The 115,194-nt window shown below is 44.4% G+C and overlaps 1 protein-coding gene across 4 annotated transcripts; it reads left to right on the top strand.

Annotated features, from left to right (window-relative positions):
- Positions 1-21,776: 21,776 nt before the first annotated feature.
- On the top strand, positions 21,777-91,264 carry UCK2 (uridine-cytidine kinase 2). 4 transcript variants are annotated; one of them, XM_032463826.1, is made up of 7 exons: positions 21,889-22,286; positions 71,664-71,823; positions 72,715-72,811; positions 77,342-77,484; positions 83,676-83,773; positions 85,998-86,046; positions 87,477-91,264. In XM_032463826.1, exons 1-7 carry the CDS (start codon positions 22,188-22,190, stop codon positions 87,614-87,616), a joined length of 786 nt encoding a protein of 261 aa, XP_032319717.1. In that variant the 5' UTR covers positions 21,889-22,187; the 3' UTR covers positions 87,617-91,264. The 4 variants fall into 4 exon arrangements, with proteins under 4 accessions (XP_032319715.1, XP_032319717.1, XP_032319716.1 ...); XM_032463823.1 differs by lacking the exon at positions 21,889-22,286 and adding an exon at positions 48,782-49,288; XM_032463825.1 differs by lacking the exons at positions 21,889-22,286; positions 83,676-83,773 and adding an exon at positions 48,634-49,288 and having other exon boundaries at positions 87,477-87,613.
- The last annotated feature ends 23,930 nt before the right edge of the window (positions 91,265-115,194 follow it).

The following is a 115,194-nucleotide window of genomic DNA, read 5'->3' as shown; positions in this document are numbered from 1 at the left end:
CTCTGTAATACAGCCTTCTAACTCTTTAGTCTCCAGTTATACACGCAACTCTGCCCCCTTCCAGGCCATTCTTTTCATGTAGCCAATAGTGATCTTTCTCAAATACAGAGATGATTAGATACGGAGAATTTGGAAGAGGAAGGACTTGAAGGCAGTGGATATACTTGAGGAGATGCACAAATCTCCTGATACTGTACACTACAATGTGCATTTCATATGTGCATTTTTTAAATCAAAGATTTATAACTTTCATCAAATTCTCTAAGAAGTTTATAAACCAATAAATGTTAAGAATTATTTATGTTGAACATTTGAGAGACTGATAAAAAGTATTATGCTTGGTGTTGTAGCCAGTTAGTCCTCAAAAATTTTCTACTACAGTACTCCTTAGGAGCAGAAGGGAGAGAATAAGAGCCTAAGATCTGGAGTAGAGCCTGAAGTTTGGAACTTTATATTTATCCTAACGTTATATGTGAATTTCACATTAAGGACCTCATATTAATGCTTCCATATCAAAAGATATTCAACCTCATTAGTGGCAAGGGAAGCTGCAACTTAGGGTGACTACATTCAGTTTGCAAAAAGTTGGGCCATCAAATTGGAAAGGAAAAATTTAAAATTAATCTTTGTTTGCAGATGACATGATCTTATATGTAGACAACCCTAAAGAGTCCAACACACACAGAAAAACAACTATTAGAACTAATAAACAAATTCAGCAGAGTTGCAGAATACAAAATCAACACGCAAAAATCAGTTATGTTTCTGTAACAATGAACAATTACAAAAAGGATATTAAGAAAACAATTCCATTTACAACAGCTTCAAAAACAAAATGCTTAGAAATAAACTTATTTAAGGAGGTGAAAGATTTTTGTGCAACAAAACATAAAGGAAAGCTGAATGACATTGGATTTGGTAATGATCGATTAGATATGACACTGAAGCATGGGCAACAACAACAAAAATAGATAAATTGGACCTCATCAGAATTAAAGGTTTGGGCATGAAAGGACACAATAAACAGTGGAAAGACAACTAATGAAATCAGAGAAAATATTTGCAAATCGTATATCTGACAGGGGATTAAAATCCTGAATATATAAAGAACTTTTACAACTCAACAACACCAACCTAAAAAAACTCAATTCAAAAATGGGCAAAGGACTTGAATAGACATTTCTCCAAAGAAGATATACAAATGGCCAATAAGCACATGAATGGGTGCTCAATATCACTAATCATTAGGGAAATGCAAATCAAAGCTACATGACACCACTTCACACCCAGTAGAATGGCAATTATCAGAAGAAAAAAAAAAAAGGCCCAAAACCAAAAAACAAAACCAGAAAATAACATGTTGGCAAAAGTGTGGAGAAATCTTGGAACCCTTGTGCATGGCTGGGGGGAATGTAAAATGTTGCAACCACTGTGGAACATAGTATGGTGGATTTCAAAAAAATTAAACATAGAATTACCATATGATCCAGCAATTTCACTTCTGGGAATAGACCCAAAAGAATTGGAAGTGGGGACTTGAACAGATATCTGTATGTTCTAACAGCATTATTCACATTAGTGAAAAGGTGGTAGCAACCCAAGGGTCCATAGATGGATGAGTGGATAACCAAAATGTGTATATACATATATATGTATAACATATATATAATATATATAATTTAGCCTTAAAAAGAAGGAAATTCTAACACATACTACAACATGGATGAGCCTTGAAAACATTATGCTAAGTGAAATAATCCAGTCACAACAGGATGAATACTGTGTAATTAATTCCACTATATGAGGTACTTAGAGTAGTCAAATCTATAGAAACAGAAAGCATAACGGTGGATACTAAGAACTGGGTAGAGGAGAATGGAGAGTTATTGCTTAATGGATACAGAGTTTCAGTTTGGGAAGTTCTCGAATTGGATGTGGTGGGTGATTGTTGCACAATATGAATGTACTTAATACCACTGAACTGTACCCTCAGATGCTGTTAAAATGGTAGGCTTGATATTGTGCATATGTTACCATAATTTAAAAAAAAATTTATGTTGGACCATATCTAGAAGATACAGATCAGCAGCATCTCTTAATCATTTTTGATGGGTGTGTAAATTGGTACAGCCCCCTTCGAAAGTTTGTCATTACCCTGTAAAGATAAACATTTGCATACCTTTGGACCTACTATTTTGCTCTTAGGTATACACTCAAAAGAAATTTGAACAAGTACCAAGACATATACATGATTATTCATATGAGCATTCTCCTTAATACCAAAATCTGAACACAATCCAAATGCATCTGCAGGTAGAACAATAGTAAATTAAATTAGGATATATTTATATAGCACTCCAAATGAATTTGCCACAGCTATAGCCATAATATGGATTAATCCTAGCAATATAATATTGAGTAAAAAGAGTCTGTAAGAATTACCTAAAGCATGCAGTAGACTTTTTATAAAGTTAACAACTTCTAAGCACCCCTAACATTAGTTAGTAATATAATTATCTGTGATATTAAAAGGAAAAGCAAGACAATTATTATTTAGGTAGTGTTACCTTGAATAGGAAGAGGCTGGGTGATGCAATGGAGTGTCAAAGAGGTGATTCCAAGTGTAAATTCATGTTCTAGTTTTCATGTTGGTGGTGACTTCATGGGTATTTGTTGTATCATTTTAAATGAGATGAACGAATGGTTGAGGAGCTTGAATGAATCAATGGTGAAAATGTCATGAGCCAAGAATAAATAATGAATCTAATTCTCTGCATCTGAGCTCAAAACTATTTTTTCTTTTTTGCATTCAACTCCATAACAGTTTGAAATAAATAAAGAGAAGAAGCAGGGGGAAGTAATCTTTTAAATTACTTGCCATCAAGTAAAAAATGATACTCTAGAAAAGGTGTCCTATTTCTCTTATGTCTTCAAGTACCCTCTGATATTCACTGCCACTGTTGCCTGGGCATTTAAGCATCCCAAGTTTAGAAGATCAGTGATAGTGGAAAGACAACAAAATACCTTGAGCTTGGATGGGAATTTTACAAAATAAGCAGTATTTCTTTTCTTTTTTTTTTTTTAATTAGTCTGGCAGCTTTACATAGGATAGATTCATTTGGGGGAGAGATTGCAGTCAGGAAAACCGAGTGTCAGGCTATCATCATGATACAGTTTTCAGGTGAGAAAGCCCCGAACTAAATAAGTAGTATCAGCAGAAATTGAGAAGAAAGAAAATCCAAGAGAATTTTGAAAGATGAAATAATAATTCTTAGAATTAAGTAAAATGAGGTGAATAAGAATACTGCAATAATTCTAAGGTTTCTATCAGAGGCATTTCTAGGTTTTATGTGATCTAAAGCTTACACAATTCTTGGGCTCTCTTTCTGAGAAGGAATATGGAATTAAAGATTGAAACTAGGTATAAAAATAAATACTTATTTTTTTATTTAAAAGGGGTCAGTGCAAGTCAGGATCGCAAAAATTTATGTTTCTTTCATTAATTTCATGGTTAAGTCTGTCTCTGAATTTAAATCTGTATATTGACAAACTTGACATGAAATGTCCGGGAAAGTTAGCCTTTTAAGAGAGGAAAATATAAAAAATTAAGTTTTTACAATAAACTTCTATACTATTAAGAGTTAGAAGGGGCCTTTGAGAATGCTTAAATATCTAAACAAATCCACATTCCTTTTCTCATGAGTGAGTCTGGGCCATCTTTTTTTTTTTTTTTTTTTTGAGTTATAGTCAGTTTACAATGATATATCAATTTCTGGCATACAGCACAATTTTTCAGTCATATATGAATATACATATATTCATTTTCATATTCTTTTTCCCTGTGAGCTACTACAAGATCTTGAATATATTTCCCTGTGCTATACAGTATAAACTTGTTTATCTATTCTATATATACCTGTCAGTTTCTACAGTCTCAAACTCCCAGTCTGTCCCTTCCCACCCACCTCCCCCCGGCAAGCACAAGTTTGTATCCTATGTCTGTGAGTTTGTTTCTGTTTTATATTTAAGTTCATTTGTCTTCTTTTTTTTTCCTTCAGATTCCTCATATGAGTGATATCATACAGTGTTTTTCTTTCTTTTTCTGGCTTACTTCATTTAGACTGACATTCTCCAGGTACATCCATGTTACTGCAAATAGCATTATGTTGTCATTTTTATGGCTGTATAGTATTCCATTGTATAAATATACCACAACTTCTTTATCTAGTCATCTGTCGATGAACATTTAGGCTGTTTCCATGTCTTGGCTATTGTAAATAGTGCTGCTATGAACACTGGGGTGCAGGTGTCTTTTCGAATTAGGGTTCCTTCTGGATATATGCGAGTCTGGGCCATTTTAATAGAAACCTAAAATCTGAGGTGACTTTTCCCATTGAAAATACACAGCAACATGCTTACTCAGTATTCCTATGATAGACTACTATTGGCCAATAATCCACTCCTACTTACTATTTCAACTCTTACCCTTCACCTTAGTAATTCACTTTGCTGCCAAAAAGGCACTGATTTTATTCATGGAAAAACATAAATACTGTAAACAATACTACTAAATGTTCATAGCTTCGTTTCTCTGACTCAAGGCTTTTTCAGGAGATCAGTCTCAAACTGACCTATATATCTAGCACAGGGCTTACTGGTAGATACTATAAAATATTTGTCAAAGGGATGAAATGCATGTTCTACATACAAAACCACTCCACCAAAGCACAGGGAAGTTTTAACGTAACATTCTTGTAGTACAAATCACTTATTCTCTCCTAGGCATAGGGAAATTCTTCTCTACAGGACAAATAAGACCTTTTTCACTCACTTCAATATGATTCTCACACATTTTCCTGCGGTCTGTTCTCAGTGTTCTCTCCTGAACCCCATGCAAATAATTCATTCCATAATGTTCTGAACATAGAGGCCAGCTGGCTATTTCAGGTAAAATTTCCTAAGTGACTATACCATTGTGGTTGTACCTGTATCTGAGGTCTGATCTGCAACTTTGGAAGTTCAGAAACTTCGTGATAAGGATTCATATGAAGGTGATCAGATTTCTATGAAACTAGATCGAAAGAAAGTGACTTTATCCCTGGCATTTAGACTAATGCCACATTGTAAGTGCTCAGTAAGTGTTTACATTAATGAGTAAGTAACAGGCAATAAAATGAAAGTTTGTTGGAAATACAGAAAGTTTAGTACAGATATATCATAAGACTTTGAAAAAACTGGAAAAACAGGCAGGACTTTGAATTGCAAGTGAAACACAGCACAAATTTTATTCAAAAGACAGTAGGGCCTTTGAAGATTTTAGAGGCAAAAAAAAAAAAAGTTACATGATCAAAGTGGTGCCTTAGGAAAACAAATTTGGCAACACAATTCAGAATAGATGGCAGATTAATTAGAAGACCATACTGATGTCTAGACAAACAGAAAAAAGAGCCAGAACTAGGGTGTCAGTGAAAAGAAAGATGAATGCTAGAGAAGCCAGGAAAGTCATTCATGGAGACTAATTTAGCACAGCTTGGAGAATAGAGAAAAGAAACATGGCAAAAATCATTCCGGTGTTTCTAGTGTGGCTGATGGGAAAATGGATTCATAACAAAAACCATGTTATACAAACTCAGATTGGTCTTGTATGCTCTTTACAATCTTTATATCTATCCCTTTTGCTAAACCCCTATTCCACTCCCACTTTAGAATCTTTCCCACCTCCCTCACATCTTTTATCACGTTGGAGCTCATCTCATTTCTATTCAATAAATTCACCTTTTTCTTCTCAGAAGTTAAAGGTAAATTTCCCCTCTTCTCTCTGGGTTTCATTTGGGATGGTTTCCAGTTGCTTTATCTTCAAATTCGCTCATCATTCTTCTGCAGTATCTAATATGCTCTTATTTCTACATAGCATATTTTTCATCTAAGACATTATAGTTTTCACTTCTAGAGTTTGATTTGTGGGGTTTTTTTTTAATATCTTCCATGTCTTTACTTAGCATATCCAGTCTTTTTCTAGGTTCTTGATCATATGGAATACAGATGTAGCACTGTTTTATGCTATTTTTAACTGTGCCCCCATCCCAAGATTCAAGAATCTCGACTAACCCCAAGTAGGATCAGTATAAGAAGGGGAGCACATCAAGGCACATTATAATCATATTGCTGAAAAACGCTGCTGATAAAGAGAAAATTGAAAAGCAGTAAGAGGGACAAAAACATACATTATGTACAGAGAAAGCAAAGATTAAAGTGACAGCAGCTTTCTCATTAGAATCGAGGCAAGTCAGAACATAGAACACTTTTAAATCTGAAAGGAAAAAAAAAATCTGATTCTTTATGCAACAAAAATACTCTTCAAAAATCAAGATAAGATAGAGATATTTTCAGACAAATCTGAGACAGATGGTCACGAAAATATTGTATATAATAAAAGAAATGTTGAAGTTCTCCAGGCTGAAGGAAAATGATACAAGATGGAAAGTTGGATTTATACAAAGGAATGACGATCCCAGAAATAATAAATATGGTAAATAAAGTAATTCTCATAAACAAATTATAATTTCTTTAAAAGGTATCTGTTTAAAGCAAAAATAATAACGGTGTATTATGAGGTTAATAACACATGTAGCAGTGAAATGCATGACAATAGCAGCACAAATAATGAATGTGAGAAATGTAACTATACTCTTTATGTATACTTTTATGACGTGGTATAATAGTACTTGAAGATAGAGTATAATTTAAAGATGTGATTGTAAACTCTAGATCAACCTCTAAAAAACTAATTCAAAAATACAGCTAATAGCCAGCAGTGGAAATTTTGTTAATAAGGGGTATCAAATTGATCTGCAGATTATGAACCATCCTTGCATTCTTGGAATAAATCCCACTCGATCATGCTCATGGTCCTTTCAATACATTGTTGAATTTGGCTTGCCAATGTTTTGTTGAGGATATTTGCATCTATGTTTATCAGGGACATTTTTTTTTCTTATTTCAATTTTTTTAATATGAGGGATATTGACCTGTAATTTTCTTTTCTTGTGGTGTCTTTGTCTAGTTTTGGTATCAGGGTAATTCTGGCTTCATTAAATGAATTTGGAAGTGTTCCCTCCTTTTCTGTTTTTCAGAAGGGTTTGAAAAAGATTGCTACCAATTCTCCTTTAAATGTTTGGTAGGATTCACCAGTAAAGCCGTCTGGTCCTGGACTTCTGCTTGTTAGGAGATGTCTGATTATTGATTCAGTCTTCTTACAAGTAATCAGTCTGTTCAGATTTTTTTATTTCTTCTAGTTTCAAAGTTGGTAGGTTGCATGTTTCTAGGAATTTATTTTTCCTTCTAGGTTATCCAATTTGTTGGTGTATAATTGTTCACAGTGCCTCTGGTATTATATTTGTATTTGTGTGGTATTATATTTGTATTTGTGTGGTATTATATTTGTATTTGTGTGGTGTCAGTTGTAATGTCCCTTCTTTCATTTCTAATTTTATTTACTGGGGTCCTCTTTCTTTTTTCTTGGTAGGTCTGGCTTGAGACTTGTTTATTTTATTTATCTTTAAAAAGAAAACCCAGCTCTTAATTTTATTGATGTTTTCTATTCTCTTTTTGGTCTTTATTTTATTTATTTCTACTGTGATCTTTGTTATTTCCTTCCTTATAATAAGTTTGGGCTTATTTGTTCTTTTTCTAGTTCTATGAGGTGTAAACTTAGGTTGTTTACTTGAGATCTCTGTTATTCCTTAATGAACTTTCCTCTTAGAACTGCTCTTGTTATATCTCATAAATTTTGTTATGTTGTGTTTCCATCTTCATGTGTCTCAAGGTATTGTTCTCTTTTGATTTCCTCCTTGACCCATTGGTTGCTCAGTAGCATGTTAACCTTTACATATTTGTGGATTTTCCAGTTTTCTTCTTGTAATTGATTTCTAGTTTCATACCCTTGTGGTCAGAAAAGATGCTTGATATGCTTTTAATCTTCTTGAATTTATTAAGACTTGTTTTGTGGAATATTATATAATCTATCTCAGAGATATTCCGTGTGTGCTTCAGAAGAATGTGTATTCTGTTGCCATTGAGTGAAATGTTCTGTAAATGCCTGTTAAATCCATCTAGTGTAACATAGTTTAAGTGCAATGTTTTCCTTACTGAATTTGTCTGAATTGTCTATCCATTGTTGAAAGTGGATTATTGAAGTCCCTTATATTACTGTGTTGCTATTTCTCCATTCAGATCTGTTAATATTTGCTTTATATATTAAGGTGCTCCTACTTGGGTACATAAATATTTACAAATGTTATATCCTGGGTTTGGATTACCCCTTTACCATTATATAATGACTTTTGTTTTTTCTTATTATAGTCTTTGGCTTAATGTGTATTCCATCTGATTTAAGTATAGCTACTCCTGCTTTCTTTTGGATTCCATTTGAAAGGAATACCTTTTCCCAACCCTTCACTTTTAATCTGTGTATTTCCTTAAAGCTACAATGAGTCTCTTATTGGCAGCATATAGTTGGGTCTTTTTTTTTTTTTTTCCAATCTACTCAGACACTCTATGTCTTTTGATTAGAGAATTTAGACTTTTATATTTAAAGTAATTATTGGTAGGTAAGGACTTACTGTTGCCATTTTGTTCATTGCTTTCTGGCTGTTTTGTACTTTCTTTGTTCCTTTCTTCTTCTTTTGCTCTCTTTGTGATTTGATGATTTTCTGTAGTGGCATACTTACTGTTACCTCTTTGTTGTCATCTTTTGTGTATCTATCACTTTTGCCTTTGGTTAGCATGATACATAAAACATATTTTACTGTTCAGTTCTTTTCTATTCAAATCATTTTCTTGTGAAATGCCAACTTATACCCGTACCCTTGTGGGTTTTCTCTTCTTCAATTATTAACTAGTATACTTCCATAATAGTCTTATCTTTGTTGGTGGCTTTGCTTACAATGTGAGCAATTCTTCACTATTACTTTCCATGATTTCTTGAAAGTCCTGCATCTTTTGCAAGAGATTGGCAATTTCATTTTGCAAACAATTTGGAATGAATTTGCAAATAGGCTAATGGGAACAGAAAGATGTTACATGAGGAGCGATGTTAGATGACTAATTTTATAAGTGATTGGTAAATATATAGCAGGGCAACTTTTGCTTCTTCGTGCAATCCCTTAAATGTGGGGACTTCTAATAAGACCTTGACTAGTAAAGACCCCCTTTAGGTATTTAATAGGGTTGTGGTGAGTCTTATATGAAATAATGCTCATGAAGTGCTTAGTATTTGTTCCTGGCACAAGTAGAGTTGATTACTTAATCCTTCGTGTTGCCACTATATAGCATAATATCACACCGTACGGTATTACAACTGCTTAATTGTTTGTGTGAGTGTATTTACTAACAGTCTGTGACTCCTGGAAGGTAGAAATGGTTTCTAATTCATCTTTATACTCTAAATACCTGAAAAGTTCCATATACTTAGTAAATATTCAAAACATGTTGAATGAGTAAGTGAAATAATGAATAAATGGATATCTCCCTCATCTTTTTCCTGTTACAATAACATATCTCAGAATATCTACTTAGCCTTCCTCAAAAGTAATTTCCTCTAGGCCTTGAAATATTTTGTTTTGTGCCTTTAACTTAAAATTTATTTTTTTTACTGAGGCAAATATCTCTGTGCTGATATGGAATGTTCTCCAAGATACAGTGATAAAAATAAAATGCAAAACACTCTGTAGCATATGCTAGGTTTTTTTTTAATTGGAGGGAGAATACACACATATATTTGTGTGTGTGTGTTTATTTGCTATGTGCACAGACTATCTTAAGGATACATGAAAAACCATTAGGAGTGAATGCGTTTGGGTAGTAACATTGTGAATACACATGGTAAAGATTTACTTTTTAACTGTATACTCTTTAGTGTTGCTTTATTTTTTTTTAACCTTGTGGATATATTACCTAATAGATATAATTTTATAAAATTTTTTTTACAATTCCTAAAACCTAAAATAAATGATAAGCAGGAAATTGGAATGATGTTGGAATATTACAAAATTCAGGTTAGAAAAGTATTTAAATATAGGTTTGTTACATGTATATATAGAAGTGTGTAAAAGTACAAGTTTAAACATTTTTTTCCAGGTCTTCATCTCCCTGGAGGCTTACATATTGCACATTTCAAGTTGTCCTAATGACCACAGATACATAAAAATTGGTTAGGATTTAACAGATATACTTTTTATTTTTTTTAAATGATTTCCACTCTTTTCCATATAATTTGGTTCTTCTGATGGAATCTTGCACCTCTGGCCACACTAAGCTTTATTTCTGTGGCTTTTTATTCCATTGTGGGTTTTACTGTATTCTTGGTCTGTATGATTTCTTCCTTCCTAAAGAATAGCAGACTTTGTCAGTGCCCTGCCAACCCTCAGGTCTGACTGTTGTATTTACTCCACCAGCTTCTAGCTGCCTGAGATCATCCAGCATCAGGAGCCTCTGCTCCTCTTGTGAGGTTACTGGAACCTAAATTAGTTTGACCTTTGAAAGCAATTTAGCCAGATATAGCAAAGGCCTTAAAAATGTGCATACCCTTTGATCCAATAAGAGGAAATAATCAGATAATTGGGTCAAGAAGTATATTTAAGGATGTTTTCATATCCCTACCTAATTGAAAAAGCAGAATATCTAAATGTTAAAAAAGAGGACTGTTAAATAAATTATAACAAATGTATGCAATGGAATACTGTTAAGTACTTAAAATGATATAAATGTGTATTGGTTGCATTGAAAGTTCACAATATATCATGTGACTATATTGGTTCATTGGTAATTGTGTTGGGACAATCTTTGCTCCTTAGTGCAATCTCTTAGCTGTGGGTACTTGGCTAAGGAGATCTTGGCTAAAAAGGACCTTTGTCTAAAAAAAGTTACATATATATATAAAGCACAGAAAAACATCCAGAATATTGACAATAACTTGCAATTTATTGTCAATATTCTAGACCTTGAATAGGGTGGCAAATCTTTATTAGCTTATTAAATAAATAATGAGGGTCAATGATGAGAATATGTTACAAAATAAGGGTTATGGTTATTTCAAATTTGTGCAGTTGAAATCCACTAAAAAAAAAAGTAAAGAAAGGAAAGAAGGAAAAAACATCTAGGAGGTTACACATGAAACTGTTCATGAGAGTTATTTCTAACTGGGACTTCAAGGGTGATTGTTTTCTTTCTACTCAAAGAGTTTCTAATTTGTCTATAGTTCTACGTTACTTACAGAATGGAAAAATAATAAAAGTCAAAAAAGTCAAAATCATTAAATTTAAGATTAAAACATATTCAACAATAACAACAGTGAAACTTTACCCTCTTAAATACACAAAAGACTATTGTCTGTATTGGCCAATTATGTTCATTTGTAGCGAATGCGTTACACGGATTCGTGGGGTATTCCATGTAGAACACAGGAGAAACATTTCTGTAAACAATGGGCAAATCCCATTGGATTTGATTCATTTCACCTATGTCAGGCCACTTTTGCACAATACTTGGAGAAAATGTCAGGTCGTTTACTTATAAAAGGAAGGACGCAGTGCCCTACCTACTAGGAAAGATGAAGCCATTTGGAGAATATTCCCTTGAGTTGTGAGGTGTTACTGACATGAAGGTGCTTGAATATAGCTACTTTTTTAGGGAAAGGAGAATTTCTAAATGCTATTACTTAAGTTACCTTGCCTTAAATAAAGGAGAACTACTTTATTTAAGGAGATGTAACTTATTTAAATTTTCAGAGTTTCAAATAGTGAAGTCAGAGGTTATTTTAAAAAGTTGAGGTTGCTCTGGGACTTGGTTAGATGTCTCTGCTTTATCTTCTTTGGTACTTTCCCTAGGACCCCATCTTATTGTCATGGCTTGTTCCAGTACCTGTCTTTGTAGATTGTAAGCTCAATAAGAATAGGAACAACATTTTACTGGCCCATAATAGGAACTTAATATCTAGTGAAAGAATGTATAAATGAATGAATGGATAGAGTTGTGATTTAGAGCTAGGTACTAAACGGTTGAAGTTTTAAAAAGCACAATGATGAGGGTTCCTTACACATTGATGGAGAGGTGTGGGTTACATTAAGATTTAAGATTTTAAGGTGAAATGTTTACATTTGTAGTTGACACAAACCAAGGGCAGTACATGAAATGCCAAGATAGAAATATACTACTATTCATGTATAATTGAAAAATTGTGCTCTACACTGGAATTTGACACAACATTGTAAACTGACTATAACTCAATAAAAAGTTAAAAAAAAAAAGAAATATACTACTAAAAGTTCCTATGAGGTGTAAGAATGTAGAGAAAAGTGGTAGATAAGCTACAATGTCATAATTATATCAATTCAGAGCTGGGAGGGAACATAGAACATCTAAAAGTCAATCCCTTCATTTAATAGATGAATAAATTAAAGCCAATACAATTTAAATAACTTACAAGGTCACATAGCTCATTATTGATAATATCACACCATGAGCCAGGTCTCCTGACTTGCTGGTCTAGTTCTCTGTTCACCAAACTTAAAGATTGACTATCCCTTAAACCAAGGAAAACGGAAGTCAGAGACAGTCATCTTTTATCTGAACATCCTGGTCCAGACTACTTCTTCAACCACAAAGAGCAACAAAAATAAGGGGTCATCAGGGACCGCATGGTAAAGGAAACAGAAAAGTTTACATCTGTAACATTGTATGTAGTTCTGTGCTCACATCTGGAAAAGAGCTTGAAAAGAGCCATAGGAGGAAATGTAACTGATCTGAGAGTTGGAAGAATAGGATACAAACATTCAGACGTTTCAGCCTGAGCTGCGAAAAGAAAATAATTATTGGGACTGGACCTGGAACCTTTGCAGTTGTCAGTGAAGAGGAAAATGAGACCCTTCCACAAAATGCGCCATTGTCAGATATTCTGTCATGAATTACATGACCCACAAGACTGATCCAGTATGATAATTCCGAAGGCCCTATTTACAAACCCCCCTTTCTTTTCAACTCCCACTTGATCCCTAGAAATGCCACCACCAGAGAGGGGAAAATGAACGCCTAGCTGTTGTTCTCTCCGGTGACAGTGGTGCTTCACTGGTCAACAGGCTGAAACTTATTTGGAGCCCCTCCTCTGTTGACCCTCATTTCATTCCAAACCCTGGATCGTTGGGGATGAGAGACACTTCTTCACCTTCAATCATAACTGTCAACTACTGATGTCTTTTATTCATTTTCTCTTTTTGGCATCAACAATAGTTTCATGCCCGTGAATATTTTCCGGTGTAAGTATGTCTTGATTTATAATTGCCATCATGGAAGCGGTTTTTAATGAAACTGTCAGAGCATTCAAAAGATAAGTGTTTTGTGCATCCAAAAATAAATAAATTATCTCTCTGTTTTCCATCTTTGGTGTGTTCCATTTCTTGCTTGAAGTTAATCAGATGTCACAGTCTTCAGCTTTCTTTTCCTGAGGGTTTTTTTTTTTCCTTCTTTTATATTCCCTTTTGTGTTTAACTTTTAATGTTCTCTTTTCCCACATATTTTTTAAAACTCTGATATTTATTTTCATAATTGTTTGAAAGCATAAATGTCTTAATGATATTAATATGTGCGTTTTTCATTAGATAGCAGAAACCAACCAATTCTGCCAGCAAGGAATTATTCTTTGCAAAAAATATGAACACTAAAAACTGAATAATAAACTAACCAGGTAATAATGATTATCTTTAAGGGAGGGGATTGATAAGAACTTTTGCATTCTATATAAAACTTGTCTACATCGTTTGATTTTTATACACTAAACATCTGTAACTTAAGCCAGAAAATAATTATAATAAATTATTAATAACTGAATATTAAACATGAGATATCTATCTAATAGAAAGCTGAATTCAATAAATATCTTTCTCAATGTAAATAGGTCTCTTAGGACTTCTTTCAAGCTAAAAAATCCTGTTTATGTCCCTGCAGGAGACAATTTGCTGTATGGACCGTTGCTTACTATAGACAAGCATTTCTCATGGTGAGCTCCACAGAACATTAGTTCTGCCCTTTGGTACAGGCATACAGAAAAAAAAAAAAAAAAGGATTCTGGTTTGTTAAGTTTGGTAAAACACTGGTTTAAACAAACATAAGTAAGTTGCTTTACTGCAGTATTTCTCATAGTGTTTAATATGCTAATGCACATCCCAGAAGTTAAAGTGGGAATAAAATGTAGTACATGGGTTTTTCCAAACTTATTTGTTCCCAATACCTTTTGTTCTGTCCAGAACCACTGCTCCAAGGCACATATTTTGGGAAACACTGCTTTAGGGTGCTCAACAAAGAGTTCTTTTCATAGTAATGGGTACAAAGGACTCTACCTTCTTATCACAGGATTTATCAATATCTCAAGACACACTGCTCATTGCACATCGTTTTTGAGCCAGATCTAGAATATTGAAGATATAGATTTTTCAAATATTAAACTAACCATATATTTTTTAAATAAACAAAACTTGTTCATGATGGATTATCTTTTTTAGTTATTGATGGCTTTGGTTTGTTAACATTGTGCCTGTGTTCAGGGTTTTTACATATTATGCTTCAAAGAGAAACTAACATTTCATTTTCCAGTCTTGTAATATGTTGCCAGGTTTTGGTGTTATAGTCCTGCTGGCCTCATGAAATGAGTTGTGAAGTGTTCCATCTTTTTTGTTTTCTCTGGTAGAGTTTGTGATATCTTGGTATTAACTCTCCTTTGAATGTTTGGTAGAAGTCACTGGTGAATGGATCAGAGCCTGGAATTTTATTTTGTTGTGTTTTATTTCATTGGACAGTTTCCAATTTTGTAAGAGAATCTCAGTTCTGCAAAAGGAGTCAGACCCCATTCAGTGTAGAGGATACAGCCCCAAGGCCTCACCAGCAATAAGTAGTGGACTTATTTGGGTGCAAGGGAAAATGCTTTAAGCATCTCTGCCAGCTTGGTGATGAGGTTCTGGTTCAGAGCAAGTGGTAAAGCAGCCAGAGATTTAACAGGGCAATCCTGGAAATGAGACAGGGATAGGATAGCTGAGATAAGCTTGTCATATATCCTTGGCTGACTGGGATACTATGCATGGACAGAGGAGACCCAAGAGATCTCGGAGAGCCTAGCAAAAAGTAAAAGATGAGGGAGACCTGAGGACTGGCTGAAGCTTTGAATGCATTCCCCAATCTATACATAAATCAATCAGCAGAGGGTGGGAGCCTAATTGACTCAAGGTATTTGAGCACAATCTCTGCCCAAAATATTGACTGACCACTAAGCTATGCAGTCACAGACGCAATACCTAGGGAGCCAGACCAAGCCAACACAACAAACTAACAAACAAAAATAAAAGAGCAGAGACATCAGTGGCTGCACATGAGGGAGACAAATTTGGCAGTTTAAATCTAGGCATGTTATAAAACAAAAGCCAAAAAAACCCCTGACAACTAGCATTTTTATAAAATGGAATTCAGAGTTTCTATATTATCTAAAATGTCTAGTTTTTTATAAAAAATTACTAGACATGAAAAAATTACTAGACATGCAAAAAAAAAAAAAAAAAACCCACAGGAAAGTTCTATCCATATCCAGGGGAAAAAAAGCAATTAGAAGAAACTGACTGTGAGTGGAACCAGCTTTTAGCTTTGGCAGGCAAGCACTCCAAACCAGCTATTACAAACATGTTCAAATAATTTTAGAAATGCTAACAATAAACCAACAAAAAGGGACTCCAAATAGGGAAATAGTATAAAAGAGAACCAAATGGAAATTCTAGAGTTGAAAAGTGTAATAACTCAAAAGAAAAATTCACTAGATGATCTCAACAGCAGATTTGAGATGACAGAAGAAATAATTGGTGAATTTGAAGATAGACTACTAGAAATTATCCACTCCAAAGAACATAGGGGAAAAAAAATAAAGAAAAATAAACAGGGCTTTGGAAACCTTGGAGTCAAGCATTCCAACTTAAATGTAATGGGAGTACCAGAATGGGAGAGAGAAAGGAGTAGAAAAAAAAATATTTCAAGAAATAACGGCTGAAAACTTCCAAAATTTAATGAAAAACCTTAACTTACAGACCCAAAAGTGCAATGAAATTTGAATAGGATAAACTAAAAGAGAACCACACCTAGACACAATGAGGCAAATTTCTGAAAGCCAGAGTGAAAGAAAAAAAATCCTGAAAGTAGCAAGAGAAAATGACTTATCACATATCGATGGAAAACAATTAACAACTAACTTTTCATTAGAAACAATGTGGGCCAGAAAGACAGTGGAATGACATAGTCAAAGGACTAGGGAAAAAAATACCAACCTCTTAACCAAGAATTCTTTTTAGTTGTTGTTAAAAGAATTTGGTGGGGGTGGGGGGGGGTGGGGATTAGGTTTATTTATTTATTTTTAATGGAGGTACTGGAAATTGAAGCCAGGACCTCATGCATGCTGCACATGTGCTCTACCACTGAGCTATACCCTCCCTGACTTAAACAAGAATTCTATATCCAGTAAAACCTTTCTTTAAAAAGGAAATTCAAATAAAGACATTACCAGATAAGCAAAAACTGAGAAAACATGTTACTGGAAGACTTATTATACTGTTAGATCTACTATGGATTGTCAGGCTGTATAAAAAAGCAAGATCCAACTATATCCTGCCCCTAAGACACTTTAGATTCATAGACATAAATAGGTTAAAATTAAAAGATGGAAAACGATATACCAGGCAAACTGTAAACATAAGAGAGGTGGGGTGGCTTATTAGTATCAGACAAAATAGGCTTTAGTGAAATGGAGCAGGGCCCTGTGGGGTCCTCCTGGGTACAAATACTTTCTGTGCCCCCCATTTCTTGTATGTAGGAAATAAGTTTCATTCTTTCAGCCTCCTTGACCTTCCCTGAGTTCCAAAGGGCAGATTCAAACAGTTGTTAATCAGGGAAGGGAGGGGATGCAAAGACGAGGGAGGAACAGCCAAGAAGCAACAGTGCAGCGATCACGCAGTGTCCTGGTTCCCCCTCAAGGAACAGACATAATAATACCTTTGAGCTCCTCTGTAGGAACCAAGGCCCTCACTGAGGCGGAGCATGAGGTTACTGGAACACCACCCTGTTACTTCACTGCCAATCAACTAGAAGAATGTCTGCACGCAGGTGAAAATAATGAAGACTCTGACCCCCTCCCACAATGATTCTCCCTCTAAAAACTTTCATGGTTGAGCAGAATTGTCAGAGTTGTTTTTTGGACACGAGTCTGCCTTCTCTCCAGGTTGCCGGCCTCCTGAGTGAAGCAACCTTTCCTTTTCCAATCAACACTTGTCTCTTGAGTACTGGCTTTCGAGCAGCAAGCAGCCAAGCCTGAGCTCAGTAACATTAGGACACAGACTATTCCTAGTGATAAACAGGGACATTTCATAATGAAAAAGGATATGTATATGATATACGTTCACATATGTGTTACATACACATAGACATATAAAGAGATGGGTATGATATTTATAACCACTCATAAATGTATATATACCTAACAAAAGAGCTCCAAAATACATGCAGTGAAAAGTGACATAACTGAAATGAAAAATGGATAATTCAACAATTTTAGTTGGTGATTTCAAAAGTTCACTCTCTGTATGTGATGGCCAGGAGAAATGCCTCAAAGAACTCCACCTGCAAGGGACATGACTGACCAAGAGCCCCAGCTAGTGTGCTCTGAAATAAACTGCTGCATTTGTTCCCTAACCATGCTTCCCATAGGTGACTGGCAGCCAACTGGAATACTGAATATCACTGGACTACTAAGGCAGGCCCATCCCTAGGAGAGATGAGGCTCTTCTGATTGTTAACTTCAACATGAGGACTCCCAACAGCTTGGAAAGACTGAAAGGCTGAAAAACAGAAAGGCTGAAATGTTCTTAGTCTGTACTGTGGTCCAGGATGCTTCTGCCCAACCTTCCCTACCGCTCTCCCTCACTCAGGGTCAGGCCTGTGTTGTCATCTGAAAGCTCTTTCTTCCAGACTTTTTCCAGCTCCTTCTTTCCTCTCACAGCCATTTCCCCTGATAAATCTTTTTGGGTTTAATCTCAACTTGGCAAATACTTCTTAGATGACCCAGATGAGCACAAATGGTACCAAGCGTGGTCCAAGGAAACAGGTGGTCAGATAGGGGTTTGGGACTGGCTCACCTACTGCCCGGCATATTAAGAAGATGCCATCCTGGTTGGGAAGTGGGACATGGCACAAGGTGGCGGCTCAGTTGCTGAAGATATCACTAGTGGTGACCTGGGAAAATGCCCTGGTGGAGGAGAAAGCTGTGGCAGATACAATGTTTTAGGCCTTTCAAAAACATGGGGGACCAATGTCTACAAAGAATGGACTTGGATGGTTGCTGCTAAGCTGTAGTGATATGCTTCTGTTAGCAAGCAGTTAATGGTTAAGCGTGAGAGTCAGGGAACCTCTGGGAGCTTACAAAGAGGCCCTGATCCCTTGTGCAAAGGGGAGGCACATTTGAGCAGCAGGCTGAAGACCTAATTGTTAGAGAGGCTCAGAGCTCATTAGCTGTTTGCATTGGTCAGTCAAGGCAGGAGTAATTAGAAAATATTAGGGCCTTGGTGATAAAAACCTAGGATCCTAAAATATGGCTGGGGACATCTGAATGGATGCCTTTGAGGATGCTGCCTCTGTGAGCACCATGGCCCTGGACCCTCTGTGCTTGCAGAGGTGGCCCACGGTCCCTAGGAAGAACTAACACTTCTGCTCTGCCGGTAATAGGTGCTCTCCTCTGAAGCTGCTCTTACCCCTCCCCCTCCCTGGCCACCAGGCTGAGAAGTGAGGCTATGTCAGGCCTGAGTAAATTATACTCAAAATTCTACTTGTGTGTGTGTGTGTTTCCTGGAGGAATCTCTTGCTTTTTTTAGTTTTCTTAGTCTTTGACTAAAACTATTTCTGAAACACGAGGTTCCATCCCTCAAAGCCTTAGGCCTCTCTGCCACCAGCAACAGCTGCAATTTCATCATGAAGCAGAACTGAACTCATTTTCTCTTCTAATGACCTGGGGAGAGTTCGTTTTGAGATACCAAAGGAACTTTTCAGCAACATACCATTTGAACCCCGAGCAAAAACTCATCTGCTGAATCTGCAGTCTCATTTGGCCTCCAACACCAATTGGCACCACAGCTCAACAACCTGAGGACAAACAAACCCACCATCCTTGGCTGAGCCATCAGATTAAAGGGAGCGCCTCCCCTGAGACTGATGCCATCAGCTGTACCATCCTCTGCTTTTCCTGTTGACAATTACCAGGGCTGGGGCTGGGGTGAGGCCAGGAAGGTGTTGAGGGCAAACCTGTAAGGAAGACTCCATTTTAAGCACTTGCCCTGTCTGAGAGTCAGAGCCTCCTTGGGTTTTGCACCCTAGGGGTTTCCCTTGTCTCACCCTAGTCCCAGCTCTGCACATCACCCACTATAATGCATCCATTATGGTGTAATGGACAGAGCATCAGCCCCAGGGTGGAGGGGTAGGGGGAGGGGTAGATGTAGCTTATTTACAGAGAAAGCGACCTTGGCGCTAATTGAGAAAGGTGAAGGAAAACACTGCAGAAAAGTGGGCTGGGCTGGGTGGTGGTCTGGTGATAGGAAAACAGGCAAAGGGTCAGATACAGGTCTGGGATGAGACCTGGGAACAGGAGGAAGCTAAATGGCTTAGAAGATGGAGCGTGAAGACAATGGGGATGGCCAGGAGCTTGCTCTTACTGGGTGCTGGGAGCTGGCTGGACAAGACAACTGAACTCCTGACTTTATTAAGTCTTAATTTCATAGAATCCCATTTGAAAATCTGGTTATAAGGTAGGGAGAGAAAATCAGAAAATCTCTATAGAACTCAAATCTATATGTTAACTTTTTCAAAGTCTGGGAAGATTTCTTGGGGCATATGAGATTTCGGAAACTGGACCAACTACAGTCTAAGGGCCCTTGTATGAATATTATCTTTCTGAGGAAGGGGAAGGGCATGTGGGCAAAAATCAATATACTGAATTTAAAAAAATTAACAACTTGCATTTGTGTACTGTTTTATAGGTTACAAACTCCTTTGACATTGTCTTTTTAATTCTCAGTCTTTTCTCTGTGCCTTTGCCATTTCTGTTCCCAAGTCTGAAAAATCTTTCTCCTCCTAGACTGCTGGTTGAGAGCTATTTTTAAAAACTGATTTATTGAGATATAATTCATATACCATGCAATTCACCAATTTATATGATTCACTAGTTCTTATGCAAAAGTCGTGCCACTATCATGACAATCACTTTCAGAACATTTCCTTTACCCTGAAAAGAGATCCTGGACCCATTAGCTGCCACTCCCCATTTACCCCTGACTCCTCCAGCTGTGGGCAACCACAGAAAAGTCTCTCCTTTGATTAGTTGTATCTGCACACTCAGGCTAATTTCATTCCCAAATGTTAACTAGACCCGAAGTTGATCAGACATATCTGGATATATATAAACAATTCTCACAGATAACCAAGAAAATGTATTTCCTTGAATCTTTTCTAGCTCTGGATTTGTTTTTTTCTCAGTGGGAGGGGAAGGCAGGCAGCTGGAAATCACTTAATCTAGAATCTGCTGTGTAATTGCTATGTTAGGCTCAAATGTGATCTGAACATCCCTAGCTATGGGATTTGGTGACCAGGCTCCCAAGAGAGAATGACACAGCACAGGGAATAGCACAGGCAGCCTGCTTGGCTTTATAGAGAGTAAAGACGCAGAAGTCCTTGTTGAGGTCACCAGTGCTGAGAATATCCTTAATAATTTAAATGGACAAGAGGAATTTCCTTATGTGAGGGTGAGCCAGCCCTAGGGGCAGAAGAGGGAAAAGCCCACTAGTCTACTAGTCTTACTCCTACCTCTCTTCCCTGTGCCCCAGCAAAGGCTTCCTTTCCAGCCCTTTAGATGTCTTTTCTCATAGAACACTTACATAGGGTCTGTAACTGTGCCAAGTACTATTTTAAGTACTTTCAATATAATAATTCATTTAATACAATAATCCTAGCATGTAACTGCCATTATCATTCCCATCTAACAGATGAGATCCTTGAGCAAGGGAGATTAACTTGCTCCTGGGACTGCCTGTGGATGCAGAAATCTAGTTCCAGAGGTGGCACTGCTCTGAGTCATCCGCAGCTACTGCCTTTGTAACCAAGTGCCTAATTGCCCATCTCTGAAAAAACAGTTCAAGTAAACGTATTAACAAGTCCACATGACGTTAAGTATTATATGAATGTTTCCACAAGCCCTAACTCCACAGGAACCTCAACGTTTGGGATTCCAAACCATGGTTAGAAAGGGCGTTGATGTTAGGAAGGAGGGCGCCCCTCAGAGGAGACCTTCAAGTTACCCTTCTCTAGGAAGGACTTCAGAGTCGCCTGTTAAGGACGACGGCGTTTGGGGGTTTCCAAGAGAGGAAATATTTAAAGCCAGCGGCTGACATACTATTTTGGCAAACGGGAGGGGAAAAAAATCTCATTTTCGGAACACAAGTTTTTAGCCTGGATAATGGGTAAATGACATTAACTCTTTGTATCATTTTAACTGTCCAAGTTTGTTCGAATTTTGCCTCTGAAACCTGGAGGCATCCCCTCCTTTACTTGATCTGCCCTTTTAGCCTTTTAACCCTTTTGAAATGGGTGGTAGCATACCAACTTAAAACGCAGTGGCTCCTTTTTTTTTTTGCCTCGGTCCGCCGCAGATGGTCCGGGAAAGGGTTAACCGGGCGGATGGGGAGGAGGGTCGGGCTCACACCTTTCCCAGAGACCTCAGGCGGCGGCGGCGGGGCCCGGGAGGGGCGGAGGCTGGGGCCAGACGCCTCGCCGCCTCTGCCTCGGCGAATAGCAGCGCGCTGCCCGCCCGGATTGGAGCAGCAGCATCACGCTGACCTCTGCCTGGGATGTAAACCGGGGCCGGCTGCTGCGGGCAGAGGAAGGCTCTCGGCTCCTCCGGGGAAGCCAGCCCCAGCACCGGGCTCCGAGCGGCGCGCAGGGAGCGGCGGCAGCCTTGAACTGGGCAGCGCCCAGCGGCGGCTGCGGGAAGCGGAGCGAGCCCGGCGCGGGCGCGGGCGTGGAGCGTGCGTCCGTTCGCACAGGCAGCGGGAGGAGGGGCGGCGCGAGCCATGGCCGGGGACAGCGAGCAGACCCTGCAGAACCACCAGCAGCCCAACGGCGGCGAGCCCTTCCTTATCGGCGTCAGCGGGGGCACGGCCAGCGGCAAGGTACGACGGGGCCCGGGGGCCGCGCTCTCTTCCCCTCCGCTCGCCTCCCGGGCCCGGGCCCGGCGGCGGCGCATGTGGCCGGCGGCCGCGGGCCGTGTCAGTTGCTGCAGCCACCGCGTGGCCCGCGCGCCTCCGCTCCTGGCCGCGTTCCAGCGCCGAGTCTTCCCCGCGCGGACTCCGGGCGCCGCGGCGGGGGGCCGGAGGGCGGGGACTCGGGCCAACGAGGTTCCAGGGGTACCCTGGCCACCGATCACGGGGCTGGCCCCCTCCCTCTCGTTTTTCCCCCCCCCGCGGCAGTAACTCGTGGCCGGGGTCCTATGGGGGAGGGGCAGAGAAAGCGGATGCTTATTGTTTTGCCAGTCAGACGTGGGAAAGAGGGCTTTAAGCAGGGTCCTCCAAGAGCCCCCGATACCCCCGTCTTCCCCCCCGGCGTGGCGCTGATGTGCTCGCCCAGCAGCGCAGCCCGGGTGCCAAGGGCGGAGCGAGCCGGCTAGCCCGACCGCGAGGGCTGCGAGAACGCGCGAGGCGGCGTCCCGGGGAAGGGGAGCCCCACTTGGGCTGGACGCGGGAGCTGGGGATTGCAGGGGTTTCCGGGTAAAATCCTGAGAGCCAGATAGGCGAGATGACATCAATGAAATGATCATAGTCGGGGCTTCTCTCTCTCTCTCTCTCTTTTTTTGTTATAAGAGGAAACGCGGTCCGCTTCAATGAGAAAGTTGTTCTGGCTCCAAGCTCTTCGAGGTCTGGGGCACCCGCGTCTTGGATCCACGGAAAGAGGTCGTCCTCTGGGTGTCTGACTTCTCTAGGATCCTTCCTTCTGTCTGTCTTTTTTTCCCCCCAGTAAGACAAGAGGAGGCTAGGGAAATGCTTCCCTAGCTTTACCGTGGGCTTTTTCTGCAGGTGGAGAAGGGTGGAGTCCTCCCAGATGTTTCTTTGCTCTCCTGCAGGTTAAGATGTGGCTACTTGTTTCCTTCACAGTTTTAACAGTCTCCAGTTCATTTGGTGCGCGGAACTCCTCCAGGGGAGCCTGCGGGAGATGGGTGCTGCGCTGTGGGTTTGGCGAGGCGGGATGATGCCTCCTAAGGCTGGGGAGAGCAGAGCAGGAAGGCTGGTTGGCGCCATGAGGAGCGAGCCACGAGGTTTTCACTCCGGAGCCGACTCCGCCGTAGCCCCTCCTCCATTTTGGTTGCACATTTCCCCCTCCAGGTCTGGACTGCTTTGGCGCATGGGGCCCGGACTCGGCAGCTGGCGCTGGGTGACTTCTTTATGGATTAGTTAATCTCGTCGGTGGCTCCCAGGAGTAAGAATCTGCCTGTTTTAGGCCCCAGAAGTTTATGTTGAATTTTTTCCCCGGTTGAATGCATTTTTATTTTTAATTTTTTTTTCTTTTGGTAATGTTCTCTACGAGTACTATTACTAGTAAGTCACAGCCAAACCAGGATTCCGCCTCTTTTAGGAAGTTTACCTGTTCTATTATAATTACCTCACCTCCCCATCCCCCCACCCCTTCCATAGCATATTCGTGTTGCGTGGGACCTTTTTTTTTTGGTGGTTTTTCAGGGCTGTATTCCCGGAGCTCCTAGCACGATGCGTGACATATAGTTGAGCCCAAATATTAACCTGAGGTCCAGCCCTCCTAGGGGGAAGGAGGCAGATGGGCATAGCATTTGGGAACAAAATGACCTTGGTAATCATCTAAGTAATTGACTTACTACAGAGATGGAAACTGAGATCCTAAAAGGTAAAATAACTCCCTTCTCCTCATTCTCGTGTGCGCCTCAATTATCAACTTGTTCTCAGTCGATAATCAGTATAAATTTAAGTGTTATTTCGGTAACGTGTCAAGTAGGAGCTAGTAGTGAGCGGTTAAGGGAGAAGCTAACTCCGCTGTCCCTATTTCTCAAGGAGGAAGCAACTACCAAAAAAGTGTCTTTTCATACACTTTTTAAAGCACGTTGTACAGCTGCGGCACTTACAAATACTTTGTCATTGTTTAAGATTATTTGATAATTGTTTGGTTCCTAAGAAAGCCCAAGGGAGCACTGAATGGACTTCTAAAATTCCGTACTGTAGTCGGTTTGCTGCAATTATGTCTTGATTCTATATTTGTCTTTCTTGCCTTTCTTCCGAGGAATGTGAAGTTTTTTTTTCTTTTAAAGGATGGTCAGCATCAAGAAACTGGACTTTCTTTGAAAGCCTCAAGCTTGAACGTTCCCACAGTACAGGGGGTCTGGAAGCAAGGTTGATACTTTGCCTCCCTGGGTATTTGCATTGGGTCTGTTAAAGGAATTTGGGAGGAGGCACAAGGCCTAAGAACATCATCAAAAATGACACTTTTACAGCTAGAAGGGACCTCAAAGGCCCTGGATCCCAGTACTGAATCTGATGGCTTGTAGATGAGAAAACAAACGAATTCACATCATACAGTTAGTGGTGGAGCTGGAACTAGCCCTGTGCGGCTCTGTCCTTGCTGTTGCCTTGTTTAAGAATTGATGTTAAGGCATACGCAGAGAACCAAGTTTACATCTTCAACGTGGAAGGGGGCTACTTGGAAATGGCTACAGAATGGTATCAGAGGTACTTGACCCAAAAGCAAATGGAAATGCAGATTGCTTTGAACCCAGTGGCCCCATAGTATAGATCTTGAGTGATTTCTCCCCTCCTCCATTCCTTCTTTATAAGAAAAGACAACTCCCTGTTGAAGTGCTCTTGAGAACTCTGATTTGTCTCCATGTTGTGGCTCCCCTGAGTTATAAGCATTTTATCTTAGGCTAAATTGTTTTGGTGCTAGAAGGCAAAAATAGTGATAGCCGGTCTGTATATCACATTTTTTTTAGCTTGTTTTAAAAATGAAGATGAATTAGAATTCTAGAGTAAGCTTTGCTAGGCTGCCATGGCAAATCATTGTTCAAAACTCATCTTAAAATTGTGGGTTTAGAAGGTAATTCTGATCTGTAGGTTAAAAATCAAGTTCTCGTATTTCCTCCTGGAGGCCAGGTCTAGAGAGAGCCAGGAAGTAATGGGGAAAAGAAACTAGTTTAAACTTCTTTACCTGCGTAAATATCCATGACTTTAGGTGCCATTCCCTCTTTATTTTTGCTGTTTCTGCCCTTGTGACTTCTTCTTTGGCCAATTGAAATAGCTTCTCAATCTGCTCCTTCCCACTGCCTGCAGAATGGGTTCTCCTTAACAGCTCTGACTGTGTCACTGTCTTTGGAAACCTTTAACGCCTCTCCATTGCCCAGACTACAGGTCAGATACTTCAGCACAGTGGAAATCCCCCCAGCCCCCAAATGCGGTCCCAGACTGTTTATTTTTCCACGCTTGTCCCTTTCCCCCACCCCCCAGTGCACACAGACAACATCTGTGGAACTGCTTTCACTTATTTATGCTTTTGCTTCTTGTCTTCTCTCTAATCCTTTTAGGCCTTCAGTTCTGTCAGTCCTTCCCCGAGGGAACTTTGTTATCCATTTCCTTAATCAGAATAATTTTTTTGTCTCTAACATCCATCCTTTCACCACGTTTTGCCTAGTGCTAGGGTTATTGGTTGACTGCCTCGCCCACTGTGATAAAAGTTCTGTAAGAGCGTTTCCTTATTTCTGCCATCGTGCCCATTACAGTGTTTGATGTGGTGTGGGTATCTGACATGTGCTGAACTGAGTTAAGGCAGACCACAGTTTATAATTGTCCCCTTATTCTTATAATTTATAAGGCTATTTGGATTAGAATTTGAAGCCATGGTTGAAACCATACGTAACTGTACTCTTGGTGTTGAAATGACCAAACAGTGTAAACCCCCTTGAACCAATGTGGTAGGACACACTGGTATTGCCTAGTTAGAGCCTAGTGTTTGTTTACTGTGTACTAGATAGGCATTTTGTTGAGTGAATGTCATTATGCAGAGACTGTATTATGTGCTTAGAGTTGAGGGGAATATAAGGAAATATGAGAGAAAGTCTCTGTCAGTATTTTTTAGTGACAAGCTGTTTAAACCACTTTCGCCATCAAGCCAATTTATCATTAAAGCATTTGATTATCTCTTCCCTTTGAAGTCAGGCAGGTGTCTTCCCCGTTGATGGATAACAGTGGAAGATGAGGTGAGCAGAATTAACTTGCCTGAGGTCATGCAGCAGTGATAGAACGTGGATTGGAATCCAGATTTTTCCCTTTTCTAAATCTGTTGCCTGTTTTGAACTGTCTCCCCAGCAGTGACCAGTCCTCAGAGGTATTTGGAGGGAGGTGGGTCAGACTGTGTGTGATTAATACAGACCTGGAGAAGAAAATGGCAGCCCTCTCAGTGGTGGGGGCTGTCACCTCAGATCGGCTTCACCATGAGTCAGCATCTGCCTTTGGAGCGCTCTGGAACGTGCCCTGGACCTGCCTCGCCTTGGCTCCCACTGTCCTGTTCCTGGAACCTCAGCAGCCATCCCCATCTGGCCAGATGGCTCATTCTACACCCTCGCTCCATCAGGGGCTCCCAGAGCCTTGGGACTGCTTTGGTCCCTCTGCATTTTGCTCAGAGCTGACCTTGTCAGCTTTGTACTGCCCCAAGCTGCTGCTCTGGCCCTGCAGACCCCCTGCCACTCTCCCCTTTCGTCTCTTTTCCAGCCACATGCCCTAGCTTGGCCCCTTACAAGTCCCCTCTGCCCAAGGCTCTTCGCTCCAGCTGAAATTCCCCTCTGGTTGATTACTCCAGCGCCTAGCAGTGCCTGCTAGGAGGAAGCCCAGACAGCCTCCTGTGGTTCCTCTCCTGCTGTGCCTTTGGTCAGCTACCACCTCCTTTATTTCTTGTTGGAAAGCCTTTGAAGTGTGGTTTCTGATGCGCGCGCTGTCTGGTGTCACCTAACTCCTGCTCTCTGTACCTATAGCGCTGGCATAGGTCTTCTGCCTCTTTGTTGAGTCTTGCTCTCATGAGGTTCTGTGATGGAGACAGATTGTATTTGGGAATTTCATGGCTGAAGACCTGACCTTTTTTTTGCTAGTGGGATCTGACATGGTGCTGTTAGAACTGCTAAAGATCTCTGAGGTCTTTTAATGTGTGTCTCACTTTTTTTAATCAATAGAAAAGGCTTGAGGGAATATTCCATGTGTGTGCATGTGTATATACATATGCTTTCTTTTCATTAAACTATTTTTATCATTAAGCCAATGTATCATTAAAGCATTTGATTATCTTGTCATAATTATAATGTATCTGTATATGTAAGTTATATATGTATAATCAATACATAATTAAAAACAAAAAATTATCACATAATTAAAAGCAAAAACATATAGTTAAAAACAAAAAACAAAATTAAAAAAGAATTATGAAAAGATGAAGAAATGAAATAAACACTTAAAAATTGTGGTTTCTTTAATGGTATAAAACCTTTTGATTCTTTTACTAAAGTATTTTTTATTTGTGACTAAAATTTTTTTTATTTTTAGGAAGCTTATTTCAAATGCGTGATTCGTGCATCTTGGATGATCTTGGTGATCTTACTCTTAGTGATAATATAAAGCTGAAGATTTGGCTCTAAGTTGTCTCATGAATCTTGATTTAATGACCATATTTGAAAAAGTTATTCCCTAAAATGATCCAAGTACAAGAAACTCATCATTTGTATTATGTACCAAATCATGGTAGTCCCATCCCCCAGTTATGCAGTGACTGTTGTTAAAAACCAGCAGGAAAATTTTTATCTTCTTTGCTGTCCCTCAGCTATTTTTGTAGACCAAGGTGTTCCACTTAATGCTTTTTAACTAGTGGACTCAAAACCCACTCAGGATCCTCACTTGGAATTATTTGCAGGTTTTTCCAAGTTTTCTGTTTATGAGTTTTATAGGCACACACATAGTTTTTGGCAACTAAGTTGTCTAACAGTGGAAACATTTTCAAAATATTTTTTTAACATTGACTTTGATAATTTGATTTTAATACACATACTGCTTTTCTTTCAACCTTACATAAAAACAGCAAGTCAAAAACTTTACTTTTGAAAGTAAAATATTTCCAAATGAACAAGTAGCTGCAAAATTTACGTGAAAAAAAAAGGAAAAGACAGAATTTTCTAGAAGACAAAATAAAAGTTGTAAAAGTTGTCAGATTTTGACAAGACACAGGCATCAGCATTCAGTTCACATACACGCAAGAGGTTAAGTCTAACATGAGAGTTCATTCAGAAAGCAAAGTATTTACCATCAACAAAAGTACCATCAATGGACTGTTTAACCTGAAAAATAAAAAGAATCATAAAACGTAGGAATTCTCAGGCCTGTCTTAAGCAGTAACCTGATTAGATATGGGGGCATTTGTTCTAAAATGAATCGTGTATGCTTGAGAATTTTGTATGATGATGGAAGACGGTGATAATCAAAAAGGTCAGTTTGCCTTGTCACCTGGCTATTAAAAATGATTTTTTCATAGTGCAGGTTTCTTTTAAAAAGCAATTATTTTCCCACGGTGACTCCCTGTGAAACTGCAGAAAAAGTGTCAAGAGTACCTCTGTCCCTCTCACACTTGCTTTAGTGGCCTTGCACGCCCTATGTCGGAAACTCGAGTTCCCTGCGAAGGGACCTGGAGTACCCTGCGGTGGTTTTCAGCAGTGCCTCCTCTTCCCGTCCCATGTGGTCCCACACTTCGTTTGGGTAGAGCATTCATTTCGCAAGAGTAGTGACAGAGAAGATTCTACCACTTGCCTTTTTGTATGACTTGGGGCACGTTATTGTAGGGCTTCTGTTAAGAATTTTGCATGCTGTGTACATGGTGGAAGTGTAAGACTTTTGTGTGTGGAGCTGAAGTTATGCGTCTTTATTGCCTTAATCAGTCTGTAAGTGTGCTGTCTGATAGTCTGGCAATTCCCAACCTCCTCTCCCCTTGGCTGAGGAACTGCTTTGTCCTATCTCAGTAAACATCCTTTGTTTGTTTGCCTGTCCTGTAGGAAGTCCAGAGTTGTACAGATGTCTCTGGGATCGCCTTCTCCCAGATGGTGGAGGCTGAGTTTTGTCTCTGCCCTGTGCAGGTGGGTAGTCTCTCTCAGGCTGTACAGAGAATGAGTGTAGTGGAATGGGATGCTCAGAGTGCTGACCTGGGATTTTGGACTGTGGTCTTTATACATGTTTGCATCCACTTCTCCTTAGAGAATGTTGGAGAATTCTTTATTCTTTCACATGTTTAGTGTTTTTTTAAAATACACATGCACACACACATACATACATATATATATATATATTCACACACATACATTCTTTTTCAGATTCTTTTCCATTATAGATTATTACAAGATACTGAATGTGGTTTCCTGTGCTATATAGTAGGCCCTTGTTGTTTATTTTATATATAGTAGTGTGTATATTAATCCAAAACTCCTAATTTACCCACCTCCCCCTTCCCCTTTGGTAACCATAGTTTATTTTCTATGTCTGTGAGTCTATTTCTGGCTTGCAAATAAGTTTATTTGTATTTTTTTTTTTAGATTCTACATATAGGTGATATCATATTTGTCTTTCTCTGTCTTACTTCACTCATCCATGTTCCTGCAAATGGCATTATTTCACTCTTTTCATGGCTGACTAATATTCCATTGCATGTATACACCGCATCTTCTTTATCCAGTCATCTGTTGGTGGACATTTAGGTTGTTTCCATGCCTTGGCTATTGTAAATAGTGCTGCTATGAACATTGGGGTGCAGGTGTCTTTTCAAATTATAGTTTTCTCCAGATGTACGCCCAGAAGTGTGATTGCTGGATCATATGGTAGCTCTATGTGTAGTTTTTTAAGAAACGTCCGTACTATCTCCATAGTGGCTGCACCTGTTTACATTCCCACCAAGAGTGTAGGAGGCCCCTCATGTGATTTTGACATCAATTTATTTTTCATCATGAGTAAAAAGTAGCAAAGGATGTAATTTCTGATATATTCTAAATGTTGACATTTTAAAATATTTATTGTTTCATTCTTTTAAATGTATCTGATGGCCTCTAAATACTGTAATAATTTGAATTATCCATTTGAAAAATACATGAATAAGCTTGTACTTGAATCAGAAATGCTAGCTTTTCAATTTTTCTCCTTGAAACCATTTTCAATTCCACTTTCCCCACAAAATGTTAATTTATTTTTATGCTTGAAAATCTTTTATTGAACATCCTGTCATCCTTCTGCAACAAGAATATGTATGTACATTGGAATGATTTTTATTTCCTGTTCTCATAAATCTTTTCAGTGTTCACTTCTTTTGGATCACGTTACTACAGTTATTAGCATAAATTAATCAGAACAAGTAGGTATCCGTTTTGATAAGTAAACACAGAAGGTGGAGTTTTGTTGGAAGGCAACTTGATGAGATGGATGGCACTCCCTCACCCCATTATTTTATGTGTTGGTGGATGATTACTATTACTACTCGATGCTAGAATAAGATTTTTTACTGTATAGATATAAACTTTGAGAAACTTTGTTGATATAAGTAGATGAGAATGGAAGAACTTTTGTTATATTAAGATCACTCACTTTTTGTCTTTTAAGTTATGTCAGAACCTGATGCTATCTTTGTGAATAAGCTAGCTTGCCACCCACCTCCTTTGATTTTGTTGAAAGCAGAAAACTGGAAACCTGCAGATTTATAGAAGGATTTGTTACCCACTTATTAGGTGATTCCCCCCTCCTTTTTTTTTTTTTTTTTTGGTTATCCTTTTTTTTTTTTTAACTTTATTACATTTTTGTGGGGGGGGTAATTAGGTTTATTTATTTATTTAAATGGAGGTACTGGGAATTGAACCCAGGACCTCGACATGCTAAGCATGTGCTCTACCACCGTACCATCCTCACTGGTCATTCACTTTTCAGTATCAGCTTTAGTATTTCAAATCACCCTTTTATGGCCACTGATTTGGGAAACTTGGGTTCCATTCTAGCTTTGCCAGTTACTTATTAGGTATATTCATTTATAGAGAAGAAGGTCCTTTCAGCCCTTGACATTCCACAATTCTGTAAATTGCCTTGAATATCCTGTAATTGTTTTTTTTTTTTTTTTTTTTTTCACCACTAGTCACACATACCAAGTGCTCCGAACCCGCCTAAGGCAGAGACTGACATCTTGCCACTTGGCAACACCTGCCTGAACTGGATTCCTCACAGGTCCTGGGACCATGTGTGCTTTCTCTCACTCCTTGTCCCTCGAGTTCGTCCCTCTGCCCTCCTTCCTTTTCCTTACCTGGATGACCCCTGCTTATCTTTCCATGCGCGTTCTCTCTCTCAGGCAGTCCTCCTGGCATGGTTCGGTGTCCCTCTGCAGTCTTGCTGAAGCATCGTACCAGATGCTTGGAATTCTCCCCCACCCAGCGTGGACCTTGCTTCATTAGGCTGTCTTCCCCTCTAGACTGAGCTCTCAGGATCAGGGTTGAGGTTTTCCTCACTGTTGCCTGAGGCTCACACATGGGCTAAAAACACTTTAGGTGGGTTCTCAATAAATATTTGTTAAATAACCAGGTATTAAGGACCTTTTTCTCAAGCTCTGTAGTATCTTCACTTGGATGTAGAACAAGAGTGTCAGTAAGTCTCATATTTAACTCCTGACCTTCCCCCAGACATGCTCGACCTGCATCCTTCCCCATCTCCATTGATAACATCTTCATCCTTCCAGTTGCTCAGGCCTAAGACCTTGCAGTCATTCTTAACTGCTCTCCTTCACTTGTACCCAATCCGTTAAGAAATCTTGCTGGCCCTACCTTCTTGCCTACCTGTCCACAGTCTGACCACTTTCTACCTCCACTGCTTCCACTCTGGTCCAAGCCCCCAGCACCTCTCAGCTGGGTTATTGCAGTGGAACCCTGACTCATCTCCCTGACCTACCCTGTCCTGATCCACCCTGTTCTCATCACAGCAGCCAGAGTGATCCTGTCAAAATGAAGGCTGGGTAGTAGTTCCCCTGCTTCTGCTCAGAACCTTGCAGTAGCTTCCCATCTGACTCCCAGTAAAAGGCGAGAGTCCTTCCAAAGACCCACAAGGCCCTACAAACGGGCCTTGGCGTTGTGTTCATTGTGCACGGACAGCACTTCCTTCAGACATCTGTGTGGTTAACCCTTTCATCTCCTTGGTCTTTTTTTAAAATTGCACACAGTAGGTGCTCAGATATTTGCTGAATAAATGGGTGAAGAGTGCATTACTTTCTTGCTCAGTTTCTTCTTCTAATACTAGTTTTCAGCACTTAAACCCAGTTGCTTTGGCTGTTGCTGGGAGATCATTGTCCCTTTGCTGGTCACATTTGTATCTCCTGTTGGGGTCCCTTCACCTGGATAGGATTGTGGCATATTGCCAACCACAGAGTTTGGTGTAACTATACATACTACATGGCTTAGGTGCTTGATTAATGGTGCATTTGAAAAAATATGCAATCAACCTTAACATCTTGCTGTCAAGTTCTTACTAGTGGTGTCACCTAATTTTGTTTAACGAAATGCTTGTTGATATGAAATGGATCTTTACTTTAACTCGAGTCTTCGAAGAGTAGATCTTTTATACCAAAATGATGATCTTCTCTGTCTTAGAGGAAGGTAGATCCGTCATCTTTAGGGGAAAACGGTCTCTGCTTTGGGCAGCTTGCATTAGTCTCAATCTCGAAGCATGGATGGGAGTTGGGAAGGGGCTGAGCAGAGCTGTAGGGTGGGAGAACATGGCAGCTTTTGGGGTTCTTCTGAGCTTTAGTGTGGCTTGTTAAGGAATAGAGAATGTCCTTACTGAACTGGGGAGACTCGACATGGCAAAGACACTTTCCAAAGCTGTATGTGTAACCTTGAATTGTCCCTCTGGGATTATTTAGTGTTCTTCCTTTCATCAACACGGGTGATGTATACTTACATGTATTACAGACTGCAGTTTCTGCTGTAAAACAGCAGTGTTAAGATCTGAGATGCTGCCGTTCAAAAGGTTTTCTTGACAAAAATGCAGACGCTCTGTAAACTGAAGCAGTTACGGTCTTTACTCTTCTGATAAATTTATGATACACTCGATAGTAAGAAGTAGTTCTGAGCAGGAACAGAACTCAGAACCCAGGACGTATACCCAGGGGCCTCGGGTAGCCTGTCCCATCTGTGTGGCTCATGGCTTGGCATCTCTGCCGACAGGTGCATTGGAGTCAGCTTTACCCAAGCAGCTGTGGCGTGATGGCCCGTTTTATCAGTAGAGGTTTTCTGAGCAGCCGTTTCTGTTCTATGGTATATTGTTGTCTGTGGGAACTTTCTCCAGAAGGTGAGTTTGGGGAGGATGGTTGGTTCAGAAACCTGCTCTTTTCAGGAGGGGCGCATGTCCTGAGGACCTTTGATTTTTCTATCAAGGTAAAACATCCTATTTTGGTTAGTCAGTGGCTTCATTTTTCTCTGCTTTTTTTTAGTAGAGAAAGCAAACCTTTGAAAGTAGGAGGAGCAGACTGTTGGGTGAGACACAGTATTTGAGTAAGAGAGGCAGAAAGTACTCTCCTGGAAGGCGATGCACGTGGAGCCCTCCTTGTCTGACTCTGAAGGACACACGCTGGCCAGAGCCTGTGCTGGATTGGGTTCTGGAGGGACATGATCAGGGGACATCACGCTCAAGGTAGAAAAGACTGTGTTTTGGACATCTGAGAAGAGCTAAATCCCCAGCCTGCCATGTGGCTCCTTTTGCAGGTCTCGATGGGGTTCAAGGTCTTTCTGGCCTGATAGAATCGAAGCTTTATGATGTCTCTCCTTCATGTACGGATTGGAGTGGAACTCCTGTAAGTCCAGACAGCTCGATGGGTGGGAAAAACATGCGCTTTAGAGTCAGCCACGCTGTGTTAACATCCTAGCTCCACCCCTCCTCATCTGTCCCTTCTGGACCCGTTTCTACATTTGTGAAAAGAGATAACGTCTTGTTCGGAGAGTTGCTAGGATCCCATGAGAAGGTGTGTGCAGAGGTACCCACATTGCAGGGGGCTGCTTGGAGCCACCATCACCCACGTGCCCGTGGGTCTTGCTCTGCGGCCGTCGTGCTGTCACCGCAGGACCTTTGGCCGTTCCGCTGTCGCTTGTAACCAGCACGGCTCCCTGGCACATCAGCCTGGCCGGCATCCAGGCGCGGTGGCGTTGATAGCAGTGGGGACCCAGTAGGGCAGTGTGATGCCCACTTACTAACATGATGCTGTTTCCTTGAGGCTGTGGCCTTTCTTCTTTGCTCACAAAGCCACAGCGCGTCAGATGGCGGCCCCTCTCTTCTCCGGCTGGCCTTTCCTCGTTCCTTTTCTCATCACCAGCTTGCTGTAGGGCTTACTTAGCGATTCTGTTCTGACGTTCTTAAGTTGGACCTTTTCCTGAAAAGAGTTAAGTGGACTTGTTTTATAAAGGGTAGTTAGGGGAAGAAAAAGCAGTTTATTAAATAACATGGCTTTTTTTTTTTTTAACGCTTGTCCTTAAAAATAGAACACATAGGAACGTGTATAAAATGACAAGTATGTGGTTCAGTGAATTATCACAAAGTGACCACATCTGTACACGTGCCCTCGAAGTCAAGAAATAGATTGTGACCAGCACCACGGAAAGCCCTCGCCATCACTACCCCATCCCTCAGCTGTCTCTTGCTGGCCTCCTGGAGACAAGGCAGCGTTTTACAGCTGTAGCGTTACCGCGACTTGTGGGACTCCGTCTCCTTTAGGAGACACATACATACATATGAAAATAAGGCCACTGCAGTTCTCACCCTTGTCTGCCCCCCAGAGAAAAGGTCACACCTTCCATTCCTTTGTTCTTCCGGTAAATGTTTGTTGATTTCTGACCAAGTGCCGGACACACTGTCAAGTCCTGGGAATACAGCAGTGATTATGATCAGATAAAGCCCTTCACCACGTGGCGCTTCCGAGTCGAGGTCTGACTCACCAGTGCTAACCCGGAGCCTAACCGCGTGGTAGGTGTTTAATAAATGTCTTCCAGACCCAACTAAATATGTTCCCTTTACTGTTCTCCTGTGGCATTCACCCTCTTGGGCTGTGGTCAGCCGTTAGAGTTCCGACTTTTTTTTTTTTCCTCCATATTGTCTTTTTAATTTTACTTATTTTTATTGAGATAGAGTTGATTTATAGTATTAGTTTCCTGTGTACAACATAAGTGATTCAAAATTTTTATAGCTAATACTGCACTTAAAGTTATTATAAAATATTGGCTATGTTCCCTGTGCTGTACAATATATCCTTATAGCTTATTTATTTATTAAAAAATTTTTTTTGGGGGGGAGGGAGGTAATTAGATTTTTTAAATTAACTTTTTAATGGAGGTACTGGGGATTGAACCCAGGACCTCAGGCGTGCTAAGCATGTGCTCTACCACGGAGCTATACCCTTCCCTTGGGTTATTTATCTAATACATAGTAGTTTGTATCTCTTAATCCCTTACTGTTATCTTGCCCCTACCCGCTTCCCTCTCTGTATCTGTGAGTATCTTTTTTTTTGTCATATTCACAAGTTTGTTTTATTTATATTAAACTTAGAAGTGATAGCATGTATTATTTGTCTTTCTTTAACTTATTTTTACTAAACTTGATGCCCTCCAGGTCCATCCAAGACTCTTGACTTCCAGATTCCAGGATCCTGGACTGCAGGTTGTCTATCTTTGTATTCCTAATCTTTTGCATAGAAAGGACTTCAGTCTGATTATTGAAGGTGTGACAGGTGTCAAGGAAATGGTGCTGTCGGGGGTTAAAAGGAGTTGGAGAGTGTTAATGGCTCTGGAAAAGCTTTCCTTGCTAAAATCACCAATAATCACTTGGTTCCCAAGGCCCGTTAAAGCCACTGATTCCTGAGCTTACTTGTCGGTAACATTTGACAATGACCGTTTCCTCTGGAGGAAGTGTTTTTGATTTCGCCATCTGAGGCTGGCTGGCTTTCTCCCTGTCTCACTGTTCCTTCTCAGTCACCTCTGAGGGTTCTTTTTCTGCCTGGGAAGGTGTCATGCCTCAGAACTCCCTCGTTGGCTCACTGGTTTTTGCCCTCTGCGTTCTCTGTCTCCTCCATTTGTGGGTGACTCCCAGGTTATTTCCTGCTCTGAGTCCGTTCCTGGGGGTCCTTGCCCATTTATCCAGCTGTCTCCTGGGCACTGCCCTTCCTGTTCCAGGACCAGGTTTATTCGGAACTGGCCCACTAATACCTCACCTCACCTGCTCCGGCCACAGATACTGCACTACTGGTGTTTTCTCTCCACACACACGCACAGGACAGAAACCTTGCATCATCTCTGTCCCTCTCTTGCACTCCTCCATCCTCCCACGTCCGTCCAGGCTCCTGGGCTCCCACCAGTTCTCCTGGTGGAACTTCTCTTGAAGTTACCCACCCCTGTCCCCCCACATCCATCATTTCTTGCCTGAATAACTCTCCATTGGCTGATTTCCCATCCGCCAGTCTAGACCTCCTTCAAGACATTCTCTACGTTGTTGCTGGAGTGGTCATGCCCATTAGCCCCTTGAAGTTTCAGTGGTGGTTCTTCACCTTCAGTCTTGCTGTCAGCATTGCCCACCCCCCAAAGCCTTATGGCGTGGTCCCTCCAGCCTTACTTCCTGTCTCTCCTCCTACTCCATGCTTGTCCTTTCCAACCTGGTTGTCAGCACCCAGATCTCAGAGAGCTCACCTCCACACCTCTGGACGTGTCACTGCTTCTGCTTCACACGATGTCCGGTCCCCTCCCAGGAAGGTGTCCTCTGTCAGTCCACTGCACTCTGCATTGCGGTTCCCATCCTGTGTTCTCCTCCTTCTCGCGTGCTGTGCGCTCTTTGTCTTCCCAGCAGACTGAGTTTTAAAAGCGATGTCTTTCATCTCTGTCTGCTATGCCTAGAATATCATAGGTGCTCAAAATACTTGAGTGAATGTAATGAGGGTCTTTTTTGTTTTTTGTTATGAATGTGGGGTTGGGTTGTGTATGGGTTCATCTGGGTCATTTTGTTTTTTTTATTCTAACATCAGAATTTGAGATCTGAAAGGTGAATCTCAGATTTTCACAGTAGTTTCTCCACAGAGCTGAACATTAGACTAGTGCTGGTAGGAAGTGTGTTAGCAGGAGGCACACTTGTTGGTTCTCGCTTACCCTCTGCCCCGCCTGCCATGTGAGTGTGTAGGTGTGTGGAGGGAGAGAGGAGTGGGTGTGGGGATGGCAGATGGACTGTGCACTGATGTTTCGGAACATGGGACTAGTGCAGAAAACTTCCGATCTCATGAATTTAAAAACTACTAGTTTTTGTCAAGTCAGCTTTAAACGAACCCTGCGGTTATAGCAAAAACCATTGCTTATCTGTTGGGCTGTTAGGTACAGACATTTGAGTTTCAAGAACTTACTTGGTGACAGATATTTTGACGGGTGGCACAGGCTTTTAATTCATTAGAAAGGACTTTTGTAAGTTTTTTTTTTTTTTTTTTTTTTTTTTTTTCGTTGAAGTATTGTCAGTTTACAATGCGTCAATTTCTGGTGTACTGCATAATGTTTCAAACATATATATATATACATACGTATATTCCTTTACATATTCTGTTTCATTATAGGTTACTACAAGATATTGAATATAGTTCCCTGTGCTGTACAGTAGGACCTTGTTTTATCTATTTTATATATAGTAGTTACTATCTGCAAATCTTGAACTCCCAGTTTAATCCCTTCCCACCTGCTTTCTCCCCAGTAATCATAAGTTTGTCCTCTATGTCTGTGAGTCTGTTTCTGTTCAAAGTTTTTTTATGAGAAAGAACAACTTTTATTATCTTTGTCACTTCTTTTCTTAATCAAAAGTAACATGCTGATGAGTACACAATTCTGACTGTACTCAAAGCCAGTATTAGATTGTACCCTTTAAATGGGTGAATTATGGGCTATTCGAATTCTATCTAAATAAAGCAGTTTTTAAAAAGTCAAAAAAAAACCAGAAAGTAACACATGCTCTTGTAAAAAACATCTGCATAATAACTGTTGGAGTGCCTGTCGTCACTTTATCCCATTGCCTTTTTTGCCCTTTTGTGCCTTTATTTTCTGTATATCAATGAATATTATCTGAATTTATTTGTGTGTGTATTTATTATCTATTTTTTTCAAAATGCTTTTTACAGATAATAGCTAACGTTTTCCTGAGCACTGACTATGTGCTGTCCCAAGCGTTTTATACGTACTAACTCCTGTAATCCTTAGAGCCCTGAGGGGTAAGTTACTGAAATTATCCCCAATTTCCAGGTGAGGAGATGGTAGTACAGAGAAGTTAAGTAACTGTGTCAAGTGCCAAAGCACCGTGTGGTGGGGTTGGTGTTTAAATCCAGGTAGCCTGGCTCCAGAGTCCAAAAACCCGCTCTGCTCTGCTGAGTTTCAGTGTCCGCTTGGCAGGGCAGGTGCACCTGCTTCCAGCGTGGCGCTCTGCTCTGGGTGTGTGGAATGAAGGTGAATCAGACCAAGCAAAAAACGAAGATAAAATACTTCTTCAGCACCCTTCCTCGGTGCAGTTTGGTGGTTTTCCTCATAAAGACTTTTATTTTCAATTACAAGCACACACTTATGCACAGATATAGTCCTTTTACCTAAATGTTACCCCTCTTGGGAAACTTTTTTTTTTTTTTCCACCTCCATGACTCCTTGGGGACCATGTCCCTTAAGATGCAAGATTATCTTAGCTGTGTGACAATTAAGACAACTGAAGTTGTTTTACATTACCTAAATGTCAGTCTCCTTGAGATGTGGGAAACATTTTAGCCTCATCAGCAATATCCTGGTGAGGGGGTGCCCCTGCAGGTGGCAGCTGCGACCTATTTTGTGTTGATGCATGCTGAAAGACGTCACCCCTGTAAAGAAAGTTAATGCTGCTAAATCAGAGGATATACCTTATTTGGAGGTTTGAGCACCCTGGTGACTGACTGTGGTCTTTTCCTAGTTCCTGTGATTGTGCTGATGAGAAAAAGGGACTGCTTAAAATTTTTTGTGTGTGTAATAACAGCATTTTATCATAACATTTGAGAGGTTTTAAGTCTTGCCTTCTCTTCTCTTCCCCTTCAGTGGGAGCAGAGGATTTCCCTGTAGGGCAGTGGCTCTTAGGTTAGTCTGAGGCCCTGGGATGGGCTTCCAGAAGGGCCTATCAGTTTCTTAAGCTGTGTAGAATTTTGTTAAGCGTGCACATTTTGCTGGAGCTGCTTTCCATCCCAGAAGTGAGCGTGAGGACTCAAAGAGCCCTTTTTGATGTGGGATGTAACACACTCTCATTCTCAGGCTGCAGGGATCCTGGAGGCTGACTTGATACAGAGATCAGGAATGCTTTTTTCTTGTCTGAGAAAATGAGGTGGGTGGGGATAAAACTCTGGAGAGGGCAGTTTGCACTTTTCTCACTAGGGCACAGAGATTCTTACTAACTGAGTGAATGCATTGGCTCAGCCTGTATACAGGGGGCACCTGATCAGATTAAATAAACATTTGGTGTGACAGCAGTACCATGCCTGCTTTTGTCCTCATCAGAACCTTCTAACATGTAGTCTGGACCTAGCTCACAGCCTCCTATTTAACTGGCTCTTCTTATTTCCAAATGCTGCTGCTTGTGTGCAGGTACATGATTAAAAATTTAACCTGTATATTATTACTTTCGTAAAAGTTAAAGAAAATGTGTCTGGTTAAAAAAAAAAGGTGAATAGCCTCAGCTCTGCTGTTCCCTAGTGCAGTGGTCTTGGGCAGAGTTGTTTGTTGTGCCTCATTTTCCTCATCTGTAAAATGGGTACCCAAATGGTGCCTACCTCTCAAAGGGATGAAGTAATACATGAAATCATACAGAAAAGGCAGCTGAAGTGTTACCTGGAGTATGGTAAACAGCCAGTAAGTGTTAGTGCTTGTGAAGGTGATGATGACAGTAAGGGTAACTCCATCCATTTATAGTAAGACCTGTAAACCCAAAATAAGGGGGCCTTCCTTCTTGACTCCATCCCATTTCCTAGAGACAAACACTTTCAACTCTTTTTGGTTGTTTCTTTTTTATCTGGAGTGCTATTTTCAGTGCTATTTTCTGACGTCCCCTCTCTCAATATTAGGCATTCCTTTTTTTTTTTTAATTGGAGTATAGTCAGTTTACAGTGTTGTGTCAATTTCTGGTATAAAGTGTAATGTTTCAGTTATACATATACATACATATTTGTTTTTGTATTCTTTTTCATTATAGGTTACTACAAGATATTGAATACAGTTCCCTGTGCTATACAGTATAAACTTTCTGTTTATCTATTTTATATTTAGTAGTTAGTATTTACAAATGTGAATTCCCAATTTACCCCTTCCCACCCTCTTCCCCTCTGGCAACCATAAATTTGTTTTCTATGTCTGTGAGTCTGTTTCTGTTTTGTAAATTCATTTGTGTCTTTTATTTTAGACTCTACGTATAAGTGATATCATACGGTATTTTTCTTTCTCATTCTGGCTTACTTCACTTAGAATGATAGTCTCCAGGTCCATCCGTGTTGCAGCAAATGGCATTATTTTATTCTTTTTTTATGGTTGAATCGTATTCCATTGTATAAATATACCACAACTTCTTTACCCAGTCATCTGTTGATGGACATTTAGGTTGGTTCTATGTCTTGGCTATTGTAAATAGTGCTGCTGTGAACGCTGAGGTGCATGTATCTTTTTCAATTAGAGTTTCCCATGGATATATGCTTAGGGATTGCTGGATCATATGGTAAATCTATTTTTAGTTGTTTAAGGAGTCTCCATACTGTTTTCCATGATGGCTATGCCAAACTACATCCTCACCAACAGTGTAGGAGGGTTCCCTTTTCTCCACACCCTCTCCAGCATTTATTGTTTATGGACAACAGTGATGGTCATTCTGACAGATGTGAGGTGGTCCCTCATTGTAGCTTTGATTTACATTTCTCTGATCATTAGTGACATGGAGCATGTTTTCACCTGCTTGTTGGCCATCCGTACATAGGCAGTCTTCATTGGCTTCCTGTTGTAGGTGATGAGGTTTTAACTGACACTTCCCCCTTCCCTCCATGTCTCTTCTTGTAGTATAATTATATCAAATTTTGGTTAGGGTGACATTTAGGTTTGTGCATTGTTGTGGTCTTATAAGCATTGTCCACTGCTGAGTTGTGAAACAGTGTATGAGAGTGTTGGATTTTGTGGAACATTTCAACTGCTATGTTGAGTTGAACGAAACAAATGGGGTATTGTTGATGGCTCTTAGCTATGAAGTTAAAGGTCATCATGTGGTTGCTGACCGTTAGGATTTATTTTTGTGACTTGCTCATTTTTGTCCTCAGATGTTCAGTTTTACCTCATTCGTTTGTCTAACCATCCTGGAATCTTAGAGGTTGAACTCCCAGAAGAAACATTAGACTTTAGATAGACTGAGAGTTTGGAGCAGACAAAGATGGTCTGTAGGTCTGTCAACTTTTGGTACCTGCTGCCCTTCAGGTCCTTAGTCTTAGGCTTCAGAAAAGGGAAGCACAAGGGGGTCCACCTAGGTGGATGTGGGTTGAAATGAGCCCAAAGTGGGAAAAGGCAGAATCCCAATATGATTATGAAAAGTGAACAGGAATGATAGTAGGAAAGAGCAGAGTCTTAAATGCGCACTCAGCGGAAGGGCTGGACAGATTCTCACAGTTGGAATGTCAGTGTTGATTTACTTTTTCATGGTACAGCTTACCCAGGGTCGGGGCAGAGGATACAGACAAAGCGGGACTTGTGGTTTTGTGGATCTCAAGTGTTTACCAACGAACCAGATAGAGGAGGTCAGGTGGTGCGATGCCTCCACTCTTGAGAATCCAACCTGGAGACAAAACACTGTCCTTGTGCAGTACGTGGAGAAATTGCGGGTTCTGGACCCAGGAGGGGATGGGGGAAGCCCAGTACCCAAGCCGAATTTCTCTTTGGAGCTGCAGTTCATGAAGTAGCCCTGAAGGGATCCTGGTCTGGGGCTTTCTGGCCACTGAAATTGAGAGGGAAGAGGGCAGGGCAGGGTGATGGGGCTGGGGAGGTGGAGGGGCCTGGGGAGGCCAGCGCTTGGGGACTAGTGATGGTTTTCTCCAAAATGGTCAGGTCCCGCATTGGGAGAAAAACTCGAGATTAATTTCTTCTTAAAACAGAGTTCCTTTTCTCATCTTTTGCTCTAACCTTTCTGTGTTGGGGGTTAGTGACCAGTTTTGTAGGGGGGAGTCTGGACCATCGGTAGATGCTGGACAAGCTGGTTTCAGCTAGGAATGCTTGTCTCTTGGGAAGAGTAGCAGAGGGTTTTCTCGTTCACAGTGGTTTTTCTTCCCTTCTGTTCTTGGTGGGGTGCCTATTTCCACATTTTTCATCCGGCCTTTACCAGACTTTGCTGAATAGTTAGTTACTAGCAAGATATAAGCCTTTGTAACTTGGTCATCTGCTACATAAAGTAGGTAAAATTAATACCACCCATTCCTCAGAGAAATGGACAGGATCAACAGGAAAGAGATTTGACTGGAGTGGCCTGGAAATGGTATGGAATAGCCCGGAAAGGAACCTGAGATCATGGCATGTCCCAGAACAGTCACCTTCCTTTGGTATAAGCTGAGGGGACCTGGATTAAGACAGCCCTTAAAGTCCCTTCCAGGTTGCATAGTGTGGATCTTTGGAAGGGGAAACACAAGATTCTGTTCCCTCTGTGACCTGTGTCTCATCTGTGGAGCTTCCCCAGCGTACCCAGGTATCTCTGAGATCGATCCGTCTCTCTCGCCCCTGGAGAAAGCACTGTGAAAGGCGGCGTGATGATGGTTCCTGTCTCTAGTGTATCCTTCTGTCTCCCGGCTTCACCCACAAGCACACAGATTCCCAGGCTCTTTCCTTTGTCTTAGTTTCTCTTTGAACGTTTGGAAGGGAGCTTTTCTTTGGTGTCCCTGTTTTTCTTTTCTCCCTGGATCTGGGTGCGGTTCTTAGGGGTGACCTCAATGCCCAGCCTGGATACCTGGTACAGTCTGGCTTAACTGGGACATTCTGAAAAGTCCTTTTAGCGAGTGATGAGACTCACCGTCAATTCAAGCTGGTACAGCTCTGGCTGTGGCTTGAGTCACATACCTCTCAAAGATCAAAGCGCGGTCTTCCTCTTGAAGGCTCTTGATCCCAAGGCCGTCCGCCCCCCAGGGCCCTGGCTCTGGTGTCTTTTCTTCCAAGTTGCCCCTTTTGTTGTGAGTTATATGTCATGTGAGTATCATCAGGGTCCCAGTCCTGCTTCTGTGTGCTCTGAGGAGCCACCTTCCCATAGAGTTTTGCAGAACCGCATGGATTATAGAGAACAGACTTTAAAGCAATGGATTGCCATCAGGTTTTTGGACTAGCACCGGGAGAAATGAATCTGCTGACAATGTCTCTCCCCTGGATCTGATCAGAGATGGGGGCGGGCAGAATGGGAAAATTCAGGTGTTGGGGAGCAACTTAGCGTAGAGCAGACCCTGAACTTACCAGGTATATTTCTGAGGTGTTTTTCATGAAAAATAAACAAAGCATGACAAATAGACCAAATAGTTGTGTTCTTAAAAGTAGGCTGAGTTTGAAGTCTGCCTGCTAAATGCTTTTCCCCTCTCCCCTCTCCAGTGGGGGTGTTTGCAGAAATGGTCTTTATTCAAAAAGGAATTGCCTCCTTCCCTGAATGTCATCCTTGGTCAAAATGCATTTCAAACAGAGAGCATTTCTTCTCCACTCCCTCCTCTGTTTGGTGCCTATAACCTGTGAGGATGATGGAAAGTATTTATTTTGGGCCTGTGGTGATTCAAGGTGAAGGTACTAGTGACCTCCTGGAACTTTTTCATTCCCATCTCCACACCCGAAGTGTGTCTCCCTTCACCACTGGGGACAAGTGAGTCATCTTCCTGGGAGCCCTTAACTTCACAAGCACAAGGCTCTGGGTAAGGAATCAGGGCTTTTGGAACGCCCGTTTATGGGAGCCCTTGTCTATAGTTACTTGAATGTAAAGATATCTTCTTGCCAAGTGCCTTCTTTAGCAGTTTTGGAATCTTGGGCACTGACCTTTCACCAGTCTTCTCCCCGCGGACTGAGCTGTCAGAACCCTCCTGCTCCCTGGGAGCTTGAAGGTTGGGGTCCCATTCGTGTCTCCCTTCATTTGGGGGTTCCAGCAGTGAGGCAGAATGGCCCTTGAGAGTTCCTGGGGGAGAGGTCGGGGGCAGTCAGCCAGTGGACGCTGGAATGGCTTTCCCCCAGGCACTGTGGACCGTGAGTTCATAATCCCACCCCATGCCGAGAGAAGGGGCTCCCTCTGAAGCCACCTGTGCCACAGAGAGCAATGGGGAACAAATGGCTGGTCCTAAGATATGCATTCTTAACTTCATTCAGGTGATTCCCATGCATCCCATGGGAAAGAAAACTGGTTTCTCTGGTTTCCCTCTAGGACTTGGTCACCTGAAAAGTGCAGATGACTGATGGGTAGTGTAAGGCCCCCTGACCAGCCCTGACCAGTGCAGATGGGCAGCGGTGAGCCAGTGGCCTTTCCCGTGACCTATGTCCCCTCCCTCCCCCAGCCCTAACACCTTCTCTTAGAGTTAAACTGTACGTTGCTAACTCAGCCTCTTTTTTTTTTTTTAAATGTATCTTTTGAATTTCTTGAGATTAAAAAAAAAAAGTCTGTATTTTCCTCTGTTGACGTCCTGATTTTTGTTTACCCCTTCACTCTGAAGCACTCCTTATCCTCCCCGCTTGGCTCTTACCTTCACCATATCTTTTCGAGTCCGTAAATAATACCTTACTCTCTTTTTTCCTGTCTTATACTTCTGTTTTTCCTACAGATCCCCAGTACTTCTTGGACCCCACTATAGGAGAACATCATTGTGAAGATTTTGACTGGGTTTGGAAAGTTAAGTTGGTCCCTTCTGAAGGTGTAATTAATGGTTTGCTGGGTACCTTGCACACAGGGACACTGAAAAGAGAAGGGACAGAATCTAAAGTGTCTAGCTGGGGAAAATGATGATTGTCGCTTCTTCAGCTTGAATGGCAGGTGGTGCAGAATGTTTGCCAGGCTACGTTTTTTTTTTTTTCTTTCTGTTCTGAATTGTTCTTCCTTGGAGAGTTGGACACTTGTGAAATAAATGGAAAGGATGTTCTTTATCTCTGGAATGATAGAGATTGTAATTGGCAGGGTCCACCCAGCTCTCTTCGGGACCCCATGTCTAAGGCCTTAGTATGTGGCTGTTAGTTACAATGAGTCAGGCTTTCTGAATTTATTCCATAAACGCCTATTCCAAGTCTCTCTGAATCTCCATTTATTTTGCAGCAAAAATGTCCCAAAATAAGGCACTTATATATAGCAACCGATCCTCTACTTCCTTGCATCTTGTTTCAGAACAGCTCACGGTTGAGCACATTTCAGCAGGCACAGAATCCGCCACAGCAGGAAGTAAAACTGTTTTCACATATGTATTCAGTCACTTCCCAGTTTTTGTGCTGTCTGTCTCAAGCTCCTTCTGTCCTGTCTGCCTGGGACCCACGGAACCTCTGTCGGCCAGGTCGCACATCCCAGGGTTTCCATAGATGTCTGCACACGGGAGGGGTGTCGGAATACATGCTGTCTGAACCTTGCTATGGATGATGTGCTGGGAGCCGCTGTGTCTGAGACCCACGTGCGGAAGCGGGGCTACCTGTGATGTAGAACTTGGAGGTTCCGGGAGTGCGGGCGGGAGCAGAGGTGAGGATAGGGAGCTTGTGCAGCCAGCCCGGTCGGGGGGAGACTTGGAACTCTGTTTCCCTGTCCCCGGGGAAGAGTCTCAGAGTAGAGAAGTCAAAATACTCTCCATCGCTCTCTGCTCAGCCTCCGGGGATGCCCTGGTGCCGGGCAGCTGACCTCTGCGATGTTTTATCCTCTCTGTAAAGTGGAAAGGAATCTGCCTTGTCTCTGGCACCCAGATGTCATGAGAATAAAATGTGAAAATAGGTATGAAAATGTTTTTAAATTCTAAGAAACTCTCCGTGATGAAATGACATATGTCTTCTACTGTAGAGGGTATTATGTATTATGTGTTCTGAACAGTGTTACATTGTACAGAAAATAGATACCCAATCCCACTTAACAATAGGTGTAAAACTGAGGCTCAGAAATAAGTGTCTTCCCCAAGCGCACACAGCTTGTCCGTGGCGCACTCAGCGCTTGAATCTTCTCTTTGAAACCTGGTTTCTACAAAGCTGATTGGGGCCCATCAAAGCAGTAGGCATCTTACAGTACAAGGAACCATCTGATATATTAATTTCTTCTGCAAACATTAGATGCCTGTTGTATCTCTAATACCTGGCATTTTAGGTGTTAGATGAGTTTTGTTTGTTGTCTTTTACATGTTTTTCCCCCTAAGTAACTTGTAATGATCTTTAAAGCATTGGGCTTAAATTTTTTTTTTTCCCTTCCTCTTTTTAACCACTCCACCCTTGGTTCTTTTCTGTTTTTGTTTTTGTTTTTTTAGATTGTATTTTTTTTAAGGTAGAGATACTGGGGATTGAACCCAGGACCTTGTGCGTGCTAAGCACACACTTTATCACTGAGCTATGCTGTCCCCTCATAGTCGTAATTTATTAGTGTCTGTTTGTTCTGCAACTGGCCAGAGGCGTGTCTTTAAGGAAAAGAGACTTGGAATGACATCAGTAAGTGAGCTAAGAGTTGTGACATGTGACTGTGTCAGCTTGCTTGTGTTCAGTTGGCCAGGTGGTGATTTAACTGTTAACCCTCCTAACTCTTCAGCTTTGGGCCCATCTAGGGGGAGCTGGAAAGCTTTAATAGATAAGTTAATTGGAAAACACTTCCAGAATCAAATGTCACTCCTTTGGCAGCTCCAGGTGTCACCTGGGACCAGCATTTAGAACCTGAGAATTACGGATGTGCCTTAAATGCACCCCTCACAGGCTCTGTGGTTTTCTTTTAAACATTTGGCAACATGTCGATGGAGCGGAGACTGAGAAGGCATCAAACGTGCCGTGGCTTCATTCTCTGTGGTGAGAACGTTTCCTAGGGGCTTGGGAAAGCATGTGGACTCTGAAGAGTGACCAGAGTCCTCTCACACCCACTTTCTTGAGATCCTGAGGTCAGTCACAGTCATGTAAGGTAGATGGTAGCATTCATCCCTCCTTCTTCTTTTTTTTTTTTTAATTACTTTAAATTTTCTTTTCTTTTCCTTTTTTTAACGGAGTCACTGGAAATTGAACACAGGACCTCGTGCATGCTAAGCATACCGTCTACCACTGAGCTACGCCCTCTCCCTCCCTCTTTCTTTTAATACATGAAAAACTGGGGTTCAGAAATGAAAATGTCTCCCCAGCTGTCTTCCCCAGTCACCCAGCAGGTGACAGAGCAAGTACTGAACCCTCTGCTCACTGAATCCTGGTTTATACCAAGCTGACGAGGCTCCGTCAAAGCAGTAGGCAAACTGGTCCTCTGAGCACCACCTGAGTCATTCACTGATTCAGCCAATGTTGAGTGGCTGTTGCATTCCTAGGACCCGGCATACAAGGATGAGTAAGGCAGTAGGAGAGGACAGACAACTGACACAAGCGATGACCGTGCAGTTGGGTAAGGAACAGGGATGTGGGGTGCAGAGTAGGGCGGATCACACAGGGGAAGATGCAGGGGTGGGGAGCTGGAGAAGGCGGAGATGGGAGGTGACGACTGAGCTGGAGCCGGAAGGATGAGAAGTTTGCCAGATTGGAAAGGGGGTGGGGACACTTGCAGGGTGGCATTCCAGACAGAACTGGAGGGCTGGGAACAGCAGTGTGTGCTCACACCGGGTACATAGCAGGAGCAGCCGTTGGAGGCCAGCTTGGCAGCCCCGTGTGCCAAGTGGAGGCGTTTGAATGATGTCCCATGGCTGCTGTATCCCACTTGTCCTTCACCTGATGCTCTGGCTGTCATCTCACTGCCATTCTGGTCACCCCTGCCCCTTTATCTTCCTTTCTCCTTTTTACTCTTCCCAGCTTTTGCCTTAGGCTGCCAGTGTCTGCCTCACATTTTAAAGGGTTAGATGCTCTCAGCTTGGAGTGATTTCCCTCTGTCTCTGTTAGAGGGATGGAGAGAGTGGTTCAGAAGAAGTTCTGAGGATCTTGGCCTCTAGAATCAGCACTCTGAGAAAGTGAGGGAGGTGAGCATGGTAGGAGGACTGGAGAAAGGCTTGTTCCTTCAGACAATTATAAAAAATACCCAGTTAGGAGATATCAGGTATGTGCCGGAGGTAGGCATGTGAGGCACCACTAGCATTATTGAGCATCCTAGCACCTCAAGATAAAAAGCTGCCCATTTCCTTCTGTTCTGAATATGTGAGGTTCTGGTCCTCTGTTTCAAGGGAGGGAATGGAGACTCAGAGAGGTTGAGTAACCTGCCCAAGATTGCTCAGCCAATAAGGGATAGACCCAAAGATTCACACATGGGTCTGTCCAACTCTTCCTGCGTGCCCTGTGCCTGTGGCATGCCGTCAGTGGGTCTGGCGGTACTGCCCTGGGTGTTGTGAAGAAGATGGCCGTGGTTCCCAGTCTGCTCCCTTGGCAGCCTTGCCTCTATGAGCTCGAATTTGCTGACAGATGAACAAGCCAGCAGCAGCTGTTCTGATAGGCCTGAGAACTTGTCCCTGGAGACAACGGCTGAGTCCAGGAAGGTTACGCCAGGCCTTGCTGCAGAAGTGTCTGGACATGTCGCAGAATCTGCTGAGCTCGCGGTGTTTGTTTCGTATCCCGTTCTGCCAGGTTACAGGTGATGCCGGCACTGACTTCCCATCTGGTGCTCACCTCTCAGCCCGGGAGAGGTCCACCTGCGGGAGGGAGCGCTTCAGTGACTTGGCCACCTGTACCTTAGGAATGTTCCCTTCCGTTCCTTTCTTTAGTTTGGAGAAGGTGTTCACAGTGGCCGAGCCAGGGAGCCTTCCTGCAAGAACAGATGAGTTGCCAGTGAGGCAGGCAGCGGTGATGGGGAGTGGCCAGGCCTTCCAGCGTGTTCAGAGCAGCAGACATTGCTGTGGGAGCCCATGCTGTTCTCTGTCATCGTTCTCAGGCTCCGGGGACTGTTTTGTTTGCAAAGTGAGTGTTGGAAGGGATGGATAAGCCATGAATCCAGTTCCCTAGATTGGTGTCTGCTGGGTTTGCTTTTCATTGCTACAGCCTGTTTAAAAACTCTATGGTTTGAAGACTGAAAAAGGTAAGACCAGCTCACTGTACTGTGACACTGTTGACATAGGGACAGGAGGGCTGTTATGAAATCTACATATGTTTAAGTATCTAAATCTTACCCTGCATTTTAGACCCAAAACACACCCTGTTAACAGGATCAACTGGATTGAAAGTGAAAGTCCTTTCCTAAACTCGAATCTGGGGAGAGACCCTCACCTCTCTTGTGCAGATTTTGCCCTCCCTGCCCACCTTGCCTCATCGAGGACAGCAGTCTTCCCATCCCACTGCGCACCCGCCCGCCCCGCCTCCTTGTGGTGACCAGGTCCTTTCTTTTGGTCACTCCCGTGGGGCCAAGGCTGTTAGCATTCCTCCCTCACAGATTTGTTTTTTTACTTATTTTTATTTATTTTTGGAGGGGGATGGTAATTAGGTTTATTTTTTAACAGAGGTACTAGGGATTGAGTCCGGGACCTCGTGCATTCTAAGTACGCACTCTCCCGCTGAGCTGTACCCTCCGCATAGCTCACAGCTTTGAATCGTCTCACAGCAGCATCACATTTGCTGTAGCACAAGCCCCTGCTGTCCCATAGGAGCCCTGGACTTGCATCAGCACCCGAGTGTGCCTTCATGTGCGCCTGGGGCACTGCAGGGTGGATTTGAGCTGTTTACCTTGTTCTGCTGTGTTTTCAGGCTGTGTTGACTGCCTGCCTTTCAGGATCAACTTCTTAGTTGTTGTTTTCCCCCACTTTTGTCCGCATCCATCCTCGAATTTGTCCCCAAGTCTGCACACCACCACTGTTGAGCTGCCTTTTTCTCTATTGAAGTCTTTCCACTATCAATAAAAGAGGAGGGGACTGTGTGGCCTCCTTGTGGTTACGCGTGGTGTTTATAGAGAGTAAATTCTTAATCTTATTTGATATCTATTTTCTCATTCCCTTGTTTGTTCTTATTCCTGGGATCTTGGTGATAAACTCCAAGAGAGCAGGGATTGAATCTGTATGACTTGCTTTACTTTACCAGGCTTAAATAGGTGCTTGAAGCTGTTTTTTTGTTTGAAAAGAAGAAAAAGAGAAGAAAGCAACTTGTCAGATATAATCTGTGTCTTAGCATCAGTAAAATGAACTAGCTGTGGTTTATTGAATACATACATGCCAGTTAAGATAGAAGTCCCCTACTTAGCCATTTTACAGATGAAGAAACTGAGGCTGAAGGAGGTGAGCCACTTTGCTCAAGGTCACCCAGCCACATTCGATTTCGAACACAGATCACTGTAACACAAGGCTGTTTTCTCTTCACCATGCTGTCTTGCCTCCAGGGAAATAATACCGATTTCATGAAACCGCTTTTAGGTTTCAGTAAATGATGTTATCATTTTCAGTAAACTGATAATTACTAGGTAGCCCTTGGGAGATAGGTGTTCTGATGGGAGACCCTCATCATTTTTTATTCTGTAATGATTGCCACTTGAAAGTCCTTGCTTATTGAAAAGCAAGCCGTAAGTCCTTTTATCAGCCTCAGTAGAAATACTTACTAAATACTTGACTGAAAACAGTAAAGTCCCCTGGTAGGTGCTCTCATCGGTTTCTGTTCACATGCGTAATCTCTTACCCTCTGTTTTCCTTTCCTTTTGAGTAGTCTCAGGTGATAGGACTCTCAGAAACTAATCTTGTCACCTGCTTCGGAAGGACCATCTCTTTCTGCTGCTTCACAGACACTCGAGGAGTGGAGTGGCCCTGGCGGAGATAGCCAGGGCCAGGATGGGGCAGCATCCACCTCGGAAAGCACCTGTCGGGGGGACCTACTGTGGAGCACAGGGAACTGTGTTAATTTCCTGTAATAATATATAATGGAAAAGAATCTGAAAAAAAAAATGTGCATGTATATGTATAACTGAATCGCTTTGCTCTACACTAGAAACTACAATTGTAAATCAACTACACTTTAATAAAAAACAAAATCCAAAAAAAAAAAAGAAAAAGCACCTGTTGGGCATTAGTGTGGTGCCATCACCGCTGCTTGGGGAATGGTGAGTTGAGAAGCCTGGAGGCATGAGGTTCCTTGAAGTAAAGATCCCAGCCCCCCTGGAACCTTGAGGTTAGCATGTTTCAGAGAGCCTGGTTTCAGTCCCAACACTTGGGAATACTTAATTTTAGAGAGAAACTATCAAAAGAGTATTCCAGACACCCCTTTGTTTCTAGAAGGAGCAGTTAGGGAATGGAGCTGCTGCTGTCTGACACTTGTGTTGGCTTTTTTTTTTTTTTTTCACTACCTTACTAGCACACTCCACTGGGTGCTGGCTGCTGGCTGCTGGCAGTGACTCTGCCTCCATGGACTTCAGAGCCACCAGGTAGGGTCTGGTTTCAGCTCACAGGTCCCAGGTCATTGCCCAGTGGCCTTGAGAAGACAAGACACTTACATCCTTAAGTGAAGAAGAAATAATGCCACACGGAGGCACTCAGCAATTGTTAGTCACCTTCTCTTTGCCTTGACACCTGGAAGGGAAGCTTGTCAGATTCATGGTTAAAAATAAAGAGTAAATAACCTGTCATTGAGACTCTCCCTGGATAGAAAAAGCAGAGCTTTACTGAAATTGGGGACCTTTCTAGGCATTTGGCTATTTAGAGATAATTTTACTGTCTGGTTCTTAACTGCGCCCAGCTGGATCTGGAACTTAGGAAACAGGTAATTATGTGTGAGCCCATGGACCCCGAACAAAGAAATGTCCAGCTATTAGGAAGTCCATTTAGAGGGCACTGTCTTCTCGTTTGCCTGGTGCCCAGCTGTGCTAGAGAATAGCTTTGCAGGTCGACCCTAGGAAGGATGCATGCACGTGAGGCCTCATCTCTGGGGACACACAGAAAACTAGTGCGGTTGAGAGGTCTGGAGGGAGGTGCACAGGTTGTATGTTGGAGAGCAAGCAGTTTCTGTGAGTGGCATGAAGAAAAAAGCTTCAGGAACAGGTCTTTCTATGTCCTCAAGCCCCAGCCTTTGCTCAGTCGTACTGGTGTTCGTTTTCACTTAAATCGTAGCATTACAGCAAAAATTGCTTTCTCTTATTTCGTAGACAGATCACAAGCGTGGGTTCAGTGACATTAGAAGCTAGGCCAGGAACCCAGGCCTCACTCACTTGTATGGAAAAATGTGTTCTGCTTTTACACAGCCAGTGAACTTTTGGATGGCAACGTGTTTTTAAGTTGGGGACCGCTCATCGGGTATTTTGTAAAGAAGGAAACATTCTTTTTAAGCCAGAGCCTTCTATGGGTTAAAGGGTAGTCATTGGAACCAGATGCTAAAAAAGCATGCTCAAAATCAGTTTTGGACTTGCTCTTCGGGTGGTTGAGCCTGAATAACCTCAAATAGGGTGTGTAGAAATGCAGATGTTGGTAGTGGAGTCATTTAGAGCCTCCCAGTTGCTGGTTTGCAGGCTGGTTTGTTCTGGGATAAAGATTAGGGTCTCTGAAGTGTCTATTGAAAACATATATGGTATGTCAGTTGCATTACATTTTTGTTAAATATGGCAGTCCCCTTACGTGTGTTTATAAAAAGTCATTGTCACTTAATTTTTAATAGTTCCTCCCTTATTTTTCCAGCAACAGGTAAGTGACCCCTCATATCAGGGTCCTGGATCTGCCACCTGTTTTTGTGCATTCTTTGGCTTTTGTAATGGTCAGACTCGGTGCCAAATGAGAACGGGAAACCACAGAATTTTTTCCATCTCTGCCGGAACACTACCTGTCCTAGTGATAATGGGTTGTAAACCTTACCACGAGTGCACAGCTTTCCTTTTTAGCAGTCTTTTTTAAAGTAAACAGACTGATTTTTTTTTTTTGAAATAGAAAAGAGTATCATTTTGCTATTTTTCTGGGTATCAGCATCTCGCATATGGGAGTTTGGGTTAGACCACTTTCTGCTTGAAACTGACCCCTTGGTATTTAAAAAATAATTAAACTAGTGTAAAGAAGAAGGAAAATGATTTCTACTTCCTTTTCCCAGACCTGACCATTGTTGAAACTATTATATTTCTTCTGGACTTTTATATATATATATATATATATATATATATATATCCATGGAACTTATTTTGTTTTTGGACAAAATTGAGAAAAACATCGTCTTTTAAAACTTAATATATGCTGAGCATTTTCCCATATTACCAAAATTTTTTGCAAACATGGCTTGATAACTGTACTACATTTTATGTGCAGTGTACCAAGATTTAATTAACAAACCTCATCTCCCCATTGTTGACTAAGTAGGTTGTCCTTACCTTTTGTGCAATGATGGACATCTTCATAAATGTTTTGTTCGTCTTTAATTATTTCCTTAGGATAAATTCCTAGAAGTCAAATGGTAGGTGAAAAGGATGAACATTTTCCACACTCTTGCCGAACTGGGAACAAAATCCTCAGTGCTTGCTGTTTGCAGTGCTGTGAGTGGTTTCCCAGGACAGCTGGGTCTCTGATGCAATGTGTTGCTGGGGTGGCAACGCAGTAAGGCATGGTCAGTGCCACAGTGAGAGCCACAGTAGGAAAAAACGGGGAAAACAGTTGTTCCTTGCATTCTTTGCTCTTGCATTTTTTGGGGGGAGTGGGGTGAGGAGTTTCTTTTCAGAAACTCAGCCCTGTTTATATATTCCTTATGCTTTTCATGTAAAAATTGTCTTTAAAAAAAAAAAAACAAAAAAGCCTCTCTTGCACACAAAAAAGCGAGCTACTGACTTTTTATTCTGTTTCAGTAGGAAGCTCTTCAAACAAAATGCCCACCATGGGAAGACAGCAAAGTTGAACTAAAGGGAACACACCTCGATCATAGCCAAGGACCCTGTGAGGGAGCTTGGAATAGGGAGGAATGGTTAACTAGGATAACCACGGCCGTGATAACTAATTACACAACGCTCATCTAATCAGACTGTACTTCTACAGTGGTGGGAGGACTCAGGCCAGGATTCTTGCTTCTGCAAAGGTGTGAGACCAAGCCTGATGCTTCTCACCTACTTAGCAGGAAGATCTAATTCTCTTTCACTGACCTGGGTTTTGTTCACAGTTGTTGTGTGGCTGGAAACCAAGGATGGGCTGCAGAAAACTGAGTGGTTGGCTAGTATGAGGAATAGGGGGAGGAAGAAAAGGAGGGGTAGAGAGCAAAGGTACTTTCAGGGAGCAGTCTTTGAGGTCTTCCTGGAAGAGGAAGTTAACTGGGAGATTAGAGTATATGCTGTGTTTTTAGCATGTATCGGAAAGTAGGCACCTCTTAAGAGCTTGGCTTGAAGTTGGTAACTAATAATGCAAACTATATATATATTTTGGTTAAGTATTAATGAGGTCATTGGTTCTATAACTGAAAAAAGGGTTATGTGACAGAGTGTGTCTCCCTCCTACCCCAGTCGTGGTTTCAGGTGCTACTTTTTAGCTCTCTGAACCTGAGCCTGGAAGACATCTTGGTTTTAATCTTGGTTTTAGACTCTACCTGAGAAATGTGACTTTGGTTCAGGATACTTTTATTGAGGGCTTGGATAGGAGTACAGAGATGAATGAGATAAGACCCTTGCCCGTGATTTATGCAGTTTAGTGATAAGACAATAATAGTATAAGCAGATGAGTTTTTGCTGTGGTTAAATATACATAACTTAAAATTTACCAATTGAACCGTTTTAAAGTGTGTGGCTCTGCAGCTGTCAAGCACATGGACGTTGTCCTTCATCCGTTACCACCATTCATCTCCAGAACTTTTTCATCTTCTCCAGAACTTTTTCATCTTCTCCAACTTAAAACTCTGTAGTGAATAAACAGTAATGTCTCATCCCCACCCCACCCCACCCCTTCCAGCCCCCAGCCCCTGGAAACCACCCTTCTGCTTTCTGTCTCAGTGAATTGGATTACTCTGGGTACTTTTATAGGTACATCAGGAATCATGCAGCACTTGTCCTTTTGTGATTGGCTTATTTCATTTGGCTTAATCCCTTGAGGATTATTTTAAGGCTGATCCATGTAGTAGCATGTGTCAGCATTTCCTTCCTTTTTAAAGATGAATAAATACTCCATTGTACAGATATATAACACATCCTGTTTATCCATTCATCCATCAATAGACACTGGGTTGCTTCCACCTGTTGACTATTGTGAATAATACTGCTTTGAGTATGGGTGTACAAATATCTATTCCCTGCTTTTCAGTTCTTTTGGGTCTCTATCTGGGGGTGGAATTGCTGGATCCTATGGTAATTCTATGTATAGTTTTTTGAGGAATCGCCATACTGTTTTCCGTGGTGGTTGCACACATCACAGTCCCACCAGCAGCGCACAGGGTTCCAGTTTCTCCACATCCTCCCCAACACTTGTGACTTTCTTCTTTTAATAGCTATCCTGATGGATGTGAAGAGGTATCTTCATAGGGGTTTTGGTTTGCATTTCCCTCATGATTAGTGATGTGGAGCATCTTTTCATATACTTACTGGCCATTCATATATTAGGAGAAATGTCTGTTTACCTCTTGATCATTTTTTAATCAATTTTTGTTGTTGTAAGAGTTCTTTATGTATTCTGGGTACCAATCGCTTATGAGATATGTGATTTGCAAATATTTCTTCCATTCCTTAGGCTGTTTTTTTACTATGTTGATAGTGTCCTTCGATGCACACAAGGTTTTAATTTTGATGAAGTCATCTTATTTATTTTTTCTTTTCCTGCCTGTGCTTTTGGTATCATATCTGAGAAATCATGGCCAAATCCAGTGCCATGATGCTTTCTTTCCTCTTGTGTTTTGTTCTGAGAGTTTTATGGTTTCAAATCTTATGTTTAAACCTTTGATCCATTTTGTATATTGTGTAGGGTAGGGTTCCAACTTTTTTTTTTTTTTTTTTTTTTTTTGCCTGTGAATGTTTAGCTTTCCTAATTTTAATGTGTGAAATAAGATGCTTAGCTGCAACTCAAAGGAATTACTTAACCCCAGTCAGTGATTCAAGACTCTCACTCTGTCGTGGGGAGACAGCACAAAGTACGGGAGGCTTCCCTGAGGGAACTTTCTGTGGACCGCTTCCTAGGAATCTGCAGGAGCCATTTCAAGGAGAAGGGGGAAAGAGAAGGAGAGTATCAAGGTAAGATTAGAAACACATGGTGTTTAATGCACTTCTTAATTTACTATCTTTAGTTATATATGTATTCTTTATAGGAGGCTTGTTTGGGCTGAAATTCCCCATTTGTCTTTAATTTGTAGATTTTGCTTGTTTGTGTTTGGTGAGGATGTATGTGCTTACTTTAGCTATTTGTCATCATAGGGGAGAAACAGAATTTCACATTCTTTTTTGGGGAAGGGGTTGGGGGGAGGTATTTAGGTGTATATATTTATTTATTTTTAATGGAGGTACTGGGGATTGAACCCAGGACCTCGTGCATGCTAGGCATGCACTCTATCGCTGAGCTGTACCCACCCCTCCGGAATTTCACATTCTTAACAGAATACCCTGTGTGAGGTGGGAAAACGCACCTCATGTTTAAAAGAAGATAACTTTGCAGGTGGTGTTCGTCAGTGATCTACCCCAGACCTGCTGCTGATTTCTGCTCTAGGAGTGGTGCCACGAGCTGATCCTTCAGAACGTGTGCAGCTGTGGGCTGCACCTGAGGGTTGAAAGCAGAGCGTGATGCCTCTTTCCGGATGAATTCCAGAGGGACACAGCTGCAGGTCTCTCTGTAGCTCTTTGTATGAGCAAAGGAAGCTCCACACAACCCACTCCCTCAGATCTCATTTCCTCTCAGTTGTTTGCCCTCTGTGCTCCCTGGGTGTCTGGCCTGTGGGTTCAGGGTTCCGAGAGCTGCTGGCCTGCAGCCTTCCTGTGGTCCTCCCTTGATCTGGTCGGGATCTTGGGAATTGAAGGCAAAGAAAGGGCCACTGAGAAAAGAAAACTTGGGGGAATTTATCATAACCTTCTGCATGAAGAAGACCTTTTTAAGTATCACATCATAAAAAATATGACAAAGTTCATCAATTTAACTACATAAATAAAAATGTTCCCCAGGCACAGGGAACTGTATTCAATATCTTGTAAATAACCTTTAATGAAAAAGAATATGAAAACAGATATATGTATGTACATGTGTGACTGAAACATTATGCTGTACACCAGAAATTGACGCATTGTAACTGACTATATTTCAGGTTTAAAAAGTTAAAAAAAAATGTTCTTCAGGAAACATCACTTTTTTTTTTAAAGTGAGACAGTTAACTGGAAAGAGTATTTGTGATAACAAATGAGAAATAGTTTTCTTAATAGATATAAAGAGCTTTTCAATAAGAAAAGACCAATAACTCAACAGAGAAGTGAGGATACAATAGACTGGTTTCAGGAAAGGGAAAACAGAAGGCTTTTGGGCATATAAAAGCTGTTTATCCTTACTTAAAATAGAAAGGTAAATTAAGCAGGTAGCGTTCAGTTAGATATTAAGAGTATGAGGAAATGAGTGTATGTAAATCTTGATGGTGGGGGGCTGTCTGGGCTTATGTATGGAAATTTAAAAAATACAAATTCTTTGCCCTAGCAGATCCACTACTAGACATTTATCCAACAGGTATATAAATGTACATATTCCTATTCGTAGGGCTTGTTTTAGGAAAAGTCGGGCACGCTTAAAATGGGTGATAGCTTCGGTTCCTTCAAACAATGGCAGGGGTTTGAAGCCCTGTGAAGAGGAGGTGGTCTTAACTGTACTGATGGGATAATCTTCAAACTCTTACACGTGAATGAAGGTACAGATAGGGTTGTGTGTTAGCGTTTGTTTGAAAAGTTTGTACACGCTCGTGTTTTCATATGCAGGGACCACCTCTCCAAGGATGTACATGAAAACCGTAAACTGTGGCTGCCAAGAAGGAGTCAGAAAGGTGGCTGGGATGTGGGGTGGGAAGGAGATGGACTTTGCACTCTGTCCTGTTTTGTACCTTTTAGATTTGGTACCATGTTGTAGATACTGCCTCTTAAAAAGCTAACTGCCTTGAACACAAGGGTAATTGAGATTAGTAAGTAAATAGAAAAACCAAGGTGAGAACCACAAGAAAAATAAACCCAGAATTTCAGCTCAGGTTGTACCAAGATTTAACAACAGAGCTGGGACAAATTATGGAATTCAGGGCTCGAGAGACAGCCTGGTTCTGTGTGGTTTTATAGATATGAAGAAAATAAAATGAATGGGCGTGAATCATGATGAAGTCTTCAATTGAGTTACAAAATGAAAGGCCTCGCAATGGACTGCTTCCCAGAAATATTTGTTGATGTGAAAATTTAATGGGTTTTAGAGGTGAGAATAATTTTTATAGAGCATGGGTTTTGTGTTAGCCTCTGTCTTATGGATAGTATCTCATTACCCCTTAGAGCCCATCTGTGGAATAGCCATCATCCCTCGCTCTTTTTTTTTTTTTTTAAATATTTTATTTATTTACTATTGTATCATTTTATTTTAGTTTACCTTGGTGGGGGGAGGTGATTAGGTTTTTATTTTTAGAGGAGGTACTGGGGATTGAACCTAGGACCTCCTGCACGCTAAGCATGTGCTCTACCACTTGAGCTATACCCTCCCCTATCCCTCACTCTTTACAACAAGGACAGTAATGGTCTGAGAGGTTGAGTTGCCTGACATATGACTGGTGCAGGTGGGTGTGGTTGAGTTGGGAATCAAGCCCCAGGTCCTGTGTGCCCAGCCTGATTCTAAAGGACCTATTTTTTTCGCCTTTGCGAACTTTGTGGTAAGTGTGCAGTTTTTGTTCATCTTGACCTTTTTTTAAAAAAAAAATTATCTTGCTCAGAAGTGTAGGGCATTTCTATCAAGACACAGAATGGTACTTTTTAACACATCTGCATCCTAATAATTGCTACTAATTTTGAAGACCCTGAAGCACATGGCTGGGTCTAAAAGCAGCTTCTTGGTTACCAAGGAAACTGTAGATTTAACCCAGTGCTGAGTATAGTTTCTTTTAAGTATAGTTGAAATCTTTAAAAAGTTGGTGGGGAGTGGTGGGAATAGCTCATTGGGCGTACACTTAGCATACACAAGGTCCTGGGTTCAATCCCCAGTACCTCCATTAACCGGAACCCCCCCCCCCCAAAAATTGGTTAGCATGTCTGACAATTATTAACCAGGATATTTGATGAAGTAGACACATCTATATGCCAGCCAGTAATAGTTTATAGAGAGAGCAAACGGAAAACAACAGGGAAAAGATTATAAAATGAAATGATACACATCTTTATGGCATAAATCCTCTGGAAAAAGAAAAACATTGTGTCCAGGAGTAGACATAAATAGAAGTTGAATAACATGCTCATATTTTCTGTGATTAAAAAAAATGAGGGAAATTGAACTCACCCCTTAAAAAATGACGAGTGTTATTTGTCTCCTAGGGCCGCAGTCACACATTATCACACACCTGGTGGCTTAAAACCGCGGAAGTTTATTCTCTTAGGTTTGTGGAGGCCAGAGTCCACATGGGAGGGGTTGGCAGCCTTGGTTCCTTCTGGAGGTTCTGAAGGAGGATCCATTCTCTCCTCGCTTCTGGTGGAGCTGCTGGGCTTAGGGATGCATGGCTCCAACCTCTGCCTTCATCTTCGCGTGGCACTCCTTCCTGTCTCTGTGTTTCCTCCCTTTCTGTTTCTTACAAGGACACTTGTCACTGGGGTCAGAGCCCATCCAGTCCAAGGATGATCTCAATCTCGAGATCCTCACAACCTCAGTTACGATCTGCAAAGACCTTTGTTCCAAATAAGGCCACATTCTGAGGTCCCAGGGTTTGAGACATGGTCAGTATCTTTTTTTGGGTGGGGCCACAATTCAGCCCACGACAGTCTGTCTTGATCCTCCAAAATTAGTGTCTGTCCCATGTACAAAATGCATTCACTCTGTATCAATTACTAATTAACAGTGGTTTGTGAGTAAAAAAAAAAAATTGAAAGGCGAGAGGTTGAACTTCTGATATTAAAAAAAAACAAACCAGTCGCAGAAGATGGATGGCCGTTAATTTTTTTTTTTTAAGATGAACTCTTTTTTTTTTTTTTTTTTTGAGGTAATTGTAGATTCACATACAGTTGTAAGAAATAATGCAGAGATTCCTTCGTACCTTTCCTCGGTATCCGCAATGGATAATACCTTACAGAACACAGCCAGGGTATTGATATTAATAAAGAAGATGCAGAACATTTCCGTCACACAGGATGCCCTCCCTCGTGCGTTGTCCTTTATGAGCCACTCCTTGCCTCCCCCGCGTCATCCCTCCTCATCCTTCATCCATGTCAGCCACTGACCTGTTCTCCATTTCCCTAATTTTGTCATTTCTAGAATGTTATATATAAATGGAATCATACAGTCTGTGACCTTTCGGGATTGGTCCCCTCTCCCCCCATTTTTCCCCTCCCCTTAGCATCATTCCCTGGAGATTCCCTGCAGGTCATCATTCAGTCCTGTCAGTTGCCCAGTGGCGTTCTGTGGTGTGGTTGCACAGTTTATTTTAAGCATTCACCCCCTGAAGGTCAACATCTGGGTGGTTTCCAGTTTTTGGCTCTTGTGAATAAAGCTTCTATGAAAACATATGTGTACACGTTTCTCTATGAACATGTTTTCATTTCTCTGGGATAAATGCCCAGGAAGGAATACAATTGCCAGATCATATGGTAGTTGCATGTTTAGCTTTTAAAGAAAGTGCCACATTGTTTCCTCAGGAGGTGAACCATTTACACTTTTACCAGCAGTGTATGAGCGATCGCTTTTCTCCCCATTGTCACCAGCATTTGGTGTGTTCACTTTTTTTTTTTAAATAGCCCATCAGAATGTAACATTTATTTATGTATGTATCTATGTATTTTATTTATTTTGAAGTATAGTTGATTTACAATGTTGCATTAATTTCTGGTATATAGCATAGTGATTCAGTTATACATGTGACCATATATATATATTCTTTTTCATATTCTTTTTCATTATAGGCTATTACAAGGTATTGGATATAGTTCCCTGTGTGTAGGACCTTGTTGTTTATTTGTTTTATAAATAGTAGTTTGTATCTGCTAATCCCAAACTCCTAATTTATTCCTCCCCTCTTTCCCCTTTGGTAACCGTGTTTTCTGTGTCTGTGAGTCTCTTTCTGTTTTGTAAATACGCTCATTTGTGTCATGTACTGTGTTTTAATTTTTGCTGTTCTGGTAGGTATGCAGTGAAATGTCATCCTGGTTTTCATGTGCATTTCCCCCCTGGGTAATGACACTGAACATCTTCTCACTGTGCCGATTTGCCATCTGTGCACCCTCTTGGACGAAGTGCTTCTTCACATCTTTTGCTCATGATCTAATAGGAGGGTTTGTTTTCACTGTTGAGTTTTGAGAATGTTTTTTGTGTATTACATACTAGTCCTTTGTTTGGCATGTACTTTGTGAGTATTTCCCCCTAGTCTGTAGCTTGTCTTTTCATCCTCTATAGGAAGATTTTACAGAGCATGGTTTGCTTTTGATGAAATTCAGTTTATACGCTTTCCCTCTTATGGGTCATGCTTATGGTGTCATGTCTAAGAACTCTTGGCCAAGCTCTAGATCCTAAAGACTTTCTCCTGTGTTTTTTCCTAGTAAGTTTTATGTTTTACATGAGCCTGTGATCCGTTTTGGGTTAATTTGTATATAAGGTGTGAGGTTTTGGCCCAGGTTCTTTTTTCTGCCTATGGATGACCAGTTGCTCCAGCACCATTTCTGCAAAAGGCTGTCCTTTCTCCACCGAACTGCATTCGCACCTCCGTCAAAGTAGCTGGAGTTACTTGTGTGGGTCTGAAACAAAAGTCTGACCTGTGTCTGCCGATAGTTGCTCCCTTTTTGCAAATTAGTGAATGAAAATCATTCTCTTCGAAGGGTGTGTGCTTTAACTCCTCTTAATGCCGACAGTGGATTAGTCCAGATGATTCAGGATGACCTTCATTGCGGTAAAGTCACCATCCTTTATGGATAGAGTAACACGTTTGGTATAGCTTTGGGCAGTTCTTTTATTTGTTTATTTTTGATTCCAGTAGAGTTTGGGGGGCCAAGGAGGAGGTCGATGAAAGATGAACCCATCAAAATCCAGAAGGGACGACTTGAGGGAACGGAGTCTGTTGATAGAAGATTCGCTCCCCTTTCTTCAGCTGCTGTAAGGAATGAACAGGAAGTTGGGTTTTTAAGGACAGTAAAGGAGACTTTCAAGAAGGAAAGGGAAGTGGATGCTTGGCACATGCTTTCAGTCCCCCCTGCCAACTTCCCTGTGCTGTAGTTAGACACAGGTGCTGAAGGAGACTTAGAAAATTAAAAAGAAAAACAAAAACAACTTTTCATAGCCAGATAGTCTCACTTCTGGTTTCCCATAATTTGGAGCAGGACTACTGGGAAGAAAGGGTTAACTCAAATACACTTTGTACAACAAAGCACTCTTGTGCTGTTAAATCCACATTAAATGTTTACCCGTGTGTGGCCTTCAGTTGGGAAAGATTCAGCCGAGGCTCCAACTGGCACATTGTGCTCGCCTTTATCCATTCAGTTTTCTAAAAACAGGGTGGTGGTGGGGGAGTCAACTTTCTTTTTGTGCCTCTCTCCCAGAAGGACGTGGGCCAGGATTTCTGTAACAGGCATGTTCTTCTTGCTTAGTAAGCCAGACTGCAGCGAGAGTGTGGGTGGGTTTCGGCGCGCCTGCCATGTCCAAAGATGTCATCTTTTCCTCGGTCCGGGGGCTCAGTTTGCTGGGTTTTACCATCTCAGCGGGCCTCCTGTTCCTCATATAGAAGGGGAAGGATGGAGATCCAAGCTCACTTGCACTCACGAGGCTTTAAGAATTGACCGTCCAGCCGGCCGCCTCATGCTCCCACCTTGTGCAGAAGGCATCGTAAGGAACAAATTCATCAAAGCCTGCAGTAAGCCTGGACGCACTCAGTTTTGGGGGTGGTGGTGATGGTGATGCCTTTTTGTGTTTTTCCTGTGGGGAATAAAAGGACGTATCCACAAATTGCACATTCAGGCTCACAATTCACAAGAGGAGGCTGAAATCGATCATTGTTCTGTACTGAATAATTGTAACGCCGTTGCGAGGCCCCATCAACACTTGAGTACACGCTCCGTCCCTAGACTTGCCTGATGTTTCGCCTGTGTTTGGTGGCAGCTCTTAACCAGGCTGTGGGTGAGACTAGAACTTGGCTCCACGTGAGGAGTACGGGCACCCCTCCCTCTCCTTTTTTGCTTAAGATGAGGTAGGAGAACTGCAGCAGTCATTTCAGACCAGGTTGCCTTCCTGATTCCCCCTCCATGTTCCCTGGTATCTTTTACGTGCTGACGGTCATAGTGGTCCCCTCCGCCCCCTGTTTATATTCTTTCTTTTCTGCTCACATATTTGCTCCTATTTCTGTAACCCTCATTGATCTCTTTGTTACTTGGTAAGAGAGTAGGAATGTTGTTTTGATTCTTACTGTGTACTGCTTTCTAGCAGGGTTTCACCAGCTCATAACATACCAGCCAGTAGCACTGCATCTGTTTTAACGTGGTGAGATTTTAAAGAGTTGGCTCGTTTCTGCTCCCAAGCACCTGCGAAGGCTCACCTGTTTCCAGAGCATCCATCCCAGGGCCCCTTAATGTGTAGAGAGTCTGTTTTTTTTTTAATTAAAGTATAGTTGGTTTATAATGTTGTGTTAATTTCTGATGTACAGCATAGTGATTCATTTATATACATATAAATGAGTTATAGATAATAAATATATAAAATATATAATATGTATAAATATATAAATAAAAAATAAATAGTAAATACATATATATTCCATTTCATATTCTTTGTCATTATAGGCCCTTACGAGATATTAAATATAGTTCCCTGAGCTATAGAGTGGGACCTTGTTTTTTTTTCCCCATTATTTCTTTTGGAGGAGGAGGTAATTAGATTGATTGATTTTACTGGAGGTCCTGGGGCTTGAACCCAGGACCTCCTGCATGCCAAGCCCGTACTCTTACCACTCCCCTCGGACCTTGTTGTTTATGTATTTTTTGTACAGTAGTTAGTATCTGTAAATCCCAAACTCCTACTTTATCCCCCCCTCCACCCACTACCCCTGTTTTCTACCAGAGAACAAATTGCAGAGAATCCAAAGTTACTTCTCTTGCTCTTTCCCTAGTGAAGTATTTGTCAGGAAAATGAACCTCTAAGGAAGTCCAGCCAGCCTGTGCCGGGCAGAGCCCACAGGGAGGAAATGACAGAGCCTTGCCGAGAGTGCTCTGTTTCTGGCAGCTCCCCTGTATCCGTTGTGGGTGCTGCACCTGTCTGTAGTAGGGTCACCGTGGCTCCTGGGGAGAGAAGAGGTTTCCGTCCCCTTCTGACAAAGTGTCAGCAGGGGCGTGTGCGGTTAAGAGCCGGCACCCTGAAGCCAGCCGGCCTGAGTTTGAAGACCGGGTTGGCTGCTCTCCAGCTGTCTGATCTCGGGCCAGGCCACTCAGTCCACCGCTCTGTGCCTCTGTTTCCTGCCGTGTCAGATGGGCATAAGAACACGCACCTCACAGAGTTGTTTGAGGATTAAATCACGTAGTAAATGTGAAGTCCTTAGAACAGTTCCTGGCATGTGGTGCGTTCTGTGCGGTAGCTCTTGTTTGTCATCCTTCAGTCGATTCTAAATCAGTTGAATTTAAATTTGTGGTTTCCAGGGGGGAAAGGGGGGAGGGAGGGATAAATTGGGAATTTGGGATTGGCAGATACACACTGCTATGTACACAACAGATAAACAACAAGGCCCTACTGTACAGCACAGGGAGCTACATTCAATGGCTTGTAGTAACCTATAATGAAAAGGAATCTGAAAAAGAACATACGTGTATATATATGTATAACTGAATCACTCTTGTACACCAGAAACTAATGCAACATTGTAAATCAACTATACATCAATAAAAAATAATAAAAAAGTTTAATAACTTTGTGAGTAAGTGTTGTTTGAGAGGGGTTTCTCAGTAGGGGCTCGTGACTCTAAAGAGAACAGAGCCAGCCGTGTAATTTTATGAACCCAGAAGTGAATTTTTAAAATGTCTTTCCTAGGAATAGAGCCTAACAAGATTGACATTTCACCAAAAAGTCCTGGGAATATGTTTATTTTGGTGACTGTTAATCAACCAGAATTTTTCTCAGGTGCAGGCTAACATCTGGGTTTTTCTAGGCTGTGCTACGTTGGCAGTGACAACATGGATCAGGAATTAAAATTGAGAGCTTCTGCTGTGGGAGTTTTTGATCGAGTACTGCTTATAGTCTTCTGGCTTTCCCCTCCCAGATACTGCTTCCTCTGTGGAGAGCTTGGCCTGCAGCACAAGCAAGGTGCTGAAAGATGGGGAGGATGTTTAATTCCACTCTGACACATCGGAGTAAATACAGGGAGAGAGGGTGGCAGGTGGCAGAGAGGTGTCCAGTGGCCTGGGGACATTGATTGGTCCAGGCATAATACTCCTCATCTCACCATTTAAAATTCACAAAGAAATTGCGTGGTTGATGAGATGTTTGTGGCACCTGTGATGGATAAGGCAGCCTCTTGACCCAGGACTGGAGAATTACTCCAGCTTTCAAGAGGACATTTACACGAAGTATACTGGGTATGTGGGTGTTGATGTTAGGATTATTCAGGTTGAAAGTGACAGAAAAGTTCAAACAACAGTGTTTAAACAAGAAAATTTATCTCATTCCTGTCTCAGTTCTGTGGTCATTTGAGTCTGTGGCTTCTTTATTTAATCTGCTCCACTACCCTTAGTATGATGCTACAGAGTGGTTGCTTGAGCTCCAGCCATCAAGTCTTCATTCCAGCCAACAGGAAAGGCTGAGTCAAAAGGGGACCCTTATCCTTTAAGGAGACTCCAGGAAGCTGCCACTTCACACTTCTGCTTATCTAAATGATCAGAACTTAGCACAAACACAAAACACTACAAAGGAGGCTGGGAAATAGTGGCCCAGTTAAAACTCAGGGACTGAGATCTAGATATATAACCAAGTGTTGCCTGGGTATGTTATGTGCTTTAGGATGAAATGAGGAAGGCAAACTATCATTTTTGAAATTTCCAGGTCTGAAGGAAAAAGAAAACTGCTGGGTCATCAATTCCTGCATTTCCTGTGGTAATCCATTTAAACCACATGTTAAACGTGAGCCCCGCAGGTGCCACGGCCTGCCAGATCCTGGGAATAAAAGCTGAGTCACAGCTGGTCCTGGTTACTGGATTGACTTGTGGCTGCTGTTTGGTGTCTAAGAGCCTTTTTAAGATTATATAGCCACTTAGTGAGTTTCTGATTTAAATCTTTGTGTGTGTGTGTGTGGTAGTAATTGTACTATAGCTAGGAGAACCCACTTAGCCGTGCGAGGGTTCTGGGGTCATTCGTGGCCCCAGGGCTGGATGGTCCCGGGGGAGCACTGAGTGACACCTTCCTGTTGCTGCCGCACAGTCAGTGGGTTTGACCAGGAATCGAGTCAACAGGTTTGAGCTTTGTTGTGTCTCAGGGCAAATTACTGGGGCTTTAGTTTTCTCCTACTTGTAAATTAGAGCTTCTGGGCTGCATGGGGAGCAACCCCTGCCCCCAGAGGAGTGATGTAATGTCTGGGGGCCGTGCTGGACACCATACAAGTTAGTGGTATGTTTCTTACTTAATGATAGTGACAGGGAGAGCTGCTGTCAAGAGTAATTGAGGTGACTTGTACACAGTTTCAGAGTGAAGGAGTTTCATGGGGTCTTCCTGCCCGAGGGGGCCAAGCGTCTGGCCTTCTTGCACTCTTGAGCTGGTGGGTGGTGCGTTCAGGGCAGGTGTTAACTCCGTTCTGAAGGCTGGGGAAGGAGTGATGAGTCAAGGCGCCTCATCTGGAGCTGGTTGGCTGTTTGAAGCCCTGGTGGGTGTGATTGCGAGGATTTCCTCCATCCGAGTGCTGCTCTCTCTGATTCTGCAGTAGCCCACTCAGCGGGGCAGACCACTTGATAGGACTGAAATGTTAGGCAACATGGCCCATTCTCTTCTGTGCGGGCACCCATGAGAAACATCTGCCCGTTCCCCTGGGGACACAGCCAGCCTGCAGCCCTCCACAGGGCTGGGCTACCAGCTTGGGCTCCTGTATGAGAATCGTTTTAGAGAAATATGCTTCTGATAGCAATATAGGAAGCTGTGGGGACACAGCAGCTGCCCTGTTGAAACCACTAGCTGGGAGGGCCTGTTGATCGGCTGTTGTCCGCTCCCGGGGCTTCCAGGATGGGCAGTGTCTCTGGGAAAGGCGTCCGCCCTTCTGGTCAGCACATCTGGTAGACTGGCCTAAGTGTGAAGTCCAGTGTGGGCATGTTCTCAGAATTACAGCATGGGGAGGAATCTTAAAGTCATTGTGAGTTGTTCTCCATCACCAGAACTGCTGGTGAGATTTAGTCCTACCGGTTTTTCCTCAAAGAATATTCTGGGCCCCCCCAAATTACTGGCTCCTATAATGCTGGATTCTTTAGAACATAATCCAAATTTAGTTTCCAGATACCTTAAATGTGTGTGTATGTGTTTCTCTAGGTACTTTTTTCCCATTTACTTTAACTTATTTTTTAACTTTTATTTTTGTGGGGGAGGGGGTAATTAGGTTTGTTTGTTTGTTTATTTATTTATTTATTTATTTTTAATGGAAGTACTGGGGATTGAACCCAGGACGTTGTGCATGCTAAGCATGCGCCATACCACTGAGCTATACCCTCCGTCCCTATATGTACTTTTAACTTCTTTTTGGTATATAAATCACTTGCCCGCTTTGAGTAATATGAAATTCTGTGAAATTTAACATAAAATGCTGACTTTAATGATATAGTGGGACAAAACAGTATTACATTTCTAACCAGTTCCCTCCCTGTTCTCTGAAAGTGGAGTAAATTTATGGGGAACATTGAGGCTGATGCCAGAGCTGCTTCGGTTCTGGAACAGTGAAAAGAATTGTGCGTTTGGAGTGAGGTCTGTGGTTTGGGATTCAGCTCCATGGCCTTGAGCAGGTCATTTAGCTTGATTGAAATCACTAAGCTTCAGTTTCCTCATTAGGGAGACAAATAAGATACAATAATGTCTTGTAATAGAATTAAGGGAGATAACATCTTCAAAACTGGCATACAAGTGAAGAAACTGAAAACCACCTTCACTGATTCTTCCATATGATTTTCTCTCTTTGTCAAAAAATAACCTCATACTGACCTGATCTTGACTTTGTGTTCAGGCAGCAACCCACAGTCCTAGGTGGCTTATCACTACAACCCCTCCCAACTGGCACCCCCCCAACAAATAATGTGCTAGGAGTGACAGGGACAGAACACATTCTGGATGCTTTGCATCACATGTGGGGAGATCATGCAAAACTGCATTTACCTCCAGCTTCATGGTGGTGCCAGTTTGCCTGTGAGGTGCAGCTGGAAGGAGGGTGGGCTCTGGAGTTGGGCGCTTGGGTTGGAGTCCTGTCTCTACGGCTCCTTGCCTTGGGTAAATCACTTCACTTGTCTCCGCCTTAAGTAGAGTGGGTGTAATAATAATGGTCGTCATACAAGGCTGTGATAAGTAAATGAGATGATTTTAAAATGTTGAGCCCAGTATCTAGCACACAGGAAGAAACTGCCCCTTAAATGTGTACTCTTGTTATAATAATAATTTTTAATCTTTTAACCATCTTGTATTAAAGTATAGCTAATTTGCAATGTTGTGTTAGTTTCAGGTGTACAGCAAAGTGATTCCGTTAAACGTGTGTGTGTGTATGTATATATACATATACATATATCTGTTCTTTTTCAGATTCTTTTCCGTTATAGGTTATTATAAGATACTGAATATAGTTCCCTGTGCTATATAGTAGGCCCCTTGTTTATCTGTTTTATATATAGTAGTATATATCCGTTAATCCTAAACTCCTAATTTATCCCTCCCCACCAATAATTATTATTATGTATATTGTGGTAAATGTATATTGTGGTAAATGTACATAATATAAAATATACCATCGTAAGCCATATTTAAGCATAGCTTTCAGTAGTGTTAAGTATACTTGCATTGTTGGGCAGAACTTTTTCATCAACTAACATACCCATTAAACAACTCCCCATTGCCCCCTCCCCTGAGCCCCAGCATCCTTCATAAGGAACCAGGATTGCATGATTTTGTAGCCGAGTCATTTAATTTGGTTTCCACATCTGCGAAGGGTAGCATGTGTGACTTCTAAGAGCGGTTATAATGGAGCACTTGGCCAAGGGCCTGACACCTAATAAATCAGCAGTTAAAATGTTAGCAGGCGGTGGCGGTGGTATGTTTGTGGAAAGAAGGCCTACCAGTTAGGTCCTTGAAAACACGGTGCTGAGACACGCAGCTGTGGCCCAATGGAATGGCCACCTTTACTCTTAATAGAAAATGTGATGAGCGCTGACTTTGTAGAATTGTACCTGTTGTATGTTCAGGTCCTGATTTGATTGGCCATTGGGAAGGTTCTGCCCTAGGTGTGCCTGGGTTGGAGAAATGATTGTTTATCTGCAAAATTCAGTAGTGAAATTTCTTTCCTTTTTTTTGGGGGGGGGCAGTGGTGGCCTTACTGTTCTTATTAGAAAAACACACACATTTAATGGGTTTGAACTATAAACAAAAATACCATTATTTGAATAACCTGATAGATCATATACATCCTGCTCCATAAATCCCTTCTCACTTTTGTTCTTTGGACTTCTAGAAGGAATTCTATCTCCTAGTAAAGGCTACAGTTATAAACATTACTCTCTTATAGCCTTCGGGTATAAGAAGCAGATGGAAGTTAGGAAAAGGGAATTATGGGTCTATACATGATTAAAAACTTAGAGTTTATAATTGCGTAGAACCTTGGATTCTATTGTAGCATTTTCATTTTTGAATCTAGTTTGTTATGTACAAGCTTTACCTTCCTGTGAAGATTTTTTTTTAGTGGCACACCTCTAGTTCCAAAAATCCGAAGTACCTTAAAATACTTTTTTGTGTTAATATGCAAAAATGTCATAAAAGTAAGAAAACTTCCTAATTATCAATTGAGTCAAAATATTTTTCCTCCACAGACCCCCTCTTTGGTAGTGTATTTCGCAACTTGCACAACAGGACATGTGCAACGTAGTTGAATTTGCACTGACTTGTGCAACAGGAATGGCCAGTTTTCCTTTATGCTCGGACAAGTCAGATACATTCTTTATAAAAAATTGTAGCTTTTAAAAGTTTCCTGGTTTTTCCCTGTTAAAATCAGTTGGTAAAGTAAGTTCAGGGGTCAGGCTCCTGAGACAGACCAAGAAACCTCTAACCTTGCTCATTTTTTCACCTGTTGTAATTAGGTCCCCCAGTTCCATAAGGGGCCTGAGTTACAGCTTCTAGAGGTTTTGTAATGTTGACATGCTTACTTTAAGTTCATCTTTATAATAAATGAAAAAAAAAAAGAGAGAAATGAGTTATTTGGTAAATACAGCCCTTCACGATCTCATTCTTTTGAATGCACTTGTCTTTTTTCCTTTTTTTTTTTTTTAACAAAGGGTGTATGTTTTTGGAGAGAAGAGGCAGATGTGTGTGTTGCTAGCAACACAGCACAAAGCATGTAGGTTTGAGTTCATCTGGAACTGGCACCCCCCACTCTAGTTGTTGCAGGTGTTGGTGCTGTTTGTGTCCCACGTCGTGACAGCTCCGTAATTGGGACATGCCTCGGTGAAAAGGCTGCCCAGTGTACCGTGAGGGTGATGACGTCCACGCCTATGGATGAGAGCAAAAGAAGGCAACAGAAGTAGGGGGTGCAGGCCCCGGCCTTGGCCTTACAGCCGGCCAGCCGAGCTCCCCGCTGTGGTTTTTGATTCTGCTGATGTGAAGAGATGCGCCGGGGCTGAGAGATGTCGTGTGGAGCGCAGTCCCTTTGTGAGCCAGAGGACCCTTCGGCCTGTCGGCACATCATCCGTGTGCCCTTTCCCCACTTGCTGCTGCCTTTTTGGATATACTTATACCAGGGCTCAAGCAAGGAAGAATAAAACCGTGTCACGTTTTATTAGTGGCTTTATGGAAGAGGAGGTAGAAATGACTGCCCTGCTCCCCCGCCTTCACTGCGGATACCTGAGTGTAGTAAGTTGTGTTAAGGAGGAGATGTTTGGGGCCCCCAGACTTCCTTCTCAGCCGGTGTAGCCGCCCTCCCCCTAACCCATCATACAGGAGGCGGCCTTTGGGTTCTTCCTTCCCACAGCCCTGGCCCAGGGCATGCGTGTCAGCCCAGTGCCCGGACCTCCCTCATTCCTTGTTGTTCTCTTCTCTCCTTACAGTCGTCCGTTTGTGCTAAGATTGTCCAGCTCCTGGGACAGAATGAGGTGGACTATCGTCAGAAGCAGGTGGTCATCCTGAGCCAGGATAGCTTCTATCGTGTCCTCACTTCAGAACAGAAGGCCAAAGCCCTGAAGGGCCAGTTCAATTTTGATCACCCGGGTGAGTTGGGGCATTGAAGGGGTCTGTGGTGTGTGTGTGTGTGTGTGTGTGTGTGTGTGTGTGTGTGTGTGCGCGCGTGCGCGCGCGCTGGTCAATTGAAGAAGTTGCTTAACCTCTCTGAGTCTTGATTCCCATCCATAAGATGGAGGACCAGTAGGAACCTTGCAGGGTTGTGGTGGGGCTTCTGTGAAAGAAGGGATCTTGCAGCATCCTGTCATTCTTGGCTCTTTAAATACTGATCGAATCGGTGTCTGGACAAGGGTGACTTGGAGAAGCCTGTTATTACTCAGGATGGGCCAGATGCGGGCTAGAGCACGTGGCTGGTTCCTCTGCCTCCTCTGATCTGAAGCAGCCGTTTCACATCATCCAGCACGTGTGTGTACACGATTTGTGTGTTCAACTCACTGACGGGCAGGGAGGGAGACGGAGGGTCCAGGATGGCTGCCTGAATGACTTTTGCCTGGATGGTCCCAGGTTGGCACACTGCCCTCTGGCTGGTTTGGGTTTCTTATGATTGTCGGAGTCAACACTTGCTGGTGTGATGCTTGCTGCATCCCTCTAGTCGTGAGGATGCTTTTCAGGTGATCACATGCTGGATTTAGAGAGGGGAGAGAGAGGTCCGAGGCCAGGGATAGGACAGCAAGGCAAAACAAGGAGAAACCCACTTGGCAGAACTCCTTTATACAGTTTGGTTTGAGACCCAGGGAGTTTGCATTCTGCTGTGGGTAGAAATCTGGATTTTTTTGGATGGTGGGGGGCAGGGTGGGGGGGGTGCTTCTCTAGGGTGTGATATGCATACGTGAAATAGAGGTGTGTAGCGATGTGTGTAGTTCATCATTATAGAAGTCATTTTACAATTCAGAAACATTTTAACAGTTTGATTTCCTTCAGATGCCTTTGACAATGAACTCATTTTCAAAACCCTCAAAGAAATCACCGAAGGGAAAACAGTCCAGATTCCCGTGTATGACTTTGTTTCCCATTCCCGGTAAGTGAGCTGCTCTGGGCCAGGGATTGCTCCCCAGGGCTCCCCAGAGCACCCCCGACTTCTCGAGTCCCAGGCCTCTGCCTCCCTGCTGCTGGTGCCCGCTGCAGCCTGTCTAACAGGGCGGTGGTGGCAGTGTGCCTGCGGGTGTGGTGTGCATGGGGGTCAGGAGTTCATCCAGGCGCTGCTTGAAACCGTCCGATCACGATCATCAGGTTTAGTCCACTCTGAGATGGGTTCATGAATTTGGGCTCGGGGACTGCATCTTCGTCCTCATCCACATCCCCGAGCTGTCGTTCCTGGAGTGAGATGTCAGGGGGCGGGGTGGAGGAAGCACAGAAGAAGGAAGGGAACAGTTCTTTCTGCTCTCCGGGTTGACTTGGGGTTGGGCTGCACTGAGAAGTGTGAGGGCACTGAGCTCCCCAGAGATTAGACCTTCCAGAGGGCTTCTCCCTCACATCAGACCTGTCCTCCCCGTTTGTCTGTTTCATGCTCCTGATTAGTAGAGGAGTGGTTTCGTCCATGGCATCTTCCTTCCCTCTGAGGGATGGGAAGGGGCTCCTGGAGGACTTCCCTCCTGATAGGCAGACCCCAAGCTCCTTCAGAGCTGCCCAGAGCTCTCTGCTCACGTGGCCTCCTCCGGGACCTCCCAGGCACACTCTGAACACCTCAGCCCCAATCGTGTATTGCACCACGTGTCGCTTCTTCATATTCCTGGGCTGGTAATGGCTCAGCAAGTGTTTGTAGCTTTGGGCTGTTTTGAAAGTTTCTCCCACCTACTTTTTCATTTTCCTTCCTGGTTCCTTTATCCTATTCCCTCTTGGGTTGATTTTTTTTTTTTTTTTTTTGTAATGGGAAATAAGCTCTCATACTTCTTTTACTGCCGAATGTGTCTATAATTAAAAGCCCAATCTTTATCTTCTCGTGCGTCCCTTTAGTACGGATCTCAGCCTTGAATGAAGTATATGCTCTTCTCGTGAACTTTCTCAGAGCTTGAGGGTATGGTAAGGATTTGGGTGGAGGAAGAGGGAAGACAGCACATTGTGATAGAAGGCAGGGCTGCTTTGGTACTCACCTTCATCCCTCATCAGAATCTTTTGAAGTACTTCCTACCGTGGACCCGATTCTACTGTGCTGGAGATTCAAAGAACAAGATACGCCATGGTGTTGCTTTCGAAATGTATAGGAATATCAAATCACTGTTGTGAACCAGGAACTAGCATAGTATTGTAGGTCAATTATACTTCAGCTGACCAACAAATAAACTCACAGAAAAGGAGATCAAATTTGTCACTATTGGTGGTGGTGGGGATGGGGGAGAATTAGATGAAGACAGTCAAAAGGTACAAACTCCAGTTTTAGGAAAAATAAGTACTAGGGATGTAATGCACAACCGGATAAAAATAATTAACATTGCTGCTCATTATATATGAAAGAGAGTAAAGCCTAAGAGTTCTCATCACAGAAAAATTTTTTTCCTATTTCTTCAATGTTGTGTCAATATGAGATGGTGGATGTTCACGGTACCTAGTGTGGTAATCATGTCATGATGTATGTGATCAGACTATTGTGTTCTACACCTATACAGTGTATCATTATGTTGTAAACTGATACAGTGCTATACAGTATGTCAGTTATATATCAGGAAAACTGGAAGAAAACATAAATTAAAAACAGAAGTTAAAAAAAATGAACATTATCAAGTATGAGAAAAGATCAGACATTACTTCTAGAAATGGAAAACACAGTGGCAAAATTTTAAAACCCAGCAGACATATTTAGCAGCAGACTGGGCCTAAAAAACACAATTCAAACACTAGAGGATTGATCTGAAGAAATTATCCATGAATGTATTAAGGAAAGAAAAAGAAAACAGAGAAGGAATTAAGAGACATAGAATACAGTGAGAAAACCTTAAAAATATTTAACCAGGAGAGAAAAAAGAACAAAAGCAGTATACCTGAAAAGAGAGTAGCTTAATTTTTTTCAGAACTAACAAAACTCACCACATCCATAGATTCAAAAAGTGTTACAAATCCCAGGCAGGATACGTAAAAAGAAATACACAGGTGAGTTCTAAGTTCTTCTCTTTGGAATTGGTTAATATTCCATTGTGACTTAACAGTTTTTGTGCCTGCTACAGAGGTGTTTTGAAGGTTTGTACGAAGTTGTGTGTCTGTACAAACACATACATGCTTGCTAATTTCCATTTCCTTTCCATTGTCTGCTTCATCAATGAGCTTTTTTTTTCGTTTTTCATTTTAGGTAGAATTGTTACAATTTGACTGCACATAGACAATGTATTGCATATAAATATGTATATACAATATACTGCACATCTTTTTAAAAAATTTACGTATACGTACTGTTCATTGTTTCTAAGAATGTTAAGAGCTTAACTTTTTAAACTTACATAGTTATCAAAGAAATAAAGCCAACCACAAAATAAGAATTAATTCAAAAAGACACACATACCCCGCTATTAACAGCAACATTGTTTATAATTGCCAAGATACGGAAGCATCCTAAGTGCACATCAATAGATGAGTGGATAAAGAAGATGCAGCATATATGTGTAATGGAATACAGTGCACCCGTAAGAAAGAAGGATATTTTGCCATTTGCAGCCCTTCATTCACTTTTTTTTTTCCCCCACTTCAAAAACCAGAATTTTATGACTGGCATAAACATTTCCATTCAATCAAAAAGAACAAAAATACCTAGAAAGAAACTTAACCAAAGAGGTTACCTATACTCTGAAAACTGTAAAACATTGATGAAGGAAATTGAAGATGATACAAAGAAATGAAAAGATATCTTGTGCTCTTCGATTGGAAGAATCAACATTATCAGATTCAACCAAAGCAATCCACAGACCCAATCCAACCCCTTGTCAAAGTACTCACATTTTTCGCAGAACTACAACAAACAGTTCCAAAACTTATATGGAACCATAAAAGACCCCGAACTGCCAAAGCAAACTTTCGTAGATCTTTTTTGTTATTTTCCTCTGTCTTTCTTCTTTTCGTTCTCTTTTCTTATGGTTTGATGACTAGAGAAGTTCCTTTAACATTTGTTGCAATCAGCCAGCTTTTAAAATACAGAAGTTAGAAGTCTCTCCATTACAAATGTGGATATGGTTTCTCCTGGTATTTATATCAGCTCAATATACTTCAAAGCTATGCGGTTAAGGAAATAAAGCTTCATGACTTTAAAAAAAAAAAAAAAAAGAAAAGAAATACCTAGGGTAAATCGATGCTTTAGCCCAACCCCACTCTAATGAAATCAGAGCCCCAGGCGGGTAGAGTCTAGGTATATATATATTTTTAAAGCTCCCCAGATGATTCTGTGTGCATCCAGAGTTACACTGCTGTCCTGGAGAGTCTCCTAACTACTAACCTGTTCTGCTATCTTTTCTGCTCTGTATTTTGCTACCTTGGTAGTTGCTTCAACAGTGCTGCCTTAGAATGTCGACAGGAACCCAAAAGTCTGAGCTAATCAAGAATCAAAGCTTGTTTATGGGAAGGAAGTTCAAAGGCATCCTCCTTGGGGGTGGGGTGGGATGGGCAGCCACTGTTGACCTCCCTGTGTTTGCACTGATAAGGCAAGGTGCAAACCTTCCTATCATCTTAAGGGCATTTTAGAAGGACTGTTTGTTTGGTTTTATTCACAGATGTTTGCTGCTCTGCCGGTCAGGGCAGTAGTACACCTTGCCGTGGTACCTGGTCACTTCCCGTTCAGTGAATTTTAGGGGAGAGGCAGTAGGTGGAATGCAGGGTAGTTTTAGGACAGCAGCCAAGCCTGAGAATACAAGGGAAGCTGAGGCAGGGCGGAGTTGGACCCCAGCAGGCCCCTGTTATCCGTTTGGTTTCACTTCCCTTGCTTTTGAAAAGTCTTGTTTACACTGGTGTCTGCCTTGGGCCTCCCAGCCCTCGGGTGGATGGATGAGGTAATGTAGGATCCTGCTGCACTGATAAGGGAGACTGTTCTAGGAGTGAGACGGAGCCAGACGGGGCAGGATGCTGGGAGCATTGACTTGCCTGTAAATCCTTCCTCCTCTCCTTCTTATCTAAAGCTTTATTTTTCCCTCTGCCCCTTCCTTCTTCCTTCCAGTGGCCTCAGGGCTGGGGGAGGGGTGGGGCTCTTGGGAGAAAATTGCATTTCTGGTTTTGGAAGTTCAGAGTGTTAGGTCCCACAGATGCCAGGCCTGAGCCCTTCCTGGAGACCACATGTGCTTTTGTCTGTCTTCATTCTTCCTTTAATAGCAGGTCTTTTATTCCCAGGAGAGGGACGCCTGCCCTCCCTTGCTGCTTTATGGCCAGAGCTCAGGAAACCTTTGCCCTAGTTGTCCTGGCCCCCGTTTTGGGGTCTTCAGTGGTGGTTTCAGGGCTCTGTGAGGCTGTGTTAGCTAAACCCTCTCAGCCCCCTTTATGTCGAAGGGGGCAGGACCCTAGACTCCCAGGCAGCTGCCCTTGCTCCTGTTTCCTCTTGCCTGGCACCACCCAGCCCATCATCCTGCCCTGTGGTTTGCAGGAAGGAGGAGACGGTCACTGTCTACCCCGCGGACGTGGTGCTGTTCGAAGGGATCCTGGCCTTCTACTCCCAGGAGGTACGAGACCTGTTCCAGATGAAGCTTTTCGTGGACACAGATGCGGACACCCGGCTCTCCCGCAGAGGTGCGTCCCAGAAAGCTTCTGATGGCCCTGTTGGCGGCCTGTGACAGGCCCCTGCCCACCATGAGACTGGAGCCCCAGCTTGCCCCCCGGCCGCTTTGTGGCCATGTGGCCCAGCCCAGCTGAGTCAGTCCAGCCCCAGGATGTTCTGCTGCCCAGGGATTCGGTGACATTTGAGAAGGGATTAGTCACTTACTGTTTTGGATAACGAAAGGCTTGTGAGGTCACAGAGATGAAAAAAGAAGTTTACGTGCTGCTTTGGCTAAGGGAGAGGTTTGGTTAAACACTCAGTTCCTTCTGATTCCGCTCCCCCCACCCCCGGCATCATAGTCAAGATGGGAAATAACTGCAGGACATCGGGGGGCAGGAACACCCTACGCCTGCAGCTTCAGGCGGCTGGGCCCACCAGCCTGCATCTCACCTTTTGCTTTCTAGAAAGTTCTGTGGTGGTTTTGTCACTGTCCATCCAGCTCGGGAGCAGTAGTTCCCTCTGCAGGCCTTTACCAGGTGGGCACCTGTGTGCTGAAGATGCAGGGCTGCTCGGGGGCGAGCAGGGGAGCTGGGCCCGTGAATTCTGCTCTGCAGGACGTGGAGCCGAGACCTTGCTTCCGTGGGAGAGACCAGAGGCTTCATGGGGGAGGCAGGGTCTGGACTTGGATATGATGTAGAATCACGATGTAGGCAAGTCAAGGAGGTACATGGTGCAAACATAGACACCTTGGCTCGTTCTGAGAGGCAGGTGGCTGGAGTTCGCAGGGCTGTGAAAAGAGACTCCAGAAAGTAGCTTGGGGCAGGTTGTGGGGACTGAGGCTTCTGATTTGGTTCCTGGTGCACAAGGAAGAGCTACCAAGCAAGGGGTTTTGAGCAAAATTGCCTCAGCTGCCTATTGGAAGGTTATTCTGACACAGGACTGTTTTCGCTGATCTGGACGACAGGTAGGGCTGTCATCCGCAGGTGGTGGGAGGGGGGATGGAGACCTGGGGAGAGATGAGAAAGGTACTAGCAAAGTGAGAACAGCCAGACCCAGCCAAGGCAGTGGGGCGGGGGTGACCGAAGGAGGCATGAGAGGTGACTAAGGCTGCGAGTCCCCATCGTGCGGAAGGGGAATGACGCGGGAAGCGCCTGGTTTAGCTCCTAGTCACTGAGCAAACCACTCACAGATTCAGATTTCGTAAGCTCCAGCCCAGAGCCTTCTGACCTCAAAAGCTGAAATTTTCTCTCTTTGGTTCATGAAACAAATGTGTAGTTTATCCAGTTTAGCACTCTTGTCGTAAGAACAAGAATAAATGGAATCAGCAGAATCTAGAGAAAAGAGTTCCTGGGTTTTGGCTTCCCAAGAAGTAATAGGATCCACACTTCATTAGGTCAGGAGAGCTGGACATCACCTTCCAGGTCGGGTGGGGAGGGGGAGTAATTGGACAGAAAAAAGGAAGGAAAATTCTAGTCGAGCAGAGCCTCCTGCTAGCTTTGTGACTTTGGTGGCTCCTGTGACCTCCCAGGCTTGGGGTTCTTTTTAACGGGTAGTATGAGGGAGACAGGCCTATTTTTTAGGGTTGCGACACAGGGCAGGGAAGAGTTGCATGGTCTTTTTTTGACAGGTCATTGAGGCTGGAGCCTGACAGTCCCTCATAGCTCTGACCTCAGGGCTTATCACCTTGTCACCTTCACGCACCAATGCAGGTTCAGCCTTGGCTAACCTGCCCAGGTGTCCGTGTGAGCTCGCCAGATTTGGGGAGCATCCTTGGGGAAACGCTGGAGTCAAATGACCTGGACTTTGTTTAAATCCTGGTTTCCACATATCGTAGATGTGTGACCTGGGGCAGATTATGTTTTAACCTCTTTGTACCTTATTTTCTTATTGGTTGATCATCTACTGATTAGTTAGAACTCCTGGAATAGTTGTGACGATTAGTGATAATGCAGGTGAGATGCCTGGTGGCGGCTTTAGTGGATGAATACCGATGTGGTAGATCAGAACTCCGCTTTGCCTGAGGTGGTAGCTGGAGTTCTGTTTTCCTGAGTGTTCTGTCAAGACTGGTCTTGTCCCCTGGAGCTGCTGACACCTGGGCTGACACTGTCGTTAGTCTAGCAGGTGGTACTGAAGTCCCAGGGGATGCAGTTCAGCTTGAAGGAGGAAGGAGTGTAAGAAGTTGCACAGGAAATGAATGAGAACCACATTGTGTGCAGTGGCAGCGTCCTTGGAAAGCAAATGAATCTTAGCCTCTGATTCTGACAGATGGTCTATGGGGTAGATTAAACTGAAAACCCTCCCTCCCTTTCCTGTACTGGGATCCTTCTGTGAAATGGGGAAGAGACTTGAGCTGATGGGGGCCCACTCTGGGGGTTTCTTAAGGCCTGTTCTGCACCCCGTAGCTTCCCTGATGTCTCCCGGGGCAGGTTGCTGCCTCTCAGGTCTGCCGTCTTCTCTTGTCACCCCCTGCTTGAGTCACTCCAGTTGGACTTCTCATTCTCTGTCCCCGTTGGGCAAAAAACCTGCCTGGCATGTGCCTTGTGGGATGGGAGGGTGCATGGTAAGGGAGAGGGAGGGAGAGTTAGTCGGGGGCTGTGGGGCATGCAGACATTCCTGGAGACTTGAGTGAGTTCCATGGTTTTACCCGTCCGTGTGTCACACTCTCCTGGGCACGGGGCCCTCACGTTCCGAGTTGACCCTCACGCGGGAGGGGTTCTGCATCAAATCTCACAGCCTTGGAGAGACTGACCTCCTTCCCGTGTGGCCCCCTTGTATTTCCAGGGAATGGGTTTCCTTCCCACAGAGCTTGCCCTCACCTTCCGTCTCTGTGTGAATTCCCCCGAGCCCGGCCTTGAATTCAGGGGCAGGGAAGACCTGAGATGAGGGAGCCTAGGACTGCTGGCTCTTGGTCTCTCTCCCGCCGTGGCTCTCTGTGCCCAGTTCCCACGGAATTAGGGCTGCAGTGGGCGCCAAGATAGTCTGTTCTTTTACTAGAGTCACACATCTCAACTAATTTTTTTTTTTTTAACATTGGGTGTCCAGTTTTTTTTAAGTTAAAACTTTTTTTAACTTTAAAAAAATTAATTTTTTTTTATTTTCAGGGGGAGGTCATTAGCTATGTGTATATATATATATAGCACTGGGGATTAAACCCAGGACCTCTTGCATGCTAAGCACAAGCTCTGCCACTGAGCTGTACCCTCCCCACCTCAACTGATTCTCAAAGTGAATTGATAGCCATTGAGGAATTATGTCTGTTCTGGGTCCTTCTACATTTTGTTCTCAGCTTTGGCTGCCTCCTCACTAGTACATTTGGAATGGCTGAGTGCAAGCCAGGCAGAGAAAGGCAGGCCTGTTGTCGCCTGCCCATTACCCCGCTGCGGAGAGGGCCTGTCCTGGTCCAGCAAATGTGCAGGGTCAGAGTGATGATGGTGAAGCCAGTTTTGCGTCTCTGGAGTTTCCGGTCTGGGCCGAGACCTTGTTCTGACTCAGTCCTTGGCTTGGCCTCATTTCCTGGCTGTGCCTGAGGAGGAGGGCAGCTCAGTGCCGTGAACCTGGCTGGCCCTGGGTTGTCCTTGGCTCACGGAGGGGTCTCGGTCTCTTTAAGGTGATAATTGGATGGAAGGCCCTGAGGAGCAGGGGTGGGGGATGCCTTCTGGTTTTGCCTGTTCCCAGTGTCCGGGCAACATTCGGACCTGCTTCTGTCTCCTTTTCCGAGGTGGAAACTGAGATGACTCCTTCCTGCCTTCCCTGTTTCTCCTTCTCCACCATGTCTTCCCAGGTGTTTGTGTCCTGCCCTCCCACATCCCTCCCTACCCCTCCTCCCTCCGATGGGTCCAGCCTGCTTACCTGAGTTCATAGTTCCTCTCTGTGCTGGCCTGCTCTGTCAGGGAGCCGTCGCTCTCCCGAATCTGCCTCAGGTCCTGTTGTCTTCATCACCATAGAAACTCGGGTTTATTGAACACCAACTATGTACCAGCCACCGTGTTGAAGAGTTTGACTGTCTTCGTAAGTGACAGCTTTGTGAGGAAGTTACGATTTCGGTCTCTGCTTTACAGTGAAGGAAAATGAGATTCAAAAAGGCCAAATGACTTGTTTAAGGCCACAGGGGTAGCACTTAACAGGGTCAGGATTCGAATCCGGGTCAGGCTTGCGCCACCGGTGGGGCACGAAGCAGCTTTGATCCCTGGAGCAGATGCCGCGTGACTCACCGTCTCCACCCACTTTCTCCCTGGCCTGTTTCTCGCTCCTGTGAGCTCCTGTGATTTGACAGGTGACGCTCTCAGGTCTGCAAGACCCAAGGTTGCTGCAGGCCTGGGCTGAGGGCAGTGGCAGAGCCGTTTGAAAGGGGAGCATGCACGCGTGTGTGTCCTTCCGGTGGGGGAGGATGGACGGAGGGAACTTCCCACGGCGCTGCGCCGAAGCTGTCGGCAGCTGTGTGCAATGCACGTCTTGCGAAACAAACCAACCCAGCATCAGGCTCCTGCAGGGCTTTTAAGTAAAAGCTGCCTAAGTGCAGGCGTGTGTTTGCTTTTGTCCCAGCTCTGATACCCTTTTGGTCTGGCTTCCTTTTTCCTTTGGGCTTTATCTGGCGACGTGTGAAGAGCTGGAGGCCACCCGGACTGTGTGTTTTGGCGAGCAGGGCTCGTTGGCCGCAGAGGCTCGTGGGGCTGAGCCACGTGGCAACTCTGGGGCTCCTCCTTGGCTGCGTGTCCCTGGCAGGGCAGTGGCGGCAGCTGGAGCCGGGCCCCGTGCCCAAATCCCTGAGAAGACTGCTTCCTGGCTGGGCTGGGCATGCTGTCAGCAGGGTTCATGAGGCAAGTCCTGACGAATTAGGGACCAACCAGCTATGTTATTGCCAGGACTTCTGGGGGAAAACCTGGTAAATTGAGGAGCTGGTGGAGAAGTCAGGTGGTGGCGGTGGTCTATTACCTAGCTCTCTGGAATGTGGTTTCCCTGACGGTTTTCTAGCCATCTGCTTGATCTTACAGACTTCATGCCAGCCTGGATCATAAACGCAGACTCTCTCTGTTTTCTGCCCCGTCCACATGCATGCGTGCCTCTGTGTGTGTATGTGTGTATATGCACGCAGATGTGCGTGCCTGCGTGTAAACACAGAAGTGTTTACAGACGCGGCTTTCTGGAAATTCACTCCCAAGTCTTCCCTATGTTTACGGTGGGTTTCATCCCATGCTAAATCTCTTACCTGAGAAATGGTTGAGAGAAGCCGAGGGGCCACCGCAAATGATTGTAGATGGATTTGATACCCTTTTGGGGTGAGAGGGAAAGATTCAACAGTGCATAGTGTCAAGATGGAAAACATTTGGAGGGAGGGGCTGTTTTGATTGAGAGAATCAAACTCACTGCTGAGTTTAGGGGAACCTCAGGCCCAGGGAAGTTAATGTATAGTGGCAGAAGCAGGATTCCAGACCCTTTTCTGTTTTCTGACAAAAGACTGCTAAAAGCAGTGTTTAACACAGGTCCCTGAGTAACACCCCCCTAAGGAAGAAGATGGTAGAAGATGGTGAGTTTGGGTCCATTTGGGCTGCTTCACAGCTCCGGCCCACAGTTTCTTACATGGTTTTCTCATCTTTCACTAAGTGGTCTTCTATTTGCAAACCTCTGTGCTTGAGATGGGCAGGAATGGCTGACCACAGCTGTGCCCTCAGCCTGACTTCCACCTGCTTTAGGGGCTTGAGTGTGGGTGGGAGCTGGCTGGGAAGAGGTGGCCCACAGCAGATGTGCCAGCCTGAGCTCAGGTAAGTGCTTGCTAGGGGCTGGGATCAAGGTGGGCAAAGGAGACGTCTCCTGGCACCACCCCCGCCTTTTGCCAGGAAGCCCCACCACCTCTCTGGGCCCAGTCTGTTTGCTTCCTGTTACGAGCTCTCCAGGAGCATCCTGCTCTTCTTTTTGTTCACAGTGAAGTTTTTTTGGGGTCAAATGTTGCTTGTAACCAGAAGACTACTGGCCTGGCCCAGACAACCTTTGCTTTGGAGAGCCCTTTGTCATGGCAGATGTGTTGACTGTGGCAAGATGTGAACTTGCATCTTGTTTTTCCCGAAGCTGCTGCTGACCAGCTCTTGGTCAAGTCTCACAGGAATCCGGCTGATGAATCATCCCGAGTACTCGCGCGGCCTGTATGATCCTGGTCGGCCTCGGGAGGGGCGGACATGTGTTGGCTCAGGCACCGTTTTTTGGATTTTTGTTTTTCCTTCTCTCCTAGTATTAAGGGACATCAGCGAAAGAGGGAGGGACCTGGAGCAGATTCTGTCTCAGTACATTACATTCGTCAAGCCTGCCTTTGAGGAATTCTGCTTGCCAGTGAGTTGTGTTCTTGTTTTCTTGTTGAATTTAGATGTTAAAATTTCAGCTGTACAGCAGGGAGGGTATAGCTCGGTGGTAGAGCGCATGCTTTGCGTGCATGAGGTCCTGGGTTCAATCTCCACCAGTACCTCCAGTAAAAAAAAAAAAAAAATCAATCTAATTACCCACCCCCCCAAAATTCTTTTTTAAAATTAAAAAATGCCTTCTTCTAAAAAAAAAAAATTCTTAGCCACACAAATAAAGAGATGTCAGTTGATCTCCCAGCTGGATCTCTCTCCGAGCACGCCTCTGTCCTCACGTCCCAAGAAAGGGCCACCTTTGGTGCTTTGTCCCTCCACTGTGATCTCCGGGAGATCTGTCCTGCCACTCTTTTTTGGGGGGTAGCCTTTCAGGTTCTGGCTGTCTGGTTCCAGCATACTGTCCCCTTCTTGCTTGGTTGGGCTCATGGTGTGAGACCCTTTACCAAGGGTGCGTCATATCTAAGGATAGACTCGGCCACTTGGATCTTCAGAAGATCTGTGGTGGTTGGGGTGTTGGTGCAGGGAGGCAGCAGCTACAAGGTGCTGTCTTCTGAATTTCTTCTGCCACGACTTTGGAGCCCTACTTTGAGCTGCTCATGGCCCCTGTGTCAGTTCCATTCGGAACATGTGCCCTGCTGGAACGGGCTTCTGTCCTGCTCAAGCACGGGCTCACCAGGCCTCCCCACGGCTGCTGGGAACTCTCTAGTGAGGTGGCTTTCAGAGAAGGGTGGTTGAGTCCAGGGGGAATTCTCAGCTTTTAGGGGACACCCCAGCTTCCTGAGGAAAGACAGGTGAACTGGGCAGGTGGAGGGCAGATGTGGGGGGTAGCCTAGCTTTGGAAGGAGAAGTATTTAATTCAGGAGACTCTTAGACCTCTGTCTCATCTTCTCCAGCTTGGCCAGACTACGGTCTAACTCCCTAAGGATTTAGAATCAAGCCCTGAGAGAGAGGAGAGAGGTTGGGTCTTAGTCTGAAATTGGATACCTTTAGGGAGACGGGCATCTTGGAGGGTATTGAGAAGAGGTATCGAGTGAGGCTGAGTGTGGGAATTTCTCTGCTTCTCCTAATAATTAACTTTTTTTTCTTTCTCCTCTCCTGGAAAAATACGGTCCCAAGCCATCTTTGTTTCTCTAAGTCTGTTACTAGGTTTTACGTCAAACCAGACTTGGCTTGTGTTTCAGATCAGGAGCAGGTGGACTTTATGAGTCAGCCTGAGTAATCCTGAAGCCCTGCTCACTGTTCACGTCCCTGGTGAGGACGGGGTTACAGAATTAGGTTTTTCTGGGAAGAGGGCAGAGGGAACATTGTATCCACCCGTTATCTGTGTGTCTGAGGACCTCTCCTGCTCTTTTTGATGTAATAATAAGAACACAAAGTAAACTTCTTATTGGGTGTAAATGAGAGTCAACTGCCAATTCCCTGCTGTGAACTCAGTTGTAAGGGAGCTCAGAATTCTACGTGAACATTTTCTGGGTGGCGTCTGCTACTTCACACTGTCCAGCCACTCTGCTTAGGGAAGAGCAGGTCATTCCTGGGAGCTTGGAGCTGACCAGTCACCTGCCTCGTTCAAGTTGGGTCAGAGCCTGACTCAGAGGCACTTCAACAGTCTAGCTTGGAAGCTGCACAGAGTAGAGAGTGTCCTGAGGCATCGTTTATATTGTCTCACCAGGACACAGTTACTTGTAAAACGGTCCACGAAATCTCAGTAAACAAACAAAATGTGCTTCTTTCCTTTTGTTTTCTCTTGTTTTCTTTTTTCTTTTCTCCCTCCCTCCCTCCTATTCTTTTTTTCACTGTGTAATAGAGCCAGTGAAAACAGTCATCAATGGGGATGGCTTTTCTTGGGTTTACCCTTGTGCTAGATAAACTGGTGTGTGGAAGTCCAAGGTGAGCTGCGCCCCTTTTCAAGTTTCAGTTTTACCAGTTGATACTTCTCCTGGTAGTGAAGAGGCAGTTACAGATTTGGTTTCAAAGACCATGTTTACAGTGCAGGTTGTAAGCTGCAACAGTATTAAATGTTAATGAGAACTCAAGAAAAAGCTGATTTATTATAATTCAGATAAAGTGGATAACGGATAGCTGCCGCCCTCCGGGGTTGGTAGGAGAAGGCTGGTCCTTTCCCCGTATTCTCTTGGAGAGGGGCGTGGGCCAGCCTCTCTCTGAACTTCTCTTTAACATGTTGTAAATGTCTTTCTCCACAGACAAAGAAATACGCTGATGTGATAATTCCTAGAGGTGCAGATAACCTAGGTGAGTCCTTGTGGGGTGTTATCCTGCGGGGCGTGTATCCTGCGGGGCGTAACGCCTACCCTTTGTCAGTTAACACTTCGGGGCAGGATATGGTGACTCAGCAGGGCTCTGTAGATGTGGCTGACCCAGTAGGCTGCCGCTGTGAGCCAAAAAGGAGTTTCTCCCTATATGCCTGGCCCTGGGAACAGGCCTCTGTAAATACGCACGGACATAAATGGGGACAGACGTGAACTTGTGCTTTTCTGGCAGCGATCAGAGGGCAGTAGACCACCTTCTACTGTCATTCCTCGTGGTGACACCTGATACCAAATATCTGAAGCCATTTTTAAGCAAAAGCAGATTTCCTGCATTTAAATTAGAATGAGCTGCCCATCCAGGTAGCCTTCCCTAAAGGGAGCTCATTGCTACCATGAGTGCATTTATGCATTTGTTTTCACTTGTCTGGGAAGCAGGAGTATCTCTGGACTCGGGTGTAGTGGGGCAGAGTTGATGTGTAAGAAGACCTTGCCTTCTCATTTTCTTTATAATTTATTTCCATCTTCCTCCATTTAGAAAGTTTATTTATATATTTATTTCTGCTGAGCCATTTGGGAGTTAGTCAGAGCAATGACTGTCTTGCCATTGCTCTGACTAACTCCCAAATGGCTCAGCAGAAGACAAGGCCATTTTCATTTATAGCCACAGTGCTTATCACCCCCAGGAAGCTTAATTTTGACTTAATCTCCTCTAACCCTCCTCAGCCTTTTTTTTGTTTTTCATGACACTGACATTTCGAGGAGAACAGGCCTGTTGTTTTGTAGAAAGGCCCTCTGCTGGGGTTTGAGATTGGCTTCGTCTCACGCAATCTGGAGACAACCACGGGAGGGGCACGTTCTTGGTGCATCACCTCAGAAAGCACTTGAGGTTTATCCCATTTTGGGGGATGTTAATGTTACCCATTTGCTCAAAGCGTGTGATTTATTTCTAAGGCCAAGAAGAGAGAGCCCTCTCTTGCGTTATCTTTGGAGGAGACAGCCTTCTGTGGGGTGGCTCTCCTTTGGGGTGGGGAGCTGGTGAGTTCCCCAGGGGAAGGGTCTCACAGCTGATTGACGGTGTTGGAAGGAAGGCAGCCCTCACATCTACAGACTTTGGGTTGATGGCTGTCATGCGTCCCTGCCGCTGATCAGGTCCTGAAAAGAAGCGCATTCATTAAGGAAAGACTTACTATGGCCTTAACTGTCTTACTCTAAGAACTCTCCTGGGGAGCTCATCACAGCCCCATGAGGCTTGGGGAGTTTGAGTGACAGGTCCACGAATGGCAGAGCCGGTCACCTGGAAGTTTTTAGCCTCCAGTCCCTGTGTGCCCTTCCACCCAAACAGACACACAGCCCTGCGCACATGCTCCCCCGTCTCCCCGCGTCCCTAACAGTCTGCTGGTCTCTGCCCCACAGTGGCCATCAACCTCATCGTGCAACACATCCAGGACATCCTGAACGGAGGGCTCTCAAAACGGCAGACCAACGGCTATCTCAACGGCTATACCCCTTCACGCAAGAGGCAGGCCTCAGAGTCCAGCAGCCGGCCGCACTGACCCCCGTCTTCTCCAGACCCCGGCCCCTGTCTCCAAGGGACCAGGAGGAGGGGTCAGAGGCACTGTTCATCTATACATATGGTTTCCTATGACATTGCTGTATTTAAGAATTTAAGAAAACACCATGGAGATGATGAAATGCCTTTTTTTTTTTTTTTTTTTTTGGTACTTGGAGCGGCAAAATGAAACAGAACTTGACCCTGAGCTTAAACGACAAACTGTGCCAACTCCTACTGGTGATGCCTAATTATGAATCCAACGTGTAACCAGTTATAAATATATATATATATATACATATATATATAAAAGGATCTATTTTTGTGTAAATGTACAAATACTGTACAGCTGTTTGCCGTAAGTATTCCGCAGGAGGGCCTGTACTTGAGTGTTTGGGGCCTGGAGCTGGAGTTTCCCCAGGGGACGCTGTCCTTCGTGTTCCTGGTGGGGCTGGCTCCGGCGTCCGCGTGGGAGGGAGGTGGGGAGCGGAGGCGGAGGCTCACGGCCCTGAGTATCTATGGACCGCGTTGGAAGTGGAGTTTGCAACCTTTGCTCGCCTCCCCTGCCAGATGCCACCTTTTTGGAGCTGGGGTGTTAATGAGATGTGATGATGAGAGATAACTTTTTTTTTTCCTTTTCTTTTTGAGTTGAAACTCAAAAACCAAACTCAGGGAAGAGGCCCACCGAGGTGAACAAGTCTTATGTGTTTTCTTCTTGCCCTCCGCCCCACCTCTGGCTGCTCTGGCAGCTGCCAGGCCCTTTCTTACTCACCTGCCTCTCGGTCTCTCTGAAAGCCAGGGCTCCCCATCTCTCCCTCCCCAAGAGGGCTTTGATGGGATTGGGCCCCAGTCGAATGGGGAAGGAGGGAGTGGAACTGTGTCTGTCAGAGTCTGAGGAGACGCCGGGTCCTCCTTTGTCCCCCAGAAGTCACTGGTCAGATTCCTTGTGAAGTGCACAGTGGACCCTTGCGGTCTGGGCTTTGGTTGAGGACTCCTGCTGGCGCCCCATCACAAGGTGGCGGGAGAGCTGTGCCGTGTAGGGCATAGTAACTTTGGTTCCCCAAGACCCTGGGGTTGAGCAGTGAGGCGGGGGTAGCAGGGACTAGCAGCATCACAGCCACGCGGATTCATTCATTTACCGTACGTGACGTCAAATGGCAGCCACGGGGCACCTAGAGGCAGGGAGGAGCAAATAGCATATTGAAGTCACAAGTTGGAGTCTTACGCTGAAAACGTTTAGAGTGGAGAGTCCCTGCTTTTCCCGGGGCCCCTCTTGGTGGAAGCTTCCTTCTTTGTAAGAAGTACAGGTTCCTGAATGTTGCTGGTGGAGGGGTGGAGGAAACCGGGGCACCAAGCGAGACGGAGGAGGTACGATGATAGTGCTCTGAAGCCTCACATTAACTGCAGAGGAGCCGGACCCTTTTCATCTCAGCGCCTGGTAGGCGACACCCTTAGTTATTCCCTTGTGACTGCTACGGCCTGAAGCGTTTTGGGGACCCCTGCTTCTTCTGTTGCTTTCATAGCCTGTTGGAGCCATTCGGATAAATCTGATGCTGTTACCTTCTTCATACCGAACTGTCTGTCTGTACGCTCAGCACGCTCTGACTGGTATCCCCTTCTGTGGACTCCATTCAACTCTTAACTCAGTTTGGCTGTTTCAGAAAGTCAAACCTAATCCCCAGCAGAGATTTGCACCCCTGAGACATTCAGGAGACGGTGCGCAGGCTCTGGAGGGAATGAACCCCTGAGGGCAGCAGCCACCTGGCTGGAGCAGGGACAGGCTCCCTGGTGCCTGCTCTGAAGGTGGGATGGCCGAGTTCCGGAGTGTGTGTTTCATGTCAGTATTGATTCTCTTTCTAGTCATACCTTGTGCGGTTCTGAGGTGAAGGGTAGATGGCAGGCCTGGGTTAGGATCCTGAGGACCCGAGGGCCTCCTGCCTGTGCTCAGGGGAAGCCCATCCCTGTCTGGGAGAGCCTCAGCCCTTCAGTGGGTAGCACGCTCCACGTTACTTGAAGCTTCCAGGTGCCAAACCATTTAGTGCCTTGGCTGTCTATCCCACTGCCTTGGAAGATGGATTCTTCTCATCTCTGAGCCTTGACTTACTTAGCTGCTTCCTCATCTACTCGTGGTGTTGGGACCAAGCCTCCAGTGTCTCTGAGTAGCCCAGTCCTCGCTGGGGAAACAGCTCCGGGGCTGCTGCCCTGCCTTTTGGTACAACCACCGCCAGTTCTTGCTGTCGCAGCTGGGCCGCGCGGGTGACTCCTCTGGTTCTGTGACACACTACGTCTGGGGTGAGGACGGAGCAGGGTAGGAAGCTCTGCCCCTACGTGGCGACCCCAGCATTTAGCCAGCTGAATACCTGAACTTGAGCTTTCTCTGTGGCAGATCCTGGACTTGGCATTTTGAGAACCAGTGTGTCTCTTATTCCACTGGAGAGTCAGGTAGAATCATTAGGCCAGAAACCACGTGAGTCACCTGGGGACTGTCTGCTGCCCAGCGCGGCAGCTCGGATGAGCACAGTGGGGTCATGTTGGTTGTGTTGCGTGCACAGCAGTTCCTTGGCTTCAGAGCTGCCCAGCGGTGCTTGCTTCTTCCCCGCTGCCCAGGAGGTGTTCGTGGACCAGGTGTTTAGGAAACGAGCGTTGTATCATGGGAGGGCCTGGCCCTGCCCGCTTCCTTGCACTCATGGAACTCCTGCTGCTCTGGGTTCTTCCTGGGCGGCCTGAGACCAATAGGAGCCCAGAGGTGGGAGTGCGTGTAAGGAAGATGGAAGCATTGTCACCTCAGGCGTCCCTTGATTTGGGGTGGGTAGGGGAGGCCCTCGAAGGGGAGGGTTAGGCAACAGGTCTCCTGAAGAGCAGGCTGGGGAGGGTGGCAGGGAAAGGTCTCCAGTTCGCCCTTCAGAACCAGCCTCTGCAGCAGCCCACTCTGGTCTTGGCTGCAGGGCGGTCATGGACGCTGGCTTCTTGCCTCTCCTGGGCTGGCTGGGACACTTGTATCCGTGCCCAGGGTGGGTTGCCAGTCTCACAAGGCCGCTAGGTCAGGCTGCAGGCTTGTGTGCCTCTCAGAGCTGTCGGGGAGCAGGACGGGCTGGAGCCCAGCTGGTCTGTGTGTCACCTCGTTTGGTGTCCTTGTGTAGCCTCCTCAATGCAGCAGTCTTGACCTGCGCTTGGGCCCAGGGCCACTGGCGGGCAGTGGTAACCTCTTGCAGAAAACGTTTTCCTCTGCCGTGGGGTCTCCCACCTGCCTGTCAGCGTGGGTGAGGCAGGCTAGGCGGCTCTGGGTCTCAGAGCGGGGCTTCTCTGCCCCTCCGGGCCTTCCTCCGACCTCAGGGTGGAGTGGGGAAGGTCTCGGTGTCTGAGCAAATGGGGGTGAGTCTGGAGCTGAGTCCCCTTTGATCTGCAGCCCTCCTCAGGCAGGTGGCTGGTCACAGAGCAGCGTCCCAGCCTCTCTCAGAGGCGGTGAGTGCCTCACTGGTCCTGCCTCAGGAACAGGACGAGTAGGTAAATAAGGACTTAGGCCTGTTTTTCCTTTCAGACGCTTGTACTTCCCCCTTTACTTTCTGCTGCCCTGCCTTTATTGTTAGCAGTTACAAAGTGACCACATGCTATGTACTTTGCTGTAAATAAAGACTGAATGGGAAAGAACCAACGCTTGCCTTCTCTGTGGTGCTCAGGCCGGAGGAGCTGGGACTGGGGCCAATGGGCTGACAGGAGGGTGGCCCCTCCAAGCCTTTGCCGGGTGGACGCGGGCCCGCGGCCTGCTGTCGCTGAGCCTCCCCGCCCCAGCCTGTGCCCAGGCCTCCGTGTGCACTGAAGCATCCCCCGATGTTCCCTGAAAGCCGGGCCGAGGCCTCTGGGACGTGCTGGCGCCGCTCCCACTGAGGTCTGGTTCCTGCAGTCTCCTTCCTCTCTGCCCTCCCTTCACCATCCGTTCCTCAGCTTTTACAATAAAAAGCTAAAACAAAACCCTCTAAGTAAAGAAAACTTCATTGAGATTGGGTGGAGGAAAGTTTACACTATGACAGTGTGAACAACTTCAGGTTGCAAACACAGACGTATGTACATTCGTGTGTGATGACCCTGAATGAACATAACTATTTAGTTGATGTCCAGACATCCATCGATGCAGATAATCATCCACCTCCTTGTTTTCAAAAGATCTAGGTCACCCACCATCGATCTTAAAAGTTGGCTCTTATGCTCTTTGTAGTACCCCCCCAGTCCCCACCCCCCAACCTCTCCACTCCCCAACCTCTCCACCCTTCTCAGCTCACCTGTCATTCCTTCACCCACTGCCTCCTGAGCACCAATGACCTTCATACAGAGCCGCCTTGCTGTTTCCAGCCACTTGTTCCAAGGACAGATACAAACCATCAAGGAATTCAGCAGATCGAAAAGAACTTGCATTTAAGAGGAACGCACCCTCAGAAGGCTGCTGTGCTTTTAAAGAACACTTAGGTGTCTCTACAGGACTGGTATTATCAAACTGGACCCTTGCCTGCAGGCAGATGGAGACCGTGAGTCAGAGTGCCATGCAGGTAGTGGCTGTGTGAGCGGGTTTCCTCTGTGCCTTGTCCTCACGTCTCCCCTCTCTGTGGACCACCTTTGGAGTTGGATGCTTTGCTTGGGACTCCGCTCATTTCTCAGAACTGAGTTCTGCTTCTTTGTAATTGGAGGAACAGCGAATCCTTGAGTGAATTTGCTTTCTCCCCACCCATCTGTTGCGACATCCTCTGAGCTACCTTCTGCCCTGCAGCTGGGAGGCACCCGTTTGACGAGCGAGGGCTGCCTTAATCAAACTACTCGTCAGCTCAGATGAAGAGAAACCTGTTAGGACCTGCCCAAAGCTTTCAGAGACGGGAGAAGGAGGAGACCTGGGATGCGGAAGAGTCTGCTTTGAGAGGGTGGGACCACAGGGGCTGATTTCTATCATCATCTGGTGCTGGGGGATATTTAGATTTCTACCTTAAAGCAGAGTTTAAACATTATTTGCTAAAAATCCAGAATGAAGTTAACCTCCTTGCTAAATCTTTGGCTATATGCACATATATGCTTATATATCTTTTCAATAAACCATGAACTAAATATAATTTAAAAAAAAAACGGCAGAGTCAGTTTGAGCTAGGACTAAATCCAGACATATCTTCTCAAATGAATAGATGGAGGTGAAGGGTAGAAGGTGAAACTGCGTCTTGCACAGACTTATTTTTCATACAGTCCGACCCATGCTTGGCAACCCCTTTTACACTTGGACTAGATCAGCAGTGTCCACGATGTGTTGCCCCAGATGAAATGGCCTGGGGGGGGGGGGGGCAGGGGGTCAACGCAGTGTCTGTTGTGTGCTGGCTGCCCCGGGCTTGGAGAGGCCGGCATGGCCTCTGCCTGACACATTCGCATGCCCCGTGGCGTTTTTACCTGACAAGCCCAAGATGCTCTCACTAAGGGGATTAGAAGTTTGGATGTGTCCAGATGCCCCTCTGTCTGTGAATGCCATGTGCTTTCTTTCTAGTTCCTGAAGTTCCCAACTTTCGTGATAACATTCACAGACTTCAAACTGGCCTGCAAAGTATGTAAGGAATGTGATCCTTCTCCAGTTTTACCGAAGAGAAAACGGATTTAAGTAGGACAAGCTATGGGATGAGCATGCCTGGTGCGTGCCTGCCCTCTAGTGGTGGGATTCAGTTCTCAACAGGAGGGTTGCGGGACGTCATTTCCTTGTCCACCATGGTTTCTAAGCGTTGTCAGAGGGCCCTAGAAGTCTAAATACTGATGTGATTTCTTTATTTTTTTTTTTTCTTTTTTTCCCTGGGATATCTTTATTAAAGTCTTCCTTAGGGCAGGCAGGAGCATCAGCTCCCACCTCTTGGTTTCTCTGCTGCCGCAGTCAACTGCAGTGGTGCTCAAGCTGTCCATCATCCTCCCTGGGACCTGATAAAGATGCTCTTGTGACCCAGTCCTGAGAATGCTGATTCTGCAGGTCTAGGGAGAGAACAAACTACAGGTGAATCGGATGCATGGGAGACTTGAAAACCAGAGGCCTTGTGTTTGTAATCATGTAGACTGTTTTAAATCTGTGGTGTTCACAGCACGGAGGAGCCCGTTTCTCCCCAAAATGTCATCTGTGCTGTTTAAAGTCCCTCCCTGCCTGCATGGAAACTGGAAAGGGGGGCGTTAAGGCTCGTTCAAGTCCAGGGCTGCCCTTTTAGGTTGTAAGGACCCCCCCCCCCCCGGGCCCGCCACCATGGAATCAGTAGACATTAGACTATGTCTACCCTGGGAAAGCTCCTAGGAGGTCCTGGGAGCAGGGCAAGTGTCTAGAAGTTATCTAGTCCAGTGCTTCAAGCATGTTTTAATCATGGAGCCCTTCATGAAGTCTTCCCTGGAGTCTCAATGTAGAAATGGGAAAGCAGCTTCTCCTTTGAGAATCCTCAGGGTTTGCTTGAAACCACAGGAGTCCAAGCTCTTTATTTGACAGATGAGGAAGTGAGGGCCCAGAGGCAAAGTGACTGGGGCAAGATCCTACCATGGGGCTCTAGGTCTGCAGTGGACTTGATTAGGGACTCAGTAAGTCCTTCAGAGCTCCTCTGGGGAGGTGTCAGCGGCAGAAGTCGGGATGGCCCACTGCTATCGGGGTGACTCTTGGGCAGCTATGGGAGGAAGGCCCTGGTAATGCACACTTGGTTGTTGGAAGGCAGGAGAATGAAGAGAGAGAATCGAACACCTTTTAAAAATTACATTTGGTGAGTCGGGTGTCAGCTTGAGCTCCCTAAAAGGGATTCCACCTTCTGCTAAATGATTTCAGGGTCGTCTGGCTTCAGCTAAAGGGGAGGCAGCGCATTGGAGAAGGCACTCCGGAGTTGACAGACCTAGTTTAAATGTTGACTCCTTCACATAATGGCCTGGGCAGGCTGTGCCCCAGGGGTAACACCCCTGATTTGCCCAGACTGTTGAGTGAGGCTGCCCGAGCGTCAAGTGCCCAGGGAGTGATGGCTAGCTCCGTGCTCTTAGTAGTTGGGTTGGACGGGTGAGACCGAGTCCCTGGAAGGCCTTTTTCTTCTCTGTAGCCCAGGGAAGGATCTGTAATTAGATTTCTCTATAGGTGCTGCACAAGCCCTGTCCCCAGGCCAGCCTCATTTGGTGCCAGAGGGGGGTTTAGCAAAACCAAAATACGGTTTTTAAAAAATTGAAGTTTGGGGGAAAAAAAGAAAAGAATCTGAAAAGAATACATATATATGTAACTGAATCACTTTGCTGAAACTAACACAACATTGTAAACCAACTATACTTCATTAAAAATAAATAGATAAAAATAAGCAACGAGGATTAAGAAAACAACAAGCAATAGCTACCACCCATCACGGTGAGGAAAAATTGAATGTATATACGGAGTCGTGACAGTACTCAACTGTGCAGAGTTACGGGTAGGAAAAAAAAAGAATTTACAGTGAGGAAGAGAGGACTTCTGTGATCATTTCTTCCTCCACCTTATTTTCCAGACTTGTCTGATTTTTTTTATAATGCCTACATTTTGTTTTTTATATAAAAACAATAAAGCTATGTTTGAACATTATAAAAATGGAAGTTTAGTTGATTTACAATGTTTTGTTAGTTTCTAGTGTACAGCAAAGTGATTCAGTGATATATATATACATAAGATTAACAGATACACATTTATATTCTTTTTCATATTCGTTTCGATTACATGTTATTACAAGATATTGAATGTGGTTCCGTGTGCTATACATTAGGACCTTCTTGTTTAGTTAAAATATGGTAGTATCTGTTAATGTCAGACTCCTAATTTATCCCTGCCCATTTATCCCTTCCCCCTTTGGTAACCACAAGTTTGTTTTCTATGCCTGTCTCTTTCTGTTTTGTAAATAAGTTCGTTTGTACCCTTTTTTTTTTTTTTGATTCCACATGTAAGTGACATCATACTCGTCTTTCTCCGTCTGACTTACTTCACTTAGAGTGATAGTCCCTAGGTCCGTCCGTGTTGCAGAGACCTACGCAGCAGGGTTCAGAGCTTCAGCCCCCGGGGCTGTGGGCCTCCCAGACTGAGATCCACCCATTTCTGGGCCTCCTGTCAACCCTGACACCTCCCCTGGTGTGAGGCTCTGAGATGGGAGTTGGATTCAGGGATGGGATAAGGAAGGAAATCTATTGTACGTATTGTTTAGCAATTTAAAGTGGATCCAAATACTTGATGGTATTTTTTTTTAGAACCTCAAAATGGTTTTTGGTCTTTTTTTGTGCCATGGACCCTTCTAGCAGACTAAGGACCCTTTCTCAGAATAATGCTTTTTACATATATGAAAAAACATCCAAAACACATCAAAGGAAATAAATTACATTGAAACACAGTTATGAAAGTATAAAACCAAACCTGGGATACAGTAACATATGTGCTTTATTGACACATCAAATAGCATGATCCACTGGCAATGTTTTGTGGTAGTCTAATAACTACCACAACTGTGTCGCAGTAATGAACCTAAGTGGTATTTTGAAATTCTACAAAAACTGTAACGTGTTATGAAAATAACTCTGATTTCTATGGCTGACAAACAAGTCCAACTGCAACTAACATTCCTCAGGTTTGTTGCCTTACATTCATAACGGAAGGAGTTGCCAAAATTTCAGTTAGAGGCTAGTGAAAATAAAGCTGCAAATTTTAAAGTTCATAGACCACCTGAATTCTGCCCAAAGCTTCTGTCCTTAATCCTTAGATTAAGAACCCCTGGCCTAGATCCAAACCTTCCAGGTCACCTGGTGACTGAGGTAGACAGAAGTGTCTGCTTTTGCTGTGTGTCTTGGGTGAGTCAGGCTCCAGCCACAGCACTGGGCTTCTCGTGTGATAGGAACCCAAACATAATGGAAAATGTTCTTGGAACGATATTTAAAAGAGTAAAAAGAAGGTGAAATTAATTCTTACATTATATTTTATTTAATCCAGTATATCCAAAATACTACTATTCTAACACATAATCTATGTAAAAATTATTCATGAGAAAGTTTGCTTTTTTTTTCATACAAAGTCTTTGCTGTTCGGTGTTTATTTCACACTCAGTACATCTCTATTTGGACTGGACACGTTTCGAGGGCTCCATGGCTCATGGCTACTGGCTGCCTTATTGGACAGCACAGATCAACTTAGAATTATATTGTGTCTGGACCAGGCAAGGGCCCCAGCTGAATATTCTCCTTTTTTTTTTTTTCAAAGGGGATACTGGTGCCCAGAGAGAGACGCGATCTGTCCAAGATCATAGCTGGTTAGCTAGAGAGCCAAGACTTAGTGAGGCCCTGGTCTAGTGGTCATGCTGCCCTTCAGAAAAAATTACCTTTTTCCAGCCCTGGGTCCTGAAGGCTTTGAGTCCTTCAGGAGAGGCCCACATGTTGGAGCAGTAAGGGGCCTGGGACCCCGCTGAAGAGTGATACCAGGAAAGCAGCTAAAGAGAGAAAATCTCAGGGGGAGTAAAGGGCTCAAGGGAGATTGGGCAACGGCAGAAGGGGGTCACTTCACAGCAGGAAGAATATAGGTTGGTTCAGCAGTGCATGAGGATAAAATGGTATATTGAAGGTGGATGGAAATTAGAAGGAAACTATCAGTAAGGAATGTAGTGAGGCAAAATCTTTGAGATGATTTTGAATAGATGGGAGCACATTAAAAATCCATTTATCTCACAACGGTCAAAAGGAGGTGATTGGAAATGACTGGTAATGAAAAGAGAAGAGGGGGAAATCCCAGAATCTCCTGGTTCTTTCCTAAAAATAGATCAGCGAAGACACCAGGGAGTCATCTTCACCACAGCTCAGTCACCTACCTCTGCGCTCCGGCCAGGTACTGTGCGTGTGTGTAATACGTTGTCTGTCCTGCAGGGGGAGCTCCTTGAGAGCCGAGAGCATGTCTGGCTCCTCTTAGTATTCCCCAGTGCTTGGCATGGCGTAGTTCTGCCACGGAGCAGGTGTTTGACAAAGTTTTGAAAAGCAAAGGGGAATAAAATCGTGAGGGGGAGAGACCCTGCATGCACTGCAGGATAGGCACAGAGTCGGGGAACCTCCTGTCTGGTCTCAGCATCCACTCTTTCCTTGGGATGTTGGCAAGTCACATCACTTCTCCTGCCGGTCCTCTCCCTCTGAGAAATGAGAGCACCCTCTCTGCCCTCCTCAACTTAATGGTTTCGTAGAGCACGTGGAAGAATTGCGGTAACATGAATTAGAAACAATAAACACTGTCATGCGAACATAACATGTGTTATTTATTTTCAGTGGAAAGTGTAACTGAGCCACAGTGGTATTAAGAAATTACCAAGTTGGACTCAGACCAGCGGGTTGATGTGGAAAATAAGATGTCTGTACGTAGCCAGAAAGGAGGCGAGAGCAAATGAAAACAGCGAAGTGGTTTCGTGGTGTGAAAGCCTGTGTCAGCCACTCGGAGAGCGTGGCTTTGGGGCGGTGCCTGTGACCTTACAGGAAGCACGAAGACCACGTTCGTTTCTCTGGTCAAAGTGTCAACCTGTCACGAGGTCCAACTTTCCCAAAGTCTGACAAGTAGCTCACCTTACCAAGCATCGTTCAAAGAGGCTCTGCCAATTAGGGTTAGTTTCAGTTGCAAATAACAGAAAAACAAACCAATTATACTGCCCAAATAATTGGCTTTAAGCAAGGTAGTTAATTTTTCCCTTAAAAGAAGCCTTGGAATAGGAAGCCCAGGGCATATACTGTGGATTTCCTGGCTGCTGCTAGCATATAGAAATACCATTGATTTCTGTATACTGGTCTTTTATCTTGCAGCCTTGCTAAACTCACCAATGTTAATACTATTTTTAGAGTAGTTTCAGGAGTGAGCAGAGATAAAACAGTGGTTCAATCTACCACATTCAACCAGAAGTTCTTATTTCTGTGTCCACCTTCATCATCTCTACAGGTTTGGAAATTACACGTTGTGTTTTTCCTACTTTAGTGATTATTGTGTAACATGTATGCTTGACTTGAAAAAATCTCTAATCTCCTACTGAACAATATAAGAGCTTTGGAAAACCTTAACTCTGATCACGCTGTCTAGCTTACATGTTAGTGTTGCTAAGTGTTTTATTTCCACCTGGTTTTTATATCCTTTAAGTTAGTTGTCATTGTTTTTTTAAAGCATCATTATTGTTTCATGCTGTAGGTGCTTGTTTATATTTACCCAGAGTTTTATTAATGCCTTTGTTCACTATGTCATTTTGTGTTGTTCTTCATTCTGGATTCAGTTTTCCTCCCAAAGTACATCCTTGATTGATTCTTTCACAGAGGGTGTTAATGGCATGCTCTTTGTTGGAAAATGTCTACTTTCACTTTTGAGTAATAATTTAGCTGTATATTTCCTTTCAACATTTTGAACAATTTTTTTCTACTTAAAAAAAATAGACTTCTCTTTGTCTTTGATGTTCTGCAGTTCGCCATGAAGTGTTTCTAGTTTTATTTATCCTGCTTGTGCTTCCTGAGTGGCCAGATCTGTGTGTGTCATATATTCTAGAGTGTTCAGAGCTATTATATTTTCTACATGCTGCCTCACCTTTCTCTCTATTCTCTCCCTCTGGATCTGTAGGACCCTTTATTCTTTCCTCTAAATCTCTTTCATTCTATTTTTTTTCTCTTTTTAAACTACATTTTTGCCAAGTTTCTCAGATCTATTTCCAATTCGATTATCTCTTCAGTCAGGTTCAGTCTGCTGTCTAAAACTTATCCATTGAACTTTTAATTTCATTGACCATATTTTTAGCTTTTAGAAAAACTATTTTATCTTATTACAAATCTGTTTGTTGATTTTTCTATAGTGTTTTATCCTTATGTTTTCAATTTCTATTCTTGGCCCCTATAAAAATTGTTAATTTTCTTATGTATTCAACTATGCATTAAGCACAATTTTTTTTGGTATTTTATCTAGAATTTCTAGTATTTTATAGCAAGAGTGTTTTCTGCTTATCTGAGTCACAATAGTGAGGAAAAAAAAAAGGTTCCTATTTTTTTTCAAACTTTTTCTCCAGAAAAGTTCTGCTTTGTCTACAGGGTCAAATGTGACTTGGAGTTCTAAAACATCCACTGTTGTAAGTATGTGAGTGTGCTGGTGTGCTGGGATGCCTGAATGTGGGGTGCTGTACTCCAAATTAAACTGTAGGCGCTTTAAGTTCAGGAGCTGTGAAATGCGCTTTTCTCGTATCTTCATGGGCTCCTGCAGAGTACTTGTCCACATAATCGATGACCATCTATTTGACTTTTGTTTTGGAGCCAGGCACAGGGCTAGCATGAGATGCACACATATTTTTAAAGGGTGTCATGGAATCTGTCCGAGTCGTTCCTAACCGGAAGGGTGTAGATGTGGCTCTGCTGCCAGATTGGTCTGGGAAACTCAGCTCCACCTGTGGGCTGTTTCTCCTCGAACTGGCCACGAGATGGCGAGAGTGAGCCACAGCACAGTCAAGTCCTGCTCCAGCCGTCAGAGCAGCTGGAAGACGACAGTCAATTAAAAAACATTGAACATCTCTCCTGTGCCAGACACTGTGCCAAGACTTCTGCCCTCAGGGACCTCATACCTGGCCAGTGGGCACTCATGTAGAGACATAAGGCTTATCCAAGGCAGGATGAAATGTGCACAAAGGTTCAAGTTCCTAGACCCAGGGAGTCTCAAGGAGGAAGTTCTTCCCTGCAGGGCGGAGGTGGGTCAGTCCACGAGGCGGAAGCCGCCAGGACCGTGTCACCCCCTCCCAGTCTCCCCGCCAACCTCTTCTTACAGCTGCATCGTGCGTACGTAACTCATCATCGCCATCGGGGTTTCCTCCTAGGCCTCGCTTTGCGGTTGGTTGATGCATGCGGTTGTGTGACCCTGGGTTAACCGTTCTCTAAGCCTCAGTTTCACTTCGGGATCACAACATCGGTCTTTACCACCTCCCAGAGCTGTCGCATAATTAAGTATTAAAGGTGAAGATGCTTTGAAATTCCCTAAGCGCCAAATACTTAGGAGGATTAAAATAACCGTTCACAAACATTTTTCTAAAACTCCTTCAAGGTTAGGCCCGCTTGGGCATTTGTTGAATGGATTAGAATGTAAGCTTTTCCGGAAGAGGAGGCCCAAGCTGGTTGATAAGAGCCAGGCTGGTTCCGGGCCAAGGAAACAGCAGTGTCACTGATGTGCTGGGCTGAGCCTCGTGCTCTGATGCTTCCTGGGCCTGATGCAGCCTGGCATCAGAGAAGGGGGCTCTCTCGTAGCAGTGCCTGTCCCAGGCTCTGTGGGAGGGACCTACCTGCCTTAACCTGGGGAGAGGGGCTGCTTTCCTTCCCCCAGCAGGGGCCTTGAGGAATATGCCACTGGGCTTGGAGTTGGGCTGTAAAGGCTGAGTGAGACGCCGTCCTAACCCCTGAAACAAGCTCCCAAGGGGAAAAGCCCCTGTCATGTTTCAGGACCAATGTGATAGAGGAACCTGTGGTTCGTGGGGGCTTTCCCATCCCCACTCACTGTTGAGGGAAGGGGACTGACTCCTCCATTCGATGGGAGATTCCAGGTACCTATCCATGCTCCATGGGAAGAGGGGAGAGGAGGACAGCCTGGAGACAGGTCACCAAGCTCATCTTCCTGCCACACCCAGGAACACCCTAGGGGGATTCTTGGGTCCCTCTGCCACCAGAGTCTATTTTAAAAACAATGTGTTAATCGATTTGGTCACAATCAGTGTTTTTTACAGAAACAGACTCACAGACATAGAAAACAAACTTATGGTTACCAGGGAGGGAAGGGAGTGGGAAGGGATAAACTGGGAGTTTGAGATTTGCAGATACTAACTAATATATACATAAAATAGATAAACAATAGGTTTATGCTGTATAGCACAGGGAACTATATTCAATATCTTGTAGTAACTTCTGGTGAAAAAAGAATATGAAAATGAATATATGTATGTTCATCTATGACTAAAGCATTGTGCTGTACACCAGAAGCTGACACAACATTGTAAACTGACTATACTTCAATAAAAAAATATATAAACACACACACACACACACACACACACACACACACACACACACACACACACAAAACCAATCAGTGTTTTTAAAACTTCAGTTAAAGTGAGATTTCCATGCAGACATTTTGAGGGGTGTGTGTTTAGGGAATGGGTGGGGGTGGGAATGAGCACCAAAAGAAAGTCTTTTTTTAAATTTATTTTTAAAGGGGAGGTGACTTTTTAACAATCACCTCTCCTTTTTTGGGGGGGTGTGGGAAGGTAACTAGATTCTTATTTATTTATTTAATGGAGGTAGTGGGGATTGAACCCAGGACCTCATGCATGCTAAGCATGTGGTCTACCACTGAGCTATACCCTCCCCTAGGAAACTGTGTTTTAGAAGAGCTTTTGCTCCGAGATGATTCTAATTAGTTCTCTGCTGTTTTAGAGATTTGTGCATTCCTGCAAAGATGACTCAGTAAGCAACACCACCATCCAATTTACTAAGAGATATTTTATAATACAGCTTCTGGACACACTCAGACCTGGAGACTTTTCTCTTGGTTGCATTGTGCGTGTGCGTGTGCGTGTACGTGTGTGTGCGCGTGTGTGCGCGTGAGCGCGCTGGCCAGGACAGATCCTACAGTCAACATTATCTCCTAATCTCCTAAATGCTCCCTGCATCCTGCAACATGCTAGGCTTCAAAACTCCACCAGGGGGCGTAAATGAAATTTCTCCTAATCTTTTCATTCATCAACCGGGAATCTAGCCTCTGCTGTACGTCTGTCACTGAAATACATTACTTTGTTTTAAAATTCACTTGACTTCTGTGAGGTGGATTATATTACCCCACTTTACCTAGAGGGAGCCGAGGTTTAGGAGAGGTTAAGTAAATTACGCCGAGTCAGCAATGCGTGGAAATGCTGGAATTGGAGTCTGTGTTTTCTCGATCGCAGAGTTTAAACACCCTGCTGCCGCCTCTGTCCTGCTGTCCCAGAGGCTGAACTCTGGCCTCCCAGCCTCCCCGACCTGGATATCTGTGCAAGTGCTCCTACTGCTTTCTGCTAAGCTAGTCCTCGCGAGTTCCCTGCGCCCCTGACCAGGAAACGATTATCTCGGCCACCTGGCCTGGGGCCTCATGTCCCTATATAGCATCCCTTCTTAGGACAGCATCCATCATATCTGCATTTAAAGGCCCTCATCACTGACGCCTCCGACTCCAGCTGCAGCTTTTTTTTGTGGGGGGGGTATTTCTTTCTTTTTTTTTTTTCTTTTTAAACTATTTTTATTTTAAAGTTTTGGGGGAAGGGAATTAGGTTTATTTATTTACTTATTAATGCAGGTACTGAGAATTGAACCTGGGACCTTGTGCACGCTGAGTCATACCCTACCCCCAAACCCCCTTTTTTTCTTTCTTGAGGTGCACAGTGTTGTGTTAGTTTCTGGTGTAAGCATACTGACTCAGTGATACATATGTATTCCTTTCCATGTTCTTTGTCATTATAGGTTATTACAAGATACTGAATATAGTTCCCTGTGCTGTACAGCAGGACCTTGCTGTTTACCTATGTTATATATAGTAGTTTGTATCTGCTAATCCCAAACTCCCCACTTATCCCTCCCCTACCCACCCCAACCAACATGGATGGACCTAGAGATTCTCAGACTAAGTGAAGTAAGTCAGAGAGAAAGGCAAATATCATGATATCGCTGTGGATATATGTGGAATGTAAAAAAGTGACACTAACGAACTTAATTATAAAACAGAAACAGACTCATAGAATCCGCAGTTTTTTCCACTGGCTCTGTGGCTTGGCCCCAGTCTCCCTTCAGGTGGCTCCTCGAAACTCACAGCAGCTGAGAGGGAAGGGGTCTTCTCTAGACAGTTTGTTTCCAACCAGCAGTCCTCTGGTCAGGCCTGCCAGGGAAGGAGAGCGGGGCCCTGAGCGATGCTGCCTGGGGAAGCCAGGACCTGATCCTGTCCTGAGTGAAAGGACAGAAGACTAAGGTTTGCCAGGAGGAGAGCGGACCACAGAATCCTGTATTAAGGATTTGGCTGAGACACGATCAGGGGTGAAGGGGGCAGCCCATGGGTTAAAGCTGGTGTTACTCAGGGCTTTGGAAGAACCCGAACTAGTTACTTTCTCAGCAAAGTTTATGCTTAAAATTTTTTTTCCTTATATAGACTCTTTTTTTTTTCACCTTTTAAACTGAAATAAAGTAGTTTTTTTTTTTAAGTCTTCTTTTTTTAATGGAGGTACAGGGGATTGAATCCAGGACCTTATGTATGCTAAGCCACTGAGCTACACCATCCCCTTTTATTTTTTTGTTTTTGTACCAGAACATAGACTCGGGGTGAGATGGGGGAATGGAGGCTGTGTCCTATTGTCCAGTTGACAAACTGGAGTCTTTTTATTTTATTTTGCCATCACTATATTGTTTCCAACACATTCTCACAAAATAAAACTCTCAGCTTTGAGAATATGGTTAAATCTATTCAAGGACTCTGTCCAGGGCTATTGATTTGCTCCTAAAGGTTAGACTTGTCATTAAATCATATTTTCTTGAAGATGGGATGTGGGGAACCTCACTGACCTACAGTCTATCCTGTATCCATGTCAATGAGCACAGGGAGGGGCTCCCTGGCCTGGGTGCAGGCGGCTCCCACACTTGTTTCCAGAGTTTGCTGTAGAGTTGTCGCCTGTCTTTGGGTACCACTAAGGACACTGCAAGGAGAATGGCACAGAATGGAGAAGGGGATGTGGCTGAGGAAAACAATCCTGGCAATGGTGTGCAGACCCAGCCAGAATGTGCCCACCAAGAGCCCTGGCCTCAGGCGTCCTGCTGTCCCAGGTGCAGATCTCAACTCCAGAAATCAGTCTGTGGAGTCAGAAGTCAGGATGGCGCTGTGCTTTGGCGAGGAGGGAGAGCAAGGGTTTGGGGAAAGGGCCAGAGAGGGACTTCGCAAGGGTGAGATGCTGTTTCTTGACCTGGGTGGTGGTCACTAGGTGTATTCTCTCTGTGATACTATATCTGGCTATATGCTTAGAATTTGTAACTTTTTCTATCTCTGTTATACATCAATAAAAATTAGATTTCATCTCTTACTAAACGATCTTGGTCAAGTCACTTAAGCTCTCTGAGCCTGTTTCCTCATCCCACAATGGGGCCGTGGTGCTGCCTGCCTTCCGGAGTTGGGAGGACCAGGTGAGTGAATGATTTGAAGCTCTCAGTGTAGGGCTTGCTTGGAACATTGCTCAGTGGATAGTAGTTGTTCTTACTGTAGCTCCTGATGTTCGGGCCACACCAGGTTCTCCCCACACGGGATTGCTTGGAGTTTACACCTTTCACACCTGCACGCCTCTGCTCACACACTGTCTTCCCCCCATCCTGCTCAGGGCACACACTGAAGACCTTTTCCTGGTCTTTTCCCCTTACTCCCGGCTTCATCCTTCCCTCCTCCTCCTGTGTCCCCCAGCCCCTCTGCCCACCACCAGGCTAAGAGCATTGTGCCCTGTAAGGTACAGTGTGGTCCGCCAGCCAACACCTGGCAAGCAGGTGCTCAGGAACATGTATTGAAACGAAGCAGCACCAGCCTCTTGGGGGGACATACAGTGTGGCTCCCTGAACGGGGGAAGTCTGAAGTGCCTCCCCTGGAGTTGTGCCTTTGTTCCACCATCTTGCGTTGAAGTGGCATGCTGTGTTTCCACTACTGGGGAAATGTCATCTGAAAAATACACAGCACGCGTTAGATAGTGCATCTGGCCTGCCATCTTGACATGGGGAGAAGCAGGGAACCAAGGATGGCTGCGTGGCTGGTGTTGGGCCTCCAGCCGGACATCGTGTGTTATGCTTGTGCCACCAGAGCAGAGGTCCCGGCCAGGGTCAGGGGAGCTGCTTCCAGAGCGGGCTCAGTGCGCAATCCCTGGTCACCTCCCACAGCACACACTCACTCTCTCCTTTCTGCTCTGGGGCTCTGGCTTTCCTTTTCTGCTTCTGGGGATAAAACCCCACCTGTTGTCTTCGCAGGTGTGTTGTGAGAATCACAATCCTGTTGACTCTACCTCCGCCGTAGATCTCGAATCCAACCACTTCCCGCCGTCTCCACCGCTGACCCCCGTACAAGCCACGACTGTCTGTCAGATGAGACACTCCAGCTTTATAACTGGACGAGGATTCTACTTCTGTCCTCGCCCTTTGCAGCCTGTTCTCCCCCAAACAGCTGTAGCCACATTTAATGAATGTAAATCAAATCAAGCCGCCTCTTGTTCCATAATCCTCCAGGTTCCAACGCATTTACGAATAAACTCCAAAGTCTTTCTTGTGACCAACAAGGCTACACACTCGCCTCGCTTAGAGCCCCCAGCTATAAGATCCCTCCACCCCCTCCTCCTGCTCTATTGCAGCCATCACATCTTACTTGCTCGTCCCTGATCCCCGCCCTGCTCCCTTCTCAGGAACTTGGCATTGGCGGTTCCCTCTGCCTGGAATGCCCTTCCCTGATACGTTCTCTCTCTTCGTTGGCGTCTCTGCTGGATGTGATGCTCGGAGCAGCCATCCTTGACCATGTGCCTATCCTTTAACCCTGGCTTAATTTTTCATGGAGATTGTCTATGTCTGCACCTATATCCACCTACCTATCTTCCCTTCTATAGGGAATTCTTTTGGGTCTGTCCCCTCACTAGAATGTACGCTTTTGTGGGCAGGGACTTTGGGCTGCTTCCGGCCATGTCCTCTGAGTTCAGCAGGTTGTGTAGCTTACGGACATGCTCAATACGTATTTGTCAAACGGGTGAATGGATGATCCGAGGTAACACATGGGGAATCACCCTGAAAAGTGGAAGCGTTACCGGTAGGTTAAGACTGTTGTCTGCTGCCTCCACCTCTAGTGGCAGGAAAGCCGCTCACCTGCTGGCTGGCAGTGCGAGCCTGGGATGCAGAACCAATGAACTCAGGTTCAGAACCCAGCCGTGCAACTTAGCTGTTGTGTGAGCTGACGCAAGCTTCCTCATCTCTGCGGGCCTCCGTAACAGGTGAGAGTCACACCAGCCTCAGGTCTCCTGAGTGATTTTGGGGGATAAAAAGGGCACACCCCTTGGCCCGGGGTGCCACGCACGAGCTCAGGAGGGACACATTAGGGGTACATTAGGAAGGACCACTGGCATGGATGCAACCCATGTTCCCTAGTTCAGCTCTACCAATTAAACCGATTTTAAAAACCCACTGTTTCATTTTTGTCTTTTTTCTTAATTAGTTTGGAGCCCAGGAAGGGAGGACGGGGATATTATTTATTGGCCCCTGAATGACTGATCTTATTTGACCTTCACAAGAGCTCTGGGAGATGGGAAGGTCTTAGTTTCACCACCCACCCCCCTTTCTCAGGTGAGTAAACTGAGGCTCAGAGATGCCGTGTCCTGAGTTAGTCCACATCATTAGCAAGGGGCGGAGCTGGGATCACACCTGCATAGCTGAGCTCTGAGCCCTAGGCCCTGTATGTCTCACCACCTGCAAGTGTGGGTGAGCTGTGAGATGCCATGAGTCAGGGGAGGGGACGTGGAAGACATGACTAGCAAGTGTGCTCTGGAGCTGGTGGGAGCATGGTAGTCAGAGGCCCTGGGTCTGAGACACAGAAATCCAAGGCGGGTTTGGGGACGGGAGTGGGGTGAGGCAGGGTCGGGTGGCCCAGAATTAGAAGGAAGGCAGCGGCAGAAAGGGCATTAGGGACCCCTCCTGAGCTGGGGAAGAGCCGAGGGGGCCCATTAGCCGGAACCCTCGCCTAATTAGGAGCCCCAGCTGAGGCTGAGATGCCCTGCTGAAAAGAGGCAGGCAGGGGGCCCTGAGCCCTCCCCATCACGAGGAAAGAAACAAGCAGCCTTGGTGGGAAGGCTTAGGTAAGAAATAGAAAAATAGCACTTGGGGAATCAAAAAATTTTCTGGGTCTAGGAAAGGCCTTCTTCTCTCTCAGACACGTCTCCCTCTCTCCAGTGCGGCAACGTGGGGATGGCTGTTTCAGTGCCAGAGTCTGGGGGGCTGATGGCTTAAGCCACCACTCACCAGCTGCTGGGTGGAATGCTGCTTCAGCTGGCCAGCCTGGCTTCACTCAGCCCTCAGGGCGGAGCTCGGAGAAGCGGCCCTCCAGTGGGGCAGCTGTCCTGAGTCAGAGCTGGCTGGTTTGGACCACGTTGCTGTCAGATGAGGTGGCTGCCTGGGTCTGCACTGTGATTCCTGTTGGGGACACCAGCAGTGTTTTCATTCGCACCATCGGCAGGGGCTGGGCCTCTTTCTCTAATTGCTTCATCTCCATTGTGAATGAAAAACACTGCAAACTACATCAGCAAAGAAAGAACGCTGAAACCATCGTCATCAGCCGCTGCCGCCACCCCCCAGTGAAGGCGAGCCTGCAGCCCGGCCTCTGCAGCCGCTCGCGGTGGTGCACCCTGAGGGGACTCAGAATAAGAAAGGACAGGACACTGGCCCTAGGTAACTAGGTGCTTGTCAAAGGAATGAATTCAATGAGCCCAAGTGTTTGCTTCCTCCCATACATAGAAAAGCACTCAATTCTTTAACTTGAGATGCCTGGTTTTCTTTAGGTAACAAGTAATCTTTTATGGTTCCAACTACCCGGTCTTTGTTGTAAAGCTCCTCTATATCCTAGGTCCTCCCCTACCTCTTTGGAGCAGTACCTCAGAGCCATCTGAGGGGCTGTCATTCCCGCTCAAGTCCTCCCGCCAAATAAAACATAACTCTCAACTTCTAGGCTGCGCGTTTATTTCAGTCGACACCATCCCATAGTCTCGGGCTTTGCGGGGCTGGGAGTGACAGCGAAGGAGTGGATCAGTGCAGATGTCAAGGGAGTCCTCGTGTCTCCAGGCTCCTCCACCCCGGATTTTATCAGCACTGGTTCTCCCACCTCCTGTGGGAAGTGATGGGCTTGTGATTTTAGACTCAGAAAATGCCGGCGGGTCTTCTGTCAGCTGTGGGGCCCTTGGGGAAGCTCCTTAAGTGCTCTTATCCACAGATTCTTCATTTGGAAAAATTTGTCTCAATAATGTCTACCTCTTAGGGTTACAGTGACCTAAGCAGTCCCTCATAGATAAACAAATACCCCCCACCCATCTTATCTTTAACTCCCTGCATTTTCCCACATCCACAGATTTCCACATCCATTATCCCCTTGGGTTAAGAAATCATCTCCAAGATCGATTTATAGAAAATACTTAAATTTATGTTTAATGAATCAGGGTTGCAGGAGGGGCAACACTGGTGAAGGTGCAACCACTGACCCAGGCCTGGGGATAGTGGATCACATCTAGTTAGCCTTAAACAGCAGGAAGTGGGGGCAGAGAGAAAAGGACACAAGCTGGGTAAGCATCAAAAGTGCGGCTAGGAAGGCCTCGGCCCCTGGGAGAGGTCTCATCTTGGGAGGAGGTAACAGGGAGAAGTGGCCCAGGTGGGGCTCGAAAGAGGAGTCGTGATGGAGGACAGCAGGCAGGCTCAGGGCAGAGGTGGGCTGAAGGGCACTGGCCCATTGAGCTGAACCAGACGTGGGGCCTGCCGAGGTTCTGGACCATCCTGCTGTGTTGACAGTCTTCTAGAAGAAGCCTTTACCCAGAAGGCACTCTGGCTCTTGGCCGTCCTGGGGCAGGGCCTGGCAGTCTGCTGCAGGGCCAATCACTCACCCCTCCCGAGGGCCACTGTGTCCCCAGTGCCCAGCACTAAGCGGGGCCTGTCCCACATCGCTGCACAAGACCCAGGCCTGCTTCCAGGAGCTCCCTGCCCAACAGGAGCCTGTTTCAGACACCGGCCAGACTCCCCTCCTGCCTGGTCACACTGAACCACGTTGTCTCCTGCCATGTACTGTTCAGGGTGATGAAGTAGTCATGATGAAACCTTTAATATTTAAAGCTCCGGGAGCCACAGCCCTGCACCATATTGAGCTAAAGATAAGTCATCCCGCAGAAGGCCTCGCTGGCCTCCGTTTTCTCAGCTTCAGCTGCCTTGCCTGTAGCAGCTTTTCTCTGTGAGCAGATTAGAGGCTGCACTTGACAGCTCTCTTAGGGGGAGGTGCCCCCGTTCATCTCCTCGGGTAAATTCAACAGAAAGTTTTGAGGGCCTACCGTGAGCCAGCAGGGCAGGGGTTTTGGTCTGTTTTGTTCACTGCTCTGGCCCGATGCTTAAAATGGCATATAATAGGGGGTTGATCACATGTCTCACGCTCAACTCTTCGCCATAGCCCCGTGGGGTACTTGTGTCATTCTCATTTACGGACTGTAAACCAAGGCTTCGAGAGGAGAAGTGTCTTGCCCAAGGTCACACAGAGAAGTGGGCAAGCGAGGAGGTAAGAGCACACATAGCCATTCCCAGGTCCCCTGATTAATTGGGATATTTTATTCTGGGCTGTTTTATGGGGAGAGGGCAAAGGGGTTGGGGTGGCTTGGTCGCACTCTGCTATCTCATGGGCCTGCCAAGACGTTATCCTAGATGGACAGCCAACGTTCACTGCCTATTAGCTGAATGCCATGGGTCTGACTTTTAATGGGTCACTTGTAAGCAACAAAAAAATGGAGGGAACAGTAAAACTGGGAGTAGGCTGTCCTCTCAATGCTTTGTTTTGAACTTCACAATGAGGACCGTCCTAGTTTCTCTTGAAGGTGGATTCACGTAAACATGAGACCAGATGTCTCAGGAAGAGCCTTCAGGATGGAGTGGACCCCCGTCCACCTTCTTAATGCTGCCTAATCTTTGGCTCTAACACCGTCACAGGCGAGCCATGCCTGTCCCTACCTTGGAATCCACAAGTTCTGACTGCAATGCTGCCTCCTGTGTGTGGGAAGTGGGAGAAGGCATGCCAGAGATGCAAGTGTCTGAGCCATCACCAAGACCAGTGGTTCCCTAAGTGTGACCCGGGACCAGTAGCACCAGCATCACCTGGAAACATGTTCTAGATGCAGAGTCTCAGGTCCCACTCCAGACTCACTGAATCAGAAACTCTGGGGAAGGGGCCCACAGTCAGAGTCTTAACAAGCCCTCTGGGTGATTCTTACACTAAGTTTGATCTAGACCAGGGTTTCTCACCCACAGCACTATTGGCATTTGGGGCTGGATGATTCCTTGCTGCAGGGGCTGTCCCGTGCATTGTGGGATGTTTGGCCATGTCCCTGGTCTTTCCCCACTAGATGCCAGCAGTACCTGCCTTCCAGTTGTGAGACCCAAATGTATCTCCAGACGTGGCCAAATGTCCCCTACGGGGCAAATTTGTCTCTACCTGAGAACTATGGATCCAGACCCTTGCTTCTCAAAATGTGATCCGTGGTCTGGTAGCATCAGCCTCAGCTAGGAACTTGTTATTAATGAAGGCTCTTAGGCCTCCCATAAAATCTGCTGAATCAGATTCTGTGTTTTGACAAGGTCCTCAGGTGTGTGTCTGCAGTCAGAGACTGACGAGCACTGATCTAGACTGACCGCCTCATTGGACAAATGGGAAGATGGCCTTCGAAAGCCAACAGCTCGTCCAAGGTCGTGTCTCCTGTTTCCTGAGCTCTGAATGTGCCAGTCGGGGGGCTTACTTACCATGGCTATTTCTGAAGTTAGGAGAACTGCCTGCCTGGGTCTTAAGGCAATGCTTTTTTGGGGGCCTCAGTGGTAAGGGACCAATAGCATGGGGTCAGAGCTTTCATACACTCTGGGGAATGGCTGTCTCTGTAGCTGCCAGTATATACAGTAGTTTGTAGACCATCCCTTAATTGGGACTGGTCTGATGATTGTCTCATGATTAAATTGGGTTGTGAGTTTTGGGGGGAAGATCAGAGAGGTAAAGTGTCACCTCTCATCATCTCACAGGGTAGGGTTTAGTTACCGCAATAACTAATTATATTTTCCTGAAAACAAAATGCTCCGATGCCCCACCACCCGCTAATCACCAGCACAGCCACTTTCCTCTTGCCTTGCTGAAGGCAAAGCAAATCTTGTGTAATAAAGTGCTTTTGAACTGTTCCAGCCTCTCCTGCCCGGAGTCTCCCATGGCCCATAAAAACTAGCCAGGCAACGGTAGAGCTGAGGTTTGCTGCCAAGTCCCACCTTTCTTTTATTAATGGGGAGTGATAGACACAGCCCTTCTCTAATGCGCAGCCAACCGCTCAGCAGTTTTCCTTTTACGGTTCCCACTTCTGATCACCGCACCACCCTAATTAGTCAGGGTGACAGCAGCCTCCTGGAGAACAAAGACAGAAGCCACCGGTGGAAGCACAAACATGGAGGCAGAGAGACGCGTGGGAAAGCCCTCCGAGGAGCGGGGTCTCTGCGTGGTCCTTTCTGGCCAAGTCTCTTTCGGCCCCTGGATCAGAATCTCATCTTGGGTGTGACATGAACCACCCAGGGAAATCTTCCCAGCAGAACAGATCGTTGAATTTTGGTGAATTTCCAAATACTCCAACAGCTATTCCTTGTAACACTTCCCTGCTCACACCCCACAAGACAGACAGATAGACAGACAGACAGGTACACACGCACGCACACCCCCCCCTCCCTGACTGGCCTGCCAAATTTTACAAAATTTTCCTTATTGGAAGAAACTCCACTGAATTAAGATAGTAAAGGTCTTTGTTTAAGGGCAAATATTGTGAAAACGCAGAGTGTTTTCTCTTGCTGCTGGAGCAAATTACCTCAAACTTCTAGCCTAAAATGACGCAAATTTATTATCTTACAGGCTGGAGGTCAGAAGTCTGAAATGGGTCTTCGGGGCTAAATCAAGGTGCTGGCAGGCTTCCATTCCTTCTAGAAGTTCTAGGGGAGAGTCGAATTCCTTGCCTTTTCCAGCTTCTAGAGGCCGCCTCACTCCTTGGCTCGTGGCTCTGCCTCCCCTTCAAGGCGCACTGATTTTTCTCTCTGCTCCATCGCATCTCCTGTCGGACTTTGTGGTCTGCCTTATGGGGACCCTTGCGATTATCCTGGGCCCCCTCAGTGAGTCTAGGATTATTGCTCCAATCTCAATATCTGTACCTTAATCACGTCTGCAAAGCCCTTCTTGCCGTGGGAAGTAACATATGTTCTGGGGATTAGGATGTGAACATTTTGGAATAGGTGCTGTATTTAGCCTACCAACCCTATTTACCTCCTGTTAAATGCTAATAACAACAATATTTATTACAAGCACTAAATTGTGAGCACGCAACGAAATGTTGCATGCCATTTGTTGGGCACAGGTCCTGGCCCATCGGAAGCCTTCAGGAACTGTTAACGTGTTATTATTACTGGAATAATACATAGACTTACTCTCTGTCCTTGACACTTCGGTGTTCGTTTCAGCAGCCAGTCATTTGGAAAGGCCAGGAGGTGATCAGAAATGGAGCTGGTCTGGTTTTTTGTTTGTGTTTTTATATATTTTTTCTCTTTAAAAATTTTTTTTATTGAAGAGCAGTTGATTTACAACGTTAGTTTCACGTGTACAGCAAAGCGATTTAGTTAGACATATGCATATATACATATATATTTTTTCCGCTTCTTTTCCATTATGGGAGTGGGTATGGTTTATGGTGGGAGTTGGGGTGAGGAACTGGGAAGGCTGAGAATGTGGGCATTGTCTAGGGCAGGACAGATCCAAGTGGGGTGTTGTCACGAGCAAGCCCAGGGCACCGCGAGTGGGGAAAGGGAGTGTGCAGGGGTGTGTAAGGAGCACCAAGAGGAGGGAGGTGGAAGGGACCACGGGAGAGAAACATCATTTACTGTGACCTGGCTCTAACACTTTTTCTTGGGGCTCCCTGATCCTTTAATTGGCAATGGCTCCTGCCACTTGTTCCTCACGCCTCTGCAGCGCCATTTAAGCCCTGCTCTCTCTTCAAGGTCTGACTCAAGCATTACCTCTTCCAAGAAAGCCTTTACTCATCATTTCATAACCACGGTCATTTCCTCTCCTCCAAATGCCAGGAGTGCTTAATTCCAAGCCGCTGGTGTGGCATGCCCTCATCCAGTTTTTAACAATCAGATCATAAAACGTTTTGCTGCGCTTCTGTGTTGCCTGCAGTGTCTAGCTTGGTGCTTCGTTTGCAGCTGTCAACGTTTCTAAAAATTGAACTCCTCCCCACCCTCTCCTGCAATTCTAGCATCAGCCTGTGATTTCTCTTCCTCTGTTTAAAGCCCCTCTCCTTTTCCAGTCCTCTAAGCATGAAACCTTTCAGTCTGCATTTTCTGCATCACCCATAACCCAATGGTAATAACAAAGTTTTGATGATTCTTTCCTCTTAACAAAAAGGTGATCTGTGTGCTTGAGTAGGTTTGGGGAAACGCCGGCATAATTAATGGTAAAGACGGTCCTGGGAATTGGGACTCTGGAGTTCTGGTCCTCGTTTCTACCTTTAAGGAACCTACATGACCTTGGGGAAGTGCCCCCTCTCCCCCAGCCTTTATCTTCATTTTCCTTGTGTGTAAAGGAGAACACTGGGCCACATAGTCATGTAGATTCCTTTGAGCTCTTGCGGGCTTCCTTTCTGTGCGTTGAGGCCTCATTCTCAGGCCTGTTGACTGCCCCCCTTATCCCTGCAGGAGGTGAGAGAGGACAGAGCTGTTTTTCAGACATCTTAAGTCAGACCCAGGTGTCCTCTCTGCAGTAGATGAAGTTCCTGATTATGGAGCAATTTGTTCAGGAGACGTTGGCGATAATTAGCAAGAGAAGAGGCAGGGCATCTGGAGTGGAGTTTTTTAGTCCCTTACACATTGATCAGTCAATTCCATAGGCACTACATTAGGCTGGCTGGGACTTAGTTTGGGAAACTAAACTCAATGGCTTCATGGCACTCAAGAGAGTATTGCAAGGAGACAGGTACTGGCTTAACTTTACCTGGGAGCTGCTGGATGCCCAGGAGGCATGGCTGGCATGCTGCTTCTTTTCCCTTTCATTCAACATTCATTCATTCATTCATTCACTCAGGAGAACATTTTTGAGTGTCTGTGACCTATTGTCAGCAACAACAGTGACTCCATCACCTTCCCTACCCAGTAGAAGCTTTTAACACAGTGGAAGAGACAGAGGTAGCTGATCAATAGCTGTTAGTACGAAGCAGAATGCGGAATGTGGGAAATGAGGCGTCCACTTTGGGGAAAGGGAAAGTGAGCTCCGAGCTGGCTGGGGTTTGTGCTGCCTCCAGGATGCACAATGGGGTGAGAGGGTACTTGAGGTGGAAGAGGTGACATGCACACAATTGCCCAAAGTGGATAACGAGCTGGCAGTTTTCAAAAGTGGACGATGCTTGATTTTGCCTGCATCATGGCAACTTATGTAGTGTGAAATGGGATTAGGAAAAGAGGTCAGGTTCAGCTTGTTTGAGGTTTGAAAAGATATTGGATTTAACTTGCTGGCAATGGGGAGCCGCTGAAGTTTCTACTAGGCAGAGGGTAGCATGATGCATAGAGTCACACATTAACAAAACATTAACAAATGAGAAGGCGTGTACTCCCATCCTGTTCTTCTGAGATAAAACCAAAACCTGCATGAAAGAAAAAGCATCATCACAGAGTTTCCCTTCCCCATTGTTTCAGGTTCCAGGTTCCATGCCGCCATTTCTGAAATCCCTAATGATTCCCCGGGCTGATGGGGTGCAGAAA

The sequence above is a fragment of the Camelus ferus genome, chromosome 21 (genome assembly GCF_009834535.1).
Source record: "Camelus ferus isolate YT-003-E chromosome 21, BCGSAC_Cfer_1.0, whole genome shotgun sequence".
NCBI classification, from domain to species: Eukaryota; Metazoa; Chordata; class Mammalia; order Artiodactyla; family Camelidae; genus Camelus; species Camelus ferus.
Note: the sequence above shows the minus strand (reverse complement) of the source record. Positions and strands in the feature narration are given on the sequence as shown.

What these genes read in the sequence shown, in the direction of transcription:
- UCK2 (XM_032463823.1), top strand. Translation starts at nt 48,797, where the DNA reads ATGAACAAGCCAGCAGCAGCTGTTCTGATAGGCCTGAGAACTTGTCCC. An exon ending in GACTTTGTTTCCCATTCCCG is followed by an intron (nt 72,812 to 77,341) that starts GTAAGTGAGCTG and finishes TGTGGTTTGCAG; the next exon opens with GAAGGAGGAGACGGTCACTG. An exon ending in TAGAGGTGCAGATAACCTAG is followed by an intron (nt 86,047 to 87,476) that starts GTGAGTCCTTGT and finishes TCTGCCCCACAG; the next exon opens with TGGCCATCAACCTCATCGTG.